Below are 144179 nucleotides of genomic sequence, written 5' to 3' on the forward strand. Positions count from 1 at the left end.
CACCCTACATGTCGGCTGATGCTCAGTGCAAAATTAGTTCTCAGCATGTTCTCTTAATACGTGTGACCATCACTACTGAAATTGATAACAACACATTAAGACACTAGTGTTCTGAAGGCTATTTCTGAAAAAAGAAAACAAAAAGGGAAAACAGCAGAATCGGCAAAGGACTGCAAAAAAATTTTCACAATCAGAATGCATTGTCACACCCCAAAGAGAGTTGGGCTAGAGCGAATACCTGGCAAAGCCTATGGCAGTGATTTTTCACTAATCCCAGAGTGCAAAGTAGGAGCAGATGTAAAGAAAATAGCCATATCAGTTCTCAAGCAAAGATCATTTACAGCAAGATAGTGTGTCTACAGCCCTCACTTCTTCTAGGAAATACAGGAAATAAAAATGGCACTTAAAAATCAAAAACTGATATTCCGCCTGAGGGTCAGACTCCTTATGTGCAGAGAAAGACAATTTAGTTGTTTAAACTTCAGTCAGAAAAGGAGCCAGATTCTCAATGCAGAAATAGATGAGAGCTTGTTAGGAAACTGACAATACATAAAAAGGATCGTTCAAATCCAGCATCGCTGAATGCTTGGAAAAGCATATCAATGTTTCATAGTGCATAAATCTGTCTTAAGATTCTCTCCTGAACATGTAGCCAGGTTTAATAGCCGGGACAGGCAGGATTAAAAGCCAAGTCTCCTAAGTCACACTTGGCTTCCCCATCACTTACACCTGGATGAAATGTTCAGTTCCTTTATGGATGCTTTCATTCCACTCTGCTCAATCCTGAAAGCACAATTCCAAAATACTCCGAAACCTCTGTTGTCAGAACTAGGCTTTGGAGGTACTGCAAAGAGAAGCAAGAGGCCAGAACAGGTAAACTCTGAAGATTTAACAAAAAGTTTGGTAATCCAAGATGTTTGTTTATGATTTACTGGTTAATGCAGTAATTCATGCTGTTTAGGTTACATGAACACAGGTAAGTCTTGCTACACTTTGCAATGGATCAGCAACATTTTGATTCTGTAAAATAAATAAAATCCAGTTTTTAATGCCAATTCAAACATGCCAAGTAAAATGTCATATTAAGAAATACCCAGAATTATGCTCTCTCCATATTGTTATTATTACTATTTAGCCCATTAAATCTAAATTACTCTCCATAGAGGATTTAAAAACCTATTGTAAAATGTATTTCACTTCACAAGCACAGACAGAAACTGACAGAAAAGGAAAGCTTGGGCTTGCAGCCCCCTGCAAACCAGCTTACTCATCCTTCAGTGAAGCATTACATAACTTGAGCTGTTGCTGCAGCAACTTTCCCCAGCCCCTGAACAGAGCCACAAAGGTGCTGCCATAATACAGATAAGCAGTTTCACTGCCTTTTTTACATGGAACACATATTCAGTTAGAAAGTAAAGAGTTTGAAGGGATATATTAATTTAATTGTTTCAAAATTACTGGGAAATATTGATGTGTTTTATAAAACATTTAATTTTCAATAGTCTTTGGTGTTAAAAGCAGAGAGAATGGCCAGATGAAGAATGTCTTCTTTTAATCACCAAAATATAAATATCAAGTAATATGGAGAGAACTGGATTGTGTGAAGGTGATAAGTACAGTCCTCTGGAATCACTACAAAAGTATCTTATCAAATTTCCTAAAGCAAGGGTACACTACTTTTTCCTCCAGAAGAGCCTGAAAACGTACATACCTTGTGAATGTTCAAACACTTGTTTAGAACCTGGTTTGGTTCCTCTTCTCAACAATGGTCTTGGCATTGGTAAATTGTATTTGTAAGTCTCCTGCCCAGGACTCCATCTACAGTCTAGCTGGAAATCCTCATGTCCTGGATTTTCAATGGTGAAATCTGCCATGGCCCTTCCTATTTGCTGTCTGCACTCTTGTCTTTAAGTCCATGCAGATGTAGTTCACCTGGAACTCCATCCTATCCACATTAGGTGCAGACCAAAACCATTTTTTACATAAGAAAGACTGCAGTCATTATAATTGATATTTCAGCACCTTTTGGTGGTAACTGTGATAAACATGCATTTACATGAAATTGCAATAATATCGGGAGACACATTTGTATCAAAACTGAGGACAGAAATTTAGCAACAAAACTGCTATCCTGCAATGCCTCAGCAGTGACATTGTCAGCTAGCTGACACTTTAGGCCTTCCCTTGAAAGCCATGGCTTCTACTGTTACTAAGAAGTCACAGGCACCCTCTTCCATGCCTCCTCACATCCTGAGTTCCTAAGCACTAATCTGAATATTTGCACCTAAAACATGCTTTAAGCAGACCTAAAATATATAGCAAAAAAAGTCTGCTTATTCTTGCTTGGATCTTAACCATTTCTTCAGGCATCAGCATCTCTGAAAGTTAGTGACAAGTAAATGCATGACTTTCTTTTCAGTTTCTGTCATGTCATCTCTGTGTAGAAAATTTTCTTTTTAAAACATCCTCAGTAAAGAACATGTAGTTCTTTCATTGTTTAACATTGCATTTTAACTCAGCTTAGAGAAATCTGCACTAGTTAGTAACTGCTCAGTATGAGTTTAATCTGGGCCCTCTTTATTCAATTTTATGCAAAAAAAGACTTGGTAGAGGTGGGTAACAATAAACCTGATGGTGAAAAAACAGATTTCTTTTTCCTGTCTCGTGTGTCTCTCATGAAGGTGACATGATTGATGTGCCAGGTCACATGGGAATAGCACATGATGCACCCTGTGTGTCACAGGGCACAGGGAAGGCTGAGTGGCTATTTCACAGCCAGCAGTGAAAGCATCCTTTCCAAGAATGTTTGCATGTTGGGAGCTTCTTGATAGCTGTTCTGAAAAGCTGATGAGGTATGTGTTTGAATTGCTTGTCAGATGGATCCCATCAGTACTGCGCCACGTTCTGAAGCTGCAGTTCAGTCCAATGAGAACCTCACGTATAACTACTTCTGTACAAAGCAAAATGGCTTTTTATATCCTTAGACAAGGCAGTCCTGCACTGAGCCAAAACACTCACCTTCCAGTGGAATTAGCATATTTAAGCCTCTATTTTCTTTACAGTGGCAAATACAGATTTAAAGGTGAAAAAAAAGCAAGAAAAACAAAAAGAAAAAAAATCCTAGTCTGTATGTGTGCACATTTGCCCATCTTAACACAATCTGCAGCAACTATAAATAATCTTTATTTTGCAGTTTATTCTTCCGTGAATGCAAAATGACAGGCTAGAATAATTATGAAATAAATCCGCTTATTGTGTATTCCATCAGAGTCCCAGTTTTAGAATTACATATGTATTTATCTGCATTTATCAATGATTGCTTGCTTATTCAGTCAGCAAAGGATGAAGAGGTAAAACCAAGGATTTTATAACGGGCTGATATTTGAGTTTAATTAGGCTAGAGGGTCATACTGCATTGAGTATGATGTACTTGGTAGAAGGGGGACCTGTACTTGAAGCCATTTGCTTCAGGATTTTAGGGCTCACAGCACATTTATCTATTGATAATATTCAAACTACTTTACTGGATAGCCAAACCTGTACGTGTGGAAAGATAAATATGTGAATTAAAAAATTAACAGTTCAGTTATAGTGAGTATTTTCAATGTACTGTTTTACAGACATTTACTACATAAACTATTGGAAGTGTCAAAAGAAAAGTATTTTGGTGATAGGAAATATTTATAAATTACAAGATCACAAAGGATTAGAGGATCACAGGGGAGATTTTACTGCTTAAAAACAGACTTAAGAGGACTTCATAATTGAAGTCTGACTTTGTAAGAGGTTATTTGTATATAAATTCAGTGCATAATTTAATATATTAATTTGAACATGAAATCACACTGTAAATTCATGACAGAAGTCACATTATGCTTGTTTTTTACAATCTGTCAATGACTATAAATTAATGTGAAACTAATTGTGCTACTGCTACAGCTTGGGAGATATCAATTTAGCTCACATATTTTCCAGAATCTCCTACTGACACTGAGAAAATCACTTGATTTCTCTCTTGTTCAGCTCACATCTCCAAATTATCATGGAGACGCATCTTTCTTTGTACCTCTAAAGGACGTTGTACATAGGGACTTCCAAGCAACTAGTGTAAAAAGAATTACTCATCTAGAATCTAGACTATTCCAACTTCACCAGCAAAAAACCCAGTGGGTACTGAATAAGTCTACTCCTGGAAGAATGAATCATTGCTTCTTCCTGAGAAGAAGCTGCCAACAGCTCTTGCGGGGGACACACACCAACAACACACACTTACTCTGCTGTCTGCTACAGAAATCTCTTATAGACTCTACTCACTTGGCTAGCAACTGACTCACTGAGATCATAGAATATTTTAGGTTGGGAGGGACTTTTAAAGGTCTTCTAGTCCAACTTCTCTGCAATGAGTAAGGACATCTTCAATTCGACTAGGTAGTGCACACCTCTGCCCATCCTGGCCTTGAATGTTTCCAGGGATGATGTATCTGCCACTTCTTGGGGCAACCTGTTCCAGTGTTTCACCACCCTCATTGTAACACCTTTCTTTTAATTAATCTAAATTGACCCTTCCTCTGTTTAAAACCACTAGCCCCTGCCATATCACAACAGGCCCGACTAAAATGTTTGTCCCTGTATTTCTTACAGGCTCCCTGAAGTACTGAAAGTGCTCCAATAAGTTCTCCCCCAGAGCCTTGTCTTCTCCAGGCTAAAGAATCCCAGCTCCCTCACCCCTTCCTCCTAGAAGAGGTCCCGTAATCATCCCTTCATCCTTTACATGATCTTGGTGTCCTTCCTCTGGACTCGCTCTAACAGGTTGTCATTCTTCCTGTGCTGGGGACCCCAGAGTTGGATGCAGCACTGCAGGTGGAGTCTCAAGAGAGCAGAGTAGAAGGGCAGAATAGTCTCCCTGGCCCTGCTGGCCACGCTGCTTTTAATGTAGTCCAGGATATGGTTGGCTTACTGGGTCTCAAGTGCACATGGCTGGTGTAAGACCACTTCTCCTACACCACTGCACCTCATCTAGGCTAAGTATAATGATAAAAATATCTCAGCCAGTGACTGTGGCCAAATGCCTCGTGAATTACAGATGACTCAAAGCTTTGGTGGCCTCTGACATCGTGGAGCATGTGAAATCCCTGACACAGCTGCATGACCTGGCTCAGAGAGAGAAATGCCTCAGTGTGGTTCCACTGATTTCTCACTAAGTGTTCCCAGATGGTAGCAGATGGCTTTTCCTTCTGTTAAGGGTTCCCAGATACAATGTGTAACAGCACTCCGTGCCAATCACCTCTCCTACCCAACATCTGTGCAGATGTGTGGGAATGATTACAGTGCAGTATATGGACTGCAGTGATTAATATAAATGCTACTTTATATTTTCTTTCAATCTGGGAATTACAACTGCCCTCTGACACATCCAATATTGAGAACATGCTGAGAGAGAGATGAAAACCAGCCTGATGAAGCTCAAGTCTAGACGTATAGACATGAATTACAGGAGAAAGCCTTTGGAGAACACAATGAATCAAGGAATGAGAGGTTTCTGGGATGGATTAGAGGAGTCCAAGAAATAAAGAGGTTCATTTTGATCAGCAGCATTCCCAGAAGGACTATAAGTTTGCAGAAGTCAGACCCCAGAACTCTTCTACCCCTTCTATTTTTGCCACAGGTACCTTGCCTCTGTGATGCCATTGAGTACGGCACTTGGCCATGTTGAACCATTCACCTGCTTGGGAATCAAGGAACACCTTGAGGAGCCCCAACCAAGTGTATTGATAGTACTCATGTCGATTAGTCAACACAAATGTCTGAAAGAGACTGTTTGCCTTGGAGCAATTACTGTGACACATCCTTTGGGATGAAACATATTTTGTTTTCAGACCTTAGGAAGGCTGGAGTTATTCTGCATTTCTAAATCTTTATGGGATAATAGTCACTTCGGACTTTTTTTGCCCATATTACCACGGATCACCACTTTTCACACAGCCTGCCATTGCTCTCATGAAATATAAACCCAGGCAAAACCTAAAATCTCTCTCCTTCCCCTTATTTCCAGGCCTTGTGCCTGTGTATAACCTCGAGAAAGCAATGCTCCTTCTCTGCGGATTATCTCCGAGTCACTTAAGGCCGCTGAGAGGCAGGACCAGGGGCGGACCAGCGCCGCCGCCATCTGCGGGCTCCCGGCTGCAGGGACACCGGCCGCCCGCCCCCGCCGGTGGGAGGAGCGCCGAGCGGCCCCGACCCGCGGGCGGCCGGGATCGCGGGCGGCCGAGCGGGCGGAGTCACCGCGCCAGCGGGCAGCTGCGGCATGTCGCACCCGTCCCCTGTCGCCCGGCCCAGCAAGGCCAGCAACCCCCGCGCCTTCTTCGATGTGGACATCGGGGGCGAGCGAGGTGGGGAGGGGGCGCGACGGAACCCGGGCGAGCTCCCCGGGCCGGGGCGCTGTGCGGGCCGCGCGGGGCCCGGGCCCGGCTGCAGGAGCGGCTCCGGGCCGGGCCGGGCCGCAGCGTTCCGGACGCGGGGGGACCCTGGGCCGGGCCGGGCGCTGCCCTGCGGGCTGCGAGCGCACAGCCCCGGCAGCGGGAGGAGGAGGAGGGCGTCCCGCCGCGAACGGGCCTCCCCGCGGGGCTCCCCCGCCAGAGCGAACAGGCCCGAGGAACATGGCGAGGAAGGCAACATGGCAGCACAGGCGGCCGGCCGGGGGGCTCCGGGGCGATGCCGGGAGTCGGGCCCGTCGTTCCCATGGCAGCCGGCGCTGCCCGGCCTCGGCTCCCGGCGCTGCCCACGTGTGCGGCCGCTCCCGCGCCGCTCTCCACGTGCTGCGCTGTGCCGAGCGCGGCCTCGCTCGGAGCCGCCCCCCGACTCCCGTGGCTGGGCCCCGCCGTGGCCGCGGAGCTGCCGCAGCACGGCGGGCCTTGCCTGGCTGCCCGGCCGGCAGCGGGGACTGCGCGGTGAAAGCTCGGGGAAACCGCAGCCCTGGTTCTCTTGGCAGCTCCAGTGCTGCCGGAGGTCAATCAAATATCTGGGCAAACGGTCAAAATCGAAATGAGGAAACAACAGCAAGTTAGCTGGGGTTGCTGCTTGAAAGGTTTGAAAAATTTACATGGAAAAAGATAGGGACTGCCTAAATCATGTCAGGATACTACTTTTCACTTATTCATTCCGTTACTCAGAAGAATAAAAGAAGAAAGTCTATGAGATGATTTGCCTTTTATTGACTTTCAGTTGTCTAATTTGTTTTCATTCCTGTAATAATTAGAATCAATATATTTACATTTAGCTACCGGTAGAGTGAAGTTATGTTAATTAATTGACTGTGAGGCTGATGAGAAAACAGGAGCATCAACTGATGGAGGCTGCTAGGAGTGAGAAGTAGCTCTGTGAGAAGCCAGTTAGTGAAGGAATGACAATTCAGCACAGAATCCATTTATCAGCAATTACGGGATCTGTTTGCTACTCAAGTTTAATTCGCTTCAGTTAAAACATGTACAGCAATTGTTAAACAGTTGCTTGTGGTGTCTCCAACTGTAAATAGCCATTATTCACACGGATATAAAGTGTATCACTCTGTCATAGTAAAATTCAGGTTTAAGAGAGTGAGAAGTAAGGGATGTGTTTAGCATAAGCTTTTTTATGGATTAGAAGTCTCCACAAAACAGTCTTTGTATTGTATGTACTTTTGACTGAACAAACTACATATATACTAAAACTGACATAAAATAAGTGTGCATATTAAAATTCATAATTTGGCTTTAATATACGTGTGTGTGATTTCCCACACAGCTTTTTTTTGGCAGAAAATGCATTTGGCATTTTCATTAGTTTTTGGTAGAATCTGCCTTTATTCCTGCTACATTATTCTTGACAGGGAATTCACTGTTGGTAATAACATTGCTAAAAACCCAGTGCAACTGCAAGCAATTGCCATGGAGCAACCCCAAGCCATGGAGCCATGGAACCCCAAGATGGAAATAGAATAGTAATCTAAATAAAAATAATACTAATAAAGCTTGAAGCATTAATTTCTTTTGACATATAATGCTCAATGCATCGCCGTGCCAAGGACAAGTCTTAAAAATGTCTTATTCTCTCTTTGTCATTTCAGTGGGACGCATTGTCTTTGAATTATTTGCTGACATTGTACCTAAAACTGCTGAGAATTTCCGTGCGTTATGTACAGGAGAAAAAGGAACAGGGCCTACCACTGGAAAACCTCTCCATTATAAGGGATGTCCTTTCCACAGAAGTAAGTTCTGTGAACTCCTCTGTTTTCCTATTGGTAACGAAAGTTGTCTACCATGAATATTTGAAATAATATTAAATAATATTTCAAGTACTTGTTAAAGAAACAACTTTACTGAAGGAAAGTTTTTTACTTTTTGATCCTCATAATGACCACATGTTCTTACCATGCACTGACAATAGTAAATTATAAATTTACTAGTAATTTTGCAAAATGAGTTTAACTCTGAGTTGTAAACAGGTTGAAATTAATTTCAGGTAAAGGTTTAAATATCAAGTGATATCCACATAACTCAAAAGGAGTACTTAAGTGACACTTGGTAAATAAAAGATGGGTTTGGGTTCTATTTAGGTGCTGGTGACAAGGATTGCTTTTCATCTTAGAATTGTTCATCTTTTTTTTACCCTCATGCTTTTGTGCCTTGCTGATAAATTTTATAACTATTTTCTTTTACAGTTATAAAGCAATTTATGGTTCAAGGTGGAGATTTCTCAAACCAAAATGGCACAGGTGGAGAAAGTATATATGGTGAAAAATTTGAAGATGAAAACTTTCATTATCAGGTACTCCGTTGAAAACACTGATTCTATTCAGTTGTGACATTTCAGTGATGTTACTCCTGCTGCAGTAATAACAATTGTCAGCATGGGCACTAGCCATTTTCATATCATGTTATGTGTGGTAGCATATGAACAACACTGACTGAAAAACTTACAGATATCACTGTCCCATGGTTAAAGCAAAGCCCTGGCTACAGTTGTACTTGCCTCAAAGAGTATTTTAGGAGAAGAAAATACAGCAGTCCTCCACTAATCAGATAACAAAATCGTGTATCAGGCTCACAGAATCACAGAGTCTGTTAGGTTGGAAAACACTTTTAGCATCAATGAGTCCAAGCCTTGACCAAACACTACCTTGTCAGCTAGAGTATAGCATTAAGTGCCATATACAGTCAGGTCTTGAACACCAGGAAAGATGACTCCACCACGTCCCAGGGCAGCCCATCCCCTTGTGTCAAGAAATTTCTCGCAGTGTCCAACCTTAGCCTCCCCTTGTGCAACTTGAGGCCATTTCCTCTTATCCTGTTGCTGATTGTCTGGGAGAGCAGACTGATCCCCCACCATGCTTTCAGGTAGTTGTAGGGAGTGATAAAGGTTACCCTTAAACCTTCTTTTCTGAAAAACCTCTGGTCCCTCAGCCACTCCTCACAAGACTAAAAGGACTTAAGTTTGGAACAACGACTGGAAATGTGACTCCCGTATTCATCATGAAGATAATTCCAGTTGTGTTCTCTGAAGTCTGACACTATTGGTGCCCACAGCACTGCTGCTAAGTGTCTGTTTGTTGGTACTGTCACAGGATCACATCCCTGAAGATGACTTTGTGCAATTATGTTTTCGGTTGTTTGAGATCCGGAGGTAATTATGAACATGATACAAATGATTCCCATTTCTGTACTTCTCAGCTCTAACAAATGTGGTCAAAGTGCCAGAGATATGTTGAAGAACCCATTTGGATTCTGTACAGAGTCTAAGAGCTTGATTCCTGTTATCTATTTGCTAAGAATGTTAGGGTTTTAGTGGAAGTTTAAATGTCTCTGTTATGTAGAAATTCACTAGCCCTTGCACTTAATCCAGCAGCCCTTCAGTGTTCTCACCCACTATCTCAGAAAACAAAGAGTTGTTTTTGTTGATGTTTGAGGACACTGGAACTGTTTGTTCTTGTGCTGGTTGCATGGACTGTTGCAAATTGCAGTAAATTGCAAAACTTTTGTCAGTAGTCAGCTTATCATTTCAGATCAATCCCACAGGGCTTTTCTTGATGCCACTTCTCCAGCTAATGGCTCTGCTGTTGTGGAACACCCAGCTTACACAACCCCAAGCGCTGTTACTATGGCAGAACTATAGTTTTGCAAACCTTGGATCTGTCAGAGAATCCGATTTTGTCCAGATTTTTTTCTTGCTTTATAGGCTTATGAAATGACCACAGAAACCATTATGAGAAAGACACTCCCATCTGTCTGCAGTGTTTTTCAAGACACAGCAAGAAAATTCATGAGTGACAACAGTTTTCTTTATAGAGACTCTCATAATTTGGGATGAAAATTGATATTGGTCCCAGACAAAATGGGGTTGGGTATAAGTGGGGAGACTGAAGGCATCAGACTGCTCTTTATAATTTCCAACTTGTCCCCCCACATCTTTATGGACAAAAGGTAAACCTGCAGGTATAAGGCAACACCCGAACTTACTGTTACTTGTTTTTTTGTTTACAAACCATTGCTGTCTAGCGTTAGCTGTAACTGGGGAGAGAGGGGGGCAAAAGCTAAGATTTACAGGCCTTATGCACTGAAGCAGTGACCAGCCTCAAATGGTATTTGCAAAAATCTGCTGTGGGACAACCCTTCTGTTTAACTTGTTTGCCAGCAACTACAATGCAAAGTGTCAGATATTTGTTTTAGAGGCTGCAATCCTACCAGCTGCCTTCTCTTGCTCTGGAACACAGGCTCCTCTGTCATTTGCCATCTCTGACTCCCAGGGCAAATTTCAAGGTTAGAACAGATAAAGTCAAGATTCCAGTAGAGTTCTGTTGGCGGTGGCTCTCAGCTGTAGAACCTTTTCCCAGAGTTCCTAAGCCAAATCCTGACTGAAAAGATTCAGACTTACTGTGCCTTATGACCAGATGAACAGTTCCGGCAAGGAGGTCTCCCTACCACTATGGAAATCCAAACACTGCATGGGAAAACAATTTTCAAAACAACAGGTTCTTGAAACTGGTGGAGAATGTAGAGAAAAAGCAGATGCTTAATTTCACCAGGCTCAGACTGTTATCTCAAACTAATCAGCCTCTCATTGAGCTCTGAAATCTGTTTCTATGTCCTCTGTACTATCATCAGTTTTTGCTCCTCTGCTCCTTCCCACAGTATCAAGTTCCTTAACAGTAGCACAGCGTGAATCCTTTCGATGTGTACCAGTGTCTAGGTATAACATCCTTACTTACATTAAATGGAGTTCCTTGCACTTAATAACCAGACCAACTTGGGGAGAATAACATCTTCATGGCTGGGTTGTGCCAGTTAAACAAGACATTCATAACACATAAGAAAAAATACATTTTTGCAGTGCAGAATAATCTATGTGATTGGACAAGAAAAGTCTTAGTTCAAAAAAGAAAAAAGTACTTGCAAGAAACAGGATAAACAATATCTTCTTACATTAGGCTGTTTAACAGTTTTCTTTTCGTTTGAGGCCTAGTGGCTTAAGTAGAAAAATAATTATATAGTTAAAAATCCTAACAGACTAAAAACTGTCTCTAGAAAGGTGAAGGAGATAAAAAAATCCCCAAACAAAATCACAAAATCATAAATTTCAAAGACCACAGTCCTCTTAAATTCCCCAGTTCTACACCATACTTTGTGTGAGTAGTCCTTATTAAAATTCACATTACATACCCATCTTAGCAGCTCAACATCAAACTTGGTTTCAGTGGTGTTTAGCCTCATTTCTTAAGGCCAGTGGTCTTAAATAATTCAGTGAGGAACTTCACTCCTTTCTCAGGTGATCTGCCTAAACTCATCAGCTCTGTAGGGAGTGGAATATAGAAGCAGCAGACAAGTGTTACAGCATTAAGTCACATGTGGCTGTGCTTACTAGATTGGTAGGGGGCAGGTAAAGACCCAGAGCTGAGCATTTGCCCTCTTCAGTCATGGTGGGTAAAATTAGTTGGCATCTGTATGTAATTGGTTTACCAAGCTGTTATGGCTGTCCTGGCTATGTTTATGATCAGCTTTATTGATCTTCCATATGGTTTTATAACATATTTTAAATGCTGATGCTGATTTTTTTTTTCCCCCCAATGCAGCATGATAAACCAGGTCTGCTGAGCATGGCAAATGCAGGACCTGGTACTAATGGCTCTCAGTTCTTTATTACAACGGTGCCTACTCCTCACCTGGATGGGAAACATGTGGTGTTTGGCCAAGTGATCAAAGGGATGGGTGTAGTTAAAATACTAGAAAACGTTGAAGTAAAAGGAGAAAATCCTGCAAAGGTAAGCAATATGCAAAGTACCGAGGGAATCATGTTTATTATTTCATTATATGATATATAATCATTGCTTCTAAATTCTTGGTGTAATATTTAGAACTATTAAATGTTAGTTATTTTTACTAACTGGTAATTTCCATTTTACTGTCCTTGTTAAGAGGTTTTTGTTCTTGCACTGTACATTTTCCTTGCACAAACCATTTATTGTTCAACACAGCTGTGAGGGTGGAAGCCTTTGCCAGAAGTGTAGGATGGGTGATGAAATGAAAAGGTGGAATTCACAATCCCACCTAAATGATATGTAATTCATATAATTTTTATGTCAGAAGTCATGTTTCTGAAAAAACAATTGGTGTGTAGGTCATAGCAGTTTGTGGGTGTTGGATGAATTAATACCTCTAACTTTAAAAGTCTTGGCAGCTGAAGAAAGAACCATCTTCTCTAATGTAGTAGAATTTCCATGTCTTGTTTTTTTGCTGCACTTCAGCTTGCTGCCAGTTCCTCTTCCAGTCTCCCCGTGAAGCGTGGGTATGGTGTTTTAGGCATGCTGATCCTCTGAACACAACACTTGGTACGATAAAAGCCTTCTGATGAGGATAGGCTAATGATGTGATGGGTTTCTGAAATAAATGCACCCAAACAACAGATGAAAAAGTCTTTTTATGGACTTTCAAAAATTTCAAAGAGCACTTGGAAGTTACTGCTTTTTTAAAAATTGTCTTAATAAGCAATACTACTCTTTACACTTTGGTTTTTTTCAGTTGTGTGTTATTGCTGAATGTGGAGAGCTAAAGGAAGGAGATGACTGGGGAATTACTCCCCAGGATGGATCTGGAGATGCTCATCCAGATTTTCCTGAAGATTCAGATATAGACTTGAAAGATGTAAGTATTTTTCTTCTTGGGTATTTTATAGATTGCAAGACTTGTATGTGATCTGAGTTACGTGGTGTCTGTGATGATGTTCATTCAGCTTTTTTTCTTAAGAATGGATCGAGGTCCTGATTAAATGGTGACATTCCATTTTAAGAAAGAGAAGTCTGTGTGGGATGGGATTGTTAGCTCTTTTTTTTCAGTGCTAATTTCAGCCCATTTTTTCCCCCAGTAACTAAAACCTCACTGAAAATTGTCATACTTATTTTCTTTTCTTGATTTCTTTTTATTTTTGTTTGTGCTGTAATGTCAGGTTGCAATTACTAGAACTTCATCCTGCAGACGACTAACTTAATGTTGTTATCTACACACTTTTTAAAATACTCACCCTTTAAAAGATTCTGCCCCACTTATTAGAAATAAAGGATTGGACTTTTTAAAAGGTTTTTACTACATTAGAGCTAGTTGTTCTTAATCCCCAGTAGCTGTTTACTTTTTAGACCTGCAGAATATCTGTGGTTAGGAGCTAGGGAGCAGACTGGTGAAAGCAGCTCTTCTGCAGGGTTTTGATTTCTCATGTAGGTGAACTAGACAAACTGGAAGTCAAATAGTGATTTGTGAGAGAGGGAAGAAAAGGGAGCTGCATGAGTAGATTCCAAATAGAGAATTAAAATAGTAAAAATCCATTTGAGCTAGAAAACAAACTCCTTGGCTGTTGAGAAGCACTTCAACTTATGAAAATGTTTTTGGATAGCCTTTGATGTGGTATAGAATTGAAGTTGGCAGGTGCCTGTTCCCTTCAACTTAAAACTTGTTCATATAAGCTAACTACAGAAACGATGGTGACATTGGGCTCACACTGATCAGTTTTTGCCAAGGTTACTCATTCTAGTAGGGTAGAACAGACAGCAGTAATTATAAACTATAATTGCCACTAGAGAAGTAACTCCATTGTATACAGTTATTGTATACAATTCTGGAAGTAGAAATTATGGACTTGGATAAAGACAGGCAGTTCTTTTCTCCTTCCATTGATATGTTAAGTGTTCAGAGAGAAGGAGAATTGTGTTGGCATGACTTCCACTTCGAGTGTGTGCAGAGTTCATGTGAGTGATACTGTTTTGAGAAGCAGAAGACAACATTTCATCAGGAATAAGACAGTCTTGGTTGAATACTTTGCTTGTAAATTTATCTTTTCTTTGAATAATGGCCAACACCTTTATATATAGCTCTATGTGGGTAGCAGCATTTAGGGAAAAGAGTTGGACTACTCTGTCTTCTCTAGTATTTTCTCACCATTTATACAGTAGAAAAGCCACTAGGAATTTGATCTTTCAGATCTTTGTGTTACATAAAGTAGAGAATATTACAGAAGTGGTTTGAAGGTAGTATTTTGTCTAAAATTGGAGTATTTCTATGCTGAGATTTTATAAACCTTGAAAGCAGATGTGCCTGGGATCGTATTGTTAAACATCAGTTAATTCACGACTTCTTTCATAAATACATTCATGCTTTATATTTCCCATCTATTTTATTAGGTTGACAAGATTGTGGCCATAGCAGAAGACACAAAGAATATAGGAAATACTTTCTTCAAATCGCAAAATTGGGCAATGGCAGCTAAAAAGTATAGTAAAAGCTTACGGTAAGGCTCTCATCCCTCAATCAGGTAGTTCGTGTAACCCAAATGAATACTGCTATTAAGCAATGATTTGTGCCTTTAAAAGGTGCCTGGTGCTGTGCTCTTTTTTTAAACAAAGAGCCTTCTGAATCTTGAAAACATCTGGTTGATTTTTAGCTACATAATCAAGTAGGTCTTCTACTCATTGCTAGGTAAGAGCTACAGACAGGAAGCATTGCTGAGAACTGCCTAAATACTCTTTATAATACTGCCACTGTGCTGGTACATACCTGGGAAGAAAAGCACAGTAGTATCCAGGGTAGTTAATGGACAGCAAGGAAAGGAAATGATTTTCTGTGATTTATAAAAGCAGTAGGTTTAACAAATTGATAAGTTTAAAAGAGAAATGTGGCCCTCACTCATTCATTACTGTTTTTTTTCCCTGTGGGTCGATATTATCATCCTAATTTCATGTATAATTCAGACTTGCCTTCAAAATCATAGTCTTTCTGCTTGTGTTTCCATACTGCTCCTTGCATATTTTTAAGCTTTTTGCTTTTATATGAACATTTCCTAAAAATAAAGTTATACTTACTGACCTTTATCCCGACCTTCTTAATGATCACTGGTTAAGCAACAGTGACAATAATGAAGGAAAAAAATCAGGCATATTTAATGCTTCAGCTGAGATCTTAGCAAACTGGGTTTCAAATAAATGTCACCTTTCTGAACCATAAAATGAATTCTTTAATTGCAGATATTAACCCAAGATACAGTGTCTTGACCTGCCCTCAAAAAGCCTATCATAGAAACAGAAACCCCAAAAGTAAAAAGGATTTCTATGCAAACCTTTTGGAAATTGTACATAAAAAAGGCTAGATCTTTAAGGATCTTTGTTGTATCTGTCCATTTTCTCTCCTCATTCTTAAGTAAATGCCAGGTGTAATTACACCATCCCTTCCAGTTAGGTGTCTTGCTCACTTTTAAGCACACCTAGTGAAGGCCCTTCCTGTCAGAGCAGCTTTGGTGCTTATTTGTCCTTGTAGGTGGAAATTGTAGTAATTTTTCTAGATTAAATGAATATGATCTTTCCAGCTTTTCCTTATAGGCCATACTTTTATGGACATGCCCTGTTACTGTAGCTTAGAATCTAATACTTCATGTAGGACAGTGACCTTTAGCTGGCACTTCACCAGAACTGATAGGAAAAGAATAGCTCTTACCAGGGTATCCCATGGCTTAGGTACAATTCACCTGGCACACCATCTGAAAATGCATTTGTCTTTTCACCTACAGTAACCATTATAATCTTCTGTTATTTTTCTTGTTTTATTGCTTCTTAGCCTTTTTTAAAAAAATGCATTTTATATGGTGGAAGGTAAACAACAAAAAAGTATTACTTCCTATTATCTCCTGTGATACTTACTTCACTGATTTCTTTGACTTGGAACCTCTAATCTTATGTCCAGAATGGTTGCAGTCTTCCATGTTTTCATGTGATTTATAAATATTATACATGTGTTCCATTTCTTTTGAACATAATACAGATTGTGTTATAACTCTCCTTACCTTTTACATGTTTGCTCTTTCTTCTTGTTCTCATCTTTTGCATGTTGCCTAGCAAGTGGAACAAGTACTGGGACTGCATCTAATTTAAAAGCACAAAGCATCTAATTTACTTTTTAAGTATTGTTAATTTTTGTGATCCAAAGGTTGTATATGAATAACAAAAAAGGCAGGGCATGCAAAAAGTGGACTTCATAGGCCCTGATGTGCAAAGACTACATTAATTCATGGCATGCTTAAAATGTGAATATATGCAAGCACAATTTTTGTTTTTTAAATAAAACTCAGAGAAATTCTATCAAATGGACAATTAAGGAGTTAAAGCTTTTGTATCCACAGCAGACCTTTGCCACTGGCAATAAAAACCAGACAGCATTAGCACATTGTAAATTAAGAAATGTGCTTTCAAAACAGAGATGTAGTAACTGCTGTGGCTCCATCCTGAACCAGTGTCAGTTTTGAAGTTCAGGAAAAGTCATGAAGGAGGACAGTGGGAAGAAGGTGGTGTTACTAATGCTCATAAAACACACTCCTTTACAAAGCAAAGTTAGCTTCAGATTTTAGCCACAAATACCTAAGCTAATTAGAAGGTTATTGAGGGAACTCAAGAAGAGATGAAGCTTCTCATGAACATGGAAGGTGTAGTGGTGGTGTTGATTTTCTAGCACTGATGAGTAACATGTTTTTTGAGAATAAACTGAGATAAATTCTGATGTTTTCCTGCAGTAGATTAGTGCTTTTGTCTAAGAAAGTGCTAATACAGCGGAGGACAAAGAGTTACAGGAAAACATTCTTTAGTGAGTTGATGGGTTTTTATTAGGGTGATGTTTATGTATTTAGTTTAATAAAGATTTGTAGCAGTTGAATTGAAGCTGCTTTAGAAGTAGTGTGGATAGGCTGGCTCACACATATCTGTGGAGAGATAGCTAAGGGCAGGAATAAAAATGGAAGTTGCAACACTAATCCATGTTGTGTGTGAATCTGTTTTTCTGCAGGTATGTAGAAGCTTCTGAAGAAGTGGCAGAGGAGGCAGACAAACCCAAGTTAAAGGCTGTTGCTTTGACCTGTGTTCTAAACATTGGTGCTTGCAAACTAAAACTGTCAGATTGGCAGGGAGCCATTGAGAGCTGTTCAGAGGTAATTGTAATGTTTAGTATCTTGGTTCAGAATTTGCCTGTATAGACTACAAAGGTTTTCTAAAGTCTTCTGCCAAGCTTATGATTTGAAAGTAAACAAGTAGAAGTTCATGGTGAAGTTAGTACTAACTTTCCAATATGTGGCTTTTTAAAAAGTTTCTGAAATTGAAATGAGTCATTAGAAACAAACAAAAGAGGGCTGTTGGTTACTGCCAGGAGAAATGCACATCATTGTCAGTTTGGTTTGTAGAGCTACTTCTTACATTACAAAGAGTTAAACTGTGTTCAGTGAAAGAAGAATACTTTTCTCTGGAAGACGAGTATGAGCAAAATGTGTTACTCGCCTCTAGATTTGATGGCCTTGTATTTTATTCATGGCAGGGACTTTCTCACCAACTAACCTTCCAGATAGGCTTAGTGGTGAAATAAAATGACTGAATAGGAAGAAAGAAACAAGGTAATGGTAAATCTGGGAAAAAAGGAAACCAATAGAATTAAAGGAAAAAAAAAAAGGAACTGTGACATGGGCATAGTGAAAATGTAAATAATTCAGTAAAACTCCAATAATATGAAGGAAACACAGGAAAGAAAGCTCTTATCTGTTAGCAAAGGATCCTGAGCAGCATCTCCTAGGGCCTTGTGCTGAAAGCAGGAGTCTCAGCTTATCTGTGTGTGAGGTCATTAGAAAGCTGGCTTGCTTTCTAGCTTGCTGATGGTGGAAAACCTTCATAAACCTGTATTTAGAATGGGAATGAGGAAAGAAGAAAATAGGAAAAATATTGTGTAATGTGATACCTGTCATCTAGAAAATGGTAAAACTGAAACAAATGTGTTACAGGTAGAAGTTACTATAACTAATAACACTTGCCACTGTGGGAAGAAAATAGCACTTCCTTTTTTTAAGAGTAAACAATTGTTAAATGAAGGCAACTCCACAGCTATAATAGACTTCTGTAAGTTATTTAGCTTATGTCTCATAATTGTGTCAGTGCTTTAAGCAGAACACCAGTTTTCTAAAATTAGCTAATGAAGTTCTAGGTAATTGTTAATGAGAAACTGTACACTTTCACTTTTATGATTTCACAAGGCCAAAAGCAATTTAAATTACCAGCCTGGAATACATGCATTGTTTGGTGTAAATAATGAATTATGAACAGCTGAACCTGTTCAAACAAACCTTGCATTGAAATAGCTGTAAGCACAATGGTTAAGGTAAAACCAAAGAATGCTACCTCTGTGTATACAATCCAGACTAATTCTTAGCACAGAAGAGGCTGAAGGCTTTATAGTAGGTAGCTCAATAGGAGCACCCACAGTAATACTACCTTTGTATTAACAGCCAATACCCAAGTGATTTAAAAAATATGGATGTGTTGTCTATTAATGACTCAAGGTTAATAAATTAAATTAATAAAGCGACACATTGCTGTGAAGACATTTCCTCTAAACACTGAGAAATTACATTCTTTAAAATAAAGACATACTATAGAACTAACTGCAGTAAAAATGTGATCTTCACAGACAAGATAAGGTAACAGCTAACTCACCAAATTATCCGAGGTATTCCGAAAAAATAATCAAAGTAATCAAACAGTGGAACAATCTCTTTGCCCAGGCACTGTATTTCCTATTTTGATATTGTCATATTAGAGCTGGCATATACACATTACTGAAAACATTCAGATCAAAAAAGGCGTAATGACTGGAACTTGGCAAAGTTCCTGAAGCATGATGAGATGGATTGCTTGCATGTATTTTTCTAGCCCACAGTGAAAAAAATCTTTACAGGAAATCTCTTTATTTATGATGCCATTTGAGGAGGTTTTGGTGCGAAGGAAGGAGCTGCAATAGAGAGATGCCCTGTGAGACTCAAGGTTAGGATAATTTGAACTGCAGCAACTCCTGAGCCTTGACAGCTATCTATATACACACACACACACCAGCTGTTCCATTTGGGCCTCGTGTGTGCTCATCCTTCACAAAAGACCACTTTTGCTGCAGCGGTACTGAAGCTGATTACTTGCTATTCAGTGTGCTGCATTATAGCATTCCTTTTTACACAGTTAATGTTTTGACAGCTTACCCTCAAACCAACTGTGAAGATTGTCTGCTGGTGTGAATTGTGCCATTTGTGGAGATGGGAGGCTGTGAAGTATAAGAAATGTTAATGTGACAATTTTATTAAATTTACAGGCTCTTAAAATAGATCCAGCAAATACTAAAGCTCTCTACAGACGGGCTCAAGGATGGCAGGGAATAAAAGATCTTGATCAAGCGCTGGTAATGATCACTTCTTTTTTGTCTTTTTAAATTTAAAATTCGTCAGATCGTTAATTTATATTTTTCTTTTATTTAAGGCTGATCTTAAAAAGGCTCATGAAATAGCCCCTGAAGACAAAGGTAAAATAAGTTGTTTCTTTTAAAATTCCCTTAAGAATTTAACAAAGTATCCAGGGTAGTATTCAGTTGATTTCATACCAGTGTGATGCCTAAAATGCTAGCTTAAACACTGATGTTCTAAGCACAGAGCCCACTGAGGTGGAAAACCTGATTTTATACAGCAGTGATGCTTCTGTTGCACTGGAAAACCTGCTTATGTAGGTCAGCAGCATTCCTCTTGAACTATGTCTGTATCTCACAGGGCTCTTACTAGCTTAATTTCCTGCTCTAATTGGGTGAGATTTTTATCTCTTAAGTTCTGTATTGGCACCCACACCATGCTTGCTGCATGCTCCTCCTATGTGGTTGCCTTACTAGTTGAGACAAAGCAAGGGACAAGACTTTTGCTGCTAGTATCTGACCTAGTCAAAGATTAAATGCAGTTTTATGAAGTAACACAGGTAAGTTCCAGTGACCTGTTGTTAACCTATGAGGAAACCTGATGCAAAGAGATGACTGTAACTCTGTCATTTTCTTTTTGAATAGCTATCCAGACGGAAACACTCAAAATCAAGCAGAAGATAAAAGCCCAAAAGGAGAAAGAGAAAGCAGCTTATGCTAAAATGTTTGCTTGATTTTTTCCCCCACTAAACAGTTAAATCTATGCACTAATTCATGCAAAAGGATAAATGGAGCTGCTTCTTTCATTTGCCCTCTGCTGCAGTTTTCAGTGTTTACAACACAAAAGTCTAATAATAAAGGCAAACTGTTCAAAGTTGATGTGGTTTTCTCTTTTTTTACGCTGTAGTAACTTGTTTTGCAACTCAGGTATTTTTCTAATGTATAAAGCAATGGTGGTTGTTTTCACAGCTTAGTGAAATAGTGCTTCCTGAGCAGCTTGGTTTCACATAAAGAGAATGTAGGCATTTTCGTAGTTCCTATTCAGCAGGCCGGATTTCTTGTAAGGAATAAAAATGGTGGTAGACATAGAATGAAAATGCAGATTTTTTTTTTTTAGAACCACTTTACAATAGGTATTCCCTATTATCATCATCAGAAAAAAAACCCCAAAAACCCAGCCCAAACCAAAAATTTGATGTAAAATGTAACACTTTAAAGCAGTGACAATTTTCTAGACTGATTTATTTCCCTGACTGCCAGGTATGATTACATGTAAATCGCTCCATCTAGAGAGAGAAAATACTTTTTTAAAGGTGGGTATAAATTATTCCACCATATGCACAAATCTGGATATGGCTCTTGTTATCACTGAACTTCAGCAGTAAATCCAAGATCCAAACTCCTTTGTCAGTCCTGATAAGAACTTTTGCCTGCCATACAGCTCCTGTAAAGAAGTGCTATTTAAATAAGGCTAGGGTTTAACCAGAAGGCACCAACTTTCTATTTAATGCAACAGTCAAATGTAGAATTCAGAATGGCACAGTAGTTTAAAACTCTTCTAACATTTAAGTCAGTGCTGTACATTAATTATGCTGCAGCATAAAATACTCCAACATATTTGTTGGTGATCAGAGGTCACTGAATAGATCTCCTGTTAGTTTACATTCCATTATAAGCTGGTCCTCCTCCACCTTCAGGTACTACCCAGTTAATGTTCTGACTTGGGTCTTTAATATCACATGTTTTGCAATGGACACAGTTCTGAGCATTTATCTGCAGCCTTGATCCTTCTCCTGTTTCCAGAGGAACATACTCATAGACTCCTGCAAAGACAAGAAGGGAGCTATCACTTCACTGAACAGCTTCCCCCCTGCATGTATACTCTACTTACCAGCAAGTGTAACAAGGGAAGTATATTACTAATGTGACCTAATTCCCTTCTAACATGTTTAACAGTTACTTCATCACAAAAGTACTGCTAACATGTTTTACACTTTCAACTGAACCCCCTTCTTGGAAGAAAATTGGGATGGAATGCTTGAAATAAGTAGGAGGCCAGGTGGACCCTTCCTTAGTCTTTCCTCTTGCAGAAACAGCTAGCACACATATTTTTGTTACCTACCTGCTGGACAAAATCTTTGCTCCGGTCCATCGAATATAGCCAGATTCCTGTTCACAGGGACGCTGTCATCCTTGAGAGTTAAATGAGCAGGCTGGTCATGTTCATGGTTTGTACCACTTAAAGCCACAGAGGACAGGAGATCAAAACTGATTTTTCCATCGGGCTTTGGGTATTCAATAGGGGTGCAGTCTTTGGCTGGCTTGAGCTGAGCATAATCTGGTCCTAAAAACATTTTTAATAAATTTCAGTATAGAATTATTGTATTTTGCAGTTACTCAAGAACAATTTAACTAAGCTGTTTTAACTTCCCTTGTCATCAGAATGAAGTACTTCATAAAAGGTAGCCTTTTTCATGAGACAAATATCTATACCAAGTTATACTAAGCAGTGTTTTAATGTCTTAATTTACACTGTGTGGTAGCTGCTATGACAGTCTGCTTCAATGCTTTATCATCCATTTCTTTTGTACACTTTTAAGACCTCACAGCTGGACCAGATGTGCACTAGCTGAAACTAAGACCAGAAAAGACTGACATATAAATTGAGAATCTTCCTCAGGAGATAATGAAATTACCTGGATGTTTTAATGTCCACGGTTCCATTCCTCTCAGTATCCAATAAAATATGCCTGTATATATCATTCCTCCATACACACCAAGTGCACTATGGCAGGATGGTCGGATGTTTCTCACCGCATACAGCTCTTTCCACACCCAGGACTTCTTCAGGTTCTCTTCATATTCTTGCACGTCAAGTCCTAAGGCAGTACATTACTTGTTAGGTACCTACAGTACATCAAGACTATCCTTGAAATAAAAGAATAAATGCTGGATAAAAGCAACTGCTAGCAATGAAATCAGCAAACTGAGAATTTCAGAACTGTAAGCTAGGAATATACTAGACAACATGTTTCAGCCTCTTGAATCAAGGGACCTGTTTTGTTGGCAGACATGTACTGCTCCTTTGTAGCCTCTATTAAATGAGCCACAAGCAGCATTAAATTGTCTCAAAACTCAACAAAATATAATCAGACAGCTGGCTCCATTGGCACCTCTGTGGGAAAGCACCTACTCACTCACAGAATCTGAGTGCTGACCAGGACAGTCCACCTGCGATCCAAAGCCAGGTTTGCAATTCTAATGTCAAGTTCCAAAACTTTTTCCAAAGAAGTTTTGCAACCAAAGTCCCATTTCAGTAACTATGGCTAAGGCCCAATGGATAATGCCAATGCTAGATAATTTCTCCCTTCGTAATCAGCACATTCATGAGATGTATTTGACTGCAGACTTTTGATTTAAACTCTTTGTATTCTTTACAAATACTAGACATTTCACATCTACCACAGTGTAGCTAAAGTCAAGTAATTATCTTTAAAAATAATGTTTCTTCAAATGAAAATTATTTGAGAGCTTTCTCTTCACCATTCTCCATTACTACTGTATAGGAATAAATGTTCTAAATAATCAGTTTTAAGCCCTGTCTACATAAGAAAAGCATGCTTCAGTCCATATTTCCCATAAAATCCATTATCCCTGCAAAGAGAAGAAAGTGGGTTGTAGTAGTCCAGTCTTGACAAGACTGGAAAACAGCATATAAAACCTGTCCATAATGAAAGAGGAGTGGCACAATACCCACCATCAGTGTTTACAGCTTCAGATGGATTCTAAGCATTTTAGCATGTCTAGTTGAAGTTTTAATTGTTCAGCACACCTTCTGTGTATGGTGTATTTCAGCTGAATGAGAGCTCATTAGGCCTTAATCCACTAGTACAGAGAGATCTCTAAAATAATTATTGTGTGGCACCTGGGTATAGTCTTAGCTCCAGAGTGACTGAAATTCTAGTTCTCTCTCTCTCCCTACAGACTTTATTAACAGATTTAAGGGGACAACTGAGGCTTAAACAATCACTACAAGGTGGTCAGGACCAGGTGATTACTACAATGTGTTTGTATTATGTATAAAATGTGTGTATTATGTATAAAATAAAATACACATAGTCTCAAACTGAGACAAAGATAAAAAAGGACTAGATAAAAACAGGATCCTAACAACAGTAAGAGCAAATTTGAAAAATCTCATACTGTTTTGCTTCAATTAATCTATTTCTTCTTTTTTCTTATTTCAGCAGGCTTTCAGTAACACTTCCTGAATCACAAAGCACTACTTTTTATTGTGTTTGTAGGAACAAAACTATTCTTGTTTACTTTTACAGGAAGCATAAGCTTACTTTTCAGACTGTCATTAGAGCTTCTAGCAGTAGGATCAATACTTCTGAATAACAGCAAATATTAATTCCTTTCATAAATAATTTGACACTATCAATAGTAAATAAACAATAAAATATATTTTAAACACACCCATTTCATTATTTATTTACATTTCCAACTAATTCATTCAGCCTGATTGATTACTGCTATTAGTTGGTGGTGGTTCCAATTGAACACAAGGTAATTGCAAATCAAAGTAAAATGATCTTACCTATTGTCTTTGATTGGAGATTTTCATTGATTAATCGACTAAAAATAGCTTCTGAAGCCAACATGCCACTTTTCATTGCAGTATGTGTTCCTTTGATCTTGGGAACATTCAAGAGTCCAGGACTGCAACCAATTAATAATCCACCTGGGAAGGTGAGTTTGGGTATTGACTGAAGGGAAAACAGAAAGAAAGGTTTTGTTCTTGTTTTTGTTCTTATTTGTTGAAGTGAAAATAACATTCTGAAATAAGGCTGTCATAAGGCTTGAGTGTCCTTTCCATTTTCAGACTTGGCACGTGTACTCTCTAAACATACACCAGTTACTCTACTTACTTATGGAATTTGAGCATAGCATGCACGTAGGAATACAGACACTTTACTTGTGCTGAGTATGAAAGTGATATTTTCCTTATACCCTTTCCACAGCTGCCTTATCTGCAGCAAAACTCCAGTAGTGTCACCTACCGACATAGTTTTCCTCCTTCAAGCTCAAGTGAATTTTTTAAAATAAAAAACTCAAACTCTCATTTGTTTCACTGATTTCCACACAATAAGTTGTACTCATCTCACCTCACAGTGCTTTTTTCCACAAATCTTTCTCTGTGAAACTGCACAATGCTATCATGCCTGCCCCCCTCCTCCTTATTTTAGAACTTGCTCACAGCCAACAAATATATTTTGGTGCAAAAATCACCATCTTACTCCCATTCTGTAAGCATAATGTCATAGAGTATGGTCAACTCACAAACCTAACAAAGCCAAGATGATTTGCAATTATCAGGTCAATAGTATTAATATACTACGTTATACACCTCAATTAACTAAGGAATACCTCAACTACCAAGGTGATTAAGATTTTACACTGGGAACAGCTTCAAAATGCAGACTGACTGCAGAACTGTGAGCTGAAAGCTCTGATCAAAGCCTAAGTCACAAATTGCTGCAGGTTAACTTTTGAACATACCCTTCCTCCAAAAGTCTTTAGTGCTGAGCAGCACATCTTAATCTAGCATCCTGCTTTTATTAAAGCTGTCTGAAAGAATTAATTTTGGAGTAACCTAAATACTAAACAAATAGTTGAATTTAATGAAAAATGTCCAAAAAAATTATGCCTTGGAATTTAGGATAACCCAAACCAAAAGTTTTGTTTCTTCTGCTTGTTCAATTGTTACCTCTTTACTAGTCACCCAGGACTGCTAACTTTTGTATAGTCATATAGCAATCACTAAAAAAAGCTATATTACACAGCATATCCTCTGTGTTTTGTGCAATTGTTTAATCAGAGACATAATGACTTGGTTCACAGACAAGGTAATTCAGGCTGAAAACACAACTACAACTTACTTTTCTGGGAAAAGAAGTTTTAAGTTCAGCTACATAACACTATTTCAAAGAGATTAAGCATGTGGGATGTTCTTTCTTCTCTCAGAAAACAGCCATTCTATGTTATCTATTAGGATTCAATGGTGCAGCACTGACATAAGCATAGAAAGACTTCTTGACTGACTCTGAATTGCACAGAAAGATGGTGATCAAGTACTTTTCTTCTGCAAACACTGTTTCATGTAATATGCACAATGACCCACCATACTGCTAAAGAATAAATGAGATTAAAGAAGAGTCCTGTAACACAAAAGGTAGCACATACTGCAGCTTTGGGAGTAATTCTCATTATTAGTACTATGGCACTTGGTACCTGCTTTCACAGTCAGTGGAAGAAACACATCATGCCCCTGAGACACAGACACAAAACAAGACTGCTTGAGAGAAGGGGAGACACCTGCTCCCTGCAGAGTCTTCCCTGCCAGCAGACAGGAAACCTCATGTTCTTCCCCCACTTAGCTCAGACCAGGGCTTAAAATCTGTTAAGTGAGTCTAATGTTTGACACTTAAATGGGTTGTCAGGGTTTCTCCCCCTGATACTCATAGCATACACTGCTCAATAACTGCAACACCTTTTTCTTCACAAAACTCTTAAACCTTTCAAAAGTTTTTGATAAAATAGAGACAAAATAGAGGGTGCATGGGAATTTAGGTGCTTTGTTTTGCAATTGTAATAAATATAATAAACAGGAGCTACAGAGATTAAGTTACTAAACTCTCATCCTTCCTTCCACATACATTAAAAAACACGTGCACTCTCTCTCCCCCTTCACTCTGTGCTAAAGACTGAAGATCATGGTCATTAGGCTATCTATAACAAAAAAACTGAAGTTGATGGTAACTCTATACACCTATTTGATGAATTCTGTTACCAAAATCAAAAACTGGAGCTATGGAATGACTTACATAAGAAAATATTCCTGGACTACAGTGATACAAATGAGTCAGACTGCTACAGTTATTAATCAAAGCAACACATGCAAAAGAAGAGCTAATCTTAAAACTCTTCCTAAGTGAATCATCAATAAAGCTTTTTTTTACTGAAGCCCTGTATTAAAAAAAGTCTTTTAGAAGAGTGACTTCATGATCACCTAATTAAATCTATCTACAGGAAATTAAAAAAAAAAAAACCAAAAAACCAACAAAGCAAAACATGCTTTTATATTAGGAACAATGGAAAGTAAGGGACATATTGGCTTAAATCCAGCAAAGATGTCCAGAGATGAGGCAGAGATGTGCAAGATCTGTAGTTCTACTATGTAACTTAGCACAATGACTGTAAGTCACTTAAAAATACTGTATTCTTTCAGCTATAGATTTTGAATATAAGGAGGGTGCAACTAAAGTCACACTTGGCTACTTCACCAAACCCAGAAATTCAATGACTATGTGTGATAGAGAAACCAGTGCACAGGGTGGAAAAAGAAGCCCTTTTCATGGTATCTGTGCTAATAATGGAGTGGCAATGGTTTTTGAAATAAGCCAGTAACACAGCTGTGTTACAATGTGATATGACATATTTCTACTGCAGAGTGGACAAAATCAATGCTCAGATTGATTAAATGTGCAGCATGGGTGTAATCAAGAAGTTGCTTCCTGAACTCACATGACTCACTGCCAGGAATGCACACTGGGGTCAAAGCCTAACTCCACATGACTATGACAAGAGTGAAGCTGTGATGAAATTCTGCTTGTATTGCAAGAACCTTGTGAAGCCAAACTTATACTAAGAAGAGGTTCAAAGAGGAAAGGCAAAGTAGTCAGAGGGCAGAGTAGCATGGCCCTATGTACAGGCTGCAGATCATGGACACTCAGGCTAGTTTTAAGGTCCAAACTGAAAAGAGCATCTGGAAGATGGATCTGGGGGTACAGAACATACTGTCACACCCTGTGTTTCAAGATGAGAAGCTAACAGGTTGAATGAACTTTAAAACTGTTAAATATAAACTCCAGACCATTTTTTTGCAAGCTTTTCCAGCCCTTTCAACTGACCTTAGTCAGAAAGGTCAGTATGTGAAGGGAAATGTATCAATCAGAAAGTCTTAAATAATACATATTCAAAATTTTACCTTTTGCACTACTTAACAAAATGAACAAATAAGTTAACAAAATGAACAAAGTATTCCACCTCCCAAGAAAGCAGAAATTCAAAGTTGAGCATGAAAGAAACTCAAGGTATTCGTACTTGAAGAGGTAAAGATTTACCTGCCAAACCACATTGCAGTTTCAGCACTATCAGCATCTTAAGGCTCAAGCACTGAAAAGGAGTTCTTTTTGCTGGGATAAATAGGTAATTTGGAAGACCCCAAAAGAACAGATCAGTGGTACTACCCTGTCTTCCCCAAGATTCCAGGCAAAACAAAAGATCATCTATGGCATCTTTGCTGCTGAACATTCTTGACTGCACTAAATTCCACTTCACTGGCTGCCCATAGCTTGGACAAACACTCTGCTGGGTAAAAACTCAAGACGTCTGGGCTCAGAGAATGTTGGTGAGTGAAGTTACATCCAGTTGGCAGCCAGTCACTAGTGGGATTTTGCAGGGCTCAGTACTGGGGCCAGACCTGGTTAATATCTTTATCAATGACCTGGACAACGGGATTCAGTGAACCCTCAGTCTGTCTGCAGGCAGCACAAAGATGGGTGGGAATGCTGATCTGCTGCAGAGGGATCTGGACAGGATGGATCTATGGACCAAGGCTGATTATACTGACATCCAGTAAGGCAAAGTGCTGCGTCCTGTCCTTGAGTTACAATAGCTCCATGCAGTGCCTTAGGCTGGGGGCAGAGCGACTGGAAAACTGCTCAGTAAAAAGGACACGGGGAGTCCTGCCAGCTGAACATGAGCCAGCATGTGCTCAGGTGGCCAAGAAGGTCAAAGGCATCCTAGCTTGGATCACCAACAGTGTGGCCAGCGGGACCAGGGCAGTGATTATTTCCCTGTAGTCAGCACTGGTGATGCTGTATCTTGAATCCTTTGCTGAGTTTTGGGCCTCTCACAAGACATTGAAATGCTGGAGTGTGTCTAGGGAAGGGCAATGGAGTTTATGAAGGGCCTGGAGCTTGGTCTTATGAGGAGCAGCTGAGGGAGCCGCAGGTGTTTAACCTGGAAAAAAGGAGGTTCAGGGGGGACCTTACTGCTCTCTACAACCACCTGAAAGGAGGGTGCACTGAGGTGAGGGTCAGTCTCTTCTCACGAGTGGCAGGAAGAGAGGAAAGGGGCTCAAGTTGTGCCAGAGGAGGTTTAGATTGGATATTCGGAAAAATAACTTCACACAAGGGTTGTCAAGCACTTGCACAAGCTACCCAGTGAAGTGGTTGAGTTGCCATGCCTGGATAAGACATATAGATGTAGCACTTGGGGACATGGTTTAGTGGTGGACTTGGCAGTGGTGGACTAGTTATTGGACTAAATGATGAAATGGTCTTTTCCAATCAAAATATTTCCATGATTCTGTATTTCATTTAGAAAGTAAAGTGAGTATGTCAGAAGATTTTCAGTAAGACAGAGCCTAAGACTAGCAAATCTCAGCAGCCAGTACCCAGCAAGACAAGATGCTTTTTCTGTCCAGCAAAACATTTGGTATAGCATGCAACCCAAATCTACAGCACTAAATACATGGCTAAAGAGAAGTCAAAGATAAAAACTTTGTGAAAAAAATTACCTGGATACCACCTTCATTTAACGCTCTGGCACCATAGGCAATCCTTGTTCCACCCTCCAAAGTAGGCTGTACACTAGGATGATGCTTCCACCTCTGAAATTCTCTAAATGGATTCAAATAGGGATTTTGATAATCTAAACCAACCTTAAAAAAAGAAAAAAGTGCACATCAATAAAAACAAGGTATGAAATTTCAACAAAAATTTGAAATCAAAGCAATTGCATATTACCACCAAGTGTTTAAATCTATGTTATCCTAAAGCAACCTCAGGATCTTTCTACTTAAACTATTGCCAAAAATATATTTTATTAATGGTACATCAGGAACAAATCCAAAAATTTGCTGCTACAAGTCTGCTCTTGTCCCCATCTGAAATATGGAAAATATTTAATTGCATTGTAACCTCCTTTCAGCTGTCTTTGGTATAAAAAGGATTAAATGAAGCGTGATTTAATGGGTGGATAAGCAGCAAAACTTGTTTTAAATTTGCATTTCATACCTCTGCCCAAAAAAAGCTGAAAAAAGAGGTAAACAATTATTTTTTGATTGTTATGTCCTTGTGCTCTCATACTTTAAACAGTTCTTCAAATTGCTTAGTAGTCAATTATAATTTCCAATTAGGTGAGCCATTGTAATAAAGCACAGGGGAGCAATGATGAAAGCAGAAAATGGGGTAAAATAGATTGCCAGTGGGCTGGATGCTCAGGATTCTCATACATTTGAGAATTTGACCAAATATATACTCTGCATCTCCCATCTTTAAGATATTCTTAAAAAGAATTCTCTTGCTGAATTTCTCTCTTTTGAGAAAGGGATTATTTCTGGTTTCTGTGAGCTTTATTGGAGATAAGTAACAAAATCCATCATGAGTCAGCAGCAATCAAGACTTTGCTATCTGTGGCAGCTCACTGCTTTTAGAGCAGTGCTTACATCTGTGCTGCTGACAAGACAAAATTAATGAACAAGTTCCAAAATAAGGGTAAAATAACCCTACTACAAGAATCATCTCAGACTGAAATAGGTATAAAGTTCAAAGACAAAAAACTGATTGTGTGTTCACACAGAAGTTGATTTTTTCCTCTCTGGAGAGAATATGAACATTACTGATGACCTTCCATTCTCTGCAAGAATCAGAGCTCTCAGCCCTTCTAAAATCAAATAGAAATTGAGTACCTACTTTATGTACTTATTAATTCCAATCTTGGAAATCAGTACAGACAAGAATGTGAGAAAGCTAATGAGTTTTTTTTCAATGCTTCTTACAAAACAGTTAGGCAAAAATAGAATTTTTCCACACACTCTGTAATCCTTCTGAAATCTAGAAGACAGAGGTGTCAGCTCAGTCCCATGCTGCTGAAAGTCCAATTTGTAGGCTTGACTCTTACAACATCTGTGTTGAAGCACATGCACAGGGTAAATAGTGAATTTTTCATTTTGAACTGTAGGTTATAGAGAATATTTCCAATCCTTGTTCCTTGCATCACCTGGCTGCCAGAATGACACCAGACCATCTCTAGAGATCTCACAGCTTCTGATAAAGTGGCAATAAGCAGGAAGAAGCTGCCTGCCCAATTCAGACAGGCAGTTGCTTAAGAGGGGAACGCCAACAGGGGTGGAGAATACCAAAACCAAAGTGAAGAGCTCAGAAATGAAAGGGACATTGCTAGTAGCATTGCAGTGCTTCCACTTTATACACGTCTCTCAAAAAGCGCAGTTACACACAAAGTTGACACATGGATTAGGAAATGCAACTGTAAAAAGTGCATGTGATTTAGATTTCCTAACTTACAAGAATTTTTTGAGCACAGTTTTGATTAGTCATTTGGTTTTGCCATTACCAAAATTTGCTTTGTTTGCAAATAAATTATGAATAAGTTTTCTAGTTGGTCCCAATAAAAGACACTGGATTAAAGACAAATTAATATGACAAATTAGCTTTCCCTAGTGTGGGCATAACCACACTTAAGATTGAGAAAGTACTAAATTTGGTTTGTTCCTATTCTTGTATTTACATTTTGTCATTAAAACACAGAAAAGAAACTGCATAAAATGAAGATCAAACAACATGTAAGAATGAAAAAACTTCACTTACCACAAATCCAAGAGCAACTAAAGGCTCACGCTCGTTTAAGTGATAAAGAAAAGATCCTCCATATGTATGTCTGTCTAATGGCCAGCCTACAGTATGTTCCACTCTTCCTGGTTTCCATTTTGTTTTATCAATAGTCCATAACTGAAATGAGGATGACCAAAAAATTACTTCAGATTGCAAAGTAATGGCCTTTCAATAATATATTAAAAGACAAACACACAATTACATATAGGAGAAACTTAATTTACTCCTATGAGGAGTGCAAACATTCATAGAGCAAAATGCCAACTGTTCAGTATAGTTTTTTGGATTACCATTTAAGGTTTTCCTAATACCTCTCTTAAAATGCTGCATATCAGAAAATGTGACTGAGACTCCAGTACTACATGAAAAAATTTTCATTCAACCACAAGATTCCTAATATTAGCGACTTTGGCAGATATTTCTGCCACAGAATGCAATGCTTATGTTGACTTTTTTCTTTGAAAGTATTATTTTTTCATATGATTCTATCAATTATTTTGTGAGTTTTTCAAGGTCAGGACAAAACAGTATGCCTGAGTTGATCTAAATATTTTCTGTCAAACAAATTGTCCTGCCTCTGTTGTCTCCTACATGTTTTCAGTGCTCCACTGACCCATGGTGAACTCAGAGAAGCATTTTCATGTTTTCAAGATTGAGTTCATTTTCTGCTCATTTCACAAAACATTTTTGTGCCATGGAGGTACATGCCAGGCACAGTCTAATGACAGGAGGGCAGTTGAGCACCATAGATCAGCTCAAGCACTGAGGGCACATCTACAATAATGTTCCAGTTTAGACTAAAGAGCACATTTTTGAGCGGGACTTCTGATTCCTCCCACTTACTGTGTTTTGACTCACATCATACAGCAGCCAAGGCATGAACTGGATTCCTTCAATGTGAAACTAAAAGACAGGGTCCTAAAAGTTCATCTAAAACACTCTAGTCATGAAAAGGCACTCAGTCCATGGGACTACATCACAGCTAGTCTAAAGTAAAAATTAAACCCGAGGTGTGCATAGTACAGATAACAGCTCATCAGCACCAGCTACTTCAGATCCACTCCTACTGGACCGCACTATTTGCTAAAGCAGACAGTCTCATCTGGCAGTAAGGGAACTCTACAGGAAAACCCTTCTTTAATGACAATTTCAGTATTAGAGACTGTAACTAAGATTATGTCATATTTACAGAATGGTTATTCTCTACAGAGTGTAAACTAATCATTTAACAATTTGTAGCTGTAAGCACATAGTAAAGTAATTCTGATATAGTCAAAACTCTGAACATATTCTAAAATAATACAGCTCTTTTTCATGAGTGATATTTCCTGAGTATAGAATATTTTAAAAAGGAAACCTCATTCCTATCCCAATTTTATAAGCCCAATGAAGGGAGATTTTTTTCTAAAGAAAGGCTCATCCAGAAGGTACTTCAGAGACCAGGACTCATCATCTGGAACAGCTCTCCTCTCTCCCTTTTATTAACATACAGAAAGCCCACAGAAAGTATTTTCTTCCTTCATCATGTACTGAAGCCCCCCCCCCCCACCAAAATTAGGCAGCACAAATTCCTCCCTTATTTAGCAGATATATGGAAAACAGATATAACAAACGACTGTAATTTGAAAATGTTAACAGAGCAGATTCACAGGTACCTCTAGTTATAACAGATACAAGAAGAAGCAGCAGCTGAAGTGGAACAGTCCCAACATTCAGGGAGCATCTGCTCTGATCAGCTTCAGAACAGCAAAGATTCTGAATTTTCAAAGTGTAACTCAAATTCTTTAATTCTTATGTCTTACAAAAATTAGCTAGAAAACAAAATAGACTCTACCTTAAAGCCTTATGGTATTTTTTTAATTGTTAAAATTACACAAGTGGTACCTCTTTCAATCCAATGCCATAGCTCTGGGGTTGACAATTCTCCCTTAGGTTGTATTTTTTGTAGAGTTGTTTGGCTAGATGTCCATGACAACCTTCAGCAAAGACTGTGACTTTAGCATGGAGTTCCAAGCCTCTTTCAAAGGTAGCCTGCAAAAGTAGACCATTTCATCAGCAGTTAGGTCTGTGCCACACCAAACTCACAGAAGAAAACAGAGAGTAATAAAGTAATTTTACACTACTTGGTGACACAGCTCAGACACTACAGACCATTATTGCAAATTATGGCTCTAGTTCAGTTGCCTTTTCCACCCAACCACGACACACCCCTGGCAAGTCTTGGAAGGGGATTCCAGTAGAGCAGCCCCACAGTGAATTGCTATTTCTCACTGAAAAGGAGAATCTTTCCAGATCAGAGGACACATATCAAAACGGCTAATTCACAAGGTGCAAAGGAACTCTGACAGACAAAGCATCTTCACCTGTAACATCACACTTTAATTTCTGCTCATGAAATCGCATTACAATAAAGCATTGTAATGTTTTGTGCCCCAATACAAATGACATAGACTAGACAGAACTACCATATCTGCAAAACCTGAATCACCCCTGCTCCCAAAAGGACCCACTACTTCAGAATAATGACATTACCCCAATCTGGCATGTTAAAGTACAATAAAATTAAACTAAATAAAATACAACTATAAAAAAATTCTCATTAAAAAATCCAACAAGGACTGAGAACCAGGTAAGAGGAATTGGCATATTGCTGTATCAGTACATCACCTGCATCTGTGAGCGCACCGGACAAGACTATAGATTAAGTTTACAATTTTTTTATAATGAAAAAAGCTTCATTTCAGTCAGAAAGTTTGGTATTGAAAAAGCCAAGGAAAACAGTTTTGGATTAACCTCTTCAACAGTACTCAATTAAACCATCTCAAGGTAAGCCAGCATAGGTTTAAAAGAAGCTTACTGCTTTGGTTTTTAATTGTCTCTCAGATGCAATCTGCTTGTAACTTACAAATGAAAATGTTCCCTCTAGTTGAGAATTATATTTAAACAGGAGTCATGGGATTTTGTGAAAAGTTTGGACTCTTTGAATTTCTGATTGTCAATATGAACATGAATTAGTTTTACAAAATACTAAACAAGAGTTACCTCTTGAACATAAAGTGTCCACTTTGAAGTAGCTTTATATAGAACAAATGAACTACAACTCCACATTGTAAATATTAGAAATTCATTAATTTGAAATATTTCCAGCTGTATTTCACATTTAACAACCTTCTCCAGTATCTACACAAGAATTAATATGCAAATTGCTACAATTTTTTTTTTTTACCACTGTCATTTCTATTTGGTTGGTGCTGACTGCAAGATGAATATCTATTCATTAACCACGGTCTATTTGATTAGGCTCTGTATAAACACATTGAAGATACTCTTGCCTTGGAGGTTATACAAACTACACCTATTTACCTGAGCCTTTATGCACTGGAGGTAGTACCAACTGACAAAACTGACAGCTAAAAAACTTCAATTGAGTGACAGTGCAATAAAAAAAGCTACAATAGAGGCACACTCATTATGCACATGAAAGAAGAGACACGTTCTCCCAGAACAAATGGGAAAAAAAAAGGATCTGTGTTTTGAGGATGTTAAGAAATAGACCTAAAATTGCTCCTCCCCATCTTAAAACAAACCCAAACTCCCAATGAAGCTGCACACGTTACTTGTGCCACCTTCTGGACAAAGCATGCACTGAAAAACGAGAGCGTGTCTGTCCCCTACAGCAGATAAACAAAATTACACTGGAAAAATACATTACTCCTCCACTGGCTATATTCTCTCAAAACAAGAGTCTTTTCTTCTCACTCCCAGCCTTAAATGGGGAAAAATAGCCCACACTTTATGTGCAACTGAATACCTCTTTGAAACTCTAGGAAACTAGAATAAAACTTTATAAAAAAGGAAAGTAAATGTTAAGGAAAAACTTGTACGCGTAATTTATGTAGTCAAATAATTCTGTGTGAAAGCTGCTCCAAGTAAATCTGAGGTGCCACACTTTCCCAACATATTTTACAGGGAAATGGCACACTTAGGGCAGGTTCTGGATTCCACTGAACAAAACAAAAGTCCTAGTTTGACACTTTATGCTGGTTGGTCATGTTTCTGCATCCAGAAGGATGCAGTAATCCTTCTGGATTCAGAAACATGACCAACCAGCATAAAGGTATAAAGACTCAGGGTGTACCTTGCCCCAGCAAGATAGACAGACTGTCAGCAAGTGCAACTGTGGCTGCAAATATAAAGGAAACCAAACCAGCCAGAAGCACACTCTCTTGCACGTTGCTAGTTACCAGATGGACTAAAGCTTTCTACTTCACCTTTGGACCTTTTTTCCAGGACTTCCTGGAGTTCTTTCCGTTGTTTCCAGATTTCACATATGCCAAAACACCCTTACATAATCTTCTTCAAGACAACTTTTATGAAAAGGCTTTTTCTACTAATCTCAGAAGAATTTTACAATGTTCTGAGACGAGAACTTTCACAGGCAATCAATCCAATTAAATAGAGAGAGAAGACAGGTACTGAATTTTACAACTTTTCTTATGCTGCAGCAAGACTACTGATGGCAGTAGAAGCAGATGTACCACAATTTCCACAATTAGACCCCTAGTTAGAGGGAAGATAGATACTTACTTTAGGTGCTCCATCCTTCTGAATGCCTACATCATTAGTTGCTATCCCTTTCACACTACCATCTTCATGAAAAAGTACCTTTGGAAATATTGAAACAAATAGTGAAACAAACAAAAAACATTGTAATGAAACTGTACTGTGAATCTATTATTAAAAGTTCTAAAGCAGAACTCCTAAGCACTATGACTTTCATGGTCAAACATGAAGATTATGTATTTATTCATGTATTGTATGTACTTTGCTGGATCTGAGCCAGGGAATTGAGACAGAGAAACACAGGTTTCACAATACATATCAGTTAAAAGGAATGTTGCACATGTACAAATGATCACGACTGCACTGAAGGGGGTTCCAAACCACTTCTCATAAACACACACAATGTCATTAGTACCTCAGCTGCTGCATAGCCTGGATATATCTCAACACCCAAAGCTTCTGCTTGTTCACCCAGCCAACTCACAAGGTGGCCCAGACGTACTATGTAATTTCCATGATTAGCCATTGGGAGCCCTAGGCAAAAAAAGACACACACACATATAACACATCGGACACTAAGCAAAATAACTGAAGCTGCAAACAGCAGGTATCACATCTACAGCTCCTATCTTCAAGGTAATCTCATTTGTTATCAGATCAGCACCTACACAGAGTGTATCACTGTAACCTGCTATAGTCTACATACACTTGCTGCACTACACTGAATCAAACTTCTTTTGATTCATGGAGAAGTTCAAAAAGACACCGAGGAAGCTGACTCTCTTCTCCCTCATTAAACTTTACCTGGAAGAATTGGCACTGGAATTCTAGATTTCTCTGTTAAAATTCCAAACTTGTCTTCAGTTACAGGAGTATTAAGTGGAGCCTATAAAAAATAAAATAGAAGAAGTAGAGAGTTATGTTTTCTTAGCCAATCCAACAGAAACAAGAAAATCAAACTATCAAACTGGCAATCAAGTACAGTTTTAGTATAACACTTCTAAAGGAAGGTATCACAAGAAAGAAGATAAAGTACTTGATGAGGTAGTCATCAGGCAAGAATCAACACAACTACTGAAGTTAAAAAAAAAAATACAGCTTTGCAAATAACATCTATTGTACACAGGCCTGTACTACATCAATATTCTAGACCTTTTTAAAGAACGCAGCTCAACTTGCAGATTTATCACCATAAGGCAAACCAAAGAGTGGGCAGCTGACTTCTTGCAGCTCTCAGGTGATAGCAGGCAGCTGGCTGCAAGTCAGACACCTGTTCTGGGACCTCTCTCCTAAAATCATCTTAGGCCTTTGTTACACCACAGTGTCTGCACAGAAGTCAGTATCAGTTATCTCCAGGAAGAGCTATTGTACAGATCCAGCATATCTGTCATTGGCAAGGACCAAACATCTTCCTGCTTGTACACAGGAGCTGGACTTTGCACACAGGCAGCAAGTGCAGGGCGCCCCAGGCTGCACCAGACATACTGTGTATATGCAGTAGGACTACTGCAGAAAAGAGTAAGGGCCACAGCATGTCTGTGACAGAAAACATTCAGCATTGTTGAACTACAGGAAACAGACTAAAAAGAAGGTGCCCATTTTTGTTTTGTTCCATCAATGTATTTTAAAATGGTACTTATTATTAATGGTGCCAGGTACTAACTCATACCAGAATGAATCTATTAATGAAGTTTGGTGTTTACATGCTCATACATACCCCTCGTTCTTTCCAGTCTGGAAAGAGTTCTTCTAAGGACCTTGGCTCGACACAAGCACCAGACAATGTATGTGCACCAATCTGAGAAGCCTTTTCCACCAGACACACACGCACTTCTTTGTTGTGCTCAGCAGCCAATTGCTTGAGTCGAATGGCTGCAGAAAGGCCTGCAGGGCCTGCTCCAACAACGACAACATCAGCTTCCTCTGCAAATCTTTCCATGTTTACCCCTTCAATAGAAAAAAATGATAATAGCATAAGCCAATTGCCAATGTCTTCCAATCTCTCTCTCACTAAAACCAAACCCTCATGGTAAGAACAACTGGAAAAAACCAAGCAGATACATACTGAACAATACTAAATCTTGTGATAATCACTAAACCAAACGCTGCTTGTATATTTTCTTTATGAAAAGAAGCACAAAGTTTCTTCTGATACTATTTTATAGCACTAAAGACACTCATTGTGAGACAGCAAGCAAAAATTTCATTTGAAATATTAACACTGTATTTAAGCATAGAGAATTTCCATAATGAGAAAAAAACAGCAACACATTTTATTAAGACTCAGCAATGACAATCATAATAGTAATAATGATAATAATAATAAGGCAGCTTTTGAGAACGCAGTGCTTTTACCTTCCCATCGTTTGTCTTTGTCCCGAGGATGAATTGTGTAGTGTGTAGTTATGCGAGGCACAGAGGCAGTGGAGGCACATCGTGAGACACGCAGCGATAGAAGGCAATCTTTCTTTATCAACTTCAGAGCATGAAAGCACTGACGTGCTGCAAAAAACAAATTTGTCAAATAAGTAACTTTCCAAATTTTTCAAAGGTTCAGAGATGCAAGTAGCACAACAAATATGACAGCTTCCCCCTCCCAAAGGCTACCAGGTGATGTGAAGATTTTTAAATTTTCAGGTAAGGAGGATGCTGTGTAATTTTTTATTAGGGAAAAAAAAAAAGCAGCTTCCCCTTTAAGCATTCTTTACTCAGTACACCGGCCAGCCATGCACAGCTGACATAGGATAATATGCAAACAGGTGCCAAACACATTTGAAGTTCTGATTCAATTTTGAACTTCAAAAGGTTTATTTCAAACTGCACTAAAAGTGACCAAACAACAGTAGAAACAGGGCATGGAAGTTTAGCTCTGACATCTCAACACATGTTGAGACACACAGCTTGGGCTACTAACACAAGGCAGTTCCCCTTAAGTACATGCCATGGTCTGCAGTAAAAGCACAGACTTGAACCCAAGTGTGCTTAGCCAAAGCTAGGAACAGTAGATACAGGTAACCATTACCTTTGCTGCAGACACAGTAATTGTTATGAAAACAAATTAGAATTTCTCTGTAAGCAAATGGACAGAAAATAAAGTTTCAAATTATCAAACCAGGACTCTTTTCAGAGGGCTATTACATGTCATAGTTTCCCTCTTTTAGAAAAAAGTAATAAATTTGTGTGATTTGTATTAAGGAAACCTAGTATCATTAGCATGAAAATTAGTTATAGTTAAAAGGTCTGTGAACTAATGTGCCTTGCTTAATAATATTCCTTCCTTAAAGAATTTGCTTTATTCAGGGATGAAGAATGATACCACATTTAAAGTGGAGTATTTCTGCAAAATTACATAAATAAAATCACCAGTGTGCTTTGACTGAAATGTTTAGTTGAGAATGGCAATTGGCAGGGCCATCACAAGCATCCTGTGTCACAACCCTGCCTGGTGACAAATAGGACAGAGGTCTCTATAGGCAAGGTAGCAAGTATTATCCATGTTGGTTCCTTAATGGGAATTCTTTACCTAACCAACCTAACATAAAAGGTGGTATTATCATACCATCTCATGATTCTTAGTTATCCTTTACCTACAGGATTTGAGAACAAGTACCCTATAAGGTTGATAATAACTACACTCATACATATATATATATATATATATATATATATATATATATATATATATATATATATATAAAATATATCTAAAAACATATTATATATAATGAAACTTTAACTTTCAGGATTTTTTTTTTATTTGACCATAACTGATAGTACTAAGAATCACACAGCATATATTAAAAAAATAAACTAATTTACACGTATGCAAAAGAAGTGAAACTCTGCTCCGAACACATCTGATAATAACAGAGGTGGGTGCAAACGCTGGACGGGCAGACTCTTGCCCAGCGAGCGCACCGTGCCTAGGCCTCGACTATGGAAAGCTATGGAGAGCTCAGGGACTCGGAAAGCGATGAGAAACGCCTGCACGACCCAAGGAGAAACTTTGCGGCAGCTCTCCAGTAACAGCTGTCGGGATGCTGTCTCCACAACTACTTCCCAAGTAAGGACACTCGTCCCACCGCTTTATTTCACCCTTTAAAGCAGGTGACACCTAGCGTCGCTCAAAGACCCCGCCCATCTTTTTAGGCACCCGCTGCAGGTGAATAACCCACGTCAATATCACGGAGCCGGGCCGCGGGCAGCGCTCACGCACAGCGTTGTCCTCCCGCCCTCGGGGGCACACAGGCCCCGGGCAGGGGGAGCCCCGGGCAGGGGGAGCCCCGGGGTCCCGGCCCGCCGGCCCCGCTCCGGCCCCGCGCCCGCCCGGACACCGGCGCGACCCAGCCGCGACCTTTGCTCCTCCTCGGCGCCGCGCCAGCCGCCGGCCCCACCCGCCCCGCCGAGCGGCGGCCCCAGCCCAGCCCGACCCAGCCCGGGCCGAGGCCCCAGGCCCTCCCGCCGGGCCCGGCGCGTTACCTCGGCCGGCAGCCGGGCAGCGGTAGAACAGCATCGCAGCGGCCCCGGCACCGTCCGCTTCCCGCGACCGCCCCGCGCACACCCCGCCGGCCTCGCCCTGCCGCGCCTGCGCGCCCGGCCACGGCCCCGCCCCGTGCCGGCGGCAGGACTACAGCTCCCAGGGCCGCCCGCGGGGGCGGGGACGGCGGCCGCTGCCGACCCATCCGCGGCCAGGCGGCGCTCGGCGGGAACGGGCCTGGGCGGGCCGTGGGCGGCGCTCGGGCGGGAGGAGCGCCCGGCGCGGGAGAGCCGAGCGGGACATGGCCGAGGCGGGGCCGCTGCCGCCCGCCGCCGTGCCCGAGGCATCGCCCGGCGCCCAGCCCCGGAGGGTGCGCCGCGGGAGCGAGGGGTCGGGGTCGCCGGAGCTGCCCGGCGGCGATACGCGGGAGCTGCTGGAGGAGGTGGAGATGCAGATCGGCGACGTGAGTGCGGCGCGCTGCCCTCGGGCGGGCTCCGGGGCCCCCTCGGGGACGCTGCCGGGCGCCGGCGACCCCCAACCTCTCTGCCGTCCCTCCAGGCCGCCTTCTCGCTGGCGAAGATCCTGGAAGCGACGTCGGCCGTGTCTGCCCAGGTGGAGGAGCTGGCCACCAAGTGCTCGGAGAACGCCCGGTTCCTCAGGACGTGGCGGGACCTGCTGAGGGAGGGCTACGAGTCCCTGAAGCCCAGCGGCTGACGGCGGCCCTGCCCGCCGAGCCGTCCGCTCGGCCCGCGCTGCGGCGGCGGGGCTCTTTCCGACCGCCGCCTTCAGGCACCTCACGGGGAGATTTGTTTGCCCTCTGAGTTCTTTCACAAATACTTGAGGGGTCTCGTATGGATGTTTTATGTTAGTCTACCGAACAAAAAAACTTTGTTTAGGGAATCAGTTTTGACTTTTAGATTTTTCGTTGGAGCTCAAGCGATCTCTTACTCCCCTATTGTTTTCTCTCTCTTTTGTGCTAACGTGGTAGATACAAAGTTAGTATGAGTGATACGTTCAGAACTCATTACTGGTAGGGAAGTGCTGTCTATGATAAAGAATTGTCAGTCCTCCTCTTCAAGACGTGTCACCAGCAGAAACCCTGCCAACCCCAGAGGAACTTACACTAACTTCAGGTTTTGTTACATGTACTTTTTCTTCATTTTGAGTATGGGAAAATGCGGCAGGTTGTGGCTTATTTATGAGCTGTAGAAAAATCCTATATCCCAAACCTTACTATTTTTAGCAGTATTGCAGTGTATGTCTATAAAGCTGCAGATTATTTTTTGCAAGATGTTTTATTACTGCAAACAATTTTACCCAACCTTTTGTTGTAATAAAGTGCCTTATGATGAACCCTGCATCTCTGCAGGGTAGAAGTTTAGCAGCGTTGTTTACTGATAGGATGGATTATTTTGAACTGTAAGTAAAAGCTTCTATTAGAATAGAATCTGTGACATTTATTCTCCCATCCCTGGGGAAGCATCTCAGAGCTTTTTCAGTATTTGGTCCTGTTTCTTATCTTTGCCTAAAGAAGTTACTAGTTTGATAGTCTAGAGCTTACTGTTAATAGAACTTTTTGGTCTGAAGGATGGCTGATCTGTAACAAATAGCTGTCCTGACACTCCTGTACCTTAACCAGGCACTGTGGAAAAAAGTAATGCTGAGATGCAGTGGCAGGCTGCAGGAGAACGAGACTCTGCCATGACCTTTTACTTATAGGACTTTGAGAAAGACCCACTGTGTCTTGCTTGTCAAAACAATAAAGAAGTTGCAAAAATTATGAAGTATTGACTATTGTGTTACTGGTAGAAACAGAGGTGACAGTGAATATAACCATAATCACGTGTAGTGAAAAACAAGTAACGGCAAGGTCAGGGATCCTTGCACATCTCACCAAAGGCAGTTGCAGTCCTTGAGAGGGCTCGGCCCCTGAGTAAGGAACTTCTATTGAATTGAGTTCTAATTGTCCTAGTTAAAGACAATTTACCTGGCAGGGTTTTGCTTAGGTGTTTTTAACCCCTACAACCCGAAATGTTGCTGAACAGCTTGGAAAAGAAGTCGTTTTGTTTAGCAGATAATATTTTATTTCAGTAGAACATACAGTAGTGGAAACAACATCTTAACAATCTTCAGTTTCAAATCCAAAGATAATCCAAAGTTCTGTAAACAGTTGAAGTGTGAGCCACACTTTTTCAAAATTTTACTTCTTATAATGCTAAGAAGTTAAGTGCAAACATTGGAAGTAACTTTTAACTTAATTTTAAATAGTTTCAAATCAATGCAAAAAAGAAGCTTTTTTTACCTTTTTGGGCTTCTAGGCCATCAGACTGAATACGGTACTGAAAGAAGAAGGGAAGTTGTAATAATTCATAATAGAAAACATTCTCTTCATTAAGAATGTGGGAAGGAACTGCCTCTAGGGGATTGTTTCAGATGGAATATTTTTTATTTTACCCTTGTAATTCTGGGAAGTAAAATAATGCTTCAAAAAGTGCTGAATGGCTGTGGTCTTTAAATTACGTCAACTATAATGCATCCAGTCATGTACAAAGTGATTAAAATGTAGATGTCATGACACCTATTAAGACTGATAATTTTCTATTTGACCATCTCCCTTGTACATAGAGAGACATCTAAAGACTGGTATTTGTTGAAGTCTGCAAGCTGTGGTGAGCTACTTTTGGTAGCCTGTTAAGAAAAGTGAGGAAAAGAGCAGCAGGAAGGTGCTGAGATTCTCAGTCCAGTCTTTCCAGAGTAAGAAGGGAGAAACTGCCACCAGTTAAAGATGGGAGACACTTGGGAAAAGAAACAAACAAGCAAATAAACCAAACCTCTTTTTATTTTTTTCTTCACCACAGTTCTGGTTCTGCCTGAATTGGAATCTCAAAGATCATCTAATCCCAGCCTGTCCCTGCCATGGGCACCTCCCAGTAGACCAGGCTGATCAAGGCCTTGTCCAACCTGGCGACTGCATTACAGCTATCATTATCATTTCACTATTGCCTTAACATGAGTGAAATAGTCAGGAGATTTATAAAAGGAATATAATTTTCACTTGTTTGGCTTTGACAAATATGGTTAACTGGCCTAATTATGAAATTGGATTGTTTTTCTTACGCCTATTGCTCCTTAAAGTTTTTAAAGAGATGATGCAGCCTAAATAGAGCCAGTTAGAAACTTTGAGGAGAAAATACGTTTCTTAATGAGGAAACCAATTAACTCTTAAAAAAATCAGCTGTTGAAATGGGAACTTACAAGAAGGAAAAAGAAAAAAGAAAAGACAGAGACGCACACACACATACACACACATACACACACACTTCCCCATAAATAGATGATTTTCAAGCAATCTGCTTTCAGGGTGAGATGTTTCAAATGACAATTCATGTTTTTTCCCACACATTTGGCTTCTGGAAGAAAAAAGCCCCAAACATCTGACTTCTCATTCTGATCTAGGATGAATTGCCAAAATGTCAGGTGCTGCTGTGAGATGGTAAAATGCCAGTTCTACCTGCAAACAGACACATGGCTCCCTCTTCTTCCCGCAGTGCTTCTCGTGAGCCCTGATGTCACACCTCCCTCATGTTCCTCATGGCTGTAAAGCAGCAAGCCCATGGGTGTGACACTAACAGTGCCGATGTCACCGTGAGCACTCAAACCATCATTACGTGTAGGAATTTAGTCTTGTTGACTGTGTAGTCACTGAAGCATCAGAAGAGTCTGTACAAAGCACAGGCTTCGTAACCTTTGGTGTGATTTCATGCATTGGCCACATCTCTACCCAAATGAATGATGGACCGTACGGTTTCTGGCTGCCTTTACCTCTTTTCGATCTTTTCTGTCTGTAGTTGTACCAAACCTGGTGAATCATTTCTTTGAAAGGTCGTGTAGTCAAAGTGTAGAGAAGAGGATTCAAAGCACTATTTATTGGCAGTATAAAAATCACCACCCAAGAAGTTATGGTACCTTAGGGAGGGAAAAAGAAAGGCAGCTGTAATATGCATCCCAGTGTTTGCATTCTTTAGTTAGCATAAGCACTTGATGCCAATGCAGCACAGCTTGCTGGTGTGAGGATCACGTGCTCTTAGGCTCAGCTTCTGGCATAACAGGTGCTTTTCTTTTTCTTCTTTCTGTTGCACTTGCACTGCTTCTTATCTCCCTCTGTTTTCACTACTCCCTGCAAAAGCTGACATTTATTATTCTCCCAGTAGTTCCATTTATCCCTCTTTTCTATGCCACAGCTCCCTATTTGCCCTGACAGACTTCTTGTTCTGGCTGAGCCCCTTTTTCTTGCCCCAAAGCCTTTTGTCTCTGCTTTGCTCCTTATCTCTTCCTGTGATCTCTGTTCCCCATCCTCTTCCCAGTACTGATGACATGCAGTCCTAATCATGCCCTTGATGTTCTGTCCTCCTGCAAAACTATCCTTGATTCCCTGTATCCCCTCAGAGCCTTGTTTTCTCTTTTGCACCAGGACTTCTCCATTCCTCCCCCTGAAAAAGAGCATTATATACATCCTCCTAATTTCCTTCTTTTCCTGTTGGTAAGATTTTCTGTGTTCACTGTCTGCCTAGTCAGTCTGTGCATCTTTACAACATCCGTTTCTTGTCCTTTACTGTTTGGGTGATAAGTTACCTGAGGGGCAGGTGCAGAAAGGACAGGATTAAAGTGCTGAAAGATGTCAGTGGGCACCCTCCATTGTGGTTGTTTGACTTATAAAATTGTTACAGAACCGTTCCAAGAGGCATAAAAACCTTAATTGATCTCTCCCTCCGGAATATCCTTCCCCGCCCCTCTCCACTTTTACAACTTTGTTGCAATATCAAGACATTCCTGTTGACACCCAGCACATTGGCTACAGTTTTGGAAACAAGCAGGTGCTTAGTTCTAAAACTGTCACAATGTATCACCAACACAAAGCAATGCTATCAAAGGAGGTTTACAATTTGTGTCAATTAGGACAGCTAGCTGTCATGTCTTTAGTTTCACGATTTGAGTAATTACTGTTTAATCTGGTTCATCTATCCCAGGACACTAACTTGCTGAACCCAAGATCACCCTGTGATTTAGCAAGATTTCTTCAAGGTTTCTTGACTTATAATACACTGCTTCTACTTTTTAAGATATTTTCTTTCAAATATCATAGGTGGTTTGATAATATCTTGAAGAACAATTTAAAAATATTTGAAGTAACTGAATATTTAACATAATCAGTGTAACTTCCAGACATTTGAGATGCAAGTCCAAACTTTGAAAATTTCAGCTCCCAACCCTCCTGGTCAGCACATAAGGCAAAATCATCTGAGCTAAAACATTTTCTTGCCAATGTAACATTGTGGCACACATCTGTACACTGAATCTGAATCTGCTGTTGCTGATTTTTCTGTTCATGCTCACATTTCCTTTCTAATACAGTTAACAAGCCCCACATGAAGAGGGTTTTTTCTGGCATCTATTGCAAAGAGAAGGAAAAAATTGTGGTGCAATTTGAGTCTTTTAGGTTACATTTTTTTTACATGGGAATATATTCACAGCATGAAGAAGATAAACAGATCTTTATGTGACTTAATAATTTGAACTATAAATACTAGCTCATAAAATAAAATAATTTCAGAATTAGTTACGTTATTTAATCAAGACAGAAGACACTATATTGTCCTGAAACATTTAGGTAACAGAAACAGCAGAAGTCCTAAGATGAGAAAAGCCAATGCAACTCAGCCTTGATTTTCAAATATAGTTTGTACAGTTTATAGATATTCTATGCAGACAGACTTGAATTATTTGAATTTTGGAGCTTTTTATGTAGCTCAAAGGTGGCTAATCTTTCATAGTTATAGTTATAGAGTTTAATTAAATAGCAAAACTATATAGTTCATTATATTGTGTGTACATATATATAGATATAGAACATTAAGTTAATTTCAGCAATATAGTTGATTTCATTAAATTATTTTTTCTTCTGAAGTAGAAGGAACATTTCATGCAGGCACTGTTGAAACAGCCTCATAAAAGAAAGGACATACCTGGTATTTCTACTCGAAGTAAAGAAAGGAGTTTCAAAATAAAAATAGGTATCCAGCATAGTGCATCAGTAAATACAATGAAGAAAAAACGTTTAGCAAGGATCATCTCTTTTTTAATATGATTCCGAATTTCAGTAGCCATTATAGCTGTCTGGTGAACACTGTAGAACATACTCCCATAGGAAAACACAATGATGATAAAAGCTGCCAAGTTTACACCTGTTTAAAAGTTAAAATTAATTATACCTTAAAAGAATAATGGCAATTCTACATCACCTATTTGCAGTCTGGTAATAAAGAAGAATATTTCATCTAAATTGCTAGTCCCATGGAATTAAGCGGCCAGAAAATCTGAGTCTGTCCTCATCCTGAAAACGGAATTTTTGTCTCTACTCAGGTATTAATTTTATTCACTGAAAACTGGCAAAAGACTGGCATCTAACTAAAATTAAATCATTCTTCTCTAACCTCACCATTGCTCTACTTCCCTAACATAGTCTATTAACTCAAGAACATAATGGTCAACAATTTCTTTCTACTTTCTCATCCCCTCGTGCATTTTAAGATAAGTAGGTATATATCTAATACAGTAAAGTATTTATATTGCAAATAGTCTTTAAATGCCTGCTGAAGCAACAAAATCCAAGGAGGTGTGAACATCACAGCTATCTTAATTGTTTGAAAACTTGGTCCCTTTGCAGCTCTAGTAACGCATAAAGAAGAAAAGCAACTTACCTAAGAAAATCACAACAGAATAAATCTGACTTCCTGAACTTTCTGATTGTTCTGAGTGAAGAGGAAAACAGACGCCATTGGTGCCATAGTAGTTCCTGAAAAATTCCTTATTGCTCAGTGGGATAAAAGCAACAGCAAACCCGATTATCCAGATAAGAACCAAAATGGAAATTGTCCTGCATTTTCTGGGCTTCAAACACCTAAAAGGATAAACTATGCAGATGTATTTTTCCAAAGTCAGATAAGTCAACAGTAAGACTGACACCTCTGTAGACAGAATAGCCAGCGATCCAACCAATTGACAGTGGATACTGTCCATCCACAACTGAGCGTGCTTGTTGTATTCTCCACGATATTTAAGATCAAAAGCTCCAATCACAAATAAATATATCCCCATCAGACAGTCAGCACCTGTGGGCACAGTGCTTAACATCATTATTTACACATCTGAATTTCCCATTCTCTCTGTATATGTATATTAGAAAACAGACACACACACATAAATACATTTCAATATTACATCTGGAATACTACTATGAATTGCAATTAAGGCAGTATAATTTTATGCTACTTTTTCCTTTTTTTGTTTTCATTTTCATTTGGTCTGACAGTTCATGTTTCATACTTGTTTCCATTTTTTAAAGCTCTGGTTAAATTGTTTTGTGAATAGAAAAACATACAGCTTTATTTATAGAAAAATTCTTACAACCCTTTTTTATTAGATCTTATTTCTTTATTTATTTCTATTTTAACATTTGGCTTAAGATAATTTTCTTTGAGTAGGCCATCTCTGCTGGATTCATTTTTTCCACCTTTTGCTAGTTCAAAGCTCATGTGTATAGTCTTCTAAGACTAGTAATGGGAGATGACCTGTCAACACAGAACTGAAGGCTTCATGGGTATTTTGCTAAAAATTTTGCATAGTATTCAGATTGTCTTATGGGAAAAATAAAGTTTCAAAACCACTGACATGCTGTATTTAGAAATGTTGCAATAATTTTATACAATGTTGACAACTACCTCTCAAAATGCATCTAATTGCATTTATGCAATCCTTATAGACTCTCCTGTATTGAGAGACTCAGGATTGTAGTGATTGTATTGCCAAGTAGTTCATCCATAAACTTGTCGTGCTTTCAGGACTAAAGTAAAAAAAAAATCACCCCAATTCCTAATATTGGGGAGCTAGGACAAATCAATTTTCTGTATTTGCATAAACATATTTGCATAAGCATAAAGATTTGCATAAACAACCTTTTGTTCATGCAAAGAATAGAATGTTTGAATGCAATAATTACATGCAAAAATCACCCCTTACTGAGAAATGCATAGTAAAATATAGATTTTTGGGCATTTGAAACATTGTAATTTTATTTCTTCTTGCTGAAGAAAGAGGGAATTTGACAGAATTCCCATGGCATGAAAATCAAACATGAAACCTTTGGAATGCCCCAGCTGCCAAAGGCAGCATTTAATGAGACCTCTTGGTACATAAGCCACAGCATTTTGTGTTTTCATTTACAGTGTCACGAAAAGCAGAGTTAATCCAATGCTGGAAATACATCACTATGCTATAATAACAAATATCATACACGCTACAAGCAGACTAAAAAGATATTCTAGATATGGAGTACTCACAGCAGAGAGACATTATGGAGATGGCATGCAGCTTGTTCTCTGATCTGATGTAAGGCCTCATGCAGATAACAAAAATGTTCCCAAAGCAGGTAATGGCAGACACAACCCAGACAAACACTCTCTGTATGATGCTGGCTAAAAGATTCTCGAGGGAGGAAATCCCATCGGTGTTGGGTTTGCAGCTGCGCACGTGAGGAGCATACCCACAGTACTGGAATTTCTTGAAATATCTGGTTGCGGGAAACAGATGAGAGATCATTCTAGATTGGTTGTCAGAATATCAAAATTATCTAGTAACTACTCAGAAAACATATTCTGAAAGAAGAAAAGTAAATCAAAAACGGCCAAATTTGACAACTGCTCACGTACTGCTTTTCATACACGTTTGTTTTCAATTATCCAGTATTACATAGTTGTAAAATTCAGGCCAAAGAAAGCAAAATATCTAAAATAATCTACTTACATGTGGGAAAGGTTTCTCAAGGGACTGAACATTCTCCTCTGGATGTTTGCAATTTCAATGCCCTCCAAGCTGCTGTAAAAATACATTCTCAGTAAATCTCCATAGAAACTCAGCAGCAAAAAACCAAATTTTATGAGATTTAGTTGGGATTCTATGATTATAGGAAACTACAGAATAACTTTATTGCATCTAATCTGTCAATCCTTCAAAACCTGACAAAAAAGTCTTCTTAAAATCTGGAGTGGAACAAAAAGGAATTGCAAATAATTTTAATAAACTCACTGTTCTCCCAGATTCATGAAGAAAACTCTTAGTGCTGCTCTCAGTCATGAGAATATGTCCCCCTTTCAAAGTACTATTCTACTGATGTTCTTTCATCACCTCTGGGGAAATAAGAACTTGTTCTAGTAGTAATATTTCTACAAATCTCTTCTCTCTTTTATCCCAGGTAGTGCTTTACTGGAGAAACAAACCAACCCAAGAACTCAGTCTCTTCATTATGTCAAAACCAGCAGGAAGCTGAGACACAGAACACAGCAGGTAAGAAGAAATGATGGCTTTTTTTTGTGACACACAGGTGGGATTCCTTATTTTAAATTTTATACCCATATATATGAAGGCAGTAATATTTTTTCCCCTGCCGTGCTAGATCAATAAAATTTAACTCTGTTAGATGTTCTTTTAGAACTTCAGGTTCTGTATTCTTCCAGTCTCTCCTATTCTCTGGTTAGATGTGCACCTGGTCAGGGGTCTTTGGTTCTCCTTGTGGGGAGCCTTATTTGGATTTATTGTTCAAAGATTTGAATGTAATATTTCTGTGAGTTCTGAATTTATTAGGCAAAAATGGAGAACTGGTTAGTTGATGTGGATTGGTGGGCAGTTTTGCTGGCAGACATGAGAAAGCCCCAACATGGAATAGTGCTGCTTTTTTAGAAGTGCTGCAATGAATCCTAGGGAGTGCTTTCCCCAACTGTTTCTACTATTTCAAACAGATGAAGAGGGAACTGGTGTTCTCCAAACAGCCAAAATATAGTTGCCTGTTGATCTATCTCAAGATTTAACAGGTTTTTTTTAACTAAAACAGGTGGAAGGCCATGATCACTGAATTGTGTGAGTTCTTTGTTGTTAAATAATAGATAAAATGATAAAATCATGCTGTACCTTGACTGTTAAGGAGGTAATTGGTTATTATTTTCTGTACTCAGCTGCTTATTTTCATAACGCTTATATAGATTTAGTATTTTCAGTTCATTGGCCTTTTACCAAATTTAGTTGAATTTGGCCAGGGGGTTCCAGTCACTGAGTCAGTGTGGTCTGATCAACAAAGGTATGTGTACTGCTGGCTGCAGCTCACACATAATCATATCAGGTCAAACCATAAACTCCTACTGCAATACTGTCCAAGAAAACATCTGGTTTTTAATCTCCACAATAATTTCTAGTAGGGCCTGTTGCAATAGGACAAGGGGTAATGGTTTTAAATAAAAAAATGGTAGATTTAGAGTAGATATTAGGAAGAAAATTCTTTATGAATAGGTGGTGAAACACTGGAGTAGGTGGTCTAGAAAGGTGGTAGATTCCCCATGCCTGGGAACATTCCTGCTCAGCCTGGACAGAGCTCTGAGCAACCTGACCTAGTTGAAGATGTCCCTGCTCATTGCAGGGGATTTGAACTAGAGGACGTTGAAGGGTCACTTCCAAAACAAACTATTCTATGATTTTGGAGTGATGTCTGACAGGAACCAATGCTGTGCGACATACCAAGCTGGTTACTTCAGGGGTGACGTGACCAGTGAAGAGGCACTTAAATCTACTGCAGGATAATTTCAGATTTACAAGATTGTTGCTGCAGTATCTCAGATTTTTAGGAGGAGCTCTGCTGGCAGAATTCAAGTTAGAGCTACTGTGTTAGTGCACCTGCAAAACTCCCCCTAAACTCTCCAGGGGCAATTTCTTACAGAACATATTCTGGATCATGTCCTACTGAGGGTGATGTGCAAAATCACAAAGAAAATATAGCTAAAATATAAAAACTTGATACTTACAGAGATTTGAGTTTAATTAGAAAATCAAACTGGTCTATTTGTATTTTCTTGATGGGGTTGTAAGAGAGGTTCCTGTAAACACAACAAAAATAACTTTGGCCACATTCCTTACAGCTTGTTCTAAAAATAAAGTCAATCTACTTTTAAAGTTAAATTCTGATGTCATGTTAAGTGTTTCCATGAAATTATTAATTTCTCATGATGTAGCTAACATGGCTCATCTTGTATGGACTAACAAGATCTAGAAAAAGGTAGAATTGGAACATGCTGTCTTTTGGAACATGAAAATGTACATCTGTGACAAAATTATTCAGGACAAAATGCTATATAAAATTACTTTTGGTGTGTTTTTTAGGCAGAGCTTAAATGATGAATACAAATAATTGTGCTCTTCTCTTTTCTGACACATATGACTGAAAACATCATATCAAATGAGGAATATACAATAGTGTATAATAATAAACAAGAGTCCTTACAGTTGTGACAGTTCCTTTAGTTCCTTAAATATATATGGAGGAAGTGATTCAATCTTGTTGCTAGCCAAATCTCTGCAGAAACACACAGGTTACTGTAAGTTTTACTACACACAGTAATTTTACTGAACAGTTTTGCAGTTCCAATATACACAATTTTATTTGCCAAATAGGATATTATTTATTCTATAGGTTATCTGAAATCTGGACTATAAAAGAATTATGTTAAAACAAGGTGGGAAGCTAGACCTATCAGATCTTGCTTTGTCTCATTAGTTCAGATATACCGTTAGATACATAATTTATTGTTATTTTATTTCCATCAAAAAGAAAGTAAAATGCCATTAATTTGACTTGTAGAAGCTTACAAATTAATTAAACAATTTTTCATGATGGGAATGTTTCCAAATGGGCTAAACTGCATTTATTTCTACCTTTCATCTTAGTTTCACTGTGCAGAAATCCTAATAATGGAGGAATAAAGGTCTCAGTCCAACAAAAACTGTCAAACTGGTCTAAAAGACACTGAAGGCACACATGCATCTAGACTGTAGTGATACAAGAATAACTAATAGTATTATATTCAGGAAACATAATGTGAGAAAAGCCCCAATATGATTGACACAGATTATGTATTTTATTGATTATTTCTTTCCTGTTCAATATATCTTTAAAAAATTACCCTAAAGAAGAATGCCATCTCCATGTTATATGAAATAGAGCATGTTATATGAAATAGAATTTATGAAGAAGGACATTTCTAATATAAATCACAAAAATGTGTGTTTTGTACAAATAAGAGAAGAAATCTACTCACAATTCATCTAACATCTGGAGAGAAGAAAAGCTGTTTTCGTTTAGGGAGCTGATTTTATTTCGTCTCATCACCCTGAAAGAAGAAAACAAGAACATTGCTGTTTCTTCTTGGTGTCTACTTAATTTTGAACATAAGGTATTATAAACTTTAAAAATTCTCTGTTCTCTGTATCTTCAAATATTTGCCCAATTCAGTTAATAAGCTAATTGCATCTAGAAGTTTGCCATTTTATCATAAATAACTTTTTTTCCCCTATACATGCATGTACTTCTGGATATACCTACATGTATATATACATTTATACACATATACACACACATCCATGGAAGGCTGGTGCAAATTGATTGAGGGTAGGAAGAAGAAGAAGTGGGCTGAAAGACTTGTGACCTAATAATGTCTCAGACACAGGTACACAGTTGTGCAATTTTTCATTCACCCTTATTTCATCTGCCACTGAGATTAAAAAGCCAAGAACATGGGTAGTGCAGAAGAGTTAAAAATTGAAAGTGACACTCACCATGGAGCCTACTGACCTACCAAAAAGTAGAAGGGATTTTCTGAAGATGGTTACATCATCACTGAAGAAACTTTGGGGAAAATTCTAAAATTGATAGCCAGTCAACCCACCAGCCAATTAAAATAAGCATCAAGCTATGTATTTTTTATGCTTGCTGGTTCTCATTATGAGATCTTTGACTCCAATATAAAGGTTATAATGAAAATTTCTGAATCTTAGTATCACCCAAAGTCTCTTCAGTGAAGTTTTGTTATATATTTCAATGCTGAACTTTGCTGTAAAATATAAACAGTGGATATTCTGTGTTGTGCTCAATTCAAACCAAACATTTTAATTTAATATCCTCGAGAGATAAATAACCATCATACTCAGGAAACTTTTATATTAGCTGTAATGAATCACTTGACTGTTCAGTATAAGCACATCTCCCTCTGGCTAGCTAGCATATCCAATTACTTACAGTACAGTTAGAGTGCTGCAGGACATGAAAGTGGCATTTTTCACGTGATGGATATGGTTGCCTTCAAGGTCTCTGGGATATAAAAGAACCCCATCAATCATTGGATATAAACTCAGGCACTTATTCTAAGATAATTGAAGAAAAATACTACCAGAATTTGACTACACAGAAGAGAGTGGGAGGCAGACATGTAATACTTCTGCACACTTAACTGATGACTTCAGGCCATCAGCCCTGCAGTGACCCAGCAGGCACACTCTGCAAGATCCAGTACCCCATAAGAAGAAGTGGTGTGGCAGTGACATACAAAGACAACAAAATAATATTTTTCCAGTGAAATAAGGTAGACTTACAGCCAGTTTAATCTTGGCATATATTGGCACAGAGGTTTATCAGGCAAACGAGCAAGAGAATTATTCATCATCTCTCTAAAAAAAAAAAAAAGGAAAGAGGAATAGTACAGCTGGTTATATTTGCACAGTTACATACATACATAGAAAAAAATTCATGTCTCTTATGCACTTCTGAAAAAAATCATTCCAATCTTGAATAGTTTTGAAAGCAGTATTATTTTCTTCAATGTTGATGTATTTTCACTGTGGTGTTCTGTGCAGCAGTATTTTATCCTTAGCTTGCTAATGTCCAGGTAAAGGAAAGATGTTCACTCTACTTCACTGCTATTAAAATTCAGTCAGAACCTGTAAGTTCTATGGGTGATGGAGGAAGTGGGATGTGGAGGGAGGTTTCCCTCTGGCATGCAGGGGAAGAGGGTCCCTCATCTTTCAGGCTGGAGAGGGCAGTGGCACATCATAGACAGGGTCTTGGGCTGTCACCAGGGGCAGGGACTATGGTCCCACTATGGCTCTGGAGGACTCCTGGAACCCAGTGCTGCAGCTACCTCGACCCTGCCCCCTCAGTAACACCTTTTATCCTTTTTCCCACCCTTTTCCCTATACTTTTCCAGACACTGTGTGTCCACTGCTGCCAAAATCCTCCCCACTCCACGTTTTGCCTGGGTTAAGGGAAAGCTGTATGTGTGCTGCCAGCACTCTGGGGTGAGCAAGCACAGTTGGTGTAAAAAGGTTTTTATATGCGTATGCCCCTCCTATTCTGTCCTTTTAAATAACACCTTTTTTCTCTTGTTTCGTACTTACAGAAGAATAAGAGATTTGAGTCCATAGAATGTTAATGGATAGATCCGATTTATCCTGTTGTTTTCAATTATCCTATAAATTACAGCAAAATGTCAGATTGATAAAATGTCAGATTGATAATTGACTTCAGTCTTAAACTGAAGAGGTAATAAAAGGTAACAAGCTTTGTAGTGAATTTCTTCAAAAGTCCAGTCAAACTACTTATAAAAATTGGCACACTATTCCTTGATGGGTTAAGATATTAATTTCCTTCCAGAAAAATTTAATAAAAAAATTAATAAGAAAATTTAATAAAAAAAACATAGAGAAAATAATTTCTTTCAACTTAGAAAAAAGTGTTTTCCTTTGAGGTTTTAAATCCTTTGATGAAGACACTGAATGGATTCTCTGTAAAAACAAAGTAGCACAACCTAACAGTATTCTGTGGCAATCCAACAGTCTCAAACATGCAGAAGAATGTAATACATTGTATTTGCTTATTTTTAATAGCTTCATCAACTTCTCTCTGAAGAGCAGTAATAAACCAGTATTTCAGGTTATGACAGTAATTTCATCTGGACATTTTAAGCACTATTTACAGGAAAAGACCTGCCCAAAAAGATCTGTTTCTACTGTTTTATAATACCTAGGTTATTTAATATATTTGTAACAAGTAATTACTAATAAACATTGTTTACCATTGTTAAAATTCATCAATCATTGAAGCCATTAAGGTTCAAGAACTATTTTCTGCCCTCAGCAAAGCCAATTGCAGTTTTACCTTCCACAGTGTAACAGGAGTTCCCTAGTTATTAGTTAGTTTAAAGTAATGCTATGCACAAAAATGAAAGCAATCAAAATAATTTTATATATATTTTAATTAAATTATTTATTGAGTAAATAAATATACAAATAAGAAAACAACATACAGCCATTCAAGTCTGTGGAGATCTGCAAAGACAAAAGGCTCCAAGTTCGTTATCTTGTTGTTGCTCAGGTATCTGAAACAAGACCAACCCAAAATGAATGAATGGAATGATTATTTAGCAGCAAACACATGAAAATGAGTTTTAAGATTAGTTTTCCTTGATAATTTATCAGAATACTCCTATTTTGTTAATATGTTTTTTTTTACTTTGGTAATTTTCGTGCCATTGTTTGAGAGCAAGGCAGGACTCTCTCTAGTGAGGATTTTAAGAGCAATTATGTACAGTACTTTGTCTTATCGATAAGAAAGCACAGCCAGCTAAATATTTTCATTGTGTCATATTTTAGACCCTTTCCAGTTTCCTTCTGTGGAGTGATTTGTTCCATGAAATTTTCCAGGACGCCATTCAGTCTTTGCTAAGGATATTAGTCATAAATGTAGATATCAGAATAATGGAAAAAGAAAAGCTGAAAATGAATGGGGAGGGGTAGTATAAATGGTCTGGGAAGATAATAACAGCAGCTGTAATAACAGATATTCAGCCACACTTGTGTGATGGAAACAATAAGAGGTACAGCTTTGTAAAACTTTCCTTCTGAAAACATTGCAGTAAAAGTTCTGAACCAACAGTGCAATTTATGTGCTTATCTTTCACTGAGCATTTCCCTTAAAAGTTAGAAACACCTTTCAACAAGTTGCTGCAAAATAAAGAAAAAAGGGATTCATCACCTAAACTGGTTAGTTTGAATTGCATTTGTAAACCAAAACACCTTGTTAAAGAATTCTCATCCATCACAAGCTCTCACTTTCATTTTACTCTTTCTTCATTCTCTTTGGTGTTGTTCTGCAGAGTAACTACCATACTGTCTCCTTCCTCCACCCTGAGGATCTCAGGAATCTCAGGAACAGGATAGAAGTATGGAGCCAGCTTGTTTTTCAAGATACTGTCCTGCCAGATAAACTTGCATAGAGACCTCTTAATCTGTCTTTGCTTTCTCAATTCAATCATTGGATTAAAGTATTGGACCACTTTGCAAGCTCCTTACATGGAATAAGGCAGAGAGAGACTCTCAGAACTCTGCCTGCCGCTTTTTACTTCAGTATTCTAAAAGCAGTACTTACAGTTTTGTCAAGTTGTATAAACCTTTGAAAGCACGTTCAGATATGGCTCTGATTTTATTATTCTGAAGATACCTAAGAGGATACAAACCCAAAACAATTTATTCTCTAAAGAAGAGAAGTTAAAGCAAACATAAGTAACCAATTGAAATCTATCAGCTAAACTGAATGCACATTTGATACTTTAAAAGAAGCTGTTATATTTGTAACACTTTGAATATGACAATAACCATTTCACAACTGTAGCTGGAAAGATTGCAAGGTTGTTTTAAAAGAAATTCACACAAAGAGCAAAGTTACAAAAACCATTCCAATGGATGCTTGTTTTGCCAAAGATGAACAGTAGAGTGGTGGTTTGCATCCTCCTTGATTAGGTCCTAACCTTGCAGGGCTCACCTGTGGGATCTCTGTGTTTACCAAGATCTGTGCTGCAACCAAAATTTTGCACAATAAATGTAAAATTAAAATAATTTTTGATTTTTTTTGGTGGTACTAGAGAATTCTCAAAATATTGCATTAGTAAGGTAATATATTTAAAAATATACAGGTTAATTTATTGATCTCCTGTAAACCAAAGATACTATTTTTTTAAAATTCTGGATTTCTTTATCTACTTTGATGAAGTAATGAATTGAAAAGTATCAACTGCAAATGCCAAATCTTTTTCAAATAATTTTAAGGGATTATAACATTATTGTCTGAATAATATTTAAACATTAGTCCTTTAAATCAAATTCCACTTAATGAAGCATCTAGATGCATTCCTGCTGGAAAGCAGTAAGAAATCAGACATTGGCTTTTTACAAAATGAGTTTCTGCCAAACATTGCTCAAGATCTTTTGGAAAATGTAAAATTATCTATCAGAAGGGTGTGAAGTTGATATTAGAATCAATTTTTTTATGCGTATATAGATAGGTATGGATTTATTTATTTTAGTGAAAACTTATTTTTCAGGAATTTAAGGGATATAATGGGACTTAACTTTCAGAACACAAGGTGGTGCTGCAGTGTAGCACAGTTCCCATGAAAGAACACTTTGAATAGGTTACAGCAAAGCCCTACCGCAGACTTCTGCATTTAATTTTTATTTCACTACTTCTATATAAAGAAAACTTGTTACAGGGTATGATTTTTGAACAGCATGTATGTTACACACTGTATAATAACACAGTATTATATTGCCATAATAATTTGACTTGTTTGGCATTATCAAATCAGTACCACACATAATTGGGAGTAAAACCATGTGCCATGGGAATGAGCTTCCCATGATAATGGGAAGTTGGAATTTCCAAACTTTTTTGCCAGAAGAAATCAATTAACTTACTTTAATTCAATTTGGCATATTACTATTTATTATAAAAGTAGCTTCCTTCCGACAAAATTAAAATTTAGTATTTTTCTGGTATAAACCAGTCTATAAACATGAACCATTGAATATGAAGAAATTATGGTCTTGCAAAAAGACAGATGTCAAATCAAGGTACTTGAGCCAAACAGGGTACACAGGAGGTACCAAAGGGTGAGACAAACCAGACTTTTGGTACTTAAATATGTGTACATATGGGGGAAGGAAAGGATGAATATTTAAGACACTGGATAGGTGTTTTATGTTAGAGCACTCCCTTACAGATTTTTAAGATCTTGGTATTTCTTGAAAACATCAGCAGAAAGTTTCCTCAGCAGATTCCTTTGAAGAGACCTGTAGGAATGAATGCATACAGTAAAACCACTGTCTCAGGTTCCTACAGCACTTTTGTTATTTAATAAGGGCAGCTCTCACTCTGCTAAATAACAAAAGCAACATGAAACCATCTGAACATGCTACTGCCATTTTTCTGTATGTTTATATCTACTTAAACAGTAAGAAAAATACATTATAATAAAAAAAATCCATGTCCACAAGAAAAACTGGCAAAATAATAGTTAAATATAAGAATGAAAAAGATTTGAATATAAACTACAGATTTATTTCAAACCTCAAATGCATACAGAGTGTATTTCCCAGTTCATGTGTCCCTATGGCCCTTGTCCACTGGGGACACTCAAGTGTCCTGTCAAGAATAAAATTCCTTCAGGATGTGGTTTGATCAGAAGAGAATTTAGCCTGAAAGCCAGATGAACTCTCTGCTTCTTCTACAGCTAGAACTGGGGCAGTATTTTTGAACTCTTCTTTGACCCTGAGCAAGTAGCCAGTTTAAATAGATGTTTGACATTCCACATCAGTGTTTGTTATGAAGTGTAGCAGTATTTGAATGTGGGCCCAACAAGGAGAACTTCAGCCACATGTGAACACAGGCTGGTACCCAAAGGAAAGATCCATGACCTGGATCTGTGGGGGGATCCTCAGGTAAGGACTTGGGATGCTGCTCCCTGCTCACCACACCTAAAACTGCTTCTCAAACAGTAATGTGCAAATCAGGAGCACATTAACCATATTCTGATCTCCTAAAAAAGAGTTTGGCTTACACATACATATCTGCATGATGAGTCAGACCAATTAAATCCTTTTAAATAACAGCATATTCAGAAACATCAAATGAGAACTAAATAGATTTGCTCCAGCAGGGAGTTCCACCAAGTTCAAGGTTATTGACTTTATTGACAGGAACACAGACTAGGAATATTGGCATGATCATAGAAAAAGAAACAGGTTCTAAGCATTTTGTCTTAAAAGGAAAAATTTCTCTTGTAGATTTTCCTTTATCCTGAAATTCTAGCTCAGGTCACTGTTGCAAACATGAAATGATCAGTTCACAGAGTTTTTTGGTTCCTTAGTTTCTTTTCTCCCCTTTTATGCAAGGAAAATCTGTACTTAAAATATTAAGGTACTTGTCAACAGAGAGACACAGAGCTTCCCAAGCATCAGCTGAAGATAATTATAAGGCTGTAGTTGTGAAAAAGTTGTAGGATTGACAGTCAAACCTGAACAGAGCAAGGGACCAGGTGACTTCCCTACTTACATGATGGTTATGTTTGAAGAGACTGATGGGACAGCACGTAGTTTGGCAGCATCACAGAAAACCTCCAGGCCTTGGCAGGTACACTCTGCTGGCACATCACCAGCCACTGCAGGAGAGCAAGAACGTGGTCAGAAAAAAGGTGGCATGTGAGATGTGATGGCATGTGGAGAAAAGAAATGTGGTATAATAGAACAACAAGCACAAAGACAAACATAGCAGGCTCTTTTAAACACAATTAAGGCACATGTTTTTACAAACACAAAATTGATTTAGACCTTGGAGGAATCTAACAATAAATATAAAAGGACACAAGAAATTATATTACCTCTATGAAAGAGCTTGTAAAAGCTCTTGAACCTTAGGCATGATATACAGGAATCTGGGATGCGATTTTTGCATAGCATCTTTAGATTATTCAGCAATCTTATTACTAGAAGGAGCACAATTTCTATGGGTGAAAATAGGTCAAAATGGGTCAGGAAGTCTTGGCTCATCATAGTAGGCAGCAGAATCAAAAAGTCTGTGCAAAGACCTGGGTAAGTGGAGGGGGTTTGCAAATTTCATTTGATGTATAAAGAAGTGAACTGGGAGCCTTCATTTCACTCTGTAATATATGTCAGTTCCATGGTCTCTCCAGCAGTATCAGCATCTTTAGATAAACATTTATATTGTCCTCCTAATTGGCATATGCTAATTAAAATATGTTTGATACTTTTCTTGCAGAAAATGAATCATCTTTAATGGAACTGAAATTAGCTTCAATTAGCATTCATTCATTTGAGATGTTATGCTGTTTTACTATAAATGAAACAGCACTGAATTTTCTGCTAAGAATATATTTGCTCTGTATTTCTTTCTAGGAATCATCATTAATAAAATAATATCAGCAATTTACTTACAGCACTCAGGTGTCTTTGTCTGAAATGCATACAGAGATTTCAGTTTATTGTATTTGTCCTTTGTATAATGTTTATCAAATTGCAGAGACCATCCATTGTTGTCCTCTAATAAAAAAACCAAAAAACACACAACATAAACAGACCACAAATAGAAGATATTAAATTAAAATGGAAGGTAGAAATGTCTTCATTTAATTTAGTTGCATTAATTTTTGTCTAATTAATACAGGTCTTTATTCCAGAGCATTTCTCACACCATTAGTTGTGAGAAATGCCTAATCTTACATATCTACAAACAATATGAGCTGCATAGAAGTAACAGCTTATTATACCTTCAATAACAGCATTTGCTGTGACAGTCACACTGGAAAAGTATAGTTGTGACTCCTGAAATTTTTTATTTATGTAGGAGCCTAAAAATGAGAGGAAACCATATTTTCATACTTCCTTAAACGTGCAGGTTTGCCACTTTGTCCAGGAAAGTTGAAATTATTACTATGAATAGTTTGTACAGAAGGGTTTCTTGCACTATTACAGTCTATAATTTCTTTCCTGAAAATCTAGATGAAGGCCAAAGGAACACTGCTTTTCAGCAGAAGAAGGGACTTGGTGTAACATATTCAAGTCAGAATGTTCATGTTAAGCTTAATATGCATCATAAAAAAAGCATGATTCCATATTACCCCTTTGGTCACTGTGCATCGATGTACTGGAACTGAGTAGTTTATGGCTGTAAGAGCAAAATTTAAGAGCAAACCTTTTAGTTCCTTCCAAAGAATGGACATTTCAAGATATAGTGCTGCTAGAAATAACTACAGATCTGTTAGTTACTTGTTTCTTGGAAATCTATTGTACGTCTGAGACCTGCAAATTGACTGATCAGGTAGCTACTTTCCAAACAGGCTGGAAAGGGAATTTGCCTTTAAAAGATGTAATTGGACTTTGGTTTTCTTAATTTGAGTCTGTCTTCTCTTCAGCTTTTAAAGCATCTCCTTAAATGAACATGCAGCAGTAGCAGAAATGCTCCCTGGGATGGCACTCACTACCTGGTGAGCCAAAGCATCCATGGCAATTGAAAGCAGCCCACTTTAAGGATATCTGCTGCAAAACAACATTTCTATGAGAACTCTCAGGATGGCTCTGCTTTGTTAGTAGTTAGAGTCTTAGATTCACCTTTATGATGTACTGGCAATAGTCTTTACCCCTGCAATTTCACAGGTTAATAGTTTAGTTATACTTAAATACAATTCATCATGAACCTTTCTCCATAAATCTTTATATTTAACTAAGCACTATGATAATATATGTAGGCTTCCAAATAGGCAGGGAGAAATAAAAAAGATTTACTTCTTTGCAAATTTTCCCATTCTGAAGTGGCTTCTCAATTTTCATGCCACATTACAACTCAGTTGCTTTTTCCTCAGACAGGCAGGGACACAACCTTGAAAGCATCTCCTGACACCTGCCTACAGATGAAACTGGTTTTGAGAGATGCTTGCCTCTTTGCTGTCTAAGCTGAAAAGATGTGCTATGCACTGATTAATGATAATATGAAATATTAAGTAACTTCAGGCAAACTAACCATCTAGTTATTTGTTTGTTATGCATAAATTATAAAGATGAAAGATTCAAAGCAAACATAAGTGCTTGTCTTCAGGAATTGCTCCAGTGAGAGAAAAGACAGACCCGATAAGACAAATAAGAACATTTAACTAACTTCCTCAAGAGCCCCTTGCATGCTCTGATCCATTAGCAGTTTTGCCATTCTAGATCATTAAGCTAATATTCAGAAGCAGCCTAATGCATTTTGGACAAAGTGAAAGGTATTGGCCAACCTGCTCCTGCCTGATTAAATGCTCAAAAGAAGATCAGTTTTAGGACTGCCTGCAGCATGGAATTTGTAATTGATGAAGTGATGAGAATAGACCCTTTGTCAAGTGGCAAGTGAATTAAAACCTACTGCCCTGTAGATGGGACCATAATGAGGTTTTCTCTACCACTATTCCTGAATATTTTACTGGAGCACATCCATTGACTTTCATTTGTATGACTGGACTCAGCAATATGTGGGAATTCAACATAGAGAGAGAAAGTAAGATTTTTAAATAGAAGCTTGGAAAAATGGTGTAAAAATGAGATTATTGTTGAAGTATAAATTATACCAAATGAATGCTTTGCAGTCAGGAATATAGTAGGAAAATACTCTTGGGTTTTCTAATTCATTATTATGTTCATAGAAAGTGGATATATGAGATTTTATTCCACATTTTTGTACTTTTAAAATGTCTTGTCATGTGACAAAGCATGTACAAGAGGTGACCATCAATGTGTTTCACATCTGCAGAGAAAAAGGATGCGAAGTGCCTCCCACACTAACAGGGATGACGGAACAGTTTGCTTCAAAGGGGAGGTTCCTCAGCATTTTTGAGGAAGTCTAGAGGCAGCTGTGGGCTTTTGGGTGGCCATAAAAAAGAAGGGGAAAAATTCACAGAGAAGATGGATTATTTTGTACTGGAATCATTCCAGCTGTTTGGTCTTTCTCGTGAGTTCATTTTGAATAATGGGCTTTTCTTATGGCATGCTTTCTACTAGAAATAAAAAGATATATCTGAATACAATAAAACAAGTTACTAAACATCTCTTGACCTCCAGAAATATATGCTTTGGGCCAGACTTTGTGCCCAAACATGGGACAGTCTCTATTTTATCCAAGCTGTTTTGTCAAATCCTGAAAGAATTTATTGTGCAAATAACTGTGTTTAGTATGACCATTCGATGGAACACTCAGTGGCAGAACTATAAATCACTTTTTGGTTGTACAGACTTTAGATGAAGGTTTGTGGCCTGTTTTTACCTCTTTTGAGGTGAGGTTCTCCAAACACTTGAAGAAATGACTGGTAATAGTACTGGTCTTGAAATCCCAGATCTATCATTTGAGGGAGTACAGCTCAGATGAGAAATTACTTTTACCCTAAGCCAGTTCTCAAATGGATTATTTTGGCTGTGGTTCTGTTAAAAAAAGAGATCTGAGAAAACAAGGCATCTTCAAGTCTTCCTCTACATGGGATAAGTGAAATAAGTGGCAGCAAACTGGACTTATCTGACTAGAGATTAATATGCTCTTTCTTACTGAAAGTTTCCAATTACCACTTCTGATGGGAATGAGAAAGAGCATGTTAATCCTGACAAACTAAAGACTTGAGTAATCATTTCAGTGACAGATCCAAGAAAGCATCATCTTCCCTCAATTAAAGACATATCTCTTACTTAGTATGGAGCTCATGATGAGGATGCTATCTATATGACTTTCCCCTTCTCTCAGCCACGTCTTCATGGGTATTATACAGAGAAATGCTATCAGCTAAATGCATAAACACTCTAAAGAGACTCTGTGTCACCCTTTGATTTTGCCTTTGCTGTTGATGGTCATAACCTTTGGACATATTTCTTTTTGTCAGTTGTTCAAATAAACTTTCTTTTTGCAGTAAAGAATTACTTCAGACTTTTCGCAAAAGTATCTTTTGGTACAAGGAAGACCCACGTCCTTCAGACAAGAAGCATTTCCTTTAAAAATATTTCCAAATTAAGGAATATGATTGCCCTTTCCCACAGTGCTGAGGCATCCTGATACAGCCTCATAGCTTACAGCAAGACCAAAACCACACAGAGGTTTTACAAAACCAAGGGCTGTGGTGCCTGGAGGGAGGGCAAAGTTGGGATGGAATTTCACTGTCTCAGTTTAAGTATCCAAGCAGAAAAAATTAAGAACTTAGAGCTGGACACCTTATCAGTCAATTCAAAGGTAAATTACCCCAGAGCAATCTGCATGTCACTGCACATATACTGTGTCCCCCACCTGATGATTAATTGAAATCACATGAGGCTTGTCTGCTCATATGTGGCAATACAATAATAGTAAACCAGACAGGAAAAAAAAAATTTGCATAAGGTTTACAGTTCTCTGGATGAACTGAAGAAATGAAGATTGCATATACAATCTTCATTTCTTCAGTTTTTTATGATTTTAGGGCAACTTAATTAAGCTAGTGCAACTTTTAAGAAAACAGGCTGGTTAAAATTTCCAGAAGATAAACATCTTCTCAATGTTTAATCTTTATTCCTGTGAAACATGTACATAGAGTTTTCTAATTTTATAACAACACTTTTAATCTATATAAATTTTTCTGAATTTATATTCTGATTTTCTTAAAGTACATTAAAATTTTAAAATTAAAATAATCTAACAGCATGAATACATCTATAGAAACTTTAGTTGCTTGAAAGTTCCTTTGACAATAAGCTACTACAGTGGAGAGTGGAGACCAGGAGAGACATAAGTCTAATGAAATGCAAGTTCCTCCTAATTACCAACAATATTTAAAAACCACTGCAGCAAAATTGATTTAAAATCCTCAGCAAAGCTATTCCAGGTGCTGATACTTGCACATCAGAGTAAACCTTATTCTTTTGGTGCCATATACTGTGGGTAGATGGCAATGACAATAAAATTTGGCTGTATTAAAAACATTTCCATGTGAAGCTTGAAAATTCTATGTTTTCCCAGGTATTTTGATACAGTTTGAGTATACTATTGACTGTCAGATATTTACTTTATGCTTCACAAACAGAATTTGCCATCTAGGCTCAAAACTGTGTAGCACCTCATACATTCAAATCCTGTATTTTAAATATGATTGGAAAAATGCCAAGCCAGGAAAACACAAGGCCAACTATAACATTATTCATGACTAGTATTAATTTGAAATATAAATGACTAGTATTAATTTGAAATATAAAATATTAATTTGAAATATAAAAGGTCTTCTGCTGAGACAAAAATGAAATTTCTCATTCCTTATGATCAATCCTGTAATATTAAAGCATATATATTTTTATAGATGTTTTGAAATACCCCATAGAAATTTAGATTTCTGCAATGGAAATCTAGAAGATGATTTAATGAACCCACAGAACTGCAATAATTCTGTGTACAGTTATAGATCTTCAAAGAAACACATACAAATCAGCATTACATTGTACAGGTTGTTAGTACGTTTATCCTGTTGAATTTTTATTGGTCCCTTTTAAAAAAAGAGCTGCTCTGTAGTAACTTATTTCTTCAGGCAAGCCAGTCACCTGGTGACTGTGTGGCACACAGCAACAGATGAGGTCTGTGTTTTTAGAGGCAAATAGGTGCAAGACTTCAAACAGCCACTCCCTGCCCCAGTTCTTCAGGAAACCTCTGTGTGTGATGAAGGTCTAAAAGTGAATTTACAGCTGGGGAGTGGAACTCAGTCCTTTGTTCGGGGAACTCTCGGGGCTGAGAGCAACACAATAGTAAATACATTTAGCCAGCAAAAAAACTCCTCTGGAGTCAGAAACAAATTAAATCTGCATGCCTGTTTTTGCTTCACTAGACTGGAAAAACGTGGCTATGACACTGTGATTAAAAAACAAATGCAGACACACTGCAACCATTGCCTAGCTGCCAAAAAAACAGTTTTACAGAACTATCAGCAAAATTGTCCAGAAGCCAAATTTTTAAACACTGAGGAAACTTATGCTCTCAAAATAGCTCAGGCTTTGTTCCATTAACTGCTCTACATAATTAAAGATACTGCTTACAAAAACAAGATAGAATTAAACACTAGCACATTTTTTCTTCCATTCTCTCTTTTATTATTGCTTGTATGTAAAGAGTAGCCAAATGTGTAACAATAATTACTGTTTTATAATGCCCCATTCATGGCAAAACAGTCTGGTTTGCAGAGGGGCGAGGCCAATAGGTGTGATTTGAAATTGATGGGAATTCTGGTGCTTGCATTTTTTACAATTCTTATGTTAAAATACTTTTTATTCTAAGTTGGACTTATACCTGTGTTACTTGTGCATGAAGATTTCCTCTAGAGATTTATTAGTAATAAACAAAGAGCCTATATTCACAACCAGTTCTGAGATGGAGCATTAGAGCGATTCAGTAGTGTGATATGACAGTAACACTAATTTTAAACAAAGAATAAACTGTACTTCCTCAACCAATTAAGTCTGAGATAAAAAGGATTGAGGCATTTATGAAATCTATATTTCACAGACTGCATGGGAAGAGACTGTATGTTGTACCTGATATTTCTGTGACAGGTTGCACAACCTAGATTTCTCCACCTATAGGAAAAATTCCCCCACTGCTAGTGCAGTGCTTCCAATCTTTTCCAGATCTATTGAGGAAAGCTGGTACATGAGTAACAAGCACTGGGTTTTCAAAGCATATGAGCATTTTATTAGTTTGCTAACTTAGGAAAGTTATGATTCTTTGCTCACTGAAGACAGTGGGAGTCTCTCTGTTGATTTTAGCGGAGTCAGTCCAGGCCAGTTCTCACTGGGCTTGGCTTTGCTTCATAAGCCAGGTGTGGTGACTGAAGATATCACATCAATCACACTGTTTGCATTTTAAATTAGAACTGAACATAATAAATCCAGTAACTGTATAGATTTAAACTGCGTGTCTGTGTGCTATCAAACCCTAATGGAACTTAGGAAAAAGCTTTTAAATCTCAAAGCAGGATTATTTGTAAAGGAATGAGTCAACCTTTATATACAAGGGATTTTCAGAACCTGTAGCTACAGGATGATGACACAGAGTGTAGTGTCAGAGCAAGAGGGATTAATCTCAGTCTTCCAGACATATAAAATATGTTTTCATATTGGCCAGATAGGATGTAAAGTCCAGAGGAAATCCCAGTACCTTCTGAAGTCTGATTTTGTTTCTATATTTTCCCCAAACTAAATTTGACAGTTGATGGATGGTTTTGAAACAAAAAACTGGAAGTAACCTTCACTGCAATTTACTGGGAGGCTTCTCCCCAAAAACTGCCATCATATTAACAGCAGAGCTAATTTACAGTTCTGATGATCAAATTGTGCTCATCACCAAGCAGAATATATGGAATATGAGAAAAAAGATTGCAACAAATTTGTTAGAAAATCAGGCAGGAAAAACTTCTACTCAGTCTTTCACTGGTTCAAAATCTACCTGCATTTAGAATTTTTGCATACTAACTTTTAATTAGTATGTTATGACTACAAAATGGCAACTGACCCAGTGTTGTATCCAGCAGAGATAATTACACAAAAGTTGTTCAATTGAGAACTTTGCTCTTTTATCACTGCAACCAATAGTAGGACAATTTTAGTAAGGGAAAGCTGATTCTTATCTAGGAAAAAAACTTGTTCATTCAGCCCTCTAAGTAGAAGGCATGCCAGAGAAATTAAAATAAAATTAAAAAAAAGTGTAAGATTTAAAATTTAAATATTTAATTAGAAGCATATGAAAGAACTTTTTTGTCTGTGTCTAAAGATATTCTAGATATTTTGAAAGCAGAAATAACCATGGATAATTATTGGCAGTGTTAGCTGTCTTCTTCCAAATGCATGGAGTACATTTATGTTATGATTAACTTTTCATATTTTTTTCCAATATTTTGCATGTCAAGATTGTTCATCAAAAGAAAAACATGTCTTGTAATGAGAAAACACATGTAGGCTCAGTGCAAATCTACATCATAAATATTGTTCTGTTATTTTTGCTTTGCATCAATCAATTGTTACTTTTATCTATTGTAAGTTTTGGTTTTGTTTTATCATTAAACATCACTGTGAAGGTAGAGATCTCAAAACTCTTTCCATGAATTTGCACTTGGGAATACAAACCTGACACATTTAGTATGCCACTGGACATCAAAGAGTTTGCCTAGAGGTTGTTTAGACTGCATTAGCAGTCATATTGCAGCAGTAGTGTCATCAATGGGAGAAATATTTGTTACTTATTTTAGGAACAATTTAGGAAGTGTCAACACTTTCACGGCATTATGTGAGCAGAATTTGTGATTATGCCTATTTATCCTTGCTCAGGTTTAAAAAGGAATGCAGTAAACAGAAGTTCTAACCCCCATCTATAAATGCCAAGTAGCTACAGATTCAAACCTTACAGCTGTAAATAAATGGGAAAAGCTGTTCCCTGGAAAATCAAGCTGAAGCCATTATGTTTGAAATCAAAGATACTAGGTCTAAACAATATCTGCTCTGCTTTGCCAACTTCATCTTTAGACAAGCTTGGGCACAGAAGGAGGCTGAAATTGCTATCTCTTATTTCCCTACACATTTTGAATTTTGCAAATAGATGCAAAAAAAACTCCAAATGAAACATGATCGAAGCTAAATTGCCTCACAATGCCCTCAGCCTAATTAAGAGCTTGGTCCTTCAGCAAGGATGAGCATGGAGCAGAACAGCAGAGTAAAATTTACTGCACTCTCGAGCCTAAAAGAGGAAATTCCTCAAAACCATAAGCTTTATGACAAACAACAAAACTTTAAATTATTTTTATTTAAAAATATTATTTTCATGACAGATTTGCAGAGGTGCTTGCTTCCTCTTGGTGCACTATGTTTTCGAGTTCAAAAGGTGAGATTACATTTTCAATGCACATTTGAGATTATCCAGCCATAGTTCAAGCAGAGCCTCCCATCAATGCAGACATGATAAATTGCCAGCTGCCTCCTCTTATTGCAGTTTACTACATTGCCTCAAGCTCTTCCCCATTAGGGTATAGCACACAGTATTTTATTGATTTTGGAAAGCAGGCTAGGTGGCAAAGGCATGAATTTTCAAAGATGAGTGGTTTCACTCTAGTGTGAAATATCAGTTATAATTCATTCCTTTCCAGAAGTGGAAGAAATGCTGAAGAAGAGCTAGGATATCCACACCCTGAGGTTAAGCACTAACACAGCATTCTGAGTCTGTTCCCAACTCTATGATCCTAATTTGGGACCTTAGTTTTATGTTTATTATTTGGAAGTGGAAAGGAGGGTGGAAGTGAAAGAGGAAGCAGAATTGAAGAGGGCACCCCAAAGCCAATCTTTGTGTGCCTAAACTGGATAATGAGCAGTGATCACAGCACATTTGAAAACACATGTCTCAGTGTGGATTTGGTTTAATTTGAAATATTCATAATCATGTTTTGCTGTTACCAGGCACACAGTGCCTGAAACAAGATTAATACTGCAAATAATCTCAGAGACCTCAGCAACAATTTCTGATGACAAAAATTTCTAATAAATATAATCTTACAAAGATTACAACTATAATTTCCTTATAGAAATAAAAGGGGGAATGAGACAAATTTGTTCACTAAAAGAAGAAAGGACCCACTACAAGATAGTTGGAGTGAAACATCTAATGGCATATTTTGCTTTGTGTTTCCATGCTATATAGCTGGTTTTACTATACACTTAAGATAGTGTTTTACCATTACTGTTAGTGAAACAGTTGGTTTGTCTAGCTTTGTTTGAAATAGATGCACTAAAAAAGAAAAAAGAGGGGGGTATTTTTGAACTGCTTTGAGGGTCTTTTTCCCCTCCCACACTTGTTGGGTTGAATCCTGTAGACTGGTCACCTCAAAGTTCCTCACATTGATGCAAAAGTGCTCTGGAATTGAAAAGCTCAGCTATTTAATTAGAATACCTCATACATAAGATTAAAATTTCCATGGCACTGAATGAAACAATTACTACACTGGCATAATTTCATTTTTAATTTCTTTTCTGCAACCAAGAGCAATGACTTTAACTGAAAACTAATTGTAAATTTTAAAAAAATGGGGAGAAGGAGCCAGATATAACTGCTGGCATGAGGCAGGCATCCTGAAGTGACCCTAGGAATGGCAGGGGAAAAAGAAAAGACATCTGGTTTCTCTGTCTCAGGAACATTGAGGCCTCTTTTGTATTTTAAGCAAGATGAATAATCAAAATCAGTTACCCCACAAAGATCTCCCCACTTCCTATGTGTGGAGTCATTGCAGAAAATCTCCTCAGAACATTCCATACACTCAGACAAGGAAGTGACTCTTTAACTATACAACAAAGTACAACTCCAATACCAATTTTTGAGAAAGCATTCCTGCTGCATATTACACTAATGCATTTCTAAGTGAGAAGAGGGGGTCAAGATATGAGAAAAACATGAGCAGCATAGTTTTTCCCTGTAGATCCATAAAATGACTCTTCATTTTTGTAATTTAGGTTTTCAAAAATCAAGGCTAGCCCATTCTTGAATTACAATACACAGAAGAGGATTCAGTATCACAGCTGAATTGTTTTGTATGTTAATTTCTATAGAAGAACACTAAGGCATTGCTAAGGACTTTTTTATTCATTGCTTCAGGGTTCAGTATTAAATCACTTCCCTGCTCACTGACAACCCATGTTACTTCTAATTGAATTTTTGAAATTGGTTATTCATAATCCAAGAATACCTCAGTTCTGTGTTAGTAACAAGATGAGATGCAAAGAGCTCTTTGATTAATGGTCTCAATGATCTTAAATTTATTTTCCTTGTAGCTCCCATTACAAAACTGTGTATATCCTAATTATTATCATACTAAGCTGCATCTTTCAGCAAGTCTTTGTATGATGGACTTTGTGGTATTATACAGAAATGAAATATGGATAAAGCAACTGTTTATAGTCCTTGGACTTCTTACACATGAGAGGGCTTCATCATTGGCAATTCCTGCTGCTGTAAGACAAGATGACTACAGAAAAAACAGAGCAAGCCATTTTCGTTCAGGATTTTGATTATTTACAACAGAAAGCAGGTTTATAGCACCAACAAATGGTATAAAACCACAAAATGGTGCAGGTTCATTATATGGGATTAGAATTTAAAATCACTTTCATATGGAGTAAGACCCTGAAATTGCATAGGTATAATAATAAGATACTTCTCATAGACAAATCAGCTTCACATGCAATGAGAGCAACTACTTTCAAAACCCCATTGACTTTACTGAGAGTGCAGGTGAAAAGTACCTTTATCATATTTTGTTTGAAATTTCTTTCACAAAATTTCTGTCAGTATAGGTAGCATGGAATTTTCACTTAATATTTTAATTCTTTGGAGTCCTCCCTCCCAGATCTGATGGCCTGGATCCCAGATGTGTCTGTCTGAGACAGACAAACAGCTCAGCTGCTTGGCTCTGGGGGCTGGAGGCAGATTATGGGGCAGGGCATGGTGCACCTGGCAGTCCTCCATGGCTACAGAAAAACTAGGAAGAAGTAGGAAGCCTACTTCCCCCATCTGCCATGGATCAGCAGCTCTGGACAGCACCCCTGAAATATCCAGGCTGCAAGTAAGGTGGCAACAACAGTAAATAAAATGTGCTAGGGCTGATTTTCTCTCTCTGTGGTCACAACTAAATGGTGAATCTCTCTCCTCACAGAACACAGGGGCCCCTTTCCAGAGTATCCCAGGTCTGAGCCACCTCTGAGCTGGGTCCAAACACTGCGTGGGAGATGCTGCTCAGCATAAAGAGCTGTGCCAGGGCCATGCTCACAAAGAGGGAGCATGAACAGAGGAGTGCCCGTGCAAAGCCCTTCCTGGTTCACAGCAGAGGTAAAGCCAGAGCCCACAAGACAAGTCAAGATCACCATCCAGAGGGGCTGGGAGTGACAAGGATCAAAACAGCATGCACAAGGGACCTGACTATGTGTACGCCCAGGGATTTTTACATTTCCAACCACCAAAGCTGCTGGTAGTGCAGCTGGCACAGCACACTTACAGATGCACATGTTTCTCTTAAATTAGGGCATAAATAATTCTGGGAAAACTTTGAAAATTCTTCTAAGTTATGCTTCCTGCATTAAGTCACATTAAGCTTTTCACAAATTCTGTTGGAGCACACATCTAACTCTCCTCAGCAACAGTCTTTGATAGATCACATCCATCCATTTGTAGACATCAAAATGAAATGTACAAAGAAGTTCAAAGCAGGGAAAAAATTGGATACTGACGCCTGATACCATATACAAAGAAAAATGTGGCCCATTCTTCTTTCCAGAGCAAATGGTTTGCTAAGAAAAGAGGGTGGCTTTATCACCTAAAGCTGACCTCCTGCATCCTCTGCAAAGCATGTAACTTTCCTGCTGCTGACACTCCACAGCCTCCTGTTTGGTGTGAGCCCTGCCTGGGTCTCAGTGACTACAGGACACAAAGCCAAGTCGCAGCCACGTACCGCAGTTGTCTTCGTCAGCCCGATTGCCGCAGTCATCCTCACCATTGCAGTGCAGCTGTTGGGGCAAACACTTTGTGATGTTGCCACATGGAAAGTAGCCCAGGGGGCACCTGGTGCCAGCTCCAGAAACGTGATCTTCCAGAGAGTCACAGATGACTAAACAGGAACAGAAAAAATGTTTATTTTATGATGTGTTTACAGGTATTTGATATTATGCCTTTGTAAGTACTCATTTACATTTGAATGTGAATGTAAAGCAACAAAAATGTATTAATTCATTGGACATGAAATTAAAAACAGTATATGAAGTACTTGTTAAACTTGGCAAAAATATTCTATATTGTTAGCTGATTAAAATTTCATTTGATATAAATCAAACAGGTAATTCTCAAACAGGTAATTCCTTCCTATTCTTCCTCAGAATAAGATCAAAATGAAGACAAATGACCTAAGGCTACCATTTTAAAGGATTTTTTCACTATTTATCATAACAACATACCAGATAAGCTATAGGTACTCGTGCCCACAGAAGAGTGGCTGGAGCTAGATGATCTTTAGGGTCCCTTCCAACCCAAACCATTCTATGACATTAATTTGTGTTGAAATTTTAGATCCAGATAGATAAACTCCTTTATACAAAGTCAGATCTATATATGTTTGATTATATTCCAATTTTAAAGAAACTACTTGATGTAAAAAAGCAAGGCAATTAAGATGAAATCCATGGCACAGTTTTACTGAAAGTTTAGTAAGACATCATGAAGGGCCCAATTATGAATCCTTCAGAAGAGCTGTCAGTCTGATCCAAAAACTGTGGACATGCCAGTCAGGATAGATCAGTGTGAAGTTTAGATACACAGGTGCTGTTCTGCTGAGCCCACAGAGAACACAGAGCTTCATTCAAGGGGTGCTGAGGGGAAAGGTGGAGGGATGCTGATGAGGGACAGCCAGAGCAGCTGGAGGACTCTGCCTGTCCTGTGTTCTTCAGCTCTCTGTGCTGCAGCAGCTGCAATCACCCACATCTGCAGATGCATGATGCCTTACCAGCCCCACCAGTGTACCTGAGGGGCAAATTCTGCCATCACCATTTTTTCCCCAAAAAAGTGTGACATAACTACTGCTTCTGTAATGGATTGCTGGATGCCAAGTCAGATTTCTTGTTGTACAAGACCAACTTCTTCCCAAGAGAATACTATGGAGAGGGTTTAAAATTACACTAGAATTAAATTTGTTCAGTCCACAATATGTTGGAAATGGAGAAAAGCATCATCAGGACAGAACACTATCCAGTGTTCTTTACTTCCAAATCCCACTAACTCTACCTAGGACCTCTCTGCAAGGGTCTGCTAACTTAATTTTTAAAGCACTTTAAAAAAGGAATATCACTTATTAGAAGTAACATTTAGCTTAATGCGTACTGTTACCAAAAAAACCAAAAATCAAATACAGATTTTATTTTAAATTTCATTGTGATCTTAAAGCATTTCAAATACTCTCTAAAAACTTTATTAACTGTGATGTGATGCTTGTTCAAATAGTAAACTGCTAATTCTGAATCATGCAACTATTTTTCCAGGCTAGTTTCAAAGACAAAGTATAAATCTTTCACACAACTTTCCCAGATTAACAAGGAATGTTCTTGGAAAGTATCTGATTTTTTGCACTCATTTTTCTCTTGGACTTAGAGAAATCACCTGAAATTCTATAAATTACTTCAGACTCATAAAAAATCCCTTCCAGAAGAACTTCCTTCCAGTTAAGCCCTTGACAATTTTTAAAACTCTGAAAAATGGAATGGAAGAGCTGTAGCAGCAAACGGAGATAAATATCCTCTATATGTACAGAATATATCCTTGCTGTCAGAAGTATCCTGCATAGAAATTCTTATATTCCAGCTAACCACCACTGAATGATTTAGAAAAGTTGATTTGCTTTTATCCACAAGCATGTAACCCATGCAATTACTCAGCGATCACAAGCTCCTTAAGACTGTACCAAAAATAAAGCTACATCCTAATCACAGGGCGAATTCAAACTTGCATATTGTTCATAAATTTCTCTGCTGCTCTTTGCTTGTATTCAGAACATTATGATTAACTTGTTCACCCAAAAAGAAGTAGCAAGAAAAGCTTATGTAGGCATACATAGCAAAGAGTGAATGTGTACTACTTAGTGTCTTAAGGCTCTTAGCAAAAAGCTGAGCAGGCAACTGAGGCTCCCTTAAGAGCAGTTCCCTGTGACAATCTGAGTACCTACCAAACCATTGGTAAGAGACACCAGTATGGAAAAAACATCATAAATGAAAACATCCCAAACAGACCATCAAAAAACCTCACCCATTTTGTCAAGCTTTTTATCCTACACGCTGGAGACGTATTTGGACTGATCTGTACCTTGTGCTTAAAGGGGCTGATCTCCATGCAATTTAAATTTCAAATGAAAGCATTTATCTTCTCACAGTGCCATTCAATGGAATTTCACCACATGTTCCAAAAATTATTATTAATTATTTAAATAATATTAATCCCTGAACTAATAATAGATTTGCTGTTGCATTTTAGAAATCTGTACTTTGCCACAAAGAACAAGTCCCTCATGATGTTCAATGTTTTGAATTCTCAGTACATTTATAGCCTCGATGATATCTATTCTGAATCTCTGCATTATTCATTTGTGCTATGTTGGATTACCCTGGCATGTAAATATCTGCCTGGGAAAGGAGACAACACAGCTTCAAAACTCAACAACTTCATCCCAGTTATAAAATCGGTGAAAGCACTGGTCTTTGTCCACTGACTTGTTAACATCACTTTGTTTATGCAAAAAAAGACAGAAGTTTGGACTCTGCTGATTGCAGGAGATTTATGTCTGGAAAACCCCCCAGTTCTCTGGGGAAATATTTGGTAAAGCTTACAAAGGTAGACAGGAGATAAGACAGTAAAAACTGTTGCAAAATGCTAGATAGTATTCAAACAATTATCTTTCAGATTGAGGAAATTAAATTTCAGTCTTTTATGTGAGGAAAATGGATAAAGATAGCAATGCAACAACAGCAATTAAAAATTATGGTTATTGTTTTGCAAATACAGACTTTACTGACATTGGCATTCACCATGACAAGATAATGATCTATCACTCCATCTTTGTGATCTGGTATTAAAGTTCTTGGCTTTTCTACATTTGATTGATTTCCCACTATGAAAAAAATTGAACCACTCTTCTTGTATCTTGTTTGTTCTTTTTTTTTTAGCAGCTGCAAGAAGATGAAAAGTGATAAACCTGTGACAGACTTGCTTATCAGAAGGTTTGTTTTTACAGATACCAAGTAAAGGCATCTCTTCTTTATATACCTCGCAGAGAAAATCATCTCCTGCTTCCTGTGACGTAAGAGATAATTGCATATATTGCAGCTTTTCTGTACCAGAAAATTTCTTTTTATAATGTTAGGCATGAATATTAAAATATTTGCAATGTTTCAAGAAAAAGAGAAAAGAAATAGGTGAACTGGTATCAGTACAAAGAGCAAAACCACAAAAATCTTTTTTCTGACTCCTGTCTCAATACAGAAAAATGTTCTCCTTAGCAGTGTGTTCACGATACTGCAAATTAAATATTTCTGACTGTTGTGTATTTAGGCTCCCCTGCAATCCTCCAGATTCATCTCAAATTTTCAAAAAGAAAACAAGAATTTCTGTTGAGCACTTTTTAAGCTTGTCCAGACTGGCTGCTTTGAGATGCTTATTGCTGTAAGATGTGTGCGGTGAGGAAGCAAGTGGATCATTTTCCCTGCTCGTCTTTAAATACCTAACTGAGTTAACTCTGCTTTCCTTTGCTAAGGGAATAAGCATGACTTGGGTTGTCATCTAGTAAATATGATAAGGCTTTTTACTCTGTTGCATGGATGCAGAATCACTGGGGAAGGAACATGAGGGCCCCTTTTTAAACAGTCATAAAATGAAATCGAAAGAAGGAACGCATTTGGGAAAGCCAAGAACAAGATGTTCCCAGGACAACATGGCTTGGCTTCCAACTGAATTGATTAATTAGGCTTGCTAGTTTTGTGCATTCTTTGAAATACAGGGATTGGGTCACAAGTGTTGTTTGAGAAACCAAATAAGGCCCATGTGCATTATTAGAACGCAGACTTAAGACTTGTAGGTTCCGTAAAAGATGCGAGGATGACTCCGTAGAGGGAGCAGTTCTGGGCTGATGGGACTGAGCCATGAGCACTGAAACAAACCAAAGGCATTACTCATGGCTAGGTACCCACTAGTCACACCAGTCCCAACTGTGTCACACACAGGTTCAAATAAAGGCACATCATAATACCAGAAAAGTATTTTTGTGTTTTCAAGAATTTGAATAATGTGAAGTCCTGTGCTGTGAATCCAAAAGGACTCATGAGTTCCATCAGCCAAATAAGCTAACTTGTTTTTCCTCACTTTAAGTGAGTTAACACTTCAAAATAATTGAGGAAATCCAATTGCTTTTTAAAAAGGCTGCTTAGATGCCAAGAACTGAAGAATGATTATGGTACTGAAGAATCCACCCTGTACTTTTCTGATGGGAAATTATTTTACCGACAAAAGCCCAAGTTCTTCAAATGCACTCATGCAAAAGCAGTGGCACTTTTCCACTCTTACATAACTTTTTTTAGTCTCTGTACTTCTAGACACAGTGGGAGATGTGCTGGAGAAACAGGAGACTGAAAATGTTCTTGCTTGGATAGAGAATGTTTTGTTCTAATAAAACAGAATCAACTCAGAAAATATTGAAGTTAAAATCGATTTCACCTGTAATTTTTGTGCTAGCTTGAATAGTTAAAGCTGACACTTGATTTAAAAATATCCTGTTCTGCTGAATGGTAAATTAAGGGCATATGAAATGGCTTTGGAAAACATTTACCATAACACAGAACAGGTCCCATAGGCCTGTTACCTTCATTTGTAAAGATGAATCATCAGAAAAAGGTTATAATAGTTTACTTAGTTAACCTCACAAGATGTTCAATTAATTATTAACAAAGAAGAGCAGTGACTAGTGACTGACCAGCTTTGATCAGATGCATTTGAATCACCAAATGACAGAAAAGAAGATACAACAACTTAAAAAGATATTTTTAAAAAATAACTTGTGGTCAGAATTTGACCATTACAACAATATGTAGAAGTGAATGAAGAGATGCAGTTCATTGTTAGATGAATTTTCCTGGTTTTTCAGAATTTTCAGCTTTTTCCCACTAAACACAGGATTTTTGAATAATATATGACCAAGACAAGGATGAAATTAGTCCATCATGTTAAAGGATAGAAATAAAAAGTTAACTTCTGAATAATTTCATTTAACTTATTATCAATAAGAATGCTTTCTTTTTCATCATGTAATTTTATAAAGACTCTCCTAAAATTTTCTTTTAGGAAAATCTTTCTAGTGATATCCGGGAAAATGTAACAGGAATCTCATATTATTAAATGTCAATAAAACTAAAATTTAAACTTTCCATAAATAGCATATTGAAAATAGATTCCAGTTTCATGCAAGACCAAAACAGAGTTTATACACTTGTACTTTAGTGTTAATGTACACACACCTGGGGTAATACCTTGGGCAAAATTTGTATATCAAAATAGATCTTGGTCTAATGGCAATAGATTCTTTGGCATTAATCCCTGAGACAAAGTGTCTGTGGCTTAAAGGATTTAAATATCTGTACAGGGCATTCACAGAAGTGCAATCAAACTGCTATTACCACATTGCCTTTTCTGCAGTTTGCACCTCTGCTTTGGTAGTTGCCCAGCCCTGAAGCCCATAACATTTTCTAAATGTATGTATTTCTTGCATATGTGTTGTATTTTTAATTCTAGGTTTGATTGGGTGCAGGTGACACAGTATCACTTATTTAGTATGACAGATTCATTTCTAAAACACTAGAAATTTTTTTGAATATTTAGCTATTACTCTTGCAACCAGATATACACTTTCAGTTTTATTGTATTACATTTATCTTTAGCAAACTATATTAGATGTCATTCTGGGAATATGTAGTACTTGAACTACACAACTAAGTTTATATTTGCTTCCATTAAACACAATATAGTGAAATGGATTTTAGTAATAATGATGCATATATAATGACTCTTGCATGCCAATCTGGTAATTATCTTGGATTTTAATTTCATAAAGCACCTTCATATCTTGCTGTGGATTACACAATGTTTTCATTTCAGAAGCGTTTTCCAAAGCAGAAAATTTGTGCTATCTTTTTTGAAAATATCATCTCCAATCTCACAACAACATCACTAGTTATCAGTTATGCCACAGATAATTCAGTCTAATTAATGCAGTTATGGGGTTGGAAGATCCTTGCTGTCTAACTGCCGGAAAAATCCACTCCAGGGCTGGAAACTGCCAGACAACTCAGACTGGTGACATGGCACATTGCCACAGCATTTGGCTTTTGTAACTTTTATTAATTTGTTGTTTTGTTCTGATTGCACAGAACTTAGAATAAGTGCTTAAAGAACTGAAAGAGATAATACCTCTAAAAGCCCCCATATGAAGTAAAATAAGTTTAATCCAAACCCTCAAATTTTATAGGGCTTTCTCAGAGGATGAGAGTTCAGCATAATACCTAACAAAGACACAAATCAATGAATTATTGCTCCACTTCCCCTCTTATTTCTCTCCCCAAATAAACAGAATTGAAATGATATCTGACTATTATTTCTGTTTAGAAAAAAGTTCTAGCTCCATATTCTGACATGATTTTCCAATAGAAAATACATCAAGGTAAGCTTTCCTTTGCCCCTGTGTTTTTTGCCTCAGTGTCACTCCTCAATTTCACTAATTTCTTTTTCACAGCAGATCAATATCAAGTTGAAAGCTGGCCACATGAAACACTGGGGTTTTGTTCAAATGGTGTTAGGTATAGAGCAGAAATGAAGGCCCCAATCCAAATGTGTGAAATACGCTGTACTAGTCAGCACCATCCCACCTGGAAGGCCTGGAAAGGGAAGGGTTACCCATCAAAATAAAGGAAACTGCTCTCCCAGGAGTTAATTCTTTCTCACAACCACTACTGAGTTTGTTTGGCCTGGTTCTTCGAGCTCCAAAGAGAAAAGAGGTTTGTTGCAAGTAATTTTTTATGAGGTAACAATTTAAACACATGTAATTAAAAAAAAAAAAAGCAGCCAATTAAAAAAGACCTCTGAAGTTTCATACCTGGAATGGCATTTTTGAAGCTTTGTAATCCTAGGGCAAAAGGTTTCTTCTACTGCAGTATTTGCCAGGTATCTTACAATTATTTATTATCTTAATAATTATTTATTTATGGTATCTTATAACATAGTAGGATGCTAATGAATGTTTTTTTTTTTTTTAAATCTGAGCAATCTGATAATTGAAAATTAAGGGCAGATGTTTATCAATAAATTAGTGCCCCTCAAGCAACAATCATTACCTCATCTAGATAACCAGCATTCTGAATTTCAATGCATAAGGAGAGTAGTTAGAGATTACTATAAGGAAATTAATTTCTGACTTACTGCTTTCAGCAAGTTAATCCAGTCAGCCATGCATAAAGTAAGCAAAAGTGAAACACTGACTAGTGAAAACTAAATTATTTAAATTACAAACAACAGACATTTGTAATATTTCTCTTAAGTTTCCATAAACAAAAGGCAGATTTAAGTGACTTCGTGACACAATGTCATATACAGGAGGAAGTTTGTGTACATGTGCATTCATGCATGGAAGCAAAAAGAAATCCAGCAGATCAGACAGAAAGTACTTGTAGCAAAGCCTTAGGAAAAGGCTGCAATGAGACAGGGGAATGAAACTAGGAAGGCAATGAACATGGAAATTACTTGCTGATATTCAGATTGTAGGAACACATTATTTTGCAAAAGAACAGAACAGAAAAGAATTACCTGGGTATCATTAACTTGTCCTCAAGGCAGAAACAACCTAAAAGATCATAACCAATTGCCTAACTTTTCTTCTGTCTGAAAGGGCAATCCTGCCTTCCATTCTTTTCCTGCAAAGCATCTCCACTCACACCCCCACCCCAAAACAGAGGTTATAGCTAAGTTATGCAATTTATTCCAACTTTGGTATTTTCTTGGGATGGGGAAAAAAGCCCCACAAAACCCCAACAACATGGTAGAATGAGCATCTTGCAGTGCTGATGATAGGAAAATAGGTTTGAGAAGAGCCAGCCCAAACAGTCTGAGGAAAAGAACCTGAAGGGGGGCAGTGGAGATTCTATTATCTTTCCCTTTAGTCTCTAGTCTCTTATTTTGCTACAGAGGCTAAGCAAGCTGGACATCAGCCACAATTTCAGATTCCACTATTTTTCCTCTTCTCCCAAGTAGCACAATCTCAAATAAGTCTTTAAAAAATAATCTCAGTTATGTTTTTTCTAAGACTCCAGACCGAGAAAAAGTGTTTTGGGAGCCCTAACGCTGTATTTGAAATATGAAACATAACCTGGGTTTTTTTTCTCTTTTTCTTCCTTTATTGTGGTTTTAGTAAAGATTAAAAGAATTGCAATAATAGTTCTTACAATGGAGCTAAGCCAGCATAATTTGAATTGAAGCTCTGGAGCACGCTCAAGATTAATCTTGTAACAATGAAAATACATTATTTCTTGGTCAGCCAGAGACAGGACTGTCTGATATATTTTATTAATTCACATACCTTTGTTACTAAGAACCATTTATAATTATTAAGAATTTAAATTTAATTTAGAACTACAAGTTCAGATTTGGCTGTGCCCTGTGCCCTATGAGATTCCACCCTCCTGAAGTATTATAAAATATGGAACACTTTGTTGTTCTGTTTTGAAGTTAAATATTTTAGCAAATCTGTTTTCTAAGAACTCACAGAACTATTTTGTGAAAAATCAATTTGCATAATGTGCTTAAATAAACGCATTATTGTTGGATTCTGACTCATTAATCTTTGCTTCGATTTAAATATCCCAAGTTTTCTAATCTCTGCTGTATTCCACTGTGAGTGCACATAACTCAACACTAAAAGTTGTGACACTCCAGTTAAGTGCATAAAACAGAAATTATCTCAAGTTAATAGGATTCCTGACCTTTGTGAAGTGAATAATGTTAGCTGGTTAAACCACAGAACTGGGGACTCATTTAGGTTGGAAAAAGCCTCTGAGATCATGTCATCCAGCTGTTTGGACCCCATGACCAGAGACACCTGACTTATTTCTTCTTATGCAGGTTCTATCAAAATGTGCATGCAGATTAAGAGCAACAGGTCTTTAAAATATATCTTGTAGATTTTATGTGTTTATTAATGTACATAAAGAAATGTCACATTAGCAGCACATATTTGGAAGTTTGGATATCCAAATTAGAAAATAAAACAAGAAACAGCATTCAGAAATGTAGCTCTATTTTGGATGAACTTTGGCTAAGCAATATTTTTGTGTGGATTGATGTGGATTTAACCTTCACATAGTCTAGAGTTCCTCCTCCTCTTCATTTCATGCCACTTCATCTAACCTAAGAGAGGATGGTGTCTGCTCCTGACACTGTGTTTGCTCATTGCCAGCAGTGAGAGCCTGCTCTGTGGAGCCAGTCTAGAAACCAAGAAACCAATCTAGCTAAATGATGATGTGAAAGCAGTGAATATGCAAATGGAAGATTTAAAAAGAAAAAAAGAAAATTTAACCAAATGGTGATGGAACAGGAAGATGTACAAGGTGTTTGATTTTTGCTAAACCAATTTAAGAAAAAGAAAGACCTCATGTGACATTTAAGCCTTAGGGGTGTAGAAAAACCATCTATTTAATACCTGTTTCTGATATGTTTTTGGAAAAAGTAGAAAGTGGCTGCACTCTTTGTGCGTGGTGCTGAGAATCCATACTGAAGAAAAAGTAGTATTTATAAATGTTTGCAGTGTTACTTGATTACTAGAAAAGAATTTGTGTCTGAAAACCAGTGTCTATGATTTCTAGCTAAGACTACGTAACAGTTGATTCACATGTTTTACATGGAATTGGAGTCAAAACAATGAGGTCAAGAAGCCTATTTTTATGGTAGATGGACCTTCTTGAATAAAACTTCTAAAAATGCAGATTATCTTTGTCAACTGTATTGCTATAAAGTACTCCAGACTAATCAACCCATTCAATCATGTGGCTTTTAAATTCATTAATTTTGTCATTTTCTTCCCCATACGCACAAATTTTGGCTTAACTATGATGTGGGCAGTTTCATTAAGGGATTCTGCTCTTCCCCTGCTCCAAAGAAGAGCTGATCTATTCCTATCTATTAAAAAAACCAAAACAAAAAAATCAGGGCAAAAATATATTTCTAATACTTCTACCCTTCTAGGCAATACCCTATGTTGAGCATAGCATTGACAGTCAGGTCTGTGATGGGAAAAGTCTCTTCTCCCAGGTCAAGCCAGTTATTTCTTTTGCAGAACAGAGGAGAAAGAGGTAATGCTCACCTGCTTTGACAGACTTGTGCATGCCTTTGACTCTCAGTGACTGCACAGTCTCTCCCACTCCCAGTGCCATATTGACACTTGCTTTTCTCTGCAGGAAGCCCTGACTTGACTGAGACAAACCATTTTGACCAAATAAAGCCTTAGGGTTGATGCAGAACAGCCGGGTGGAACACAGCGAGCTGCGCTGCAGGGGACTGGGTGATTTAACACCCTCTCTGGATAAGCTCTGCTAAGTCATCTCACAGGCACAGATCCCTCAGCATCAGGGTCACTGCTGCTGGGCTCTTCCTCCCACTGCCAGCTCACCCTCTCACCAGGGCATGAGTTCATCCTGCGCTCCCAGGGCTGCATCTCCCCATCAGGCCACTGCTGGCTGCTCCTTAGACTCTTTCACCCCCTTGTTTTCCCACCAGTCTCTCTCCCTGGTGTATTTGTCTTGCCCTGCCACACCAGTCAGCTGCATGCTGGATCCCTCACGAGCACTGGGGGAGACACAGCAGGATGTGAGCACAAGACTCTGCAACTCTTCTTTGCTTACACACAGCCACTTTATGTGCAACATCATAATCCACACCTGAATTCAAACTCCAGATCTTTACATTTCGTACATTTCTGATAACACACCTCCATATATTACTAAAGGCATTTCATCTATGCTTTGATTAGTTTTCCTGTCTATTACTGGCATCTAGCTCTAGTTTAACCACTTAGAAGCTACAATTTAAATTCCTAATTAGTTCCTCATACTGCTACAATAATTAGAGTTCCCGTTTTTAAGTCTTCAGAGATTACTTAGGTTACAGTTTAGAATATGATATTATTGCTCAGATGGGGAGCTGAGACATTAACATATGTATGGCAAGGGTTTCTGCTAATTTGAGGCTTTTACTTTCTGAATCAGTTTCACAGAGTATTTAGGGCACAGCTATTACAGATGTTAGTGGGAATCATGCTATGAACACACAGGATGATCAAACCAAAAACCCCAGAAAATCTTTTATATAATTATTATCCATTTGTAAGGCTTTTAGAGCAAAAAAACAGGAAAAGTTTTCCACAGCAGAGTTCAGTTGCCTTCATGAAATGGCCTTCATTTTGTAATCCCCAGCCTCATCCACATTTTATCTTAATCTTCTACAGCAAATGAAAGAGGGATCACATAATTTACCATAATTTTTGATTCATCCTTTTAATGCAGGACACAAAGCATGTGTTTTTGTGGAGTTATAACATGAAGAAAATTCAGGATGGGCACATAGCACAAATTAAGATTGTGTCCTTTGCCTAAATTCCTAAGCGCTGAGATTACAAAATTAATAACTTTCTCTGGCATTGGTAACATTTACTATTAGAGGAGGAAACCAGTTTCCCTCCAGCATTTTATAACAGGACAGCAGGCTTCATCACTAGTTCAGAACCTTTAGCTCTCCAGACCTTTGTTTTTTGAGAGGGTAGAGTGATCTGACAGTGCTGATTACCAGCCTCTGAGCAGAGGTGCTGCTCAGAAGGAGACCTTTTGAAAGAAGCCAGTGAGTCACAGGACAATCTTGGGCTTCGTTCTGGCTTTGTAGTACAGAGCTCACCCTACCAAGCACAGCTTCTTTTTCTGCTCAGGCTCAACCCAGCTGCTTCACTCCCATCCTTTTTTTGTCTGCTCCCCATCATCTCATCCCCTTCTTTCTCTACAGAATCCCAGCTCTGATCGCACCATCCTCTGACTTCATTCTTCAGATGCTCACTCCCTTCTCTCAGAACTCCCTGTCCTTCTCCTTTAATTAACTCTCTGTTCCCTGCTGGCTCCCACTCTCACATCCCTTTCCTCAATCTCTACTCTCCTGGACTAATGGTCCTCCTGATTTCCCTTTTTCCCTTTCTAAGTAGCATTAGTCTTTTCCCTCAGCTCTCTGTTCCATTGTCCCATCTACCTGTCCCTTTTGTCTCTGCTTTCCTTGTCCTTTTCCAGCCCTTCCCAATACACTGTCACCTCCTCTGTCTTTCAGACACAGCAATTATGACTTCCTGATCCTCTCAGCTCCCTGTGCCTCCCAGCCTGGCACCAGCCATTTCAAAGTCTGATTTGATGGCTTCAAAGTCATGGCACTCAAGAGAAAGCTCATGCTGAGATGGCTGGTGGCAGATCCTCTGAGTGTCACACTGGTCTCTAGCAGCAAGTAACATCTATCAGAAAAGGTTATTTTTGCTTTTCTGCAGCCAGGCTTGAGCAGCCTCATCAGCTCTAGCAGGGTGGCCTGTCAGAGGATTGTCTCTCAGCACAGTGATATTGTACAGGGATACTTCAAAACTGCTGTTTAAGAAAATGCTTTGCTTAATACAAGATTATCCAAATTGACCAATGTAGGGAAATTACCAATTCCTCATATTCAGAAAAAATTTTGGGAAAGTTTTGCTTGTCTTCTTGCTCAAGGTCTACAGATCGCTCATAAAATTTCAGAACAGATGGTTCAAGCCTGGTAGAGTTGCTATAAACAGCCAATACAGGTTTTCAACTTGGGTAGCTCCTGGGGCTGCTAACAAAGAGATGAAAACACTCTTGCCCAAGCAGCAGTTGCAGGATCTAACTTTCAAAGCTTTGTTTTACCATTGTGTAGATTTTTAACTACCCTCTAACTGATACTAGAGTAAATTTTCCTCAGGAAATCTAGCTTGAATCCCCAATTTTCTGTGATTTTCATGTTATGCACACGTAGATTCACAAGATGCATATTGTTCTTCTAACTACAGGAAAGCCAGACAGATTAATGCCCAAGTTAAATGAAAGACATAACCAAATATTATTATTACACAATGATTATTTGAGCTTGAGCAAAGGCTGAAATAATTTCACTTTCCTATTTACAAATCTGGAAGGAATCTTAAAATATGTTACAAACTATGTAAACAGGAGCACAATCATAAACTTGCAATTTTCTGAAGGATTCAGGATTGTCTCTTTCCCACATTTGACAGAAAGCATTTGGTGGAAAAGATCTTGGCCTTGAAAACAGCTGTCACCTGCATGAAGTACCAGAACAAGTAATGAGATTCAGATGGTTTAAAGAAAGTTGTACTCGGCATTTTAAAGTGAGGGTAAAGGATGGAAAAAGCATGAGGGGAGACCAGAAGGAGGAGGCTAAAGGAGCTGGAGGTAGAAGCAGAAATAGGATTGCAAGCACCAGGGAGAGGCACAGAGCCTAAAGGGTTAAAATTGTAAGAGTTGTAATTGTTTTTCACAAGGAGCCTGCCAAATCCCTTTGGAACCTCACTTTGAATACTTTTCAATACTAATGCTCTTCTGTTTTGCTTAATGATTGATAAATGAATTGTTTGAGATCCTGTCACGCAGCCAAGGTCCAGGAGGATAAAAAAGCTTTTGTCCCAGAAAGCCAATCAAAGGCACTCTGGAGGCACAACCTGCGGTTGCAGCAGCTACAGCTGAGTATTCTGCTAAGAGAAAAGATGCAGCAGCAGCCATAGCAATGCCACCAACACACCTGAAGTGACCTGCTGGCTTTGCAAGGGGGGTGACCCACCCAGGCAGAAGTTCATCCTGGCCACACACCCAGCACGGCCAGTTCCACAGCTGGAGTCTGAATTGACTTATCTCCATGCTAGAATCACTGCTGCTGTGTGGAGAAAAACCATGAGACAGATGCTGCTTTGTTTTCATAGAAAGCTCTACCTGGGACAGTGTATTCCACTTGGGAAGATGCTCAGGTGGTTGCCAGTATGTACAAAGCTCGATTGATTGAATTAATTTGATCATTTAGATTTTGGAGGGAAAGGTTTCTCATACATGAAAGAAAATATTCAATGAAGAATCTCAAGGAAGAGAGTAAAATGGAAAACTAAAGGGACACAGCTTGAATGGATGTGGGTAAATCAAACTAGTTGAATCTGTACAATATATACTCCTTATTTTACTTTTAAAAGTATTAGAACGATATGTGACTTTGTAGAAATTAAAAAAAAAATACCAGCACCAAACATAAAAACCTCCACAACAAAACACAGCTGAACATACAGCCATCCACTGAAAAAGAAAAAAAGAAAGAAAAAAAGAAAGAAAAAAAAGGAAAAAAAATATCCAATTTCTAAGGACAGCTATTCTTACTCCAGGAATGTTTAATACCAGCTACGCTAAAGGCTTGAGCAGATGAAATCAGTCAGCTTGTAGGTGTCAACAAATTGCATTTGCATTGTTGGCTAAAACTCTGAAAGGCAGTGAAGCTGTGAACTGTGCACTGAGCAAGGTGAGGAGGTGTGACAGTAACAGGAGCTAATTTTGGTGCAAAACAGAGCACTAACAGGTGCCAGAGACTCCAGGCATGAATGTGCTTCAATCTATGAATTCACTCCTCACTTTAACACATCTAGATGAGCCATGTGGTTTTCTTATAATACACTATGTTTGATGTATAAACCTAAAAAGGTACTGGCCATCATACCTTGTAGGCTTGTAGCCATTTACAGTCCTCCTCTGCTATGCTATTTTTCAGTGTGCTTTAATACATTCCAATATGTTTGATAAACTCCATAGCAGAGATGAATTTAACAGCAGAAATTGTAGCAACAATTTGCACATATTTTATGAATGTTTCTATGTTTTAATGTTTTGGCATAGAAAACAGTAATGTGAAAGGCTTAATTTGTTGAAAACACTTAGCCTTTATTCTGCATAACTGGAAGTACTACTTTAAATATTGAATTACAGCTCACAGAAAATGCAGGTGCATCTGAAACCAGACCTTGCTCACAGGTTTGATACTACATCATTACTGTTGCTTTCTTAATTCCAAATACATTAATAACACTGGTTTTTTCATGCATGCAGCTTCCAATTATGTATTCCTCTAAAACATACAGGAACTACTTAGAGTTTTTCGATTGATTTAACTGAGTTCTGCAACTAGAAAAATAGCTGTCTATGGAGCTCTATTTCCCAAACTCCTTGTGGGGGCAATAATACCTCTTACAAATCTTATCTTAAGCAGCATCCTATGAACATATGAACCCAAAATTATTTCATTTAAAAACAGGAAAGAGAAACAGGAAAGCTGTTGCACAATACAAAAAAAGATGACAGAATTCAACCTTTTGCTCCTACTATTTTAACAAAACTCTCCATATTATAAAGAGTAGCCATTTTCATCGATACAATTAATGAAACACTATTTTAGTACTGGCATTTTGCAATAGAAAGCAATTACTAATAATTACAACTAAAGAAAATGATAATCATTAGGAACTTTCAGCATATAGATCAGCACCAGCAGCTTCACAGGGGCAGCTTTACCAAGTCATAGGAAGCACTTAAAAACAGGGTACTCAAATGAAATGAAGAAAACAGCTCAAGTAAGCAGCATGTCTGGTGTAACTGCCATCACATTGAAGTGATTTGCATCTGAAGGAAAACTAAAATTGAACTCAGTCTCCCTCTTGCATGTTATACTGCCTATCATGCTAAAAATTCCCATTACCTGAACGTACTCTGCTCTCTGAGAACTACCTATTCTAGTAGCACTTGCACAGTACCACTTCAAACTACTGAACTGAGTCTAAAATGCGGATTTCATGGCATCTGAGTTAAGTCAGTTCTGCAGGTACCTTCAATAAATATTTACAGCAAGCATTTATGCAATGTTTAAGCTCTTTCTCATTTTTAAATTTCAGCTCATAACTATTAATAGTAACATTCAAGGCATTAAGCGCAAAAAACATCTGATCCTGCCGTGTAGCAAGTAACCTTGAGAGACTGCATTTCACTTCCATTCTATTTAAAAATAATTGACACGAAGAGATGTAAAATAACACGAGGTACCGCAGCTTTTAAAAGAAATCCGCTCCTGAAGTTTATCAGCTCTCTGCTCTGCAATGTTCAAAAGAAGAAAGGAAGCCAGGGACACTTACCCTTGGTACCAATGAGCAAGAGCACGTAGAAGCAGCAGTTGGGTGTCATATCTGTGCTCCAGGGATTCAATGAATAAAGCCAGTGAGTGCTGTCCTTGGAACACCAGCCGGAGAGCTGCACGCACAGGCTGCCTCCGAGAGCCCTCAGCAGCGTGTGAGGAGAGCTCCCCTCTCTCCCTGCCTTCCTCCCTACTCGCCTCTGCTCTAGGTCTCCCTCTCTCCCCCTCTCCGGCACACAGGCACGTGAAAGTTTCCAGGATCACACTCAGGCTCTGCCTTGCAGGCTGGGATGTGCTCTGTGGCAGGCAAAGGCTGGGCTGTGTGCATGGACACGGCTCTGCCCCAAGCAAAGCTGCTGCTGCACAGAACACAGCCAGGTCCCCAGAGCTGCCATCAATAGCCCAATCGTTCTTCCTTCTCTTTTTTCCCTCTTCCTAAAATTGCAATGCCGCAAGATGTCTGAGAAGCGTAGTTTTATTTAGTCAAATCTGTTTGAAACCAAATGTTTTCTGTAGTTTAGATAAAAACTGGAGGTTTTTCAACTAAGGGGAAGTGAAATTTATAAATACAGTCCCTTTGTAGCGATCCAGACACACTGAAATATAGAGAAATGTGCAGTGTAATTTATTTCTAATAACAGCATGTCACTCCTTTTACACTTTAACCACTCTTCATGACTACTGCTAAGGAAAACAATCCGAAAGAACAAAGATGAGTGTTCAAAAACGTATTCTTTATGAGGAAAAGTTTTTTCACAGATTTTTGTCTTACTTGAAAACTTTGAGACATTGCTATCTGGCCCTTGATTTTACTGTTACCTGCAGATCATGGTATTCCCCATTACATAAACAGTCACAAGAGTTAAAATCTGTTTTATGATGTGAAGGCTAACATTTAGCAGCACAGCAAGACATGCTTCAAAACAAGTTGGGCAGCTGAGATGAACCCGAGAGAGGAGTTAAATTTTATGCGGACTCAAAGAGTTTCAGACTTTTAAGTTGGATTTTTTTTCCCCCCAAAAAAACAGCTTGTCAGGATACCAATGGTCAGAAAGCACTGGTGACCTGTGAGCAGTTATGTCAGGTACTGAAGGAAAAGAGCTTCTCTGACTAAGGAAATATGTTCATATGAGAACACATCCACAAAGTGGTGAATTTAGAAAATTAGAAAAACCCTTATCACAGTCGAAATCTAAGTCCACATTGTTGCTATGGCAAAGTTGTCTACAAAATAGCCATTATGAACTGCCAGCCCCTTGATTTCTGATATAAAAGAATATAGAACAGAGAGGGGTTTACAAAAAGGTTGTTGTCTGTGGAAACCTCTAGAAATACTTTGACATCTACTACAAGAAACAGCACCAGTAACAGGCAATGTACAGGCAAAAATGGATCAAAATGATTAGACAACTATAAAATATTTCTTTTATAAGATGGGAACTAGCTTTTGGGCATATAAATTAAGATCACACTTGCTTCAAACAACTGCTTAAGAGTTAATCTAACTCCTACATACTCTAGGGCTAATGTCTCAGCTGAAAACTCTTCCAAGGTGATAGAAGAAACTGAACCAAGACAGTGAATAAAAAGTGAAATACTCTTTCAAGGAATAGTAAAATAAAAGCTTTACCTCTTCAGTTCAGGGCGAGACAGAACTTACATTCTAAATAAAGGATTTTCTTTCTTGTATAGTTTCTTCTGTAGCTTTCTGCTCCTGATCTAGTCATAATTACTTGAGATGTGTAAGAACCGTACACGTGTTTGGAATAGATCCTTTCACCTGACAATGTAATAAATCAAGCAAGCTGCTTCTTTATAAAGCAGTCTGACCCACTACAAAAGTTGAAGATATTCTACCTCAGAGCAAACAGGGAAAACCCCCAAATGTGGTGCATACCACTCACACATATTTTCTGAAGCTCAGCCCCAGTGGGAGTTGTCACTTTTCAGCTTTCCTCTTTTTTAAGGACCTTTAGCAAGGATACGCATTAAAGTTAATTTTGCTGCAAATAAACACTTGCTCTATGGAAAATCCACGGAGATCTTCTCTCTTCTAAACTTCTTACACATCCATGATATCGCAACAGGAGCTGCAGCAGTTTCCAGCCCATTCTCAGTACAGCTATATTTAAATCAAGAAGCTAGAGTTACAAACACACGCATTGCTGAACCCTGGAATGCAGAGCAGGAAAAGGAGGCGAGACCAGCTTTTGAAAAGGACTTCTGCCCTACCTCAGTTGAATTCCTTTTTCCTTCTTATTAGAAACATGTCTGTGTATTAGAAAGGCAATAAGTGTTTCCCTCCTGTGAAATGTAAAAAGTGACAGCTTGTCAGCATTTAAGAACTCTTTTCAAGAAAAGAATAGGCTTGATAGCCTAATTCCTTACACAGCAAAGAAATAAAACATCAGAATTTCATGTTTTTCAAACAGCTTTGAGAAGACATTAGACTTCATTGGGATAGTCAGTATTTGCTTTTATTTATACTTACAGGAGTTCTAAAATGAAAATTCAGTCTAAAGAGTATCTAAACTGAAGGAACTTAATTGTCACATGTGTGGGGGACAGCCTTCTCCAAACATTCAACAAACATTGTGCCACTAAACCACAAACTATCAGAATACATGAATGTTTCATTAAATCCAAATCATTGCCATTTGCTATCAAGAAGAGTCGCCTCATGTGTCTATGACAAAGTGTTCATAATCAAATTTTGAACCAAGAATCAAATAACTGCAATTATTAGGCATTTTCAAATAAATTGTTAATGAAGTTCCAGCACCTTGTAGCCCTTTTTCTATTGTTCACATTAGGTGCTAGGTAGAAGGAACTTCACAGAAGCAAAGAAATCATAGCTGCATGCATCACCATTGTAATTTTCACTATTAAAAATAAAAATACACTAAGCTGTAAATCTGCTACAAAGGAAATGAGTTAGAGTTCCTTTTCATCTTGAAAAAAAAAAAGGTTTACTTATCTGCAGGCTGCAGCTACTCCTTTGAAGATTAACAAACACTGTACACCAAACTGGCTCAATGATACAACTGATAAGCTTCAAGCAGATGCAGTACAGGTAGGAGAAAAGTTGTATCTCTAAGTTTTAGCCTACATGAGGCAGATAGGTTCAGCCAAAATCTAACTGCTGCCATGCTTCTCCAAGTAGTGAGTAGTAGGGATCTCACTGCATGGATATACTTCTGCTCTTTCCTAATTCTGGAACTTTCCTTGGTTTAATTAGGAATGCTTTCAAAGGTGCTTCATGTCATGCATCAAATGGAAGACCCACAAGACAATTGCTATGCCAATGGTGGATTTATTACTAAGAGTTGCTCGTTAGGCAAAGCAAATTTTCAGCTGAAAATTCTGATTAGCTTGTCAGCTGTTTTGCTGTGTTTCTAGTGAAACACAAAAAAGTGCAGGATGAAGCACTGAAAATGAAACTGGGCCCAAGTTGCCATCTGCAGTCATGAAGATTATGTAGTTCATAGTTAGAAATGACAGCCCCAGAAGTGACCCTCTTGTTTTCTCAGCCATTTGATGACCAAAATCTAGGTTTTGTATTGTACCTGTGTGAATAACTAATGGACAGATAAGGCTTCAGAACAGAGCATTTAAAATCTAAATCCTTCATTATGTCCATCAATCCTACAATCCAAAAGATTTAGATGTGAAAATGAACATAATTGGTTTAATTGTATTTAATTTACACTGCACTCAAAGCTCTGTCAGTGTACTTTGCAGACAGTACAAATGAGAACAAGACATCTGTATTTTACAGGGCAACTCTTACCTTCAGAGGATATATTCCTCATTTAACACCCACATCCAGGTTCCCTGAGTTCAGAGCAAAGCAAACTGAAGGACCTCTTAAGAGAAGCACAAGAATGTCTAAGCTCAGAAAGATAGAAAAGACCTCATTTACAGCAGCCCTTTCCAAACATTAAGCTGTACTACAGTGCCTTTATCTATCTCTCTGTCTCATACACTTGTGCCTCAAGCAGTACTGTAAAAATGGACTGCTTTTTTTGTAAAGATTACTCTTCCCATTTCACAATTACAGAGATTTAATAAGGTCTACCTCTCAAAACCCAAAGAGCCTGGGAGACCTGACCTAATGGGCCAGGCTAACTGTGCAGGCACCTCTGCTGGAGGACCTCCTGACTTCTCACTTCCTTCTCCAGGCTCTTTTATCAGCACAGCTGCAGCTAAGCTGGGATTGCTGACACTTGCATTGGAGAAAGGGGAGAGATATCCCTCTGTTGAAACACTGAGCTCGATATTCTCACCTGGAGGGCTTTTTTTCAGTGGAAATGTACATCCACCAAAAGCCTTAGAACAGAAATCAGTTCTGCCAAGTTATTTTAAGCTAAAGGTAATGTACAAAATTTGCCTCTAGTGGCAGCTCCCGGCTGCAGGGTGATCATTGCTCCCTTGCTAGGTCTCAGGCTGCAGCTACGGAGGGCAGCACAGACAATGAGTTTCACTTTCCCACAAGAAACAGGCAGGCAGAAGAGAAGATATTACTGGATGACTCTTTTCCCCTTACATGTCTTTTCCTTGGGGATGGGCAGTATATTGCCCGAGGACAATGGTGTACCAGCAGCAGTAATTTAGCTCTGAGCTCACTGAAACGCTTCCCTCTCTTCTACAAAAGCACCCTCAGCCACAGGGTGCTTTGGTGACCCTGCCCAGCTGTCCTGCTACAGCTGCTGTGGAAGAAGGCCACAGTCAGAGCAAACTTTCTCATTTCCTCCCTCATTCCCCAGTGTTCTCCAGCTGTTTCTTCCCACTGGGTGTTTTGACTAAATCAAATAAAACCTCACCAGAGTGCCTGACTCAAAGCTGCTGCTGAAATGGTGAAAGTACATTTCTAAAAACAACCAAACATATAAGCTTTGTTAATGATATCTCTTCCTAACCAGCCATTTCCAGTCTTTTGACTGTATAAAGATTGTAACAGTATTTTTATGGCTGTGTATGATTACAGGTATGATGTTAATGGCTTTGGTAAATCATTATACCATTTGGGAACATTATAGGAACTGCCTATGACTGAAAGATGCAAGATTAACTGTATCTTGATTTTTTAATATGATTCTTTCCAAGTTACCTCTGTCCTTCATATTTGAGACAGTGCAATTTTTGTTTTACAGCACCTAAGATTCTAGAAGAAAAGGCAGACCTCCCAAGTATGAATAGCTGAATTTCAAAAGTACAAAGTTCATAAAATGTTCACTAGGAATTTATTTACACATTTGAACATGAGATGGTACCAGACATAAACATTGACAATTAAGTCCCACTTTGATAAAGTGGACTCTAAAGAGATATAGTAATATAAAGTTTTGAGAGCAGAAGGTTTTTCAGTGACTCATGAAACCTTTGTGTTAGAGAATTATGAAAGTCAACTTTAAAGTCAGAGAGAAATTGATATGTGGAATGGCAATGCATCTGGGCTATTACCCAGGTTAACAAATTATCCTCAGAGGACACCAAGAGCCTTCTGAACTGTTTACAGCTTGCTTACTCATCAATGCCTTTACATGTGAATCTACAATGCTCCCTTTAAGGAAATATCTCAATTGAGGAAATATTTAACCTAAAATCAAGAACAATTAGAAATGGGGGACAAACATATGTTAAAGTGAACACCTCCCCCCCCATAAAAAAAAACACACCAAAACCAAAACGTCCCCAGTAACATCTCCCAAAACTCATAAGAAGTGAGGAGGAAGAGGATGAGAGTTACAGTATGAGAAAGCAGGGCTTATTAGAATGCAAATATGTACTATAAGAAGACACTATCAAAAGCTGGAACCACTGAAATGAAGAATGCATTGTAAGACTATATATTTCCACAGCTTGCCACTGCACTGTTGTAAATAAAATAAATTCTCTAACATGAGCCCACATTTTGGGAAGTAGGTATGGTTTCCAATCCAATGCCTTTATATGCCTTAATTTACAGTTCTAGTTTTGTATTTCCAAAACAGCCTGCAAAAAAACCCAACCAAACAAAAAAAAAACAAAACAGAGACAGCAGAAGGGAGCTGTGAAATTCAGAAATCCCAAGGTCATTGCAATGTTATTACAAGTGATCAGTATCATAACATTCTCCTGATGCTGGCAAATATTTAGGACCTAAATTCTCTGGGGCTTTGAGTTCATTGTGTGGGGTACTATTTAGATTGTTCTTTTACACAGATACACATTGGATGCAATGAGCAAAAAATTATAACGCTTATCTGTGTCTAACATTGCAAATTTTGAGAAGTATGAAATGAAAATTCCTTGAAAGAGCTAGCAAAGATGTTGGGTTTGGGAACAGCTGATACCCTGCCATGAAGGAGCTTAAATTAGCAGAGTTTTTTTTTTATTTAGGTGAGTTTGCTTCCTTTCCTTCAAATAAATTGTGCCTGAAAAAAAGATCAATATTTCTGTGAGCAGCTTGAACTAAAATGAGAATTGATTTCAATATTAAGCATACAGTTCTAAAACCCTGGGATAATACAAGTCGAGAAAACCTTTTCAAAGTAACCATGCAGAATGTATGGTTAAACCATAGGAAGCTGCAACCTATGGTCCAGGTTTTTTTTTCCTTATTTTGTTCTGAAACATAGCAGAAGTTTACAGGTTTGCAAGACTAAGTAACAGTTTTGCATTTCAAGTAAAAAATATTTGATGTTTTTGCCAAGTGTCTGGCTAACACTATAAAAATATTTTTTTTCCCATTGATGGTATTTATTTCCAATATTCTTGAATTTTCTAATACCTTTGAGAATATAAAGTATAATCTAATGAAGAGTAAGATAACATCAAAGCATGCATTTAGCCTAGCTTTGTATTTTATCCCAGGATGATTTCTATGCTAATGATAGGAAATAATTTTGTAATAGGGATAATAAAACAAAAATTCTAGACAAGCACTTGAGCAGCTAGAATTGTAGCGGCACACTGTGATTTGTGCTCTCTTTCTGGCTGAGTCTGGGGTTATTTTTTGTTCAGGAGAGTAGATTCGTTAAAAGAAACAGCTCATTCTGTTACCCTTGATCCCTTGTGTACTCCTCTCAGACATGAGAGCATTGAATGAAATTTTTCTCACCTGGCTCCAAAGCCTTAAATGCTGGGCTCTGACATGAAAGGAGGCAACACAATCAGTGCTGCTTGGTGCTGACACACGCTCAGATCAGAGGAAACAGCAGGGGCCATCATTATGTTTTGTATGGAGTTTGACTCCATTTTGTGCTACAGGTGTGCTCTGAAATTGTCCTCAGAGGGCTCAGGCAGATGAATACCTAGTTTCTGCATTCTGTTGAAGTAAAGTGAAATAAAACTTGCAGATAATGAACTGTATCTCCAGTGGCCTGAAAGCAGCAATTTAGCAATGAATTTTACTTATATAAATGCTCTGGGATTTCAAAAAGCTGATATAGTTTTTAGTCTTTATTGCTTGGTTAAAAGATGTGGTGTATATCTAAAGGTCTTGATCTCACACAATTTAATGTATGTGTTTTGATTATCTACATTTCTAGCCATCAGCTGTAATTGTCAGATCTCTGAGGAAAATCAGATAGAATCAATAATAATAATAATAATAATAATAATAATAATAATAATAATAATAATAATAATAATAATAATAATAATAATAATAATAATAATAATTTTTTGACTTTGTAATTGCCCAAAATGTTAAAAGAAATAAATAGGAACTGATGGATAGAATTCTGAGAATCAAGAATTTTTATATTTCTCATGCTTTATGAAGGCATCATTCAAATGCCGAATAATGTTGTCTTCCTCTAGGTCTCTATTTATCTATAAATATATAGAGCCCTTGAATTTTCTGTTATAAAAGATGAATCAATAACTGTGTGTGCTGAATTAGTTTTAGCTTAAATAGTTGCATTCCAATAATAGAGAATATACAATACTAGAGAATATAATCTAAAAGCCCAGAAGGTGTTTTGCATACAGCACATCCACACTGAGCACAGCTGGAGGTACTCTGGTGTCCTTACAGAACAAGGGGGGAAATTTGCACCTTTTCAAAGAAACATTTGTAACCTGAAATCTAAACCCATGGTGGGAATCCATGCAACATCTGCCTGGTTTTAAAATCAGATAGTCAGATTTTAATACTGCTGCAACCAACAACAGTCACACCTTGAGCTATCTGCTGGTTCTTTTCCTGTGGAATCCCTTTCACTGAGAAGTGTTACTGGTCAAATCCTTCCTAGGGCATCTCACCATCAAACAAGATGTTAGTCTGGGTAATTTTTACTAAAAGTAAGCAAGTCACAAGATTTTCCTCAGATGTTTTCTTCATGGCTGGATCATAGAAGCCATGGAAAATCAAGGTGAGGCAGGAAATTCTCCAAACATTTTTGAAATACTTCTTTTGGTTTGCTTTGAATCAGTTTGGTGTTTGTTTTGGCATAAGATTTCCATTTGGTCACATGCTTTTAGCTGTGTGTTACTGCATGCATTTCAAAAATGTTGCATCTTGGCTGCAATGATGCACAAATTTTTCTTTCGGGGAAAGCTTTCCTCTCCTGTCCTCATGAGATGAAATAAAAAATACCACAAAATCCTTTGACAGGCTGCCACCTTTAGGCAGTCATTATTCCCTGCATGCTTACTGCATGTGCATGATTTTTTATTTCTTCTTTATAGCATCCACATGTGGTTTAACAAACTCCCAAATGGTCTGAAACTTGGGACATGTTTGGACAAAATACAGCTGTGGGAAAGCTTTGGCTCAAAAAGTTAGTGCAGTACAAAAAAATAAAAATAGCAGGCTTCAAAAAGCAGACCTCATAAATCAGAGGTTTCATAGGTGAAGTCTTCTGGGATGCTGATCTAAAAAAAGCTCCTGAGGAAATCTGGCAGTTCCCTAGCAATGCAGTATTTAGAACTAAAGTGTAAACAATACTATTCTGGGGGGAAGAAAGGCAGAGTAGTGAAAAAATCAGATAGGTCCAACCAGTAATTTTTAATTCTCTAGGGCAGGAAAGAGTTAGACTGGAAATTCAAATGAAATCAGATTCTTGAAAATGATCTATACTTACAAAGGTTTAGGTCAGGCATGCTGGCCAAAATCAAATAACCAAAGGATAAAACCAAGGTGTCCCTTAGTAAGGGACATCAAGAGGAACAAGAAATTGCTGGACACATACTTTAAAAGAAAGGACAAAATTGGGCTTTAAATGTCCTGTGAAGGCTCTGGTGTAATAGCATTTAAGAGCTTTTAATGCTCTTTATCTGGATGTTTTCTCTCAAAACTTCAGGATGATCAGCTGGCCAACATAAGAGCAACAAATAGAGGCAAATAGGTAAATAAGATTTTGGGATACATGTAAACAAGTCCAACATCTTTCTACTGCTTTGGCCCAATGAGATTCACCCTAGAGTGCCTCAAACATCTGGCTAAGTCAATTACAGAGTTTATTGATTATCTTTGCACACAGTCAGGTTCATGAATAGTTGACCTACTTTCCTGACAGTTTCTATAAATTTAAATTAGTGAAAAGGGAAGTTAAAAACTAGGAAAAAATGCTGAGAACATGCTAAAAAATAATACAATATCTTTAGTGAGTTTCTTGCTCTACTTTCTCAGAATAGAGTTCAAAAGGTAACTTGATTATAGGTTATAAGCACTTTCCTGCAGAGTTACTTCTGCTGGGTACTAACGGGATATTTAATATAGCAGAGAAAGATGTAATATGAAGCAGCAATGAAGAGCTGAAAGCCAGATAAGCACAAACAAGAAATAATGCATGACTTTCTAATAATGGGATATTTAGTCAGCAGAATAAAGGACCAGAGGAAACACTATATAAACCATGCTTTACATATATACAGTTTGGGCTCATTTGGGGGAAATTTCTGTAGAATTATGAGTGCTATATTCCTTCCCTCTTCCCTTCAGCTATTGTTTGAAGGCTTAAAACATACAAAATTCTTCTCACTTATCCACACGGCCAAAAATGACAAAAGTACACTTTCCTTTTGGAACCATGATGGCACACAGAAGCCCTAGGCTACATCCCAGAACAGAGAATATATATTTATTACTTATTCCCTGGCTCAGAATTTGAATACTTTACTTTTTCGGATTATAGTGAGTTTATAGAAGCCAGAAATGTCATTTTTCATGTAAACATATATAGTTAGTGAAATGCAGAATTGCATCCGTTCACAGGTGCTGCACAGATGCCACTGAGAATTTGGGAAAACTCTGCTCCTTTATTTTAAAGACTGAAAACATTTTAATCCCCCCCCCCCCAAAAATCACAGGTTTTTCAGTGTGGAATTTAAAAGTCCTTTTCAGCAAAAGTCCAACTCAGTACATGAAACTGCAAGCTAAAGTTTAGCACAGCCCACCTAGCAACTTTGTGGGTATTGCTACTCAATAGTTCAAAAGCTGTCAATTAAAAGTGTGAACAAGAGATGAAGAAAAGATAAGGGCATCTTCAGGTGTGAATGTGCAATATATTTGGAACCCGCAGGCAAGGCTGGTGTAAAAATAGAACAGATTTAATCAAGTCAAAATAGAGCTATTGAAAGTTTACTTTGAAGCAGAATTTACCATGATAAGAGCTCTGATAATAAAAGCCTATTAACCAGACCACTGAGGCAGAAAGAAATCTTTTTTCCCTTGTATGTACCTCAAAGACTTAAACATAAGGGTTATGCTATGCAGCATGATTGAGGGGTTACTGAACACTAGCAAAGCTTGTGACTTCATGGGAGTGGTTCCTTCCCTTGGAAAGAGTCAACAAACCCTGTTTATTTCAGCTGCACATTGCAGCTTTTGCTATTGCAGCTTTTGCTAAGAAAAACCAGCAGTCGTCAGATCAGTCAGGTTTTGTTTCTCTACCTCATCCAAAGTTTTGAAACTGAAACCAAAGGAAGTCCAAGTCAAGAAGTACTCATTTCATTTATTTTATGCTTGGGATTTTTTTCTCCCCACTTTACTAGCACCAAATAGACAGGTGCTATTTGCAAAATATTTAATTCCTTCATAAGCTGGCAAGGCAATTTTTACTTGAACACCGCACAACAATGGTCAGCAGGTTTGAAAACCCTTTATGCAAATAGAGGAACTAATTTACTTGTCTTTGGTCCTGTAAAAGACCTTTGCAAGTGCTTAACTACCTATAAGGGATATTGCAGACTCCCATTCTAGTGGTGCTGCACCCCTCTTACCCTTATTCAAAGTCATTAGTATTTCCTTGGGACACAGATTAAGAGCTACACATAGAAGAAACAGTAATGCTTTTCTGTCAGTCTCCACCTTTTAATTTTGTTGAGATTCCACTTTCGTGTATAATTAAAAAAAACTCAGCAAATCTTGGGGATTATAGATGTGATTTTCATAAATTGATCTATTGGTAAATGGAAAATTTGAATACAATTGCCAGTACAACCTCTCTTTCCATTCATGTGAAGGCTGCAGTTTTGCCAAATCACTGCATTACACTAATAAGCAGTTTCAGGCGATCAATGCAAGCCAATTAAATGTGACTCCACATCTCTAGACAACAAGCAGAGAGTTACATTGAAGTTGAAATTTTATTCAGCAAAGACACGTGCCCCTCTTCCACGTGGCCTATAAAATTAGCAGGGTGCAATATGCCCCATGCAGATTGGCAGCTCCCTCCCTGTAGGGGCACAATAAAGTACAATCAGCAGGCACTTTGAAAGCTCCAAAGTGTGTTAGAACAACGTTCTTTGCCACGTTTCCAGATTGGCAAAATTGCAGGTGACATAGGAGCTGATCATTCAAGATCTCCCCATGTGGTGTGGCCAGTGATTCTGTGCTGCACATCCCATTCCCTCTGCCACCCCCAGACTCCCTCATGGCCAGAACAAGGACACTGGGAGATGCAGCATGCCACAGGCATGGAGAAAACATTTGCCATTTCTCATGGGCTTTGTTTCCTCACACTCCTACTATTGTGTGCTGTCCAGGGATTTTCATAAAAGCTCACGGACTTTCCATGGCATGTGCATGAAGCTGCTCCCAAATGCAGCCACCGTATATTTTGGTCCTGTTAGGGGGGCATGGAGTCAGCTGATGTGTGCCACCTCAAACTGAGCCAGGCCTTCCCTGCCCAGCAGGGGAATAAATACAAGTTTTTTTATTTGCTTGTTGCAGCAAAACTGACTTGTGCACTGCTCTGAGGCTGCTAAGCCTCGTGTGGTTTCCTGATTGGGTTTATCTTGTGGGTCACAGAGGGTGAGTGTTCCTGATCTGTGAGATGATAGGACAGCCATTAGGCTTGCCTTAAAAAAGAATTGCCACTTTATACATGGAGTTAAAGTAGAAATCCCTACTTTCAGCATTCCTTTTTATGTTTCATGTCAGCATCCCAGGCATCTATTCGGTTGGTAAATTCCCCAAACAACAGGCACAACAAACTGGGCTGCTCTCACATGACCCTTCTGAAGAGATCTCAGGCTTTGGCATGAAGGCTCTGCACACCAGCAATGCCTCTGAAGCTCACTTGTGACCCTCCATAGCTTCTTGACTAAGGCCATCAAGGGATGCTCATTTGCCCTGTAATGACTGAGAGAGCAACACTTAGAGGGGTTCCCATCCCTTGTGCAAAGACTAGAGGTGAAACCGAGTCACATAATCCTCACTGGGCCCTAAATACTTTTTCTTTTTTAGAGAGTGAAGGTACTGGATCAATTTAGATGTTTCATCCAGGCAATTTGATTAGGAAACAAATACAGCTGAGCCAAAAAGATGCGGGTAGCAGGCTTCCTAGTGTCCCTGATTACTCATGTATAGAAACAATGAGAAGATTACTTCTTTGTACTGCCTTGTATCACCAGCTCCTCCACTCTCTCTCTTTCTCAAAAAAAAAAACCCAAAAAAACAAACCAAAACAAAAAGCTAATTAATGCAACAGAAAAACCTAATTCATATATTCTAGATTTGGACACCTAACCTAGATGTCTGTAATAGGAAGCTCATGTTCCTGTGTTTCCAGTGAAACTTATAGGAATTATTTTAAATTTCACCATTCTATTGAAAGGCTCTACTGACAAGAAGGAGCTGTGATAGGGTACTTGGAGTTAGCCTCTATAGATGCACTCCCAGAAGTTCTAAACAGCCATTATAAAATGCTGGAGACTGCTGAAGACTGATGTTTACATTTTTACTCATAGTCACTAAATATTCTTTCTAGCATCCTGTTTTAAGTCTGCCAGATTGCTTTCAATTTGGCTTGAGATAATCTGTTTGATGAAAGCAACCATCTCAGCATTCCTGTGATGTTTCTTCTTTTTTGCTTCTCTCCACTTATGTCCTCCTTTGTTACATGCCACATGTATTTTCCTAGAGATAGAATTGCTGTTTTGCAAGCATTGCAGTCTCCTTGTGTTGGAAACCATACATGCTCTTCCCCAGAATTACATTTAAATCAAGAATATTGCTTAAAAAAGATCAATTGAGTTAACTTTGAAGTTCTTTTTAAAATACATACTGAGTAGTATAAGTTATTCAAGTTAAGACTTTAAAATATTTGGGTGCGCATAATTATTTTAATTGCAAGTAATAAAAGAATGTAAGAATAGCAGTGCAGTAGTTTATATTTTCTTTTGAAGAATAATTGGTTTCTGGGGGCATTCTGAGGTGTCTTATGCTAGTTTGTTGTTCAGTTCCTTGTTGGGTCCCTCTGTGAAAATTAAGAGTAGGAAATAGTAGGGGGGAAAAAAAGAATCATTCACAGGTAGCAATTGCTTCCCTAAGGACACAGCAACAGTATTAGGGTTTTCTTGAAATTATATTGGGGTCTGCAAGTGAAAAATGCCATGAGATGCTCTGACTTAGCTGAGGAAATTTTTGAGTTTCAGTGAGTTCCCTGGAGATTTGATTTCTTAAAAAAAAATTTCTTTCGTTTGTAGAACACACCATTTCAGTACAAGGGATCGATGAATGAGGAAGATTACATCTTGTGCAAAACTTTTCCTCTGGGGAAGGTTATACAATTATGACTTTGATGCTACAATCAGATTTGACAGCATGAAATTCTAGCTAGCATACAGAATAGAAGAGGAAAATAGATTTGTTTTGGACTCTTCTTTAAAAAACACAGTGCTCTCCTGCACAGACATTTTCATCAGCCAATTTATCCTAAGACTAAAGAAAAGCCATCAAGAAAAATCCCTATGTTGTCTGTCCTTCAGTATGCTGGACAGCCAGCACTGCTAGAGCTGGACCATCAGGGTTTACTGGTCATTCTTCCAGATTTAATGGATCAAGATTCATATGGCTAAATACATTTTGGTTCTGGCAGAGGTGTGCAATACTTTGATTTTGTTTTGCTTCCTTTCTTGAATATACCCTTCCAATATTACACGAAGATAATGGAATTTCCTTTTGTTTAATATTCTTTTAAAATATGACATAATATAAATTATCCTAAGGAAGCAAAAAAAGCCTCCTTGGTCCAGGAATTTTAGAGATTTTATGTACTCAGGTAACATCGATTTTTATTGCATTATTTCAACAGAAAGATAGCAAGTATGTACAAGATGTACAAGACTAACTGAAAATGGTGCCCATGCTTCTCTAATTTCATTACCATCTCAAGGAAGAGGTAGTGCTGTTACTCATTTTTTCTCTTTTATTGTTACTTACATGTCCTTTCCACAGAATCTTCTTTTCTTGCCTTCACAAATTCTACAGCTTTTCTTAGTGATCAAAAGTCAACTCACCATGACCCAGTCTTGATGTCTTTGGCTCAAATCCTTTCCTGTGATCCAGCTGTTGGGTTTAGTGGTTGCAGCTTCAACTGGACCCTGTGACTACTCTGTTCACCTTAACAGAAGTGAGAGGGGGAAAAAAGAAAGCACTTTAAGATTGTTTCAATATTTTAGCATCTGTCTGCTTAAAATCTTCCTGTACTCATGCTGTTTTTAATAGGGAATCATGAAATACTAAGTTGTTTCATAAATGCAGAATACAATGTGTCTCAGCCTGTTATGACAACAAAACTGCTGACAATGTGGTTTATGAAAAACTATACTGAATTGCAATAGCAAAAAGATTCAGTATCCATGCTCAATACTAATCACTTGTAAAATGTAAGCAATTTAATTTTCACAGGACAGCTGATATAAATATCTCTCTCACACTAATTAACAAATATTCTGAGGAAAATATAATTGACTGCAATTTATCTTCCAAATGAATACAAAACCACTTTTTGTTTGGCTTTACTTGAATTTCACAGAAAATTCTATTCCTTTTACATTCTAAAATTTTCAATACTTGTGGTAAGGTAGAATGGTATTAAAAAATCTCTTTTTAAAAATAATTTTGAAAAATAGTGCATGTCATTAGCCAAACTTAACATTTCTTTAGTCTGGGCAATGAAGTAACACCCAGAAAAAAGACACCTACATTAATAATTGCTTACATATTTTTACTATTAACTCAGATCTAAAATAAAAACAATTTTCTTGTGCTTAGTTAAAACTGAAAGCTAAATAGCACCAACTTGACATAAAAGTTATTAAATTATCTCAGGCCACAGAGGAAACATGAAACAAAGGGTACAAAATCCCAAATCCATGTGAGTCTTCAGTTCAAAGTCGAGGTGCCATGAAAAAGCAAAGCCTTTTAAAACCACTTCTTGCACAACTTTTGAGTACATTAACATGAAAAGATATTAGAGAAGAATAATTATATTTGCAACTCTTACAGGACAAGGTCTGAAGGACCATTTTCTGATCAGTATTTCCTTCTGTAAGATTTCCCTTGTATTTTCTGGGCAATTTCTGCTTCAAGTCACTGACAGCTGACATGATTTAGTGGCTATCTCACAATTATAGATCTCTAATAACTGTTTAATGCACAGTATATGACATCAGAATACTTTAATAATACTTTAGTACTTTAAAGAGAGTAACTTCCATTATTAGAGAGAATTAAAATGAAAGATCATTATCCAGGAATACTGAGCATCAGATAACTGCACACTTTGTCTGAATATTGTTAAACCTAAAGTAGTTATGTTATTTCTGATTAACTTTCCTACAACTGGTATGCAAATAAAGGCTGTTGCATTGAAGAGTGTTTTATTTCACCTGTAGTAGACAGCTTTTGAGATCACCTGACATTTTAGGGAGCAATGCAAGCACTTCCTCAAACAGTCTGTTCCTGTAACATTACTCATCCACATTAGGCTGAAAAATGGGGAATACTGACTCAGGTCCTTAATAAAACTGTGTTAGTTGCTCTCATGGTGGAAAGCAGCAGCTGTTTCTGATGAAGTTAAGATGATCCATGTCCCACCCTACTCCCTAAAACCTTGCATGACCTGCACAGAGGGAGAACAGGAGCTAAAGATGCATTTTGCAGAGCAACCACTGGGATCAAAGAAAAAAAATATCAGCCTCAAGCCTTGTGCTTGTGGTTGATGGCCACACCCACTGTTTTTCTGCCATCTGCTTAGGAAAATAGACATTCAAGCTCTGTGTCAGAATCCTCTTCAAAGTTACTCATAAATTCCCATTTTGCTGCAAAAATTTAGATAGGGTAGAACTTAAATGCCTCTGGGTATAAGCAGCACCTAATAATGTAGTACAGTTTCTTTGCCAATATTTAAAATAAATAAAAGTAGCAGACATTTTCCAGAGGAATAAATTTTCACACACACCTACACAATAGTACAAACAGATGTTTGTGATAGTCCCAGAAGTAGCTATCAAATCCACATTTATTATTTTATTTAGCTGAGGTGCTGCAGTTTCCTTCAGTTTCTTGGTGAATAGCAATGATGACTATCTCTTCTAGAAGATTGAAGAGTCAATATCTCTATTGAAAGAATGGTCAGATTTATCCCAAATTAGTTATTTATATGGCAAGAATATATAAGTTTTATGTATGTAGACTGAAAAATTTTGTTTGTACTTAGTGATGTATGAAATATTGGTAACTGGAAAGGGCTCATAATTCAGTACCTGAATATGGCTTCAAAGGGAAAGAAGAAAAGGAGATTGATTTCCTATATTCTGATTCAGGCATGGGCAAGTATGCATATAGAGAGTATATGATCAAAACTTGTTATCATAACTGATGAACAGAAAGAATTCAGGTTTGAATATGTGAATTACCCATCTCTGTGTTAGCCATGCTTGGCTTGCCAGATTTCACTTACAATTCCACTTATATAAAGGAATAGGAGGTGAAGGTTGTGATTTACATGGGAATTTTAATTTCATCTTCTCCCTTAAATCCCTTCATTGAAGTAGTGTATGGGAAATATACTGATACACAGTGCCATAGAATGTGTCAATACATCATTAAAAGCAAAGGGAACAAAAATACAGTTCAACAATTTGACAAGTCAGACTCAAAAAGCTCTTCTTGAACTGTTTTTTTAATTTCCTTCCCATCATAACCTTTCCACTAAAGCATTCACAGATTTGTAGTCCCCAAAGTTTATCTTATAATTAATGTGAAGTTTTGCCAGGAGCAATAACGCTCCTTTCCCTTGCTCATCCAAGAAATTCTGTTTAAGGTCTCTGAAATTTTTCCAACTAAGTCAAGGGACTGAAATCAGAGAAGATAAAAACCTTGTCCTTTTCATTTTCCTCTCAATTTCTAGCTACCTGCTAAAAGTTTATTGCACTCAGAAGCCTCATTTAATTGAGAAAGGGGTTTCGTTGTCTAAGGGGAAGTTTGAGGTAATTAAAAGATGTTAATATGCATTGAAAATGCTCTTAAGTCTTCTCTTTTTTCCTTCTGGGACACACCATCATTTTCAGTGCATATTAACATCTTTTAATTACCTCAAGCATCCCCTTAGACAATGAAACCTCTCTCTCAATTACTATAAGTGTGCCTAATAAAATTAGCTTACACAGACACTTTAAAAATTTTAAATTTTTTTTTGCAGCTTGTTTCACCTTTCCATAGTACTTCATCTTATAACAGACTTGTTTTCTGTTTCCTTGTCACCTGCTCAAGTGGAGTACCATATTGCCAGCCCTTAGCTGAGCAGGACTCATCCTTGATTTCATTGATCTCTCTGTCTACCACACCAGCCATGTAAGAGAGCACTTTTCAGGCAAGAATGTTTTCTATCTACACTAAGCCTCAAAACCTTTAAATGTTCAAACCTTGTTTCCCCTTCTCCTTTGTTCATGGAGACAGAGAAAAAAAAAGTGCTCTAAAGGTGGTATGATGCAGTTCACAGTCCTAGGACTGAAAAAGGCAAAAAAATTCATTAAAAAAAGACTTGTGCACTAAAATGAAAAAGACTGTCAGCTTTGGTAATTTACTATAATCATGGTCAGGTGTCTGTATGAGTCTGTGTAGTGAACAAAGATATTTTAGTGTGACATTCACCCTATTGTCTCTGCAAGGTGTGTTGATAATAATTTGAATGTCATTTAGCAATTACAGCTCTTTCATTTTAAAATAAAATAGAGGTAGTGGATGTAGGTGATGAAGGCTTCTCATATATGCAGATAGTTGCGATTTATGATTTATTTTGGTGCAAGAGTGAACACAATAGCAAGAACCTCAGGTAGAAATATTCAGGCACATTCCAGGCATTCTTAAAATGAAAGATTCAACTGAATGAACTCATCTGACTCCAGGGAAAATGTATAATCATATTTTGTAGAATTAAATTATAACCTCACTGATTGCTATCTTATGGTTAGGACATAAAAGATAGAACATTTTTCTCTCCTAGTATTCAATTTCTCTCAGAGTCTGAATGCAGTCTGACTGCACTTAACAGCATGTCTCTGCTAACAAAGATGAGGAGTTGCAACAAACATTTATCTGAAAATATTTTTACATAATTCATATTCTCATGTTTACTTGGTTCCTTATGTCCTGAGTTCTTCAAACAATATAGAGCTGTTTCAAGCCAGACATATAGCTCAATATACAGAGCTGTGCATAATTCTATGCTTTGAGGTCATACAATAGTGTTATGAAAATGCACTTATTGCACTGTCTGCCTGCATCCCAAAGCCAGTATAATATTCTTTATTTGCATATATTTAATTTTGTAATTCATTTAACTTTACTATAAGAAATAATATAAGCAACTCTCATCCTTTTTATTCATCAATTTCCCCAAAGCAGGCTTCAGGTCAGATATTGGCTCTACGCAAGGTGGGCTTTGAAGATAACTATTTAATTTTCTCTTCCTTTTCTCTTGACCCCATTGAAATACAAAAAAGCTTAGCATTAAAAACTGTGTAGCTCAGCAGCTGCATGTTAACACCATGTTTTGAAATATGGTGTAACACTAGTACAGTAAGAATGAATGTATTAAGAGTCTATACTTTTTGACCCTCCTGCCCCCCCACATACGGAATGTTAGATGTGGGATTTATGCATGTTCAAATATTCACTCCAAAATACATCCCAGTTCTCAAGGTGAAACAAAAAGCCCTCTCTAACAAACTGCCTTGCTGTTTGTTGGATGTCTAGGGGTACAGGGCACTTAGCAGAGTGGCCAGAATATTATTGACCTATTCTCAGAAGATATTGACCTTCTGCAACACCTACTGAATGTTCTCAGAAGGAATGGAAACTAATGAGGAGGTATGAAACTGTGGTCTCCGTAAATAAATCCTTCTGCTGTGCCTACTTGCTGTGCAATTTCTAACCTTAAAAAGCATGGGGAGAAGGGAGGGAGAAAGCAAAAAGAGCAGGCATAGTTGCCATTTGGCCAGCTTGCAATTTATAATGTCAGCAGCTAAGCTTTGCACAGCCCATTGGCACCGACACGGTACATCAGACCGGTCTCCTATTCCCTTCTTAATATTGCCTCTCAGAGCCCAGCAGTTAAAAGCTAATAACAGGTTAACAAAATGGTTTCTACATAAAGACTTGTGCCAGCCCTAAATGCACATGGTATCTAGTGACCAATGTGGCTGTTTATTAGAATTCTGTGCTTTGAATAAAGCATTTGCTTTTCATGAATGATTAATTTTCCCTTTATTCAGCTCTAATTCACATACTGTTCTTCTTACCTCTCTTACAGTTCTCAGAGGATTTATAGCAGTGGTATACTTTACCATTGAAACCTCTTTTTCCTTTCCATTTGCTCTTTTTCTTATTCTACTCCCTTATATTATAATCCCCTTTCTCTTTCCCCCAGATTTTTACCAGTGCCTAAGCATTCTCCTCTTGCTCCTTTTCCCATGCTGTCTTGCTTTTATGCCCCTGCCTTTCTTATATTTTTCCCTCCTTTTTTTCCTTTTATTCTCTGTGGAGGGGCTTGTATTATCACACAGAAAACAAAGTTGCCAGAGCCCTCCTCAGGTCTGCAAGCTCTTGGGCTTTGAGCTTTCCATCCCAGAAAGCTTCAGGGCCTGTGTCTCCCCTTCTATGGGACATATCCCCAGTTATAGGAGATGAATTGCCAATTTATAAGTGGATAAAATCTGTATGTTAAATTATAGTGTGATTTTAAGATGAAGATGAGAATAAGAAAAGTAAAGAAGTAAATAAAATATCTTAAAATTCCTGAAAGCAACTTTAACTTTGAGTCTTAAAAGAAAATCAGCTACAAATTTAATACTGAACAAACTAGTAGTTCCCATTTCCACTATGAAACTCCCAGGTTCTATGTTACTTTTATGAAAGGCTCTTTTGTCAGAAAACAACATTACATAGCATCAGTAGATTTTTTTTTTTTTGAATAGCACTGCTAACTCATTTTGCACCAAGGCTTTGTAGGGAAAAAGTCACAGCAGAGAGTGGCTTCCATCAGCTTCAGATCTCTGCTGTCTTTTTTTTCTTTCAGGCCCTTCCTCCTAGGTTTTCTTCTGATCTCCGGTATTATAGCAGTATTTCAAAGGAAAATTAGTGAAAACCCACTACCTTATACAAGACATAAGGCTTGAGGGGACATGGAATTTCGTGCAGTTAATTTTTTTGGTTGTTACCACTTAACAGTGCCCTCTTTGGATTGCTTATACAGGATGAAAATCTATAATGGAGTAGTTAATAAAGAGAAATAGTATGTGTATGCAAACCACATTATAAAAAGGAATGCAGGAGCAGTACCCACTTGGCAATAGCCACATTAAGTACTACAGGCTGCTTCTTAGTACTGTCAGAAGAAATACAACAGCACAATATTTAAAAATATTACAAAAAAAAAGATTTTTTTGAAAGTTGGTCTTAAACAAGATTCTTTTTTCCCTTCAGGATCTCAGTGGAAGAGGTGATTCATAATGTCCTTTCCAAGTTGAACCATTTAAGAATTCCATGATACTCCTTCTGAGTGTAATGAGATTTTGAGATCATGAACAGAGGCTGACTGAATTAAATTTGCTTTTGGCATCTCCTGTCTATGAATTAAAGGATTTGACCAAGAATCTTCTCCTGAAATTTCACCAAAACCTGAAAGTGAAGGGGATGCTGCCCTCATGACTTAGTGTCTAAAGTAGCTGTATAGTTACAGAGACTGCTGAAATAGGCATTAGCTAATAATTCTGTAGCTCTGAACTCCCTGGGAGCTGGTTTATTCAGAGTAGGAAAATACTATTCTGACTGGAAGAGAGCACATACCATTTGGCCTCTAATGGCAAAATTAAAAGGCATTGAATACGACAAAACAGAAGGCAGAGTCTTGGTGACAAAAAAAAATAAGCTATTAGTCCCTTATTACATCAAAGTTCTTTACAGGGACTTGTGATAAATGGATGATTTTTTCATTCTCAGGTTTTCTATAGCATGCATCTCAGGTATAGATGACCTCATTTTTTTGAAGTAGCACTTAGGTGCAAAGAATGATTCTTCAAATTACTGCAATGCAGATGTATTTGTAGGATGGCCAGGATGCTGCAGGTCTAGTCTCAGAAGGAATTCTGACCGATGCAGGTCAGCTTTGTGACATCTCAGAATAAACTGAATTTGAAAAGTTGAGGTAAGTGTCATAGAGGGGTCTCTTTTATATATTTTTAATGTGTAACCTGAATACTCAGATATAATCAAGATCATAAATCATTTATTGCATGAAGTTCTAACAAAGAGATTCCAAACATGGTTTCCTGGATGGGCATATGGAAATAAAGGCAATTTTATCTTCTCTTTTCCAAGTCCAAAGTCACCTGTATGTTGCAAAAGTGCCCCTAGATGTAAAGAGAAACAGAGACAAACCCTCCACACCCACCAAATCATGCTGCTAACACTGTTAAGAGTCTTGTGCTGAAGTTGAGTTATTCAGGTACTGAATTTAGATAGTGAGATATTGAAATTACTCTCTACTAATAGATGTGCCACAATATTTCATGATAATAGCCCAGAGCTGAATCCATTTTCCTTGTGCATATTTAAGCCTATTAACGAATGTAAATTCATATGCATAGACTAACAGAATATTTGAAAGGGATTTTTATCTTAACCTTATGAACCTCTGCTAGTTGATGTGCTTTTGCTTTGATGGATTTGGAGCTAGACTGATTAGCACATTTATATCTACCCATTAAAGACTGCAGACATGATTTTAATATATTTTTTGGTTTTTTCTGCAGGGACTTAGAATGGCTGATTGTCTCTTTTAAGATAACTCACTGTAAAATCAGGTTAAACATGGAATAAAATCAAATTACATATTTTTTCCTCACAATAACAAAATACTATTAAAAAAACCCTGAAAAGGTAACCTACTGGGGTTGTCAGCTAAAAAAGAATCACCTGTGTGCACTTTATTAGTTCTGGTGGAGGATATTAAACTGTTAAATTATTGAGTACATTATTTATTAATGCAATCAAGCAAAGCCATGGTTGTCACATCTTTTCCACCATTCCAAAGAGGAAGCTCACCAAAACTTTGGCACTTGTCAAAAGGATTTATATGAGCAATGGAATGACAGGGATTAGGGAAAACTGTCCAGCCTACTCCAGTTTTAGAAAATGGTGGTAATTCCATGGAAGGAGAACAAAGGGGACATCTGCCAAATCAGGACTTCCAGAATTCTTATTTCAAGGCTCTCAAGTTTTGAGATAGTTGGGAAGATGTCTCAAGGGCTTGGGGAGAGAACGAAAGAGCGAGGTGCAAGTTTCATAACAGAAGTCTGTAAAACCAGGCCAGGGACTGTGACATGACTGCAGAAAGAGACAGGAGTTTCTGTGAGCTCACAGAGAGGAGAGGAGGGAAGATGACTGACCTGTCTGAAGTTATCAAAACAGATGAGGGAAATTACATGAAGATCATATACAGATATTTTGCATTTCTTTCGGGATTTTTCCTTTTTGAGAGAGGCATGATTATTTCAAGATTTAATCATATAATTCTCAGAAATAATAAAAAAAGAATTATCCTCAAAGCCTTGAATTATTTGCTTCACTTGATTTGTCCTGTAGAAATGATTCATGAACACCAAGTGACCATAAGGTGGTAGCAGTGAAAAATGCTGCACTCGTGATACTGTCAGCAGTGACCCTTAGGATGTACAGGAGCAGGGTAACTAAACCCCAGTTTTGAGAAGCAGTAATGTCCAGAAATAGAAGGAAATTTATGTTGTGAATGTGTGTCTAAATAAAAAAAAAGTCATGGTGAGGGAGCTCAACTTAGATTTGTAGCGATGTTATTACTTATTTTTAAAGCCAGTCGCAAACTGACCTTGAAGCGTAGCCTGATTTTTCTTCTGTTTAATTTTTAGTTTCTCTAATCTAAAATCATCCTCACTTCATATTTCATACCTCTCACTCAATGCTCACAAGGTTCACGGTAAAAAGCAAGGCAGTCAACAAAAGTTATCAACAAAAGAGTTGATGTCCCATAGTTGAAAATAATTGCAGTGACAGAATGGCTGAGACAGAACACCTTTTATGGACCAGAAAAGATTTGAGCTTTGGTAGTGTTTGCTTTAAGACAGATTGGAACTGAAAAGAGGGGCAACAGCTTATTCTTGAGATATACATGTAAAAAAAATGAATTTCAGTCACAAATAAGAATGAAGCAGGATGATGGCTGTACTTCCTCCATGACAACCTATGGAGAAAGCAGACAGCACTGAGAGAAATAGGCTGGTGTCTTCCAAAGAACAGAGCAACTTGTGGAACCTCGTAATTACAAGGAAGTTAGTGTGTATTTTTCTTGAGATAATTCTCTGCACTACACACAGTATTTTAGAGGTTATTCTCCCTCCCCCCAAAAAATTGCTTGGGAACTCCTACCTTGCAATATGGAAAAAAAATTGGCTAGCAGGTAAAAAAAAAAAGAAAAAAATCAGTAGAATTATATTTAGAGCTATGAGCTTCAAATTAATCTGAGAGCTATGTGAAAAAAAATTATTAGTTTTACTGTAAAGACACTGCCCTCCTGTACAGCTTAGATCAAGCTGTCTTCTTGAGCCATACCATGCTGTGAGGAATTGCTTGAGAAGGTTTTCATCTTCTAACAACATCCTCATCCATTTGTTTAGCCAAAGGCATGACAAAACAAGCTGGGCAGAGTGTGATTTGCTGGGAAGAGCAAATCCGTCAGAAGATTTTATTTTTCCAGCAATCTCTCTAAGATTCTTGAATAATTACTGAAATAAACAAAAATGGCATAATAATTCCTCCATTTCAAGCTAAATGAGCTTGAAGAGCTATAAAAATGGAATTGTGCAGCATGTTGGTTTTGCACAAACTGCTAAAGCAAGTACTGTATTGTTTAAGAGTGCATAACATTCTGTAGAAACTCTGTTGCCACCAATTAATCTCAGTGGAATGAAATTCATTGTTTTATTTCATGAAACAGGATAGGCAAGGGGTTCAAGAGCTACATTCTCCATCTCGAACGAGTGAGCTATGCGATATGTAGAAGTGCAGTAAAATTCTGAACATCATTCACAGAAGTGGGATCAAGTTTCTGTCAGAGGTAATAGAAAACCATCACCATTAACCATAATGCAGTTCAAACTAGACTTTGACATTCACAGGCTAAAACTGCATATTCATTTTCCCAGGAAACTGTCCTCTGTTCTAAAACCCCATAAAATGATGTTGATACAAAGCAGATGACAGCACTTTCATGGTTTAAGATTCTTGAAATTGTAGTGGTGTTGCTCTGAGATGTTTGACAAAGCACAAGAAAACACACAGCCCTATTAGTCCATAAAAAATAGAAAGTTTTCAAGCTAGGACATTAAGTGCAAGAATTCTGATGGGGTTATTTTAGTTTTTAAATCCCCAACAACACAGAATTGATAAAGAACATTAAATTGCCTGGATATAATTCATTATCAGATTCAGCATATTGAGTGTGAAACTTACAATTAAGGATCTTGAGAAAAGATTACTTCTACACAACTGATGATTAGCAAACAAGTTGAACTAAAAGCTTCAGCTTATTAGTTCAACTGAGGGAGGAATACAATTTCCAGAAAGATGGAAATATCATTAACCCTAAAGCAGAAATGGAGGTGAAGTTTAAAATATGTGAGCTAGTTTTCTTCCTTTTTAAATAAAAACTAGACTAGAGCAGTTGAGAGTGAGTATTTGGAATTATTTGAGTAACTATATTTTTCTATGCCAATAAAATTCAACATGATAATCCACATTTTGGTGAAATGTAAGTTTTAGCTTTTGATTTCAGCCACAATCACTCCAGAAATATCGAATCAAAACTACATTTTCCCCTCAACTAGGATCTCAGAAATTGTATCTGATCTAGTAAAAAACTCCTATAGAAAAATAATAAAAATTTTTGCATAAATAGGAGACTTACAGAAGGTTATCTTAACCCCATTCATCACTGCAATGAATATTGTTAATGTCAATTATTAAGAGACCACAACAAAACAGCCTTTGATGCACAGCTGAGGACTCCATTATAAACTCAGTAAGGTCCCCTCAATTCCTAATATCCCCAAAGTAGCAGGAATCTGTTCAGATAAGAATTCTCAGTAAAGCACTGTAGAATTACTTTTTATATCTCTAACCAGAAAATAAGTGTAATGTCTAGGAGAAATTCCTCAAAAAGTGATTCCTATACAGAGAAAAAGAAGCATTGCTTTTTGAAACCTCTCTGCTGCAAACATGTCCTTATGTACTATCATTATTCACATACTGGCAAATCTAGAAAAAACAGGAGATATTTAATATTGAAGTACTAACAGGTTTGTATAGAGAGCTATAAAGAGTAAGTTACCCACAATGATCTGATTTTCTTTCAGATTTCTTCATTACTTGAAGCATCACATACCCTAACTCTTAAAAAAACCCAACCAACCAAAAGCCACAACTACAACAACAAAAAAGCAGCTGCCAAGACAGAGTTTGATTGAATTTTGATACGCCCCCACTGTGCCTGTGGTTAACTGCTACCAGAGTTCATTTCTATTTCTGTAATTTTTTGTCTTAATGAAGTCTCATGCCTCCTCCTTAAAAGGATCTACCTCGAACTCAGAATGATCAGTGCAACTTCAGCTATACTCTGTGTGTGGAGAGACTTTATACAACGTCATGGAGAACTGTATAAACAAGTAGAAAGATTTGAATAAAGTCACTGCATGTGTCTCATCCTAAAGGAAAACCTCCCTTAGATGTTCCATGGGAGCAAGACAGGTTCACATGTGTACCATTATTTCATATTTTAAATAATGAAAGGGATGAACATATAGAGAGCAAGCTGGCAAGGTTTGTGTAGTAGCTTCAAAGATGTTCAACATGCCCTTGACATTCTGGACGAATTCTGGTGTTACAATGAACCAAAATCTTCAAAGCAGATTATAGATTGTTATTATAGATTGTTGCAAAAGTGCCCCAGATCTCGATGTGACACTGGTGCATATTAATAAGCATATGAGGAAGGGGTTATTCTTTTATTCCAGTTGATACTGGTGGGATCTCTCTGGGCCAAAAGACTGGGTGTGTTTGAAACATGCTCTCAAAGGAAATGGCCAATAGAGAGTCCAGAAGAAAAAGAGTGAGAGTGATGAGAGGTTTATAATGTAAGAAGACAGCTTATTTTCTTTGGAATAAAAGAAGACAGATTCTTGGAAAAGAAGTATTTAGATGAGAGAAGAAGCATTTGTTGTTAGCTCTTCAGAAATGAAAAGCAGAAAAGGTCAAAATATTAGGGCTGTTAGTGTTCTCAGATCTCAAACAGCAGCGTGGGTAGAGAAGAATCAGCAGCCCAAAGGTAAGCATCAGAAAAAAATGCCTGATGCCCACTCCACAGCAACACTCAGTATGAACAGACTGGAGCAGATTTTTAGTTGGTGGTTTGGTTATTTCTACTTTTATAGCAACTGGAGCTGAGACTGTCCAGCAGACACTGCATCCAATGCTGTCAGAGAGGAGGAGCTGGCATTCCACAGATGCCTGCATGGCTCAGGGGCAGGTCCAGCAGCTGCCAAAATTCAGCCAACACAGGGCTGAGCTAGGCTTTCATTCTGTTTCTTTCCAGGTTTACAGAGACATTACACTGCTGTAATTTGCTCTTAAACCCTCAGACTGCATGTAACTAATCTCACAGCATATCTGTCTAGAATGTCTTTGCAGAACTCCAAGCTGCACCTTCAGTTGTGGTGCCAGGAAATTCTGAATCTGAAGATCTTTTCTCAGAGGTGGGGGAAGTGGCTGGAGGAGAGAGAGGCAAAAGATGTAGCCACTGATAAGCTTATTTCCTGATACTTGACCCAATTTCTATTCATTTATTATCTCTTGTGAGGACTAAAAATTTGCCTCCATTAATTCCTTTTAGGTTGCAATTCTTTTTTGCTCCAGGTAACAAAACTCCCCTAGAGTCACTAAGAAGAGCTAAGTTAAGATGAAGGCCCTACTCTGTCAGTTGCCTTATAAAAGGCCAAGAAAGTTCAGTATAATTTCCACGAATGGACAGTTGTTAATTATGGATTCAGGTCAGTACAACCAGTTTTTGCTTCTTCTTATTTCAAGACTTACAAGAATTCTGTCTCTTATTAGGCTGAATAAAAACACAAGTACACAAAGCTGGATTTTGTGTCTGTTAGAACTCCAGATCTCATTTGAAGCAGTCTAGATTCAGTTTACAAGCAGCAGCTCTGACAATTAAGAGAGCTGGTTGCTTCTACTACAAATGCTTTGTGTCATTCTCTTCAGAGTTATTCTTAAGGAAAGTATTTGCAACATACTTTGCCCTCTTAAAGGAGATGACCAAGTGATTATTTACATTCAGTTAAAGTTCTTTTCCCCACCAGGCATCCTCTGAGATATGTAATTTTTTTCCAGGATCACAATCTAGGAGAAAGCTCAATTGCCCTTGTTGAGTTACAGCCTTACAAAAGCAAAGTGCCTTGAAACAACATCTGTTTTTTCCTCACTCAGCTTCTAGAGAGCTGCTCTGTCCCCTCTCCAACCCCTCTCATGTCTGACCCCTTGCTCAGAGTAACAAGTCTGATTTAGGATTGCTCCTACTTTGCAGTCCACTTCTCAGTTCACACACCCCACCAAAAATTCACTTACATTGTGAACACAAAACAAAGATATTAACCAGAAACTTCATCTGACTTTCCCTGAAATAGTTTTTAAAGCAATGTCAGTTGCAAGTGGGAAGGGCTGCTACAACACCCATCTGGAGAGATCCACAGTTTGTTCTTATGATAGGACAGAAAAGAAAGTGGTATAATTCAGCATGTTAAAAATGAAGGCCAAGGGACTAAACTTAATTCCTCCAGGTATAGCTGCTGGAATAAACACTAATGAAGGGAAAGAGCTATAAAACAGGATTGCCTTGAGAATAAATGAAGAAATTTTCTACCATGATGGGAAAATGGAGTGGAACCCTCTATCTTTTGGAAATGACAGGGGTGAGAAAACTAATTATGGTCAAGATGTAAGATGTACTTGTTACCTCTCTGGATGACTAATATGACATTATTGCAGGTGACAAGCGGGCAGTGGAAAATGCCTGTCCAAACCTACAAAGCTGCTTTATTACTAACAGTGCTCGAAAGAGAAGTGGAATCTATTGTGCAGTGCATCCCACAAACCATACCCCAAAAGTATTCGATGCTCTAAAAATGTGGATACCCTATTCATCTTTGACAAACTGGATCAGAGTTATTTTATCCATCATAAACCTCAGCAGAACATTTGAATTCTTGCACCAAGAAGATTGTGTCCTTTGGTCTAAAGAAATTAATAATTTATGTGTATTTGGATATTTGTAACATTATCCTTTAGAAATATTATGCATATCTCCAAGAAGTAGCATTTGCTAATTTAAAATGAAAGCTATTTGGATATTCTTCATAAGATTATTATGCCTTTTAAATGGGGATTTTTCTTCATTTAAGACCTTCATAAGGCTTTAAAATTCAAGGACATGGCTCTTCCAGTGTGATTTAAACAGGCATTTTTCATTGAAGAAATCCTAGAGACTATATTTGTGCTGCTTCAAAAATCTCATGGTCCTCATTGTAGAACCCTTGCCTCAAACTTCTTGACCAACTCATTTGAAGTCAGTTCCCTAGAATCCATTTTACTTGCCCATAGAGTGAAAGGAATCATCTCCATGACTAGTTTCTTATCTATATAGAAACAAAGTTGACTGAAAATCTTTCACAGCCAGAGTAGGTATAAGCATATTCATAACAAGATGTCATTAAAACTGATGGTAAGAGGAGAAGATGCTATTCTAGATAAGAAAGGTACAAGAAAGACATATATATATAAAATATATATACACACATGTACATGTTTAAGAATAGAATGAACAAACCCTCATCTCACAGGGACTAGATTAGGTTAATAAAGAAAAATTGACACTATTACAGCGTATGCATTTTCTGCCATGCGGATAAGTAAAGAAAACTATCATCTCCAGCTCTGCCAATATGAAACATTTTAAATGCCTTTTAATTTTTAACAGGAATAAATTACTGAGAAGTGCCCATATCTGCTCTGAAAGCAGAACATATGCCTTAGGAGGATGAATAACGTCTGATGAAAACACCAGCCAAAAAGCCACAGAACTTCAAAGCTTCAAATGGTTTTAATATGTTAAATAAAAGAAACAGCTACACAGTGTAGAGAGAAAATAACTTTTGGTTAGCGTAGATAATTTCCTTGGGAGCCAGGATTGGCCTCATTGCTGTTGTTACATTACACAGCATGTATGTATTTTAATTAACTCTGGCTCTGATACATCTCAAATGTAGGACAGATCATTTAGTGTATCCACAGAACACTGTGCCCTGGGAGATACAATCCTTCACAAAATTAACCAAATTGTGCCCAGCCGTGAAAAAGGTCATTCAAGCAATGGATGTGTTTCAATCACAAAGGGCACGATGTGAAAAATGTTCAGTTTAAACACCTTCATTGCCAACCAAAGAGCAGCAAGCAGCCAAAGCCCCATTCCCTTTCTGCCTGCTTTGGGACTGCCCTGGCTGGCAGGGCCACCCTTAACTTGTCTGTAGGGAGCAAGGGAATGAAAGCAGGCTACAACCTGGAGCAGGAACACCCCTTACAAAACTCTAAAAGATTGGAGTGTAAATCAGAACGTGATTTAAAAGGCGCTTCATTGAAATTGTATTTACCACCAAGGCAATCTCTTCCAATCACTTAATTGTAGATTATAAAGTGACAGAAGTAGCAGAACAATGCAGAGGACAAATTTACAGCTCTGCAAACCAGCTTCCACAAATTTGTATGCATTTTTGGGCACCGGGGTCATGAAGACAGAGAGCAACACAAAACAAATTAGTAGAAAGAAAATAGTTAGAAAGCAAGATGAAAAAACCAATAATTATTATTTTTAATAATTAATAACTCCAGACCTTCAATACAAAAGCACTTATTGCAAATCAGGAGGCTGGACACTAACTACTATTTTTTTTTTCTACAGGGACTAGAGAATCAGCTTTCTGGAACAATCATTTAACTTTAAAGTAATGTTCCATTCCTGAGCCCTAAATCCAAAATGTGTAAAGTACATACTGGTTCTCTGACTCCAGCACTAGGACAAGCTTTAGCAACTACAGTAATCTCCTGAAAGGGTAATGAGAGACTATATATCAGGAATTTTATAAACCTTGAAAAATTCTTCAGTTGTCCCTCGTCCCTAAGTTAGAGGTGAAGTATTACATTTTAAATGCTTCTAGGTGATACACTTGCAGCGTTCAGATGCAAACTCCCTCAGAAATAGGGATTGCTGAGCAAGTTTTAAAAACCACTCCTTTTAATGCCTTGGAAAAAAACCAGAAAAACCTGCTATGGAGAAACCCAATATTTTTTGAAAACCGATTTCTATGCGCAATGATCCAGTTATTTTTCCTTGCTCGGTAAGATGATTAGGAAAGGGGTGGTCTAGCACCCTTTGAATACACTCTACCAATAACTTTCTGAGTGTCTTTTCCTACAGAACCCAGTCTCACAGCTTGGCAGCTCTGAAGAGAATTCAGCTGGTGCCTGCCTGTTGCTGGGCATGCATGGGAATGTGCTTTCCAACAGCAGAGCAGTTCCCTGCCTGCTGTACTGATTCACTAAAAAGCTGAACACTGGTCACAGTCTTTCACCACTTCCAGACTGATTTTTTCCCTTTGCATCCATTGACAATTCCCCTTATGCAGGAGGTAATATTTTATTTAAAATAATATCCTTCCTTTTGTTCAAAAAAAAATCACAATAGCCAGTGATTTGAAAAACACAGAAATATTTCCTTTATCCCCAGGCATCTGACATTTTTAGCTCTTATTACTTAGATATTCTTCACATCCTTATTTTCCTGCAAGTGATTAACCTTTCAGAGCTCTAGAGAATAAATTGTTTGCTTCTACTTAGAAGGAAGGGAATAAATAAAAAATAACCTAAAAAAATCTATTTCTCATTGCTTTATTCCTTTTTCTTGCCTTATTTCTCAAGAGATGAACATTTGCAATATTGTCAAACTTTAAGACTACTTTATTTTTTTTCAAACTGTTCTGCCATAGCTGTTGAAAATAGTGTATTTGTTTGCAGATCTATGCCCAAATCACATGCTGCAAAGCAATACTGTTTTAATTGAGGACTGAAACATTTTCTATAGATTGCCCCTTCAATGCATCACAAAATCTTTCTATGGAAGCATTCAACAGTTCTTGATTTTTGGAATGCTAACTAATGTAGTTTTATGTAAAGCACAGCAAATTTAAGCCTACTATCAAAGCAGTTACCTTTCACATTTGTCTTTGAAGAAATCTGTAGACTGAAAGCTTTTCTCCACATCAAACTGTGATTTCAGATCACAAACCACTATTATTTTTTCTCCTAAAATTAATTCTTTATATACTGGCAGGTGGAAACCAGAAGATTTTTATTCTGTTTGCTGAGTTCTTCCACAGTTTAGAAGATTACTAAAGAAGGTGGCAATCAGCACAGTCAGTGCTATGCCTTGGTCTTTCAGTTTTGGCTGGTGGGGACCACCAGAATCACAGAATTGTAGCTGTCCTCACTTTCAGAGCAGCCTTTCCGAAGCTTGTTACTAAATGAAGTAACTGGAATGGGATCACATCAGCCTGAAGCCAGACCTCATATCAAAGAAATGAGAATAAAATCTTTAATTTCTCTCCTGTGTCAGTTTGACTGGAGGCTATTTATCTACCAAAAATGAATATTCACTTGCAAAGAATAGAACTATGTAGTCCCATAAAACCCCCAAACATCATGCTATTTTCTAGGTACTGCAAGGCTTCTTTCAGGAGATATGCATTTTACTGTTGTGTTTGCAAAGAATAATTTGTCCCCTGCAACCAAGCCCTTGAAATCAATAATGCTGCATGACTTTTCGTTGACATCCACAGAATTTGGGAATCAAAGCCCAGCACAGTTTATTTTACAATTCTGATCAAATTAAAAAGCAATAAAAAACCCTTGCAGAAGGATTTCCTCTAATTTTGATGCCTTCTCCTCCTTGACTCATTTAGACATAACATGTCCTAGGAATCTCAGACTAAAACAATCCCTGTGTTTTCCTTTCATTAAATGGCGCACACAAAAAGTTGTTTAAATCAGACTAAGAAAGCACATTCTGGAAAACTCTGGCCCAACAGGAGCCAAAGTTTACTCTCAACCCACATTTTAGATTTCTATGGAGTGAGATACTATGGAGTGAGCTGAACCAGTCCAGCACTGTGGCAAATAATGAAGATATCAGAATCATAGAACATCCTGGGTTGGGAAGGACCCACACAAGGATCACTAAGTCCAACTCTTGGTCCTGAGCAGGACAGCCCCAAAAAACAGACCATGTGCTGAGAGTATTGTCTAAACACATCTGGAACTCTGTCAGGCTGGTGCTGTGACCACTTCCCTGGGGAGCTGTTCCAGTGCCCAGGCATCGTTTGGGTGAAGAGCCTTTTCCTGACATCCAACCTAAACTGCCCCTGACACAGCTTCAGACCATTCCCTTGGGTCCTGTCACTGCCACCACAGAGCAGAGATCAGTGCCTGCCCCTCTTCCCTTCACAAGGAAGCTGTTACTGCAGTGAGGTCTCCCCTCAGTCTCCCCCAGGCTGAACAGACCCAGTGACCTCAGCCACTCCTCACATGGCTTCCCCTCAAGGTCCTTCACCATGGAGCCCTGAGGAACCTCACTGGTGACCACTCACCAGCCTGATGTTAGCAATCACACAGGATTAGCATCCCCCACTCCTTTAAAACTATGAAAGAGCAACCTGAAACAAAAGATGTTGCATGACAAGCAGCACAAATGGAAAGCATCTTTGATAACTTCTTAATTCATCCTTCTCAAAGACTGTCCTCTTTGAGACAAGTTTTTTCCTCATTATATCTTTCACAGGATTTAAATTTAGCAGAATCATAAAAATCAAGATATAGAGTAGCATTATAATTAATGATTATTAGCTAAATTCTCTTTAACTAAAATATAGGTGTTTTTTAATTTGTTTTGTTTCTGGTTTTAAGGAAATATCATACTTGTCTAATAGCACTTCATTTCCCAACTTAAGTAGCTTTCATACTAAAAGCATTCTCAGCTTGTACCCTGAAATATCTGATTTTCTCTTGAAGGAACAGTAAAAAAGGCAGTAATGACATTCAATTTTTTTTTGTTTATTGTAAGTGAACACAAAGCAGTTTTCAAATTTTTTGGCCCTACGTATGTAAAATATAGGAGGTTCTAGCTGAATTTTAGGCACGATGCTTCAACTGAATTACCCTACTCTTCCAACTAAGCAAAAGCAACAGTACACTATAACCCAAACCATTGATATGATACTCTAAATAATACCTAACCCAAACCATTGATATGATACTCTAAATAATACCTACCAGTCATCAGATGACTCATGAAACCTCCAAGAGCTGAGGCTGAACAACCTGTTTGAAGGGGTGTTTGTGAAAAACAACCTAAGTACAGCACTAGTCTACAAAAATGGCTTGGCAGGGCACAGGTGAGGAGAAGCCTCGTGTCTGTCAGGTGCCTTAGTTATAGCTCTTAGCCTAATTGTCTCTACATGTGGATGAGAATCTAATTAGCTGCTTTCCTGCTGACAATGGAGACAAAGTTTTTCCCCCATATGTTAAAGGAACAGCTTTGTTGAGAAATAAGCCATTTAAATAATCCCACATCTCCTCAGAATTAACCATCATATCTTCCATTAACCATCGTATCTTCCACCATCATACATTTGAAATACAATGCCTATTAAAGGAAAGCTTCCACACAGAAAAATTTTGCAATAGACTATTTATATAAAAAAATATGCTAAGCTATTACTTCACTTTGCTTGTTAGGCTTTTTATATTCATAGTATCTTGCAGTGATCATAATTCAACAGCAATTACATCATAGCATTTTGCTTTGGAAAATGTTATGAGGTTATTTCACTAAAATGCAGAGTAGTTGAAAGCTGACTTTTTATAAAGGAGGAGGTCACCAACCTCAAAGTTGAAAATTCCTGTTATTGAGTTAAAAGTGTCAGAGAAAATCGTTACACTGGAAAAAAAAATAAAGTCAGAGGGAAGGAAAGTACTTTGTAAGTGACATTTTAAACCAGTGACATGGTCTAACCAAATTCAGAGTTCAGAAATTGCTTCTTTTAAAAATAATATACTGACAGCATCTCTTTAAAATAGTTGAAAGATCATAGTCAAGAAAAGAGGAGGCATTAGTAGAAATGTCCCTGTTTAGAGCAAATGAATTTAGTTAATGGGTCTATCTGTAATGGACACCAAATTGGATGTCCTTTGCTAAAGGGAATTGAATAGAGATATCTACCTTGAAAGTTTTCAAAGTTCCCTGAAAAGGTTTTTGTGCAAATTTTCAAAAAAATCCCAAGTTTGTAGCTCTGAAAGAGAAAATGTATCCCAAGGAAAAACAGCACACATTATCCTACCTGTGTGTCCTGCCCCTCTGCTATTAGTTAGATCTCTGGCCTGCAGCCCCACCGCCCAGGTAAACTGGGGACTTGTAGCACTTGCTGGTAATTACTACCACCAAGTAGCGGCAATTAATTACTACCACCAAGTAGTGGTAATTAATTACTACCCAGGGTCTTGCCAGCTGCGTGTGAGCTGTAACCAGTAGCTCAGTGTAGCTGGTGCAGAGCAGCTGTCAAGTAAAAATAATGCTCAGCAACACTGATCTGAAACAAACCCAGTCATCTGGAGGTTCAGCATTGTGGATCCCAAACTGTCTTGTTTTAATGTAGTTTTGATTAAAATTCCTACTTCTCAAACGTTATATGTTCATTTCACCTTTTCTTGAAAAGTAATGTCTTAGTACTTAATGGTTAAGCTATGCTGAAATGCATAGGATGTGTGACTAAATGCATTTAAAGGTTAATTAACTTTCTTTGAGGAATCAAATTCTGATTTTACAGTCTGCAACATTATCTTTAGTACAGTGATAAGAATTTTCAAAGCAAACTTTCTTTCAAAGGATCAAGAAAAAGAAGCGTTCCTTCTGTCCTTATCCTTCTGTTGATAAAATCTCTTTCACAGGCATCTCTTTTAGAGAAACAAATTTGCCTTCAAAAATATAAACATCAACAAAACCAAAGATAATAATGTTGGAAGGGGACTATCACAAAAAAAAAAAAATTGAAGCTAAGCTGAGGATAGCAAATAGAAATAGAAAAATCTATGGAGAAACAGGCCTCTTCTTAAATTGCTCATGATGGAATGTATTGTTCTGCACAGGGGTTTTTAAGGTTGAGAAATAGCATGTCTTTGTATTCTTCAGTGTTTTCAATTCAGTTGTGCTTTACCATGCCAGCAGAGTCAGGTATAGAAGAAGCAAAACACTCTTGCTATAAATGAGGGTGTATTAAAAAGATCACACTGTACCAATGTGGTAAATTAGTTATGTGAGCTCTACTGAGAAAAATGCAGTTTTGCTGGTACAGCTTTTCAATTTTAAGGACTTCTGCTGATGTAATTCAATTGAAAAAGCACCACAACATTTTGAACCCCACAGTAGTCTAATGCTGCTGTATTAACTTAGCTGTCAGTAAAGGAGAAACTATTAAACTGATGCAGGTTGCAGGGGCTTGGAAAAGCAGCTCTGCCAACATTCGCTTTTTTCCCTCCATTTTGCATTAAAAAAAAAAAATCTGCAAACAGACCCATTATAATTCTGAGGTTTGAATTTCCCTCATATTCTGGAAAAATTACCCAAAATTGTTGTTTGGTATACATTTTGGTTTTGGTTCTTGCTTTCTGTATTCCTTTGCACAATTAAATTAAAACATTCATGAAATATTTATTTCTTCAATTTAATTTTAAACAAATAAAGGAAAGAGGAAACAGAAACTAATTCAATGTGAATAACTGGGATCAAGAACAAGTCACTTTCCCTAGTAAACCACAACAAAACAATGCTGTCACTGTGGTAACCACAGAGAAACACTGAAACCAAGCATCAGGAAACCCAGAGCCCACTGAGGCTTGAGCCTTTCTCCATGGGATTCTCTGAGAAGTGTTCACAGCTGCCCATTCCAGACCAGTCTCTCTGTCTCCTTCCACACAAATAACCTTATCCTAATTAAATAATGTGAGACCTGCAAAGACAGGCTTCTGATATGTTTCTTTTGCATTTTTCTGTTTTTTTTTTTATTCCTTGCATGGACATAAAAGGTTTTGAAGGCCTCAGATCTCTCAACAGGGAATGTCTGGTAGCACTGGGTGGTACAAGGGCTGGCCAGGGCTTAGCTTGGTCTTCCAACACCTGCATCCAGAACTCTGCATATGGTTTCCCATGTACTTTCCCATGTACTTATTTCTCTCATTTTGAAAACCCCTAAGATATTTCATTAGATCAACCCTACAAGCAAAGTGTGTCAATGATTTCATTTCATCCTTGTGGTCAAACACTCCTGCACACGTGCACTGTTCTAATGCGCTTTGGCCGAACTGAGCACATCCATTCTGCATTCACGACAGTTCCATACTCTCAGTTTCCTGGTGACTGCAGCAGAAAGCATTTAGGGCAATCTAGGTTGGATCTAGAGGGTTAAAGAGATGTGGTAACATAAGGAAATTGCAAAAGGAATTTAGTTCACAAGAGGAAAGTCAGGAGAATGGTTTGAGAAGAATGGAGAATTTATGACAAGAAAGAAACAGCGTTGGTCAAGTTGCCAAAACATTTCATATTAATTTGAGAAGAAGAATATAATCCATGAACATGCAGATTTTCCTACACCTGCCAAAATGCAGAAGTAGTCTGCTAATGTTATTAACTTTTTCTGAATTTAACGCTAACACGCTTTTGTTAATTCCCATTTTTAACAACTGAAGAGATTATCACAAATAAAATACTTTGCTGTTAAAAAGATATGTGGTAATCCTCCTTCTCTCTGGGAAGGCCTAAGTTTTCAAGGTCAATAAACCGATATTTGAACAATGTTGGAGCATAAATTCAATTTAAATCACCTGTTTAGGATCTTCTTGTCAGCCCTTTCTTATATTTAGATTTATTCAGCTTGTTTAGCACTTTATGTCCACACTAAAGGTCTCTGTTCAGTATCTCTGTTTTTGTTCCTCTTTTCCTGTATGGTCCCAACATGTCTACTAGATAGAAGCCTAGCTTCTGGTCCTGTTCTGCTTATTCACAATGCATTAGCTTATAGAAATAAATTAGCAATGAATAGACTCATAACTGACATACAGGATCTATGTAAAGTTTTCTTTGAAAAAGCTACAGTCTCTATCTGTAGACTCAAACATTATATTTTCACAGAAAATATAAAGTCTACAGTGAAGTCTTAAATATCTCTTGCAAGCTTATCTTCCCAGCAGGCTACACTTTTTGGTGCAATGATTAAATAAAGTATCTTTCTGTCTCACAGAGTGAAATTAAATACTGTGTCCTTTAGTCTAGTAAGTTGCACAAACATTTTATTTAAATTGCTAATTCTAACAGCAGCATTGGAAGCTAAATCATACATGCTTCCTAACTGCAACATATTTACAAAAATAGTGGAAAATCTCTTTTTTTTTTTCCATGTTTCAAAGGGTAGGATGGGTCTATTCAGTCTCCTGAAAATGCACCACGTGGCTATGTAGTAGAAAAAGAGATCCCCAAAGGCAACAATTTAGGAATTACCTACTCTGGCAATTTGGGCTCCATTCCCCATCATTTCAGTATGAGATTCTTTGTGGATGGATACATTGAAGAGGGTGAAAGAATTATTTTGAGAGGACTCATTCTTGCTTCCTGCACATAAAATTTGTAGTTTTTTAGAGAGAACAACTTTCAGTACCTAGAATATTCACCCAGAGAAATAACATTAACAGGCCTAGGTTTTGCCACTAGAAATAAGCGAGTCAGTAATATGCTGAAGAAGGAGAGTTCCCCAGAAAGGGTGAAATAACCTACTGAGAGTTTTCTTCATTGCTGGCTCCTGCCAGATGAACCACAGGGCCTCCTTACAAACCCTGCCCCAGGGATGGAAGAGCTCAGAGCCCATCACACTGCTCTTTGTACATCCTAATGCAGCACCCTAAATAACCTGGTCTGCAAATCATTTTGTGTGACACCATATGGAATTTAAACAGATAGGAAACAGATTTGAAATTTATAATTAAAAACCGAGGCTTGAATTATTTTCCACATTAGTTTTGTAAAGATATTTTTTTTCTTTATTACAGCTGACCTATTTTTTTCATTAGAAATTACTTTAGAAACCTGGGGAAGAAAAAAATAGAAAGACATTTGTGTAACTCCAGTTTATGAGTATCTTAATATAACTTCATCTTAGTATCTAACAGTTTTATCAGAATACCTTTCAAAAGACGACTAAAATCTAAGAAATTCCATGTATGAGAAAGGGAGTTTTCTAAAACTCTCAAAACAAATTAAGAAAATTCTACTGTGTATATGAAGCAGGAAAAATAATATTTTTGTTTTTTACCGAAGTAAAAAAAAATATAATCTAGTAATAGTTATACCATCTTCCATCTTAGGAAATCTCTTTTTTTTTTTTTTCCAACTTTCTGGTGATCCAAGGTACATCCAGAACACTACTGTAAAAGAGGTGCAAACATGTTGTGAGACAGACACATATAATGGTCTGGGAGGACAAGATTATTGGTTCATTACTTACCTAGCATAATGGAGACAAAATTATTTCCCAGTTACCTTCCTGATGATATTAAGCCTATTTTTTTTTCTTAATAAATTCAATTGCATAAGCATATGAGCATTTCTAATTATTCATGGCTTCACATAAATGCCTCAAACCTCAGCTCCCTGTGTTTGTACTGAAGTAACCTTAAAGTTTCAAGTTTCAAATTGTAATTATCTCAGCAGTTCTACTCACTGCAAGGCACACTTTAACAATATGGAGCCTTCCCAGAAGTAACTGTGATTCAGAGCTTGTAATGAATCACTCTGTAGATCAACAAACAAATATTGTTCAGATGTTAATTTGCCTGAGCACAAGGTGTAACAGAATCCCAGTTTGTGAGCTGAATTCAAACAGCCACAAACAAAAACTCATGGAAACAATTTCTGAAATGAATGTCTAAATAAAGTGCAGTTGTGAGACTGATGCATTGTGACAGGTGCTAGGGTAGAATGCTAAAGTTTATGCAGCTGGAAGACCTCAGAGTATATTCAAAGGACTATGCAGTAATGATGTCTGTGAATTAATTTTTAATTTGAAGCCAAAGGCAATAATAATAATAATAATATCTAGCTATATAAATAACTTTGGCCATTTAAGCACAGCAATCAAACATTGTTAAATGTCACATTAGAAAAGAATGTGATGTACCAGGAATTTCTTCTTTGTGTTGGGTATAAATAATCCTCCCCCCATCATTCCACCTTAATAAATAACCTGTACAAAAGATTTTGGAATTATTCAGCCCTTCCAAATAAACACTTTGAAATTACGAAAATGCATAAAAGGAGTAAAATACCTGGCTAGCTGGATTTCTGCATCACTTCTATCTTTCTGACCCACAGGTAAGGTAGATTTGCATTTACATAAAATATTAGAGCTCTACTGTGAATTCTATTTGCCTCAGAGGAGTTGTCACTGTTTACTTTAGAGGGGTGGTGGGTGGTAAAATCTAAAAGGTTGTATTAGATCAGGAATAAGACTTAAATGTGCACAAAGAGCATATCTTTAATTAGTTGTTGTTTTACATTGCAGATGATGTCTTTTTTACTTTTTCTTGGTAGTTTTAATGACAGCAAAATCACTGAATATTCCTCAGTGAGCCCTCATTATCATGTTTTAGAAAATGATGCTCAGCCATCAACAGAGAGAAAGCCCTTTAAAGTGTATTCAACATCACTAAGTTGTCCTCCCTTTTCTTTTACTTACCACTTTTACCATTATTTGCTAATACATAGATCCAGGTGTTATACACCTAGAGAGCTGAATTTTGAGGTTGTTGTTTAGATTTACTGATTTGATTTTATTAATTAAAAGAGAAAATGATTAGATAAGAAGTCTGATTCTTAGAGGACTTGTCTCTGGTTTGCAGAAACTTAGAATTCTGAATATATATATGCAATTCTATACTTTTTCCCAAGCCTTATAGCATAGCTATTCTATACCACAGCCAAAATTTCAAGCATTCCTTTGAAAAGAAATGAGTGAGACAGATAATGCACTTATCTTTGTAATAATCATTAGATAAATTATTCTAAGCAAATAATATTGGGGATACTGATCTGTGTTCTCTTACCCTAAAGACACAAGTATTTATATGTTTTGCAATAAAGGAACTTTTCATGTAAGAAACATCTGAAAAGTATAAGATAATAAGAAACTTCTGAATTTTGAGTGTTTATATAAGGATGTCTTCTATGATAGTCTAAAAATGGAACTGCATGTACTGTGTGAGAAAGTGAGGTAGGGCCAGAGGTAAAATAGAAACGGAAGGAGTGTCACCTAACTGGATGATTTATTTGAAGTCTTTGAAAGAGACTATGACTATTCATTTTATATCCCTTCATTTAATTCATTTAAACCATGAGAGGAGAGGAAAGTCACCTCTACTCAAAGATTGCACCCCAAATTGCCTTGGCCTCTGAGCCCCCAAAACTTTAAATTTTCCCAGGAAATGTCTCCCTTCTCTTGAATCCCATAAGAAGGCTTATTTCACACATTTTCCTCTTTGCTAAGACTTGCAATATGAGCTTTCATCTTTAAGATGCTGTTTCCTCCACAGATGGTTTTGCAGTGCTTTCCTATCAAACAATTAGTTAGAAGCTCAACAAACAACACTGTGTTTTATAAGCCCTATTTGCGCCTTAGTTAAATAAACCCAACACACGTCTCCAGTGCATTTTTGGTCCTCCTAAATGCCTACATCTTCTTAAATGGTCTTAATCCAAACTCCATGCCTAGAAACAAAACCAAGCAAACAAAAAGATTAGCTCATGAGATAAATGAATTTTGGGTGAAGACGAATGGAGGAGAAAATCAGAAATATGGATGTTTAAGGCAGACTCTCAGCAAGAATGCTGTTGTTCTGATAATTGCTCAAGCTCCACTCTTAAGAATCTGCTGAAGTCAATGTTTTTCACTGTGAGACCACTTTTAATTTACACATATTTAAAATTCATGTTTTATATGGAACTAAACAATTTGAAAGCTATTGAACTGGAAAATCCTGCAGAGGAACACATTGGGGAGTCTATGACTTGAAAAGGTTTAGAAGCAAGAGCCAGCAGCTTAACATATACATTTCTTGAGGTGTTTTTTGGGTGAGAAAGGGCACGTTAAAACTTAATAGTTAGACATCTTTCTTCTGATGGCATTTTGAGTTTTAGTTCATATTTCACCTGGGAACGCCTTTTCTTTCGCAGGTGCCTCTCTTTTCTAAAGAAAAAAATGTAAACAGTGTTCTCTTTCATGCGTTAGCTTTCATTTGTTTCAGTTTCTTAGTTAGCCAACAGCAGCAATAATTTTTTCTATTGATTTTGAAGATGTTCTGTCTAAAAAATTAGGAAGGTGGGTGTTTTTCCCTTTTCTTTCCTTCTTTTCCCCCTTGTGTTTCCTGGAAGAAAAATCAGTCAAAATCTTAAGATACACTCTCAGTTCTGCCCGAGCAGTATGGATAAACCCCTTACCAAGCCAACACTGTGGATCTCCTAGACTCCAAGGCAAATGGCAATTAACAGTTCTTCATAGTTCTTCTTTTTTCCCCACTAAGTCTTGTCAAGATTTACCTGAAGTGCATCATGGTACATTGCTCAGCTTTCATAATGTCAGACCTATTCCTGTGTGTTCTGACACTTGACCCTTTTGCACTGCTCTGAACCAGTTTTCCCTCAGGAAAAACATCCAAGAAGCAGAATTACCAGGCAGTGGTACAGAATTACCAGGAGTCCTACATACCTAAAATAACAAATACATATTATTTATAAATCTGTAATAATATGGAAATATTGTATTCATCTACAGCCTCTGTTATGCTTTGATGCAAGAATAATATTTAAATCTTCTGTGCTACAGTAACATTTTTTCTCCTATCACCATGACACTTTCCTAGTTGCAGCAGTATTTTGGAATAAGTTAAGCACAAAAATTTTTTATCTCAATAAACTTTCTTTTTTGACATATAATGAAAACAACTCTCTATATTTGCATTGAAGTTTAGGCATTGTAGGTGTTTTAGCAAATCTTTGTGTGCATGAGTTTCCTCCCTACTTCTTCCTTCATTTTGATTCTTTGCTGAAAGGAGATATTTTGGTATTAAAAAAAAATTATAAATAAGTAGCTTAAATTGAAGATTTCTTTATGGTTTAGAAGAGGTTTTATTCATACACACACCCACCTCCCCATGATATCAAATGCAAAAGACCTCCAACCCAAACCTTTACTATTGTTTTCAAATTGAAGTTTCATAGCATGTTCGTATTTCTTTCCTAATATTTTGCAGATGTCACAAACCCACTATAGGGCAGTGATGCCTTGATTCCATCTGACTGAAAAGCAAAACCATCCATGAGCAGCACTCCTTTCTCTATTTGTTTGACTTGCTCATTGATCACACTGCTGAAGGGGAGAAAGGATTAAACATGTCTTCTGCTGGGATACACAAAAGTCTTCTGCAGAAGCATTTTAAAAATTCATTCCTACATACACTGCTTTGGACAGCGCCCAAAGCTTTCCTCTTCCTAGCACTGAACAGTGCAAGCATAACTTCCTTAGGTTGGTTTTCTATCTTACTAGAAAAGCTAGAATAATTTTTCTTCCTCAGTGTGATAAAGCAATCCAGGATGTCAATCTGCAATGGTTGTTTGCCATGAGACATATTTTATTTTACTTTTATTTTTGAGAAAATTGCATTAGAAATCTCTTCTCAAGACAACTGACAGTCCTGGATTTGTAATGCTGCTATGCATATCTTCACTGCTGTGAATTTTAATGTAGCAAAATAAGTTTGTCTTCTTTATATATGTATATTTATGCTTCAAGTCTGCAGAAACATCTGTATTTTTTCTCAGATCTTATTCCATAGAAAGATAAAAATGGGAAATATAAAAAAATGCAAAAAAACTCCAAGCCAAAAACACCTATGCTGATGTTTTGAATCATTCTTATTAAACAATTTGACAGCTCAGCTCAGGTGATGACAATTTCTCTGAATCTTCAGTATTTGATATTGATAGGAAAATTTTTATACTAAAAATATAGAGTAAGAGTTGCAGGAGATAACCACATTTACTTGATCTTGAGAAATGTAGAAGTATAGAAGAATTAAAGGGGAGTATAAAAAAGCAATGATGATGATATTGCAATGCAGTCAATGGGGTTTTTTCCTATCTATGGTTTAAAAGGGAAAAACTGGTTTATTCTGATACCTGCTGCAGCATGATAAAAAAAAAATCTCCTTAATATTTATTCCAGAAACAGGCAGTGATTCTAGGAGCAGCTCAGATTTCCTTTCCTCTCTTCTGTACAAGTCATTGCTGCATAAGGGTGTGGTTACAGTGAGAGACAGATCACCCACCCTTTCTGCCCTGCAGCTGCTCATGTTTACAGACACCAGTATGGCCGAAATAAGAACATTTTACTGAATAGTTCAAAGCATCCTGGCTACTAAGAGACATTTTTTATCATTTCATTACCAAAGCACATTGTTATTCCTTAAAATTACCTTGCCCTTGCTTCTTGTCAGCGAAGATGTCTTTGAGAATATCCTTAAGAAATTATTTTTCTTCCCCTTGCACTTCAATTCACAAGGAACAGGTTGGGCAAACACATTTTGTCCACCTGACTCACTCTCCTGTCAAGACTGGCACATCTTAGCTGCCTTTATTAAGGGCTCTGTGGGCACACCTTTGGACAGCTGCAAATCCACCCACTGCAGAGCTCGTTACACAGCTCATCCAGATCCTCTTGTGAAACTTCTCCAGCTGAAGGACATGCTCTCCAATCTCATTTTTAAGTGGAAGACAAGATAATGGAAAATAAGATAATCCCTTCAAACTGGCATCAATATGGTATACAGATGCAACTTCCAGGCACTGGCTCTGGGCCTAGGCTTAAATATTTAAAAATATGAAAACCAGCTGAGTTTACATCATAAAACCAGCAGAAGAATTTTCCTCCCTGAAGCTATTTTTTTAGAATGGTCAGGTTAGGAGAACTGAGACACTGTCTTATCAACAAAATGATAGCATGATGCTCAGTTCAAGACTATTTGTTAAGAACTATACTTTAAACAGAAAGATTATTTTCCTGGTAGTAGAGCATTTATTTCCCTTATAAAACTGACAGAAATATGACCTAATTATGGATTCATATTTTTAGTTACATACAAGGACACTTTTTCTAAATGAATTTACTTCTAATAGTCATTTAAACAGCCACAAGAGGACTAAACCACTATTTTTCTTTTCTACTATCTCCTTTCTCTAATATGTTCAAATTTATTAGCTAGCTTTAGTGCCTACAGTCTTCAAAATGAAGACACAATGGAAACTTTTGCCAAGTCATGTTTATTTTGAGAACAAACACAAAGAGAAATAATGCAATTATTACTTGAGTAACTAGGAAAATAACATATGCTGCTGACACATTGCAACGGTGGGGGAGAAATACTGAAAGCATTCCCTGGTAAAATTGTACAGACTGCTCTTTTTAGCCTCCTTTACTTCACTGTGTAAGGCTGGAAGAGAAAGATTCCAAACTGTTATCTGAGCAAAGTTATGCTAAAACATACCACAGTCCCTAAATTAGAAGCATAATCAGTTCAATATGTCAGAGAGTTGTTGAAAGTCCCTTTAATTCAGATAATCAGAAACTGTTGTTGTAACTACATTGCTTCTAATTTTATTACTGCACTGGAAAGACAATCATCTTCATCTTGGTTTGATCTGTCATCTGTACTTGAATTTCTGCCTGTCTGCCACATCTTAATTAAAAGCTCATTGTCCTTCTAGTGGAAGTCCTACATCAATGTTCTGCTTATATTTCTCATCACATTAATTTCTACTAGCTTGTTCCTTCTGCTTTTCTCAATTATCTCTCTTTAACATTTTCTGTTTTACTATCTTCTGGAGTTTCGCCTTTTGACTTCCTTGTGCTTGTCATCACAATTAGCACAAACCATAGTGACAAGTTTGGACAGAAGCTGAAGAAAAAATACAATCACCCTTAATCAAAAGTAGTCCCCGCCTGTACCAATGATCACATGTTGATTGCATGGAGAAATTTCTTTGCTGGGCAGGGAGCAGCAGGACAAAAGCCACAGCAGATACCAAACAAACTAACAGTGTAACCTTTCACAGAACCTGTAGTCTGAATAATATCTGTCAGAAACAGCCTCTGCTTTGTGCAAAGTTCTGCATTAGAAGGAATATTTCAAAGTTTTTACTGAAGTTGTGAATTTTAATCTAATGGTCTTGGTCAATGTAAACAGATTTTAAATGATAAAGTTTAGCTCTAAATTAAGCATTGGATGTCAGTATTACCCAAACCATTTGCACTGTTTGGGAACATCCCAATAATGAGAGTTGTTGAAAAATTACACTGAAAAGGGGCTTATGTGCTTAACCTTGCCATGGAATTTATATGACCATTTTAATGAAATTATATCGTATATTCTCTATATGTAGTAGAATAGCTGAATTCTGCAAATATTGGACTTTGAATGATTATGTCTGGAACGAAAAGGTTTCTCTCATGAAATAGCTCTTTCTGGAAATCAGGTGGCTTAAAGGCTTGAGCCAGAGATTCCATTCAGATCAGCTGTGGTGACTGATAGTCAGAAATGGCCTTGTCTTTCACTAATTGCCTCAGATCCCATTTATAATACTAATGGGTACTAAATCTGAGAATAAGTTTCAAAACACTGATTATGTTTTCCTTGAAAAAAGTCACTCTTGTCTTTCAATCCTCATTTCTAATAACTTTCTTGTGTGTTCAGTTTTTCTTGCATAACCCACAGTGACTAATCAATCCCTATTAACATGTTTCTTCTTGTTAATATATGGACATGTTATCACATTTTGGTAATGTTATCACATTCAGGCTGGGTCTTGTGCTATTTAAAGTAGGAATCATTCTGTAAAAGGGAAGGTCTTATTGTTTCTGCATGACTTTTAAAAATCCATCAAACATGTATTTCAGTGATCAGTGAATTGAAACTATACACTGGCATAGTGATATTTCCCCACTTACTGTTTAATAATTTCAAACATGCTAGCATTTTTCAACTGCTGTTCATCACTGAATTGACATTTTCAGGGAACTAGTTGCAACAACTCCCAGATCTTTTTTTAATTAAAAGGATCTAATTTAGAGTGTATCTCTACATGTCTACACACATATATTGATATTTACACCTTGAGGTATTTGCAGATATACATAACTTGGTCATTTGAAACTGTGATATTCCTTTAAATGCTTTGGTGGTAGCCTTAAAATGTGATATTCTGACTAATTTTCCATCAGCAAGTTGCCATTAATGTGAAAGCTAACATTTCTAGCAACAGATATATAGACATAACATACCAATGTAAGACAGAGGGAACAGTTTTGCTGAGGTACTTTATTCTTCTAAATTTTCAGAAGCAATTTCATTGCATGGCAGCTCTTTGTGCCTTCTAGCCACTCAGAAATCCATTCGCTGGAGTCTACCCATGCTCTTTTGGATCTTCCTCATGAAACAAATGCAAGAGGTCTACAAATCCTGGTCAGGGCACATTTCATGGAGGCCCAGTAAAGAAGATACTTTCTTGTGTTTTAAGTTGCAGTTATCACAGTGACACTTTGTGAAGACTTAAAACTGAAAGAGACTATGAAACTTTGCACATCTCATCCTTAAACAGCCCCAGCCATCAACAGCAGACAGTATCTAAGATGCAATGTGTAAGGCATAGCTAATAAATAACATATAATATTAAAAATATCATATTAAAAACTGTGTTTAGAACAGCCAGGATTCTGAATTTCTAGCAAAATCAAGATGTTATCTGTAAAGGCATGGAAATGATACCAAATAGGATAAGCAGCAAGTAAATTTGCAAGCCTTGCAGGGCAGAGTAAATTTACAGATGTTTGCAAAGTTCTTAGCTTCAGGTAAAAAAACCAAACCATTAAGCTGAATCTTCTCACTGAAGTAAAACAAAGAGGAAAACAAAAGGTTTTAGGAAAGAGGAGTTCTGTCCCAACAATCAGATAAAATGTAGCAGGGACATGCTCTTAATGTGCTAGGTTAAAGTGCTATTCCCCACCCCCAGAATTTCTTCAGGTGACCTCATACAGTGAAGAAAGTTAATGTAGCTGTTTTTTTGCCAGGAAGTTCACAACATACCTCACAAAAGCCTATCCACTGGTTTCCCTGCAAGGTGTCTATTAGTAGCAAACAGCTGGGTAGTGGCATAATCTTTAATCAACTTGACCCACATAAAGAGAACGAGTGAAATCCAGATTCAATAGAAGAAGTTTATTAATTGCATCAGTCTAACTGGATTATCACTATTTCCTGTAAAAAAAGGAAATTCTGGGGTCATGACAATTACCAAATTAAAGTACGAAAAGGTGTGATCTGCTAAAGAATATCATGGCATGATATCACCAACCCCTTACAGGAACATGTCTACATAGTTCAGCTTTTCCCCTTTTGTGAAATTCACTATTACTTTATTGAATCAACTGTTGCCCACTAAGTTAAGAAAAAGAATCTGCCTCTAACCTACAATCAATGTAACCAACAAAGAAGAAAAAAAGACAAGCATTTTATTTCAGTGTTTGCAAAGTTAGAAAAGTATAAGAAGAATGTGGTGACTAGCCTCTTGAAAGTCAAGGAAACACAATGTATGTTACAACTCACAAGCTGCAAGTGCTTAACCTATTTTTAATAAATATCTCATTGCTCACATTACTAACATCACATAATGTGTTGTGCTGCCAACTTCTAGAAACATCTAAACAAGGCTATTTTTTAATCACAAGCTTTTGTTAGAAATGCTAGGTTTTGGATTTATGCACTAAATTTCAACTACTTCACTTGAAAATGCTAGACACAAACATCTGAAGCAGAAACTGATGATGAGGTCATGCATGCTCAGTGCAAGTACATCTGGAAGTAAGACAAGCCAACAGTCTAAACTATTTCCTTTGAACTTGACAAGCACAGAATGCTTCAAGGAACATAAGCCATGATATGCTTTTATTAAAGTTCCAACCTTTCAATTGTACATAAAAGCAACTGGAAAATAACCTGCAGAGTCAGAGCATCACCTGATGTGAAATACTGCCATCCACTTAAGGACTAGATCAGCCCTCCTACGATGGATCTGTGAAGACCCTGTGGTCTTTGTATTCCCAGGGTTCTTCCTTGGCTGGGATCAAAGCCCAGGTGTACAAATACAGGTGGGGAGCAGATATCATTCTGCAACTCCTTAACAAGCGCTCCTCTTCCCCAGCCTCTATCCACAAACAGCAACATTTTTATTCTGATCCCTGAATGGTGTCAATGAACAATATCCTTTGAGGTTTGCCTACAGGCTCAGTGAGACTAGCTCAGAGAGCTGTGACAGCTTCCCTCTCTGCAGCAAACAAGACGTACAGAAAAACTGCTGCCAGCAGTTCTCTCATTTTATTAAGTAGTGAAGTGAAAAACCTCTCCCTCTGCACATCTTCCCTGCTTTGGCCCTGGAAGATGTCTCCCAGTTCTGCAGGAAATATTTCTAGAAGATCTGCAGCATGAAAAATGCTAAGCTGTGGGAAATAACTAAAGTATCTCTAGGTATGGTTTATGTCAGTACCAGTGAATTGGTCCCTATATGAATACCAAAACCAACCTGAGGTCATGCCAAGTTATTTGCACAAGGACTGCCTGAATCACCCATAGCAGCAGGACTAATGCAGTTCCTGTTTCCTTTATTTCCTCTCACAGGTTATACTTTCAAACAGGCCCTTCAGAGCAGCAAGAGACACAAGAACTGTTTGGTATTTACATTAAAAAATTAAATATACTTTATTAGATTTTTTAAAATGTTTTATAGTAAGCATGAAGAATGTAAGAATCACCACTTCAGCAATTAAAATAATTGGTGAGTAAAAGAAAAAATACAATAATTGTTAGCATGTATTGTCTTAATTTTAATTTTATTTTCAGGCCAGCTGCAAGAAAGCTCAAGGATCAGGTCAGACAGTTGGAATAGTATTTAATCAACCTTGAATATCAGTTGAAAAAGAAAATTATTAGACAGAGAAAATATAAAATTTATCTAGGTTTAGAAAAGCACCAGTTTTCACTGTTTACATTTGAAGACAGGAGCAATTGTATTTAAATTATTTTTCCAGGTACAGTAATTTTTACTAAGAATATTAAGGAATAAAACTCTGGAAGGGCTGTGAGCCTCAAAATATCCATTGATAATTAACACAGATAAAGGAATAAAGAGGTAAGAGAAATCTAAAAAAAGATGACACCAAGTTCCCCAGTTCATAAGGCTGCACAAAAATCTTCAGAAACTCCCAGTTTACCTATATTTTAAAGGCTACTTTGCCTCTAAGTATTACCAGAGAAAAATTCTTAAAGCAAGCTCTAATATATTCTTAAAAGTTGCTGAACAGCATAAACAAATATTTGAAAGCTTAGTTTTCCCTAAGAAATGTGATTCTTCCATTTATACAAAAACAAGTTGATATAAACAGAACCATGACAATTTATATTAGCTGTAGAATTTTCTCTTACTAAACTCAGTTACTTCCAGACTGTTTTGTACTAATAACTCTGTAAACATGCTGTTAATCCAGCATCCTCACATGAAAGAAGTAACAGTGTTATTTCTAACTGGAAATGTCAAGACCAAGAAAAATCTCAGAAATGAGTGGAATATTTATACAACATATTCCAAGTGAACATCACAAAAATTATTTTGGAATGCCACAGGGGGCTTTTCACAGAAAAGTGCTGGAAGAGGCGGGATTTTTTTTCTTGCCATCAGGTCAAATCTAATAGGATAGCCTCTAAAAAACATTTTAATAAAGGTCATACTTGAGCTGTCACAAGCAAGAATTTTAATTAACACCCTAGCAATTAAGTCTGCACATCTGATAGCTTTACAACATAGACAGGAGAACTGCATCAGACAACAAACATTTATTTGCATGGCAATTGCTATGGACATGAGCTCAGGTGTTTTTTAGGTTTTTTTTTCCCCCAGAAAATCGATGATCTCGTACAAAAACTAGGAAATGCAAAGGCGCTCCTGCCCTGGAAGATTTAACTGTTTCCTGTAATCATATCCAGTAGATGAATGCTGTGCCTGTATTAGAAGTTAACAGCATGCCCCAAGAGAGACAGCAGAGGCTGTAAGATCATCTGTCCCAGGGAATGTGTAGAGGATGGGGGAAAGGGAAAGCAGACAGGGTGGAAGTTCTGTCTTTCATGATCATGGAAATAATGTCAGCCACAGGAGCATGTACCAGTCCATAGCTGAACTAGGTCCATGTCTATTTGTGAAGAAAACCCTTCTTGTTGCTAGATTGGTTGGGATTTTTTCCCAACCGAATATAATAAGTAAATACTATATATAATATAACATAACAAAATATAATATCCCAAGCCTTTAAAATCATGGCTGTTACAGAGATGATGAACAGAATGTAAGGTTTGTAACATTTCCCATACAGTTCAGCATGGAATATTGCATCCAACTTTCTTTTCTTCATCTAAAAGTGACACTTCTTTACCTAAAGTGATCATAATTCTAGACACCAGGAAGCCCTTGAGTTTCAAAACTCTGATAGCATGCCTGCATCCGTGTTGCTCCTGAGGTGGAGCAGGCATAGGCAAGCATGGTTGGAAAGCCAGCACCCTGTGGCCATCCTCCATGCAGGGGCACTGGAACAGCCCGTGCAGGGCCCGGAGCAGGAGGGACGTTTCCTGCAGAGTTCACTGCTCACTGAGAGCGCGGCTTCCCCCCCCCCCACCCCCGGTCAGGAGAGGGTCTGTGCAGGGCAGGCACCGGCCCCTCTGCCCCTGCTGCTGTCACCTGCTTGCCCAAGGCAGTTGTCCTGCTGCTGCCTTTGCACCTCCTAGGGAGCAGGACTGAAGCATTAGTAATTTACTATACATAAACTTGTGACGAGTATGCCCCTCACTGCCATATTAAAACCTATCTTTAAAATCCCAGCCTAAAGCCTATCCTAAATCTGAGGAGCAGAAGGATATTGTGTTTTGGTTTTTCCAATTCTTTGTCTATCAGCAACATTCTGGCATGGACTATATTCCTGGAATATTTAAGAATGGAACGCTGAAGACTGTGATCTTTAATAAATTAAACAGAACCAAGGATATTAATAAATGTCCTGTTTAATTCAAGTTAATTCAAAAACACAGTGAATCTATTACTTTTCCTTGTCTGAGTCAATAGAATAATGGCTAGGTAAGTAACAGTCAAGTGTCTGTCAAGGAGAAATTGTGCCTGATCTGGGTACTGGACAGAAAAAAAATACCAGTTTTCAGTTCAATATCAGGTATTAGGGTAGAAAACATCATGTATCTTGACTTTTCTACCTGATGTTATGTAAAAGCTCCAAGAATGCAGTCCAAGCAAAAGCACTGCAAGACACAGGAAAATTGTACTCAAAGATTAATCAAACTGTTCCCTGAAAAGTAAAAAGAAGTATTAGATACCCAATGTAAGTAAGGGCCAGTATCATGCAGCATTTTCATTAATTATTTAAAGCACTTAGAGAGTTCTTTTATTAAATTTGCAGATGACATCCGGCTGAAAAATGCTGCCACCTTGTTGGAGGACAAGTTTAACACAGAGACCAAAATTAGAGAAATGCCTCAGAGGGGAAAAAAACTGTCAGACACCAAGTTCTGACACCTAGGTAGAAATAAACAACACAAGATGGGAAAAAGCAGGTTGAGTAACAGTTCTAAAATCAAATCTGCTGCAGAGTAGACAAGGAAAAGTGGAAGGGAGAAAGGAGAAATTATGATTGCAATCTAAACATGGTAACAGTATCAAGCCATGACAGCAAGTAGTTGTGATGTGTAACTATGAACAGAGCTTGCAAATGGGATGGGGAAAAACACCCAGAGTCTTACTGCTGCTCTTTGTTTTTGGCTACAAGACTGTAGCCTGACTGCTATGTTTTGGTATTCTACACAGACCCAGTCCACTTAGTGAGAGATCAGCATGGAGAAAGCTTCAGGGAAACCTCCCTGCAGCCTTCCAGAAGCTTAAGGTGCTGTATAAAAAGGAGGGAGAGGGACTTTTTATATGGGCAGACAGTGACAAGACAAGGGGCAATGGTTTTACACTGAAAGAGGTTAGGTTTAGATTAGATGTTAGCATTAAATTCTTTACTCAGATGGTGGTGAAAGACTGGAATAGGCTGTCAAGGAGCTGCTGATGCCTCATCTCTGGAAGTGTTCAAGGTCTGGTTGGATGGGGCCCTCAGAATCCTGGCCTAGTGAACTGCATCCCCGTCCTTGGCAGAGGGGGTGGCCCTAGGTGATTTTGAAGTCTCTTCCCGCCAAACCACTCTATTATCAGGAAAGACGCAGAGAAATTGCAAGTAAGTTACAAGCAAGAGAAGACTGAAGGAGCTGGGGTTGTCTAATGTTCTGAAGAAAAGGCTTAGGGGAGATTCCGATAACATGCTCTGCATACATAAAGGTTAGCTGCCACAAGTAAGAAAATAAACAGTTGTCCCTGTTAGTGGTGATTATGAAAAATGTGGAACAAAAGTAATTTATTTTGCAGTACCCTTTTAACTTAATTTCCTTCACAAATCTGAAGTGATTGGAAGATAGCATTTTCATGTAAACTAATGAATTTAAAAAATAATGCTTCTAAATAAAAGAAAAGCTTTATTATCTTCATGTGTATCAGTTTCATAGGGAATATTTCAAGATGTATCTTATACTTAAGTCAGTAAGACAAAATAGTTTAATAAAACAAATCAGCTTGCAAACACATACAGTATCATAGACTAAAATTAAAATCACTATCCACCATCACAACAGTAAATTGCTATTTATGATGACATGAAGTTTAGCACCTGAATGAAAAAAAACAAGTAATTAGTAAAATTAAAATCATTTTGTTTTGATTAATAAGGTCCTTTGATTTTCTTACTATTCCAAGAAAAACAGAAACAAGTATTTCCAGATTTTTTTTCATGCCAAATGTTTTCATTTTCCACTTGGCAGAAGTAAGTTAGGGTAAATTTTGGACATACATTTTGAAAATGATATATGTACTGTGATCTACCAACATTCGGTCTTTCTATTTGTGTTAAACGCTAGCACCATCTACTGGTCCAGAAGGTCCTTTTAAACTTTAGAAAAAGCTGTGGAAAGTGATCCAGCCAAAATGACGCAAAATGATACTGACAGTAACGCGTAGTTTTTCAGTCCCTGTACAGGCAAAAGAAGAGAAAAAGGAAAATATCATCTTGTCATTATTGAAAACATTTGAAAAAAAGGCAGAATAAAATACTAAGTTTCATTTAGGCAGAGATTATATGAAAAGAATGAAAGGCTTAGAGAGTTACAAAGATTTGGGTAATGGACATTATGATCTTCTATTGTGTTGCAACACTAATCTGCAGTGGGAGACACAGAACTTTTAGTTCTAGATCCAATTAGGTACCTATGGATCCTGGATAAATTGGCAAAAAGAACCTGGTATTACAGTGCTAGCATTCAGTGCTTCAGATTCCATTAGAAAACTAACTTCTGCCCTATATGCTAAAATCCAGTAAATTATCTTGTTGTAGACAACCATTGCTGTATCAATTTAAGATCTTTACATTACACTGTAATTACAAAGGTCATTACAATAATAACATTTTAAATAATAATAATAATTATGATGTAATAATAATATTACAATGTAATAATAATTGTAATTACAATACCTGTTGCATTTTTACATCGTTTGTTGAACCTGACCCTAAAAATGTAATGTACTTGCTGATGTATTATTGGGACAACTGCTCATTCCCCTGCTCCACTGAAAGAACTGGCTCAAATGAAAACTGTCTTCAGGCAGTGCCTGGCATCCTGCCTCCTGGCTGTGCTACATTCT

General features: G+C 37.7%; 5 protein-coding genes across 7 annotated transcripts in view; 2 read left to right on the top strand and 3 right to left on the bottom strand.

Annotated features, from left to right (window-relative positions):
- The first annotated feature begins 6243 nt into the window (after nucleotides 1–6243).
- PPID (peptidylprolyl isomerase D) lies at nucleotides 6244–20646 on the top strand. The gene is made up of 10 exons (XM_084205139.1): nucleotides 6244–6389; nucleotides 8102–8242; nucleotides 8696–8802; nucleotides 12101–12289; nucleotides 13047–13169; nucleotides 14696–14802; nucleotides 17340–17481; nucleotides 19674–19760; nucleotides 19838–19880; nucleotides 20406–20646. Exons 1-10 carry the CDS (start codon nucleotides 6305–6307, stop codon nucleotides 20492–20494), a joined length of 1113 nt encoding a protein of 370 aa, XP_084061265.1. The 5' UTR covers nucleotides 6244–6304; the 3' UTR covers nucleotides 20495–20646.
- Nucleotides 20647–20837: 191 nt separating this feature from the next.
- ETFDH (electron transfer flavoprotein dehydrogenase) lies at nucleotides 20838–40695 on the bottom strand. Its single transcript, XM_084205138.1, has 13 exons — nucleotides 40565–40695; nucleotides 38441–38587; nucleotides 37803–38032; nucleotides 36890–36971; nucleotides 36501–36619; nucleotides 36110–36187; nucleotides 33407–33553; nucleotides 31499–31639; nucleotides 29407–29550; nucleotides 24361–24529; nucleotides 22457–22639; nucleotides 21883–22104; nucleotides 20838–21583 (listed from the first exon to the last, which is right to left on the bottom strand). Exons 1-13 carry the CDS (start codon nucleotides 40596–40598, stop codon nucleotides 21420–21422), a joined length of 1860 nt encoding a protein of 619 aa, XP_084061264.1. The 5' UTR covers nucleotides 40599–40695; the 3' UTR covers nucleotides 20838–21419.
- A 141-nt stretch (nucleotides 40696–40836) lies between these two features.
- Nucleotides 40837–41430, top strand: LOC311152765 (renal cancer differentiation gene 1 protein). Its single transcript, XM_084204091.1, has 2 exons — nucleotides 40837–41025; nucleotides 41121–41430. The coding sequence occupies exons 1-2, from the start codon at nucleotides 40864–40866 to the stop codon at nucleotides 41274–41276; spliced, it is 318 nt and encodes a 105-aa protein (XP_084060217.1). The 5' UTR covers nucleotides 40837–40863; the 3' UTR covers nucleotides 41277–41430.
- A 2796-nt stretch (nucleotides 41431–44226) lies between these two features.
- RXFP1 (relaxin family peptide receptor 1) lies at nucleotides 44227–89273 on the bottom strand (the record flags this gene model as incomplete). Its single annotated transcript, XM_084203852.1, has 18 exons — nucleotides 44227–44528; nucleotides 46586–46804; nucleotides 47321–47731; nucleotides 48959–49188; nucleotides 49422–49493; nucleotides 51467–51538; nucleotides 51943–52014; nucleotides 52757–52828; nucleotides 53734–53805; nucleotides 54087–54161; nucleotides 54888–54959; nucleotides 55796–55867; nucleotides 56917–56988; nucleotides 58545–58616; nucleotides 59878–59983; nucleotides 60777–60881; nucleotides 72842–72997; nucleotides 89225–89273. 18 exons carry the CDS (start codon nucleotides 89271–89273, stop codon nucleotides 44227–44229), a joined length of 2301 nt encoding a protein of 766 aa, XP_084059978.1.
- A 53720-nt stretch (nucleotides 89274–142993) lies between these two features.
- The window catches only part of TMEM144 (transmembrane protein 144), a 14102-nt gene continuing 12916 nt past the window's right edge, over nucleotides 142994–144179 (bottom strand). For all 3 annotated transcript variants that reach the window (XM_084203809.1, XM_084203807.1, XM_084203808.1), the window contains exon 12: nucleotides 142994–143506. In XM_084203809.1, coding sequence (XP_084059935.1) covers nucleotides 143423–143506 — 84 coding nt within the window. In that variant the 3' untranslated portion in view covers nucleotides 142994–143422. The remainder of the gene's footprint in view (nucleotides 143507–144179) is intronic.

This window comes from Fringilla coelebs (genome assembly GCF_963513975.1).
Source record: "Fringilla coelebs genome assembly, chromosome: 4".
Classification (NCBI taxonomy): Eukaryota; Metazoa; Chordata; class Aves; order Passeriformes; family Fringillidae; genus Fringilla; species Fringilla coelebs.

Excerpts from the sequence above, each read along its gene's own strand:
- PPID (XM_084205139.1), top strand. The coding sequence starts at position 6,305 with ATGTCGCACCCGTCCCCTGTCGCCCGGCCCAGCAAGGCCAGCAACCCC. Across the intron at positions 14,803-17,339 it reads AAGTATAGTAAAAGCTTACG|GTATGTAGAAGCTTCTGAAG; the intron begins GTAAGGCTCTCA and ends GTTTTTCTGCAG. Across the intron at positions 17,482-19,673 it reads CCATTGAGAGCTGTTCAGAG|GCTCTTAAAATAGATCCAGC; the intron begins GTAATTGTAATG and ends TTAAATTTACAG.
- ETFDH (XM_084205138.1), bottom strand. The coding sequence starts at position 40,598 with ATGCTGTTCTACCGCTGCCCGGCTGCCGGCCGAG. Across the intron at positions 38,588-40,564 it reads CTGCCCGGCTGCCGGCCGAG|CACGTCAGTGCTTTCATGCT; the intron begins GTAACGCGCCGG and ends TGTTTTTTGCAG. Across the intron at positions 22,105-22,456 it reads GTGGACATTAAAACATCCAG|GACCAGATTATGCTCAGCTC; the intron begins GTAATTTCATTA and ends AAATGTTTTTAG.
- LOC311152765 (XM_084204091.1), top strand. The coding sequence starts at position 40,864 with ATGGCCGAGGCGGGGCCGCTGCCGCCCGCCGCCGTGCCCGAGGCATCG. Across the intron at positions 41,026-41,120 it reads TGGAGATGCAGATCGGCGAC|GCCGCCTTCTCGCTGGCGAA; the intron begins GTGAGTGCGGCG and ends CCGTCCCTCCAG.